Below are 144,179 nucleotides of genomic sequence, written 5' to 3'. Positions count from 1 at the left end.
GTCTGCAAGGACTGGAGAGCAGTAAGAGAGGTCAATGGCTGAGAATGACCTCAAAGCAGCACAGAAACGAGTTGTAGTACTTGTGTTGAGTTTGCAAAGCTCATGAGTCGACATGAGGCTCTACAAAACCTGACTCCGAGGGCAAGTAGAGATGGAGCCCTACAAGACTCATAGACATTGAAGTCTCCCAGTAGGGAAAGTGGTCAGGACAGTTGTTCTATACGATGTGTGTGAGTCTCATCTCGCAGAGGAAAATACAGCGAGCAAACAGTGATCCTTTGACACACATGAATTTCAGCCACAATTTCTTGCAGGTTAGTAGCCAGGGGGAGATCATAGGAGTGGTACACATTACTGACAAACACAGTGACCCATCCCTTGGCCCTTTCCCCAGTCGAGTCATCCTTGCAGTGTAGCATATAGCCCTGTAGCACAGGGGCATCAGTATATTCAAAATGTATTTCTTGTAAACAAAAGCACAAGGGCCGTGCCTGTGCTAGGAGTTTCAGTTCCTCCATGAGTCCTGAACCCATTCATGTTCCACTGTAGTGTGGGAGCCAGTTCATCTGTGTGGTTCTAATATACCCCTATCTATGCACTGGGGAGGCGAAGCACTTGTAGAACAACGGGGAGCAGGGGCTGCCAGAATCTGGGGCATCTAAGTCCATCATGTTTCCCTCATCAATCAGATGTGCCAGAATGACATCTGATGGAGCGCAGGACAGCTTTTGACGCGAACAGCGTGATGCTTTCCCTTCGCCCTGTCCTTTGACGATGAGGGGGAAAGGGGGTTGTGAAAGGCATTCTGCTTTTTGGTTTCTTCTGGACGCCCACTGCAGAACTGTTGTTGGTCTTTCCTGTTGCAGCTGCCTAGATTGCTTTCTCCTTACTCAAAGATAGGAGTTTTGTCACCTTATATTCTTTTTGGCTTTGGCATAGGGGATCCACTTGGACACTTATTTCCTATGTTTTGCATTTCTCAGCGAAAACAGGGCAGTCTCGGTTCTTAGCTGGATGGCTCCCAGAGTAGTTAATGCAGATCGCTGGAGATGGGCTGGAGATGTGGCGGCTCGTATATCTCTACCCTTACGTCCATCCGCAGAAGGCTTTTTATCTGCAGAAGGCCGCGGGAGGCGGCCGTGTCGGCCATCTCGACCAGGTAGTGTGGTAGCACTTTTGCAGTCGAATCCAAGGAAGTTGAGCGCCGCTTGTACTGTGCTGTTTGGGGTACTGGGGTCCACTCCCTTTACTACGTACTGCTGTGTCCGTTCTTCAGCGGTCCTGTACGTATAATGTTCGATCCCCTTTTCTTTGAGGAAGATAAGGAGATCTTTATATTCATTGTTAGTTGATACGTACAGTGAGGCCCTATCCCCAGAGAACTTCGTGTGTAGCGTGCAAATGTTGTGTTGAGGACGCTGAGGTCCCCGTAGTTCTGTATTACGACTGGAGGAAAACCAGTCTTCTGTTGTGCGGGCGTAGCTGCGGTTGGTACTTGTGTGGTGTTGCTGACCGCAGGTCGGATCGTGTTTGTTGTTGTGTTGGTGTTCCTAACTGGAAGTGCGGGTTTTGGTGTAGGTAGCAGCGCCTTTCGGCTACCTTGCGAGTGTGGTTGCTCACTTGTTTGTGTGGTGTTTCTCTGTTTGCGTCGTGGGCCCTCCACCTGCCAGGGCCCAGTGTAGTGTTGTTCTGTGTCCACATCTGCAGCTGCTGGTTCCGGCGTTGGAGTCAGCTGCCGCAGTGGGACAGTAGTGCATGAGTCACCAGTTGCACGTGAATGTAGCGTTATGTGGAGGGTACTTGTCTGCGTGGGGGATTCACCTGGGCCGCAGAGGTCGGTTATCAATCGACGCTGGCTCAGCAGTTCCTGCGCTTGCGCAGCGATCTGCCAGTCCTTGCCAACCAACACCTCCACAACGGCGGCAAGCAGGACGCTGACGTCGACGGGAGCAGCCGACTCTCGTGCCTCTTTAGCTGCAGCCTTGCTGCGGGTTAGGGCGGGGGAAACACCGGCGGAATCTGTCATCTTAGTGTTTACAGGAGCTTTATTTGGTGTGGGTGGGCACGACAATTATGCTTTTTCTGAAAAGAAAAGGCTAACAAGTAGGTCCTGCAGAAGAGGGGGAATGCCCTACGGCCTAGCGTGCGCCGTTGGTGCAGTGGTGCGGCACCTAAAGGAGGTGCGGAGGAAGAGAAGTGGCCTACAGTACGCGGGTTGGTCCGACGTGAACGGGCCCCTGGCACTGATCAACCCTAACACAGAACGAGATAGTCTCGCTAAATTTGTAACCGAAGTTACGGGTTACTGTGAGTCAGTGACTCTTACAACAATTGAGCTTCTCCGTGAGCTATGCGGCTTTTCGACAAAAGGGAGCAGGCTCAACCTTCCGCCGATCCACCGAGCACTACTGGCGCTTCGAAAGGGAACTCTCTGTAGAGGAGAGCGGTCAGCGAGGCCTAAACCCCAATAGCTACCGTTGCACCGGCCTATCACCGGCTGAGAGCTCCTTCCGCTGCGACGGCAGGAGCGCGTCTGGCAATGTTCGAAATCTTCACCAATGTTAATGACGTTTCTTTCCAGAAACATTCATATGACGAATGCCGCTGTAGCAAACCTTCATTCACGCGATGGTCATAGTGTTCGGAATATCTGTTTTCACAAGCTCGAATATTTCCACGATCGTTATTATCCAAGAGAATGCACCAATTCTTCCTTATGACAAATATATGAATAAAATATAAGAATGGATATGACAATGAAATATCAGAATATGAGCATTTAAAAATATTGCAATCCCTCACCTTATCATAACTCATATGTTATATAATAAATATGTGACATTGTGAAATCTAGTTGAAATTTTTCAACTAAAATAACGTTCTTGTATCCCCTACTTCAATAAGAAACATTCGTGTAGTAACCTTCTATGTACATAGTTAGATAAAAATAAAATAAATAAAAACAATAGCCAGGTTCCAAACATGGGGCGCAAAATTCAGAAGCTGTGACGCTAACAACTGTGCCACCATGTCGCCTACATAAACATACATGAAGGACTGCAAAAAATTCTTCAAAAAGTTTGTCGTTTTTTGAGAAACGGTCGAGGATCTACGGGTAGGCCGATACACATGTTCGCTTATTTTGACTCCTCTTCCACCGTGCGAAGTTCCTGGGAAATGGGCGATAGCACTTCCTGTGTTCTCCTCATGGGCCAGAAAGTTGCGTAATTAGTTACATCAACCAGCGAACGCTTTGGTTGGTGTTTATTACACAACTGACACTGACAACACAAATTACACGAAAATTGTGTGCTCTTTAGCAAGAATCCCTCATACTTATGATCGCTACGTCAGGTACCGTACAGAATCAAGAATTTTATTCATCATAGATCATTTTACAATGATATTGGCTTCGTCATACAGGATGTACTAGTACATACAGAATAATAAAATAAACAAGTGTCAGTACATTATAGAATACATTTCAAGCACGGCAGTGTACCAAATTACACCAGGATAGCTTCTACAAGTTAAAGCAATAAGCTATACTATAATCTAATATAATATACTATTATATTGTTTATTTGTACACTATGTAATTACACATAATTAACCACAACACACAATAATATTTTTAACTACAAACAACTTTTAAATGCTAATATCCTCCTAAGGCATCTCAAAGAATTCTTTAATGTCATAAAATGGATGATCTGACATCCAGCTTATTTTTTTTTTTTTTTAAATTATATCGATAGACTGAACATGAATTGGCAGTTTATAGAACATTGTGAGAGGGTTAACTTTGTGGGAATTTCCTGTTCTTGCTAATCTGTGGTGCAGTATGTCTAAATTACCCTTAGCCCTGGTGTTGTGTTCATGTATTTCCCCTCTGGCAATAAATTCAGAAATATTATTTTTAATATAGAGTACAGACACATAGATGTATAAATCTATAATTGTGAGTATTCTGAGTCTGGAAAAAAAGTGGACGACAGTGCTCCCTATGACCTCTTTTACATATTATGTGTAAGACTTTTTTTTGTAATTTCAAGATGTTCTTGGTGTGATGGGAGTGCCCCCATATATTAAGACCATATGAAATATGTGACTGGAGTAGCCCGAAGTATGTCACACTAAGGTACTCTAAGCTCACTACCTCCCTTAGTTTCAAGATAAGGTATGCCACCTGAGTAATTTTTTCACATACGTGATTGACATGTTCCTCCCAATAGAGTTTAGAGTCAATGTAAATACCTAAGGGTCTTACTGACTTATTGCCTAATTCATTTGATATTCCCATCAAAAGTTGTTGGGCTTTATCAGGATTGCACAGGAGCTTATTGGCTGGAAACCAGTCCAGGGCCTTATCAAGCGTTTCTTTAGTTAGTTTATTGAGATCTGAAATGTTCAGATGTGTGGTAAGTAGTGTTGTATTGTCAGCATAACACACGACAGGGTGGGCTATGTTTTTAGGTAAATTATTAATACCTACAATGGAGAAGAAGGGTGCAAGGATATACCCTTGTAGTACATCTTGTGCTGATTTCCATTATGCAAGAAGTTACATTTCTGACTGAAACAAATTGTTTTTGGTTAGTTAAATAAGAATTTATCACAGCTAAAGTGCTCCCTTTCACACCATAAAACTCTAGCTTCCCCAGTAGTACGTCAACAGGAATGCAATCGAAAGCTTTGCTTAGGTCACATGATACCAGTGATACCATGTTACTGTTTTCAAAAGCTGTTAAGGTTTGGTCAATGATTTCCAAGATGGTCCTTGTTGTGTTTTTCCCTTTGCGAAAACCAAACTGATTGCTACATAGGATACTGTGTTTTTCAAAGAAGCTGCTTATTTATGTGTGTATCAGTGCCTCAAATATCTTTGAGAATATTGGAACAATGGAGACTGGTCTGTAGCTTTGGGGAAGATATTTGTCCTCTTTTTTTAAAAACTGGGACAACTTTTGCTACCTTAAGTGCATCTGGATAAACTCCAAGTTCTACACATTTATTAAAAATAAAAGCTAATGGTTTGGCAATTGAGTGTATTGTCTTTTTAATTACGTTATTTGATAACCAATAACAGTCCATACTTTTAGAACATGAACATTTGGATACAGCTTTTATAACATCAGCAGGTGTGACAGCCCTCCATTGAAATACCAGGTTAACAGGCAGTGGTGTTCCAACAAGGTCCATTGCAGATGAATTTGTTGCTTTAATACTGTTACTTATTTCTTTAACTGAGTTTAAAAAGTATTGATTTAATTCCTCAGGTTCAAGCAGAGCTGTTTCTGTACATTTTGGTGTATTCTCTTGTTTTATTATTTGCCATGTTGCCTTGCATTTATTGGGAGCCCAGTTCCAGTACAGCACTCGTGGCTGCCACATCGCGGTCACGAAGTGGGGCCGAGGCAGTTTCAGATAAGTTTTTACAGTCTGACGATAATTTATGGATTTGTAGTTTTAGCTTGACGATCTCCACTATGGACAAATGGTAGTTACTGTTATTCTGAAGAAGGTTGGGTTATCCCAACTGAAACCTAGGTAAATGGTGCAACTGAGGCTGTTGATTATTAAAATTTAAATGAATATTCTAATGCAAGAGCTGCCTGGAACATTGCAGCAGCAATTACATGTGAACGACTATTACTTTTTGGATTTTGCTGGGATTTTTTAAAAATAAAATGCTGATCTGTGAGTATGTAGTCACCACAGCTTCTGTATGGAAAGAGACTGACAGGGAAATAGCAATGTAATTGCGGACAATGACAAGGGAGTTGGGATTGACTGTTTAATGTAAGATAAAGATATTTATATACCAAATCACAAGCCTAGAAATGAGCAATTTTATTGGTAACTGCCTGGTAGATTTCATAGTGTCCGGGCTATGAGAAACTTTAACGTCATCCTTGGCTAAAGGAGGACATAGTATAACCAGACTGGGCTGTATTTACAATGTTCTCCATGCATTACTCCCATATGGTATCAATAAATGCTTTACAGTACAGCTGTTGCATTGTGTTTAATGATGTACTGTAAGGGTAATAAGAATATGCACAAACTGCAAATAAGTCTACCAGCTACACAAGGCCAGGAAAAACTTGTTAATTATGTTTCATCTGCATGTAGTTTTAATTATTTACCTATAAACTATGTGGAGATTCTTAACACCTACTCCAACAAAGAAGATGTAAGTATTACACAGAAGTGCTATATTAAAGAGGTGTAGCATATTTCTCTCAATCCATGACACTGCTGCCCAAATACCATCAAACATATAGACATTGCCAAAACAGGTTCGGCTCACACAAACACCGTTATTCCTCCAGTTAACCTGTTATGTACATGAAAATGATAACTTGAGTATATGTCTACAACAACCATCATAAAGTATGAATATAAACTTCAATTGGGAAAAAAGAGGTAGCTACTGTAGGCAAGATTTACATACTGTTTTAAACACAGAGTATGGTGAAAACTGACTGTGGAGTACAGGATATTAGCATTTGTGTAAGCAGCAATGAAGATTGGTTGCATGTTAGATTACTGGTCTAAATCAATCAATTGAATTGAGAACGTTTACTACTATATCATATGACACATGAAAAATCTGTTTACCAAGCTCTGCTTCCACCTGGATTTGCTTAAAAAGGTTGACAACGTTGTTTATAAAGATGATGTGGCTTCAAGGAAATGTAACTAGCAACAGAAAAGTCATTTGCAGAGCTTAAAACTGATGATGCAACTACTTTTAACGAGCACTTGTTTGCAAAAGGTGTAAACTTAAAAGTTCCATATGGCGATTTCATAAGAAAGTGCAGCAGCAGAAGAGTTGGTAATGTACACCCAGGAAGATGTGGTGTGCTTTAACAGGAATTGAACTAATTGTTAAAGCCATAAAACAGATGCTTTACTGTAAATAGCAGTGGTGAGTGGCTAACAGTGTACTGGTGGAAAATTTTAGAATTGAGAACCTTTACAACATTAAGGGACACACGTAAAAAAATCTGTTTGGAGAGTTACGTTCACATCCGGACCCACTTAGACAACATAACAATCATTTGCAGAGTTTAAAACTGATTCAGAATACTGTGGTGGCATATCGTCATCTATTTGCATTGCTCGTCCTCCTACTAGATATTTGTCCTTATTCCTAACACTAGCAAATAAAACCAGTGGTGCTTCTTTCAGCCATATTAGCTGCAGATAGCCATACGGAGTAATGTCTGGAATCAAGACCATTTACTAACTTAAGTAGTACCTAAAACAAAAATCTATACATCTAAATGTGATGAGAATCTTATAGCAGGGAGCAGAGTGAATCATATGTCAAGTCCTGTACAAAGAACAAAAAATAGTATTTACAACCACACTCTGCACCAGTCAAATTTGTTGGAATTGAGACCGTTTATTGGATTAAGGGACACACATAAAAACTACAATTGGAGGAGAAATGAAGAGGTTTACATACTGTCTTAAACACAGGGAGATACTAGTGCATACTGTAAAAAAAAATAGTAGTGGGGGGTAGCCATATGTTGGAATTATATGCACAACTCAACCGCATTTAACTCTCTGTAGGACATATAGAGGAATATGTCTTAGCATAATGAGGTACAATAACATGTAATCTTCTGGTCATACCTTCTAAACGTGAACAGCCATGCAAATCCAGTTATACATTATTTTGTGTGGGCTGCTGTGGCACAGATAACCGAATCGGTGAATATTTGCTGTGTAATACGCATACATAAGCATAGGGCTGACAGTAAAATAGACTTACATGGAGGCAGTCCAATTCATTGGCCCCAACTGAAAAGTCTGCCAGACTGTTCATGAAATTGCGTATTTGTTGTAACACTCACACCACAAAAATCCTAAACATGCGATGTATGTGGTGGTTACAGATTTGATGGTATTTATTTACATTGCCACGTGGACATCTCCGCCTGCTTCGCTGAATGGTAATGTGCTTGCTTCCGATGCAGCGGGCTCGGGTTCGATTCTCGGCCGGGCTGGAGATTTTCTCTGCTCATGGACTGTGTGTTGTATTGTCCTCATCATCATTTCATCCTCATCACCGGTATGCAAGTCACCCAATCTGGTGTCGACTGAAATAAGACTTGCACTTGACGGCCGAACCCGAATGGGACCTCCCGGCAAACAATGCCATACGATCATTTCATTTCACCATGTGGGCATTAGCACTGCATGGTGACACTATAATATACATCTGGAAAAGACAAGGTTGGCAGCAGGCAGCAGCTGAGTTGCATGGTCATGAGTCATATAGAAGAGATGTGACGATGGTGGAGGGGCATGCCTGATGATGCCAGTGACAGGATAACTGGGTGGCAAGATGAGGAGCAGTGTGCGCTCATTGTCTCTCCGGTGTTAACGATGATGCAGGCGCTGGGCAGAGCAGGGAGTAGCATGGTCAGGTGTTGGTTGAGTGTGACTGGTCAGTGAGTCCAGGGACACATATGCACTCCCACTCTTGTCACGATGACGGTTGTGTATCAAGAGCATGAACAGCCCAAGCACTTGGGTGAGGGCAGCGTATATCTTGTTATTACGTTGCAGGAACAAAATGTTCATATGGTGTGTGTCAGATGTCACACAGCAGTCAGTGTAGCACTGGTGAACCACCAAGAGCTCGTCGGCTGAGGAGGCACACTTCTTGAATGTGTTGATGGGTGAACGATTGTCTTCTTGTAGTCTGTGTTGAACCATTGATGTACCAAGTAGGGTTGTGGGTCCTGTGATGCAGCAGCCTGAGTCAAAGTGTGAGTTATTGTACTACCAGGGAGAGCTGGATGTGGCATAAGAAGTCCATCCATAGGCGCAGTTATACAGGGTGATTCAAAAAGAATACCACAACTTTAAAAATGTGTATTTAATGAAAGAAACATAATATAACCTTCTGTTATACATCATTACAAAGAGTATTTAAAAAGGTTTTTTTTTTCACTCAAAAACAAGTTCAGAGATGTTCAATATGGCCCCCTCCAGACACTCGAGCAATATCAACCCGATACTCCAACTCGTTCCACACTCACTGTAGCATATCAGGCGTAACAGTTTGGATAGCTGCTGTTATTTCTCGTTTCAAATCATCAATGGTGGCTGGGAGAGGTGGCCGAAACACCATATCCTTAACATACCCCCATACGAAAAAATCGCAAGGGGTAAGATCAGGGCTTCTTGGAGGCCAGTGATGAAGTGCTTTGTCACGGGCTGCCTGGCGGCCGATCCATCGCCTCGGGTAGTTGACGTTCAGGTAGTTACGGACAGATAAGTGCCAATGTGGTGGCGCTCCATCCTGCTGAAATATGAATTGTTGTGCTTCTTGTTCGAGCTGAGGGAACAGCCAATTCTCTAACATCTCCAGAGAGTGTGGAACGAGTTAGAGTATCGGGTTGATATTGCTCGAGTGTCTGGAGGGGGCCATATTGAACATCTCTGAACTTGTTTTTGAGTGAAAAAAAAACCTTTTTAAATACTCTTTGTAATGATGTATAACAGAAGGTTATATTATGTTTCTTTCATTAAATACACATTTTTAAAGTTGTGGTATTCTTTTTGAATCACCCTGTATGATTAAGAGAGAGAGTCCTTGAGGGATGGCAAGACTGCGACCATTGCAGGGTTTGGCTCAAGGATCCACGGACTACAATAGATGGTAGCCTTGTGCAGTTGCAATGCCGTAAGTCTGTCCTTTCTTGTTGAGCCATCATGTAATAGATAACTGATATCAGAACTTACGTCTACTGGAAAGTGATTATTGGAAGGAAGAAGACACATGGCACAGTTGAAAATAGAGTTCTCAGAAGTGGGATCAGCAGATGAGGAAGCTGTGCATAATCTTGTCACAGTCCATGTCAATAACAAGAGCATGCTCATGCGTGCAGTTAGAGATGCTGAGTAAAATAGCAATCATTGTCAGTGGAGTGAGAGAAGATTTGCTGCCATGTGGAGCATTGAGATGACTAGAATAATCTTCTTGCTAGATGAACTTGTTGCAGGTGCTATCAAGCAATCACAAAAAAGGCAACAGTCACCCACAGTGTCAGCAAACCGCTCCCGCATAGATGTGGGGCTTGGGGCATGGTTGCTTGGCATGCAGTCGTTCATTGACACCAATTTGAGGTCACTATGCTGAGTGGCAGTACTGAAATATATTGCACAATGCAGGCAGAAGTACTTCTGCCCAGGCATGGTGTAGTTGGTCGTGTGTGGCGGCTGCATGGGCATGATGCAAGATGGTGGTTTTCAGCGCAGGAAAACATCGATGCAGCATGCTGAGCGGCCTTCTGCACCAGCTTTGACACAAAATGGATGACTATGAAGTGGGGGTTAGTTGCTGTCGTACAAAGATCATTGCTACAACCAGGTTGGATGAACTCGCCTGCTGCTTGAAAATAAGCACATCAAGACCGATGCTGCAGCACATGGCAGCCAGAATTGTCATCAACAATGTCAATATGTTTATCAGTGTTCCATGGAATACTGTTGATGTAATTGATCATTTGTGACACTGGTCATTTGTAACGGGTTGTCGTCAATCGCAGACCAGGCTTGGTGGTGGTCTGGGAGAAATTGAATCTGTTCCAGATCCATCCCTGGCACAATGGCAATGGTTGAAACCCAGGTGGGTGGTGGTGGCGAAGGTGGATCGAACAAATTTGCACATGGTGCAGAAGACGTGGTGTCCATGATGAATGAACACGAATCTGAGTAGTTGGAATATTGCCTGCTGCTTCTGCAATATCGGAATGATGATGTGGTCCTACAGTAGAATATGAACAATACAAGGTGTTTCAAAATGAATATACCGGTTTTAAGGCATTGTAGCATTTATTATGTTCAATTTACAATTGTAAATAATACACCAAATAAAAGAGCAACTCAAACAATTTTGTTTGTATGCCTGCGCGCAATGGGAAGAGTATGGAATGACAAAGAGTGACTGAAAATCGTGTTGAACGAGTGCAAGTCTTTCCTGCTTAGCCCCAAGAAATATCCCTGTGGAAAGTTTATGGGCCTTTCTTTTTCGGCGAATCAACTGTAACTGATGTTTCTTATCTTGATGTGCAACAGCTATTGTCTGTGCCTTGATGGAAAGAAGCTGAACAACACATCTTTATTTTGGAGCAAGATGACGCACTGCTTCACTGGCATAACTCAGTACATGACTGGTTAAATGACGTTGTATCCTAATGGTGCCTTGGGTGTAAGGGGCAGGTTGACACAACATTTCATGCATGACCTCCACTTTCACACACGATCTGATGTAATCATGTATATGTGGCTCTGATACCAGCTGATCTATCCGACTTCAGAAACAGTGTTATTGCAACAGTTACTCCTGACACACTGATCAAGGTTTAGGAACAACTGACGTATTGACTCGATGTGTGATCGGCATTCACACTGAATAATTGTGAGAAAAACTGTTAATGTTTCTCCTTCATTTGGTGTATTATCTATAACTGTAAGGTGAGTGTAATATGTGTTATAAAGCCTTAAAACCCACATATTCATTTTGAAACAGCCTGTATCATTAATCAATCATACAATCACCCTAGACAATACACAACTTCTTTCCACTGCAGTATCACTGCTACTCTTGCAGACTGAATATCAACCATTGATAAATCGCTAACCTTGCAGATGGCTGACTAAATTAATTCATTATTAGCCCATTATTACCACTTCATTCAAATGTCAAAGTCATTCAAAATCAATGAGCTGATATCAGACATTATTGTCAGTGCATGTCTCAGTGCATGTCCTAAATGACACTAGACGTGACCCTCTTTAATTTATACAACTTATCATAACTTTTAGTGTGAAATGCTATCTGCTCATTTTAACATATGTAAGACATGTTTACATTAAGTGCAAAAAGGCATCATGGAAACACAGTTGTTGAGCCCCAGAAGAATAAGGGGAAAGAACAGAGTCAAAACTTTGGCTCTCTCCACAAATGGATTTGACATTGCTCTTTCGGCTACAGAGTGCACCAATGAATGATATGCACTGAGATGACAAAAGTCATGGATAGCTACTAATATCGTGTCGGTCCTCCCACCATTGAGCAGCAACTAAACATGACATGGACTCAACAAGTCGTTGGGACTCCCCAGAAGAAATATTGAGCCATGCTGCCCTAAGCCATCTATAACTGTGATTGTGTTGCCAGTGTTGGACTATGTGCTTCAACGGATCTCTGGATTATGTCCCATAAATGTTCTATGGGATTAATGTTGGGCAATCTGAGTGGCCACATCATTCACTTGAATTGTCCAGAATGTTCTTCAAACCAATTGCGAACAATTGTGGCCTGGTGACAGGGCGCATCTCTGTTTGGGAATATGAATGGTTACAAATGATCTCCAAGTAGCTGAACATTGCCTATTCCCTTTCTGTATGTCCATCTTTTCACAGATGGTTGCTGGGCTTGGGTGTTCAATACAGAATTTCAAACCAAACACCTTCAACTGCTTAATTTTCGAATTGTTATTTTACTAGCCTACCAGTTATGACAATATATTATGCCATCCTCAGGACTCCTGACTGACATGTAGGAAGATGCCCATCTTCAGTCCACTCAGTTGGGGCCAGCATTTAATGATTGGTACCCATAGATTTCTACTTGAGACAGTGATCACTTCAAACTTCGCTACTCTTGGTCATTAAGTGAAGGCTGTCGGCCACTGCATTGTTCGTGGTGAGAGGTAATGCCTGAAATTTGGTATTTTTGGCACTCTCTTGACATGGTGGATCTCAGAATATTGAAATCCCTAATGAGCTCTGAAATGGAATGCCTCATGTGTCTAGCTCCAATTACCATACAGGATTTTAAGTCTGTTAACTCCCATTGTGCAGCCATAATCACATCCGAAACCTTTTCACATAAATCACCTGAGTACAATTGACAGCTCCACCAATGCATTGCCATTTTATACCTTGTGTATGCAATATTACCACCATCTGTATACGTGCATATCACTGTCCCATGACTTTTGTCACCTCAGTATGGAGTATGTACAACAGGGCCGGCCAAACGCTGCACAGTGTGCAGACGTGTGGAAGTGCTGCACATGTGCGCACGTGTGCGACAGCGACATCTCTTATTAGACATGCGTCCTAAATGAACAGCGGCGGCTCGACTTCCCTGTTTATGTGGTTCAAGCAAGAGCGCAACTTACCCAGTCTCGTTTACCCCTGGTAACTGTAACCTTAACAGAGATGTACTGAGAAATGCCAGGTACTGTGAAAAACCAAAGGACGGGAGATCTATGTTCTCAGTCGTTTAAAAATGACTGGGAACTGCAATTCTTTTTTGTATCCGTTGGTGAAAACTCACAATGTTTGCTGTGCCGCCGAATAATAGGCGGCCAGCGTAAGTTTTCAATTGAAAGACACTACAATAAATATCAGAAAGACGAATGTAGTGTACTCAACAGTGAAGAACGGCAAGCAAAATTAAATGTCCTTAAGAAAATGGATGAGACACATCAACTCGATTATCAATTCTCATGACCAGTGATAAACGTGTTTGGATTTATTCCATTCATAATTATAAATTATTGTTTACTAACTGTGCATTATTCCCTCATTCTGCTCCATGTTACATTATTATCAGGAAAGTTGGTCATTAAATCGATTGTTCCAATGTATACTTACATTTAGGGATTTTTTTTTTTTTTTTAATGTGTGAAGGGCTATTCTTAGCTGAAGTCGATAAAACATAACATTCATCTAATTGTCGGTTATTATGCAGATTTCAGACGTAAATGATGAAAGATATAGCAATAATGGTATTGAAATACCAGGTGATCATCGAGAGGTCTGCGGTTATTCTGTTCAGAGGTCAGTGAGACATAAATTATGTGGGTGTAACTGAGGGCACCGAGAATTAGTTATAGGAAACCTTGCATTAGTTTAATGTTATTTGAAATCATGAATAAGGTTCGTTGGAAGTCGGTAAGTGCTCTCTTTCTTAAATACTAGATAACTGTATTACTTGTCTTACTGGGTTAAACTCTTAACATAAAAGTAGACGTCTCAATGAGTAGACTGTGACAGTATTTTAAATGTTTAATACACGAAATACCTTCCCATGGTTGGCTTGCAAGCTGTGGAAAGAGCACTAGAATGCGCCGGTACAGAGTATCCCAACAGGTGGATAAAGCGACATCTGTGCGTAGAAACATGCACTACATGAACATTGACGGCTGCGGCGTGCACGCCGTGACCCGGAAGTTGCACATGTGCAGCAGCACCGCACGCGTGCAGAATTTCTGGCCAGCCCTGATGTACAAGAAGCAAGAGAGAACAATAGGACTGGAAGACCAAGAATGAAGTGCTTGGATTAAAAAAGGTTTAAGACAGGGATGTAGTCCTTCGCTCTTCTGTTCAATCCATGCACCCAAGAAGCAATGACGGATCTAAAAGAAAGGTTCAAGAGTGGTATTAAAATTCAAGGTGAAAGGATATTAATGATATGATTCCCTGATGGCATTGCTATTCCCAGTGAAAGTGAAGAAGAATTGCAGAATATGTTGAATATAGTGGACTGTCTAATAAGTACAGAATATGGATTGAGTGTAAATGGAACAAAGACAAAAGGAAAGAGAAGTAGCAGGAATGAGAATCACGAGAAACTCAACTTCAGAAGTAGTTATCATGACATAGATAAGGTTAAGAAAGTCTGCTACCTAGGTAACAAAATAATCCATCAGGAGGACATAAAAAGCGAATTAGCACTGGTAAAAAGTGCAATCGTAGCCAAGATTCTATGGTAGTAAATCCTGGACTATGGGAAAGCCACAACAGAAGAAAACAAATCATTTGAGATGTGGTATATAGAAGAGTGTTGAAAATTAGGTGGACTGATACAGTAAGAAATGAGGAAGTTCTCCAGAGAACTGGAGAGGAAAGGAAACTGTGAAAACACTGACAAGAAAAAGGGACAGGATAATAGGACACTTGTCAAGACATCAGTGAATAACTTCGATGGCACTGCAGGGATCTGTGGAGGCTAAACACTGTAGTGGGAGACAGACGGGAATACATACACAAAACAAGGTCTTGGGTTGCAAGTGCTACTCTGAGACGGAAAGATTGGCACAGGAGGGAATTTGTAGCAGGCCGCATCGAACCAGTCAGAGGACTGATTGCTCCTATTGACAGCTTCATTGATGTACCATGAAAAGGGGTCAAGCCATACGCTGTCCTGATTTAAAGGCATGTGCACTCCCTCCTGCCCTCAGCATTCATCTGTTGGTCTGTGTAGTAACTAGGGCTGCTCACCAAGGAGTGAGAGATAGTGTATCATATGATGACTGTGAGAAGTGTGTCTACCACAGCACATTTCTTATTCCTGCTGCTTTGTTTGTGGAAGCTGAGCTGCCAGTACTTACTATAAAACCAAGGACTGGGCTAGAAAAAAAATGGCATGCACCTTCTGTTACATATGACAGATGGTTGTAAACCTTGTTCTTCAAACAAGGTTTTGCTATAGACATTGAATTTGTGTCCTTGCCTGCAATGCTGTCTAGCTTCAGGTAATGACCATTATTTTGGTCTTAATCCCCAATCTGGGTCAGCATTCTGGGTTGCTAGAACAAGCCTGAGTTATTTTGGTCTACTTGTAAGGCAATCAGAATTAATATTTTTGAGATGATTGTTTTATGACAGCTTTATTTCTGTATTTATTTTTTGTCAGATTGCTATTGTCATTATTCAGTTACAACTAAAACCTGAAATGGGTGTGCAAATTACAACGTATTTCTGTTGTCATTACCTTAAAAAAAGTAAAAGCCTTTGCGTGCATAGCTTTAAAAATTTCTTCAACTATTTAACGACCTGAATTATCACTCTCATTGGGGCATCTCAAACATTTTATGGTGTCTTTTTGTCATTCATTTTGTCAATGTCAAAATGGCACCAAGCAACTAAATATTGTAAGTCTTTTTAGTTTTTGTCCACCACCTTACAATTCCCAGTTCCATGCTCCCTGTCCTCTTATTCGTAGCAGAGTGGGGTTCTGATAGTGTATGGTGTAGTTGGAACTAAAATGAATGGTAGGGAAGTAAGTTTTTTTTTTTTTTTTTTTAATTGGAAAAGTATATTGCTTGTTTTGATGGTTAGCCATGGAAAAAACAGCTGTACATGGCATGTTGTATTTGACTACAAAGAAACTTGAGTATGAGCTGGTATTACATGGTTCACCCACAGAAGGCAATGTGACAGAGTTAAGCCAGCATTTGTGTGCAGTACATTGGATCACAAACTCTGTATCACTGCTGACAACATTACCAACATAGGTGCCACTAGTGCTGTAAGCAGTAGTTTACTTTATGGCTGCAGATAAATGCTGAATTTTTGCAGAAAACCTCCCCTTTGTATAGCACATATTTATAAACCAGGCACCTTTAAACCATTTGTGTAATCATGTTCAGGATTTACAGGCAGTGAATGTGGAATCCGAACACACACATTATTGAATAACTGCACAGTAGAGCCATTTAGTTGTAGCTTAGTACCAGTTTGCTCAACTGGCAGGATACCACTGGTCAGGATACAATTGATTGTTTTCCTTCTGACCAAGCTAATCAGGATTACGAGTTTGGAGTAATGAGTGGAGACTGTGGGGTCATGTGCATACAGTTCAACAAATTCCTGGAGCTGCCTTTTCTGATACTGCAACACATCAATAAACTGCTGGCTGAAACAATTTGTGAAATTAAAGACATTCTGTTGCTAACTATCCAGTTACATAATCAGGCCAGAGTTCTTCAACTTAACCATTTAGTAATATTTCAACTTATTTATCAGCTAACAGGTGGCAGATTAAACAAAATTATATCTGAAGCCCTTGATAAGGTTAAATCGTTTGTTGCTTGATAAAAAATTGTTTTACAAAAATTTATCAAGTAGAGTTAAAAAGGAATTGGCCAAGCAACATTCCTGCTGTGTTCAAAATCATGGTGAATCATTCGTCCTATATCAGCATATTAGTATGGTCATTGGTGGTTATTGAGATGTTTAAGGGGGACTAAACAGCGAAGGTCATCAGTCCCCCATTCCAAAAACAGGCGAGACATAAATTCACGAAGCAGGTAAAACCCCAAGGGGAAGGAGACTCCCCCCAGACCCTAAAAGAACTCAAATGTGGCAACGAACACTACAGGCACGAAGAGTACAGATGAACACCAGACAGAAAGAAACAGAAGAAAAGAAGAAGGCCGGAGACTGGTTGACTGACCATGAGAACAAAAAAAGGGAAACAGTCAACCATCCGACGACACACCAAAACAGCAACAAATATTGAGAGACGCGAGGACAAAAGACACAGAAAGGGAAAGGTGCAGGACCTCCCTAAATGGAACCATAAAAAAGGACTGCCACGGATAAAATTTAAAACGTCATCAGCCATGGAGGCATCGTCACATAAAATGAAAGGCAAAGTGCCCGGGAGATTAAAAGACTGCCGGAGGGTGCGCAGTTGGGGACACTCCAACAAAATGTGGGCGATCGTCAGCCGGGACCCACACCGACACAGGGGGGGGATCCTCCTGACGCAAAAGATGACCGTGCGTCAGGTAGGTATGGCCGATGCGCAGCTGACACAGGATGACAGAGTCCCTGCAAGAAGCCCGCAGGGAGGAGCGCCACACATCGGTCGTCTCCTTGACAGCCCGCAGTTTATTCAGGGATGTCATGCCACGCCACTCAGCAGTCCACATCCCAAGTACCTTACGGCGCAACACCAGCTGCTGATCGCGAGCCGTGAGGCCGATCTCCAAAGCTGGGGCGTCGATCGCCCCTTTGGCCAGCCTGTCAACACGTTCGTTCCCCAGGATGCCAACGTGACCTGGCGTCCAAATAAAGACCGCCGAACGACCAGAGCGGGTAATGGCGGAAACAGACTCCTGAATAGAGGACACCAGAGGAGAAGAGGTATAGCAGCGGTCGATGGCCTGGAGGCTGCTCAGGGAGTCACTGCAGATGACGATGGATGTACCTGAGCAGGAACGCATATGCGCAAGAGCGCGCAATGTGGCCACCAGCTCTGCAGTAAAAATACTGCAGCCAGCCGGCAAGGAGCACTGTTCAACATGGGCAGCGTGAGCAAAAGCGTAGGTAGTGCGACCATCAACCAGGGAACCATCAGTGAAGACAGTCTCACAGCCCGAAAATGAGGCGAGGAGCGCAAGAAAACGGCGACGGAGGGCCACAGGCGGAACCGAGTCCTTGGGTCCCTGTGCCAAGTCCAGACGGACGAACGGCTGGGGCAAACACCAGGGAGGCGTAGGTGCACGGACCCGGAAGGGAGGCAGAAGAGGGAATGACCCCAGTTCTGACAGCAGGGACTGGACGCGGACAGCTATGGAAAGCCCAGACCGAGGTCGCCGTTCGGGCAGATGGAGGACCATGGCAGGGAAAAGCAGGCGACGATTGGGATGGCCCGGCGAGCAATGCACGTGGACAGCATAGTCGGCGAGCAGTCGATGGCGGCGAATCCGCAGCAGGGGAACCCCGGCCTCCACCAGTAGACTATCCACGGGGCTCGTACGAAAAGCGCCAGTTGCAAGCCGAACCTCACAGTGGTGTATGGGGTCTAACAACTTCAACACTGAGGGTGATGCAGACCCATAGGCCAGGCTCCCATAATCAAGCCTGGACTGCACAAGGGCTCTGTATAATCGCAACAGCGTGCAGCGATCCGCACCCCAAGATGTGTGGCTCAGGCAGCGGAGGGCGTTGAGGTGCCGCCAGCACTTTTGCTTCAGCTGAGTAAGATGAGGAACCCATGTGAGCCGGGCATCAAAGAGGAGTCCTAAGAAGCGGCAAGTGTCCACCACTTCAAGCAGGTGGCCGTTGAGGTAAAGTTCAGGATGAGGGTGGACCGTCCGACGCCTGCAGAAGTGCATAACTCGAGTCCTGGCTGCAGAGAACTGAAAACCATGAGTCAGAGCCCATGATGCTGCCTTGCGAACGGCTACTTGCAGCCTGCGCTCGGCGACTCCCGTAGTCGTGGAGCCAAATGAGATGCAGAAGTCGTCGGCATACAAAGAAGGAGACACCGACGACCCCACGGCTGCAGCCAGACCATTAATGGCCACTAGAAATAAGGAGACGCTCAACACCGAGCCCTGCGGGACCCCATTTTCCTCTATATAAGATGAACTAGAGGTGGCACCCACTTGCACCCGGAAAGAGCGGCGCAGTAAAAAGGTTTGAAGAAAAGCCGGGAGCTGACCACGAAGACCCCACTCATGCAACGTAGCAAGGATGTGATGCCTCCACATGGTGTCATACGCCTTCCGCAGATCAAAAAAGACAGCAACGAGATGCTGACGTCAGGCAAAGGCCATACGGATAGCAGATTCCAGCCGCACCAAATTGTCCGCTGCAGACCGGCCCCGACGGAAGCCACCCTGGGATGGAGCGAGGAGACCGCGCAATTCAAGGATCCAACACAAACGCTGCCCCACCATACGTTCGAGCAATTTGCACAAAACGTTGGTGAGGATAATGGGACGATAGCTGTCCACCGCCAGTGGGTCTGCACCAGGTTTCAAGATGGGGACAATAACACCCTCTCGCCATTGCGACGGGAACACGCCCTCGCTCCAAATGCGGTTAAAGATGGTGAGGATGTGTCTCTGGCAGTCCCTGGAGAGATGCTTCAGCATCTGCGCGTGGATGCAGTCTGGTCCTGGTGCTGTATCAGGGCAATCGGAGAGGGCAGCGAGGAATTCCCTCTCGCTGAAAGGAGCATTGTATTTTTCAGAACGACGTGTGTGGAATGATAACGGCGTCTGCTCGGCTCACTCCTTGAGAGAGCGAAAGGCAGGGGGATAAGACGCAGTCGCAGAGCTCTTAGCAAAGTGTGCAGCAAGGCGTTCAGCAATGGCGGCAGCGTCCGTGCAGACAGCGCCGTCCAAGGAGATCCCAGGGACACCCATAGGGGTCTGGTATCCATAAATCCGCCGGATCCGGGACCACACGAGCAAGGGGGAGACACGGGAGCCCAAGGATGAGACATACCTCTCCCAGCACTCCTGCTTACGCCGCGTAATAAGACGACGGGCCAAGGCACGGAGCCTCTTAAAGGCGATGAGGGTCTCTAGAGACGGGTGCCACCTATGACGCTGGAGGGCCCGCCTACAGTCGCGAATAGCCTCAGCAATCTCCGGCGACCACCAGGGTACAGCCTTCCTCCGAGGGAGTCTAGAAGAGTGGGGGATGGCACCCTCGGCCGCCGAAATGATTGACGTGGATAAGACACGGACCACCCCGTCAATGTCACCCTGTGGGGGAGACTCGATGGTCGCAGCGAAGTAAAAGCCGGCCAGTCAGCCCTGTGGAGAGCCCAGCGGGGCAGGCGCCCAGAAGAATGACACTGGGGCAGTGACAAATAGATGGGAAAATGGTCACTACCACACAGGTCAGGATGCCCTCTCCAGTGAAGGGATGGGATAAGGCCGGGGCTGCAAAGAGAGAGATCGATGGCCGAGAACGAGCCATGGGCCACACTGAAATGCGTGGGAGCATCGGTGTTCAAAAGGCTAAGGTCGAGCTGAGCCAACAAATGCTCCACGGCACGACCGCGGTCATCGGAGACAGTCCCACCCCATAGAGGGTTGTGGGCATTGAAATCGCCCAGAAGCAGCAATGGTGGCGGGAGTTGAGCCAGCAGCACAGCCAAGACATGTCGGGGGAGCTCCCCATCCAGAGGAATGTAAACAGAGCAAACAGTAATAGCCGGTGAGAGCTCAACCCTGACAGCGACTGCCTCTAAAGGCGTCAGAAGGGGTACGGGCGAGCTACAGACAGAGTGGTGAACAAAGAGGCGAACTCCACCTGACGCTCATTGACAGGCAGTGCGGTTCTTATAGTAGCCTCGATAACTGCGAAGGGCGGGGGTCCGCATTGCTGGAAACCAAGTTTCCTGCAGAGCAATGCAGAGAACAGGGGAAACACTCAGCAGCATCCGGAGCTCAGGCAGGTGGCAGAAATAACCGCCGCAATTCCACTGGAGAATGGAAGCAGTAAGGGACTGGGAGGGCGTGAAGGCGACTAAGAGGCAGACGGCGCCTCAGAGCCAACTGCCGCCACCGGGGGAGAGTCAGCTGTGTCCATAGGAAAAGCCCCCACGGGTTCCGTGAGGGCGAGATCCGCGGCAGAGGCGAGGATCTCCACCTCATCCCCGGAGCCAGGACTATGTACAGCAGGCGGTACTGAAACCGCCGGAACGTCCTTCTTCTTGGACACATTCCGTTCCTTCTTCTCACGTCGGCCCTTAGGGTGAGAGGGCTGGGAGAGCTTCTCTGAAGGATCGTCGGAGGCTGACGACGACGCAGAAGCCCTACGACCAGCAGGTGGCGGAACCTTCAGCCACTGGCTGACATCCGGCTGGGTAGGAGAAGAAACGGAGGAAGGGAGAGCCCCGAGGGACCCCTTCCGCGAGAGAGGAACCGGCAGAGGCAACGCCAGCGGAGAAGGAGGGGGAGGGATCGAGCCCCCCGGTTTTGGAGGAGATGTCACTCCCGAAGTAAGCGTGAGGGGAGCGACAGAAGAGGGTTTGCCCCCAACTGCTAAGGGGGCAACAGAGGAAGGCTTGCCCCCAGACACGTGGGGGGCAGACTGAGATGCACGGCCCCGAGGGCCCACTGAAGGCGGCACAGATGAGGCGACAACCGTCGCTCGCGTGGGCGACGATAACGTGGCTGCAGCATAAGATGTTCGAATGGAAGCAGGATACAACCTTTCATATTTCAGTTTTGCCTCTCGATAAGTAAGCCGGTCCAGGGTCTTAAATTCCATTATCTTCCGCTCCTTAAGAAGAACGGGGTAATCCGGCGAGCATGGAGAGTGGTGCTCCCCACAGTTGACACATACAGGCGGAGGCGCACATGGAGAATCGGGATGAGAGGGGCGTCCGCAATCTCGACATATAGCACTGGATGGGCAACGGGAGGACATATGCCCAAACTTCCAGCACTGGAAACACCGCATCGGGGGAGGGACGTATGGCTTGACGTCACAACGGTAAACCATTACCTTGACCTTCTCGGGCAAGGCATCACCCTCGAAGGCCAAGATAAAGGCACCGATGGCCACCCTGTTAGTCTTGGGGCCTCTATGTACACGACGGACAAAATGTACACCACGTCGTTCCAAGTCGGCTCGCAGCTCATCATTGGATTGTAACAGGAGGTCACGATGGTAAATAAACCCCTGGACCATATTTAAGCTACCGTGGGGAGTGACGGTAACAGGGACTTCACCCAGCTTATCACACAAGAGCAACGCTCATGACTGGGCTGGGTCTTGAGGAGGATGGACCCATTCCTCATTTTAGACAACCCCGCCACTTCCCCAAACTTATCCTCCAGGTGTTCCACAAAAAACAGAGGCTTCGTCGTAAGAAAGGAGTCACCATCAATCCTGCTGCAGACAAGGTATTGCGGTACGTAAGGCTCCCGCTTGGCACTAGATCGGTGTCCCTCCCATGGCGCAGCCAATGAGGGGAACGATTGAGGGTCATATTGCGCAGCATCAAACTCAACTCTGCCTTGCTTAGAGACGCTGGTGGCCGTGCAACCACCAGCTTGGTGTGATTTATTGCGCTTCATTGCGCCACATCCGCCCAGATGCCACCTACTCCGAACAAGGGCTCTCCCCAAGGGCGCCACCCAGCCAAAGCAACGGGTACCTGGCCGATATCCCATTGCCCGGAGTCCCCGTGCCCCAGACAAGATGGGCACATACTCCTTGGCATGCATGGGGAGGAAACAGCTCTGGCATCTGTAGTGCGATCCCTGCGTGGTCAGGGGGCTACCACCAAGAGGGTACATGATGACCCCACCACAACGGACTGGCTACCGTGCTGTATTTTTGGTGTTGAAAGGGTCCACAGTTGTCGTGGGCGCTAAGAAGAGGATTGCGCACAAGACGAGAAGGAGACAACCCAGAAGATGTTGGGTGTAATCCTCCCCTACACGACAATAGGTAACATGCAAGATGGTGGTGCATGATGGACCAACAGAAAAACACCACGTAAGGCGTCCTTCCCCAAATGGCATGCACTAACAAAGGAAATTTGTAAAAAAAAGGAGGTCAAACCCAAGAGGGGACCAGCACAGAAGGCCGAAAAATTTGAGACTCCTTTTAGTTGCCTCTTACGACAGGCAGGAATACCGCGGGCCTATTCTTACCCCCGAACCCGCAGGGGGGAGTATGGTCATGTTAGCTTTCCTGCCTTAGAATTACTGAACAGGAAGGGGTTAATAAAACCTTGGAAGGTATGTTCATGGAAGACTGTTCTTTTATATTACTTACTAAAAAACTGGATACTTTTGCTGATATAGATAAGGCAGCTGCAGGTATAGAGAACCTCCTGTTTAGTGACGAAAAGTGCGACACTCCTGAATGCAAGTTTGGGCACTTTTCTGCTAAACACACATCATCTGATAACAAGGAAAAACTGTTTGCATTTGAAAATAGAGTTTGTTTCTGCAACAGTCACATCAGTCATTACACTATTGTCTAGTACCTTGATACAAGGTTAAAAAGAGCTGACGTCATCGGTCAGTAGTTCCTGGTAGGAATTGGGGTGAGCCACCAAAAGATGGCAAAAAGGTACAGGCTATTTTGAGGCCCGATTTAATCAGTGCAGCCCTAAAACACCAAGGTTTGAGCCTTGCTGGATCCAGCCAGCAGTATCTCTCTGCTTGATTATGAGTGATATTGTACACATGTTCGCATTTCTAAATTTCCTCCTCCACAATTAGTTTTCAAGCAAAACTTTACTGTGCATTTTAGATTATGCAGTTAACAGTTTTCCTTTTTTTTTCAGAATGACAATGCTTTGCTTTGTGGATGATGAGGTGCCAATATTTACTATACCGCTAAGGACTGGAGTCAAAAGAAAACTTGTGGGTATCTTTTATTATATGTGACTTAAGTTCTGGTTGTAGCTTATTCTTCAAGCAAGGCTTTGCTGTAGGGACTGAATTTGGGTTCTTGTCTGAAACACTAGCAAGGATTTGCTGTAGGGACTGAATTTGAGTTCTTGTCTGCAACACTAGCAAGGCTTTGCTGTAGGGACTGAATTTGAGTTCTTGTCTGCAACACTATCTAGCTTTGAATAACTACCATTATTTTGGGCTTAGCCCCCAGTGTGGATCAGCATTCCAGGCTACCACTACAAGCCGGAGATACTTTAAGCCTGCGTGTAAAAGGCAAACAGAACTTAGATTTTAGTGTTGATCATTTTATGAAAGCTTTATTTCTGCATTTATTTACTAACAAGAAATCAATCTTTAAATTACGTGCTTCCTTTTAAAGGATGACACGTTACAACTTGAAATAAGTTAACTACTGAAAGAATTTGTTCTATTTTAAATACCCGTGTATCAAATTATGGGAGTTGTTCGTAAATTTAGCTCAGCACCTTAACAATCCTAGTTCTTTGCTCCCTGCCACTTCAACACAGTTAGTCTTCCATGACACTGTACCCGCACAGAAATGATTCAATCCACTGTTGCCAATGGAGGTGTCATCTAAACTTTCCACGAATGAAGTGGAGGAATGACAATGCTGAGAGAAACTTTTGTTATAAATGCCTGAGTCACACCACAGTCATGATGAAAAGTTCAGGGCTATTGGCATTACTGCCGTCCCTTAAATGGTATGAAAGATGCAGTTTGCTGTTACAACCGATGGCAATATGAAGCTCAACACACTGGATTAAGTCTGCGTTTGGAGCCTGGTTGCACTGTTTTGTCCGAATGTGCACCACCTCCGTCTCATCCTTGCCAGTAATTCCGTCTGTTACAATGACATGTCCCTTCAACCATGATAACATAATTCTGTTGCTACTTCTGCAAATATGTATACAATGGCAATCATAAATGTTTACTTATCCCCACAAAAATATAAAGTTATGTAATTAAATTTTTGTTTATTTGCAGCTACATCTGCAGTCCTATAATGCATTGAAACAACCAGAATTTGTCCATGAGTATAATAAAATTCACATAAACGTTGTTTTAAAACCACAATTTACTCCGTAAATAGCATATCATACCAGATAGTTTTCCAAATCAGTAATTAATTAAATTTTACTGATGCCTATAGGTTGCTTTAAACATAAAAGTAGGAATAGCAAGTTGCTTAGCATCCAAATACTTATCAAGTACAGCTCTGAACAGATGAATGGTAAGCATTACCTTTGTAACAAATACATAGTTTTCATAATTTACTCTAGTGGGGGGGGGGGGGGGGGGGGGGGAAGTTCAGCTGAGACTAGACTTGGACTCGACATTCCTGCATTGCATGTGACTTGCTGTATTAATATAGGCATTTGGCTGGTTTCATTTGACAGCCACAGGATATACATAACATAAAATTTTGTATGTATATTTTTTAAAAGCAGTGGAAGGAAAGGAGGAGGATATTGGTGTTTAACGTCCCGTCGACAATGAGGTCATTATAGACGGAGCAGAAGCTCAGATTAGGGAAGGATGGGAAAGGAAGTTGGTCGTGCCCTTTTAAAGGAACCATCCCGGCATTTGCCTGGAGTGATCTAGGGAAATCACGGAAAAATCAGGATGGCCGGATGCGGGATTGAACCGTCGTCCTCCCGAATGCGAGTCCAGTGTGCTAACCACTGCGCCATCTCGCTCGGTACAGTGAAAGGAAAACCCACCAACAATGCCACAACTGTGGAGGAACTTGTCATGGGAATAAAGCAAAATTGTGTTCTTGCAAGGAGACGGACCCTTTTAATTCACTGTTACTTTCTGCAAGAATGGGCACAGAGCTTAAATAGCATTATGAAAATAAAGATAAGGATGTTTCATTCATTTCACTCAACCGAAATCTGCACCTTGGGCATGTGTTCTTACCTACTAGCAAGCTCCATGAACTGGAGCACACAGTTTTGTTGGCAGCCCACTTCACATAAAGTGCATGCTTGGGGAGATATACAATGCATGCTGAATTTTGTGGCCGAGTGCCACTACATCCACTAAGTTTAAATACTTTATGGTGGCAGCAGGTACTCTCTCACCAACATTAAGTGGAAAATTTGGCAACTAATTTATTTTTCACCAATTAATAAAAATGACACAATGGCAAAGAAGTGTTTTCCCTGTAATCATGTTTGAAAACTACCCACAGAGAATCCACACAACAATTATTAAGTGGGAAATATTAATTAGAGAAATTCAGCAGGTGGGGGAAAGGAACTGACAATTGAGTATGGGCTTTGCCTAAAATATAACAAATCATATCTCACCTAAATATACCAAATCATATTTCACCTCAGATAGGGTTAACTGAAAGGCTCTATTGTTTAAAGAATTTCAAGAGTTGTCAGCAGTTTGGAAAATCTGAGGGTGTTTGTCAAGCAGTCCTCCCAGGTGTACAAGGTAATTGTGGAGATGTTCAGTAGCACGAGATGTTTCTTAAGATTGAAGTTAGTCATCATCAGTAACTGGTAAAGTTATTCTTACAATATGGGAAACTTTTGCTCCATAGGCAAGCAGTTATGAATGGTTATTTCAGATTTTTGTAGGCTACTATTGTGACTTAATTGACACACTCACAACTCATTAGTAGAGGCCTCTTATTAGACCAGGTGACAACTGGCTAGCTGGAGATTGCAGTGATGACAGAAATGGATTTTGCAAGGAGTAATAAAAATAAAAGACTTTATTTCTTTCTACGAAAGCTTAAGTATTTCAATTTTGGTGTGACTCTCGACTTAGGATAGTGTGTTCAAAACTTTCTATTTTCTCTCTGTGGAGATGTGCAAGCACATGCACACAAAATTACAGCTTCGCCTGCAGTATTTGTCCATAAAGTAACAAATAAAGATTATAAACACTGAATAGAAAACATAAATATATTTTTCTTTATTTTATGCTGCATACAGTTAATATTGATGCACATAAAATATGAGGCAAACTACCTCATAATTGCTGTCCAATGGTTTTGCTTGTTTTTTCTCACCAAGTCCAGGGGCTTCTTTCCTTTTTTGTCCTTGGCACTTTTATCCGCACGAGCCCGCAACAGCACCTGTGCTATCTCCATCTGACACCACTTAGCTGCACAGTGTAAAGGTGTACTCCCGTCCTTGTCCTTTGCATTGACTTCTGCACAGTTTGATAAAAGCATATGTGCAATGTTAACATAGCCCCAGGCTGCAGCCGAATGCAGCGGTGTACTCTGCCAGCGGTTTCTAATACTGACATCAGCCCCTGCAAGGAGCAATAATCTGACAACCTCTTCATGCCCATTGTGTGTTGCCCAATGCACTGGTGTCCACTTGTCATGGTCCTGGGCATCTACATTTGCCCCTTCTTGTAGCAACCACTTCACAACTTCTTCATGGCCATTCTCTGCTGCCAATAATAGAGCAGTCCTTTTTTTCTTGTCTTTTGTATCCACATCTATTCCTTGGGCTAAAAGTGCCTCTATGTCCTCCAAAGAACCACATTCTGCAGCACTGTGTAATGTGTGTCTCGTTTTCTGTGCACTGCTTGCTCCAGCTGAATTCCTGCATGAAACAGAAACTCTTTTAACATCCTTGTGGTGATAAAACTCTCTCATATTTTATAAGTGCTGCTAAGTGAATACTTGCTATCATCAAGTATTTGTACTAGAAAATAAAAACATGCTTGATGAGCCCAGTGAAACATACTCTAATAAGACTATGTAGCTTATGTTAAATTAACACTTTCGCTGCAGCTGACGCTTATAAGCGTCACAACAAGCCTCGAGCTAGTGCGGCTGACGCTTATAAGCGTCCGCGCTCACTGTCGGATTACTCAGTCTAGTTGCAGCATCTAAGCTAGCATCAAAACGTGTAAACTTTTGTTTTGTGTGGTCAGTTATTGAACGTATATTGTTCGTAATGGTGGCTAATGATCCCACATCTGGACCTTCCAATGTGAAAAGGAGCAGAAAAAGCGTTAAATTGACAGAGAAACAGTGACTTAGTGTACTAGACGACAGTGATTTTTTTGTGTAGTGAGGACGAGGCATCCACGGAGATTGTCATTTAGAGGCTGCAGAAGAATTGCACAGTGATGATAGCGTGGAAGCACAGCTTTCGAATCTGTTTTGTGACAGTTCCGAATCTGACAATATGGATCACGACGATTGTGTGGAAATAGATGACGAAAAAGAACCCTACTTGTCACACGGAGATAATCCTGGTGAGTCCCGGCATAAAGAACCACATAATATGCAGTATCACCCATTTACGAAGGAAGTAGTTTTGCAAATTCATCCTGCTGGCAATTCTCCTATGGATGCCTTAAGTTTATAGGTAACAAACGATTTGTTGCAACTTGTAGTTGACGAAACAAACGATAACACAGTCAACATATTGCCAAGCGAAAATACAAAAGAGGGATCTAGGGCACTCCACGTTGCCGGGCCGCACTGGAGAGTTGCTCGCCTCCACCGATGCCGCAGCGAAAGTGTTAAGCAACTGCCTGCTGTGACTAACACAACAAGCAAATTTGAGGGCACAGGGTGTTCTTGAATTCAGGTTTTCTCTTGACTGATAAAACACACTAGTCGTATTAGTTACATTATCACATAAATACATTGGAATGTCAATTTTACATTCTTTGATTTTTTATGTTTATTGCAATTCTGTGCCATAAATTTACAGCTCCTGTGAAAAAGCATAAGATAAATGCTAAAAATTCCCTGATTTTACGTTTCTTCCTTGTAAGGTTTACCTCAATTCCATGTTCTTACTTGACATCTCACCTGACTTCATCCCATTTTCTTCCTATTGACATTTGATGTGACTGAGTGAGTTATAAGTTGCCCAAAGACAGACGGTTCACACCATGGGTGATGGCAGAGTTAACGGAATATTTTAGACTGTTGTGGAGAGGGGAGACATGAGAAAGGAAATTCTGAGGTAATTCATAATCGGTGTTGCAAACACAACTTGCAACATTTAGCTTCACCGCACAATTATCATACAACTACTGCTAGGTTGTGGCAGCAATGGAAAAACAGGACAGTCAACACAAAGTGCTCCGGACCGAGCCACTTTTAACTCAGTCTCATCTTTTTGCATGTATTTCTGATGTACTGTATTCAGCAAAAAGATCAACTGTCAACCTTTTAAATTCAAACACTAAGTCTCAAAGAATATGCTTGGTCGGAATCAGAGAAATGGCCATTTGTGACTAGTGAGCTCTTATTGACTGGTGACTTGTTACATCACCCAACAGCCAGCGCAGCCACCACACCACACTAACACACATAATAAGTTTACAGACCAAAGCCTCTGACACATTCAAAATTCCTAATGTACTGGATTACAAACAAGCACAGAATCTATTAATCAAAGTCAGTGTGAGTATTTCATTCTTATCCTCCTAGGTAACAATTTACCAACACTCATAACATCAACTAACATAACCAGATCACAAACAAAAAAGAAATTTCCAAATTTTACAACATATAATAGATATATTAGGAAAGAAGAGTGGGTTTTGCCACTAGTAATACTGTAGGGTACGTAATTGAAAAGACTGTCATTTCTTCTGATGATGTACAAGATACTTGAGCCACTTCCGAAAACACTACTCCCACAAATTATACCTTAAAACATGGCGTTTTGAGGGTTCTTTTATTTCATGTTCACCGCAAAAATAGCAAAAATTTGCAGCCTACATGGTGAAATAATCTGAAAACTGTGAAATACAGTCAAAACTGCCTCATTTTAACAAGTCAGATGTTTGTTTTCCACCTTCAACCAATAGCAGTATAGCACAGTGACATCATGCTAATGCAGTGACTTCTCACATATACAATGACTAACAGTGAGCTTAGTTGGTGGCTTGTTCCAAAGTACAGCTAATGTGGTTGGTGTATAGGAAACTGAATGACCACAGCTTCCACTTAGGTTCCCCTACTACTTGCATTAATTTTACTTAAAGTAGTTCTGCTCAGAGCCTGCTGTCAGAATTCAGAAGGTATTGTGCCTCTACCAACTGCAACCAATGTAGACTACTCCATTTGGCATGTGTGGCACCACAATCAACAGGACATATTCAGTGAACAGCCGTGCAATGGCTTTTTCGTCATTGTTGCCATCCTCAATGGTGTTTAATGCACTATGATGGAAGACAGATTGCTGTAAATGAAACACCCTGAAATCACGTCATGGCTTAATTTTATTTTATATTCAGTGATATAAGTAAGTATCACATGTGGAGGAAAACTTGTGTGTATATGCAAACTTTCACAAAACCTGCTGTGTTTATGCTACAGCAAGCAACGAGTTCAAAGTGCAAACAGCACGTGTTGGCAATACTTCAGAACGCTCCACTTTGGCTACTCTGCACAAGATGTGTCACAATGAACAAAGAAAAGTTTACAAGCAATACACTAGAGGTCGCTGCACTCACGTCACCAGGGTATGCTGCACTGCCAATGGCTACAAAAGGAAAACACACACCCCCATACATTAGATTCCAACACCTTTCACCGTACTTCACAGTTTTCAATTTGATTCACCATGTTCATCAATTTTTGTTTTCTTCTGAGTTAATGCAAAGGAAAGCTCTTTCAAAAATGTGAGTTTTGCTAGATAATTTGTGGTCACAGCATGTCAGAAAATAGCTCAATTACCTTGCACCCAGATGCCAATTTCAATTTTTTGACACATTTTTACTTGCTGTTACACATCTGTGATTTTTCAAGAACTGTTGAAATTCATTACCACAAATTATTGTACAAACATTGTACTGTACATTTAATTTCCTTCACTTATACAGATTTTGTGCATTGTATTGGTGAGGATTATCATATATGCCAATTACATGTTTTTGCCCATATTTTGGGAGTTTTAAGGTTTTCCTTGATTCTGCATGTTCCTCAATTTTGCAATTTTTTAGTCTAGACCACACAAAAATGTAAAATAAGCGTTTCACTATACATATTAGAGACAGCAATAATTAATCATGTTTTATTGGCCATACTGCTGAATTTCAAGACTGAGAGAAAAATATATTTCTTAACAAATTATTTTCATTTTTGAGAAAGAAACATTGCAGTACAACTATTATTATTTTTATTATTATTATTGTTATTAGTTAATATAAGCAAATGTGACATTTCCAATCATGAGGGAACTTTAAGTTCAAACAAATGTTCAAAACGAGAAAACTAATTGTATAATAGTCTCACAAGGGAACCTCCCCATTGGACCCCTCTCATATTTAGTTATAATTTGGCACAGTGGATAGGCCTTGAAAAACTGAACACAGATCAATCGAGAAAACAGGAAGAAGTTGTGTGAAACTATGAAAAAATAAGCAAAATATACAAACTGAGTAGTCCATGGGCAAAATAGGCAACATCAAGGATTATGTGAGCACTAGAGCGCCGTCGTCCTGTGGTTAGCGTGAGCAGCTGCAGAGCGAGAAGTCCTTGGTTCAAGTCTTTCCTCGAGCGAAAAATTTTCTTACTTTATTTTTGCAAAGTTATGATATGTCCGCTCGTTCATTGACGTCTCTGTTCACTGTAATAAGTTTAGTGTTTGAGTTTTGCGACCGCAGCGCAAAACCGTGCGATTAGTAGATGAAAGGACGTGCCTCTCCAATGGGAACCGAAAACATTTGATCGCAAGGTCATAGGTCAACCGATTCCTCCACAGGAAAACACGTCTGATATATTCTATATGACACTGGTGACGGTGTGTGCGTCACATGACAGGAATATGTTGTCGATGCACCTAACTTGCACACTTGGCGAATGGGTAAAAAGATTCTTCTACCTTGCCCGGTTTAGGTTTTCTTGTGAATGTGATAATCACTCCCAAAAAGTGATGAAAACATAAGAGTGTGCCACATAAACTGCAACAAATGAATGCAACAGTTTCACAGTCGCACAGTTTTCTCTGTGCTCTGTCAAAACATATTTTTTTAACGTTTTCAAATTTTTCCGTGTGTAGACCGCCAAATTCTGCATATGTCCAAGCAAATCTGAACATGTCCTGGAAGTTTGGAGAGCGAAGTTGATTATGTGTGAGTGCCTGAACTCTGATAATTGTCTGAAAATAAAAAATTAAACTTTTCGCTCGAGGGAAGACTTGAACCAAGGACCTCTCGCTCCACAGGTGCTCACGCTAACCACAGGACCACGGCACTTCTGAGCTTACGTTATCCAAAATGTTGCCTATCATGCCCATGGACTACTCAGTTTGTATATTTTGCTTATTTTTTCATGGTTCCACACAACTTCTTCCTGTTTTCTCAATTCATCTGTGTTCAGTTTTTCAAGGCCTATCTACTGTGCCAACTTATAACTAACTCTGAGGAGGGTGCGATGGGGAGGTTCCCTTGTCAGCATCAATCCCTAAATTATAAGTTCGGGTAAATCACTAATCTCTTTAAGCAACTTTTACAAATTCATTCTTTTTCTTTAAGTATTTCAGTTTTTACTCTACACTGCCACACTCTATAACAGAAACCAAAATTATGTCTTCTGTTGGAAAAAAGATCATGTACATATCCTTATGTGCCTGACATGTTCTATTAATTCAGAAAGGCTTTTCTATAAGAAATTAGCCACTTATTAGGCCACTCAGCAGATTGTATTTTTTATGATTTTAAAATGTACTTGTCAGCTAGCTTTCAAGCCACAATAGGTTCAGCATCAGATGGTAGAGGCTTAACAGACACTTCCTACTTTCTATACAACAGCAGTTAACGTCATTGCTACAGACACAATTATAGGATTACATGACATCACCATGATCCCAGTGACTAACTACGTTTGGTACAAAATACATATTGCCTGAAAATAGCCACCATCACTGTGCTGTGGCTGCAATGATGGTTAGTGGTCAAATAAAAGTTTTAAAAACATTGGGACCTGACTGGCTGCAGTTTACACACAAGCTATCTGATAATTAACTGCAGTCACAATGTCATCCACAGGAAAAACGTTTGTCACATTTAACTGCTAAAAAGATTACAGTGAAACCTCACTTAACAAGCACCTCCCGTAATGCACAATTGACATAATGAGCAAAACAAATTGTAAAAAAATGAGTGACTTAATGAGCAATGTTTCACATAACAAGTGACAAGAATTTAGTGTGACATCACCATCCATTCATACACTGTGGGGGGAGTGTTCATAATATTAATACCTCCCACTGTCAGCAACAGCATATGAACAATATCTTTAGTACGTACTGCAGTCTGGGTTTAGTGCTCTTTCTGCTACCATCTTAGCGCAGCTTGTGATCACACAGTTTTCTAAACTAATGTTCACACAGTGTTTTTTTGTGCACAAATTTTGATAACTATTATTTAATGTCCTTGAAGATAAGCAGCAAGAAGACAATCATAAGAGAAAGAAAACTACTTTCAAAATGAAATGTAAAATCATTAAAAACCGCGAACGTGGTGTGAGCATTTCTGATTTAGCACGCACATACAATTGGTCTACAGCAAGTATTTGCACTGTCCTCAAGAACAAGGACAAGATTAAAGAGACAGATGCTTCAAAGGGAGTGACACGAGTAGCTAAACAACAGTTTCATATTCTGGACCATGTCTAAAGATTGTTCCATATATGGATAAATGAAAAGCAATTGCAAGTTGACACTATTAATGAGAACATCATTTGTGAGAAGGCGAAATGATTTTTGCTGAACTCATTAAGAAGACGCCAGGATCATCAGTGGCCGAATAAGTGTTTAAGAGAAGCCACGGATGGTTTGAGAAGGTTAAGAGAAGAACCGGCATCCACAGCATTTTGAGACATGGTGAAGCAGCCAGCATCGACACAAAGACAGCGGAGAACTTCATTAGCAACTTCAAGATGCTCATAGACTCTGAGGGTTTCTGTCACAACAGGTATTTAATTGTGACAAGATAGGTCTATTCTGGAAAAAAATGCCAAAGTGTATACTTGTAACAGCACAGAAGAAAGCATCGTGTGGTCACAAGCCAATGAAAAGTCATCTCACACTGCTATTCTCTGCCAATGCAAGTAGTGATTTGAAAAGTAAATCGCTACTTCAAGAAGTGTAAAGTCCAGAAGAGCAGGTTAAATGTGATGTGGGGGTCCAACAACAAGGCTTGGGTGATGCGTGATATTTTTTGTAATTGGATCAATAAAGTATTTGGTCCTTCGGTGAAAAAATATTTGCTTGAGATGAATTTGCCACTCCATGTCTTGCTTGTTATGGACAATGTTTCTGCCCATTCTCCAGGCCTACAAGATCACCTCCTTGAAGAATTTCAATTCATCAAGATCCAATTTCTGCCTCCAAACACCACTCTGTTACTCCAGCCTATGAATCAGCAGATTATTTCTAACTTTAAGAAGCTGTACACTAAAGCACTCTTCAAGCGCTGCTTTGAGTTGACTAAAGCTACCAATCTTACTCTCAGAGAATTTTGGAAACATCACTTCAAGATCAAGATGATCGAGAAGGCATGGGATGGGTTTACCATGAGAACTCTCACTTCTGCTTGGAAGAATCTTCGCCCGGAGTGTGTTGTCGAAAGTGATTCTGAGGCATTTGAGCCAGTACCTGTGGCGCCTGTAGTCAACAAGGTTGTGTCTTTGGCCAAGAGCATGGACCTGTGGAAGATCACAGCCAATAAATGACCACTGAAGAGCTTATGAAATTGCAGTAGGTTTCACACCAGGAAGTTTCTGTGGAAATGATTTCTTCAGAGGAGGAGGTGATGGTAACAGCAAAGCAGCAATCTTCGGGCACAATAAGAGAAATATTGAAAGCATGGGAATCAGTTGCATTGTACGCTGACAATCATCATTCTAATAAAGCAGTGGCTACATGAGCTGTAAATTTATTTGACAATATTGCTATATCGCATTTTTGTCAAGTGTTGAAGCATTGGCAGAAACAATCAAGTATAGATAATTCCTAGTAAAAAAGAATTAATTATATAGTGTGAATAACAAATACATAATACTGTATGTATAATTTTCTTTGAATAAATGTCACAAATAAGATAAAACTTTTAGTACTTTTTCTGCATAGAATCCATTATCATATTTTACATTAATTTACATGGGTAAATTGTTTCACTTAATGAGTGTTTTGTATTACGAGCAAGATTCTGGAACGAATTATGCTTTGTATGCGAGGTTCTGCTGTATTGCACTGTACTCAACATCACTCTTATCGATACTGCGACAGAAGAAAAGCACTGTGTACAGCCAGCTTTACATGGTAGGGAAAGTAAAACTCACGTTTCTTCCATCCAGAACAGGACAATGCAGTTTGTCTACCCTGTTCAGTTTGTCAACATGCAGCAAAGGGTCATCTGAAGCTTATCTCACACATGTACTGTCACTTTATGGCAAGAAAAATTGTCAATATGGGAAACTGCCTGCGAAATTGGTGAACACTAAGGTGAAGGCATTAGTTAGTTAGTTTTCATGTTCCATGGATCATTTTGCATGATAGATCATAATGATGTGAAATGAGTCATTTTACATTCACATTACAAATTAATCTGTACATATGGTTACATTCTGAACATTTTTTTCCCAAAATGAAAAAAATATATACACACATGTGAGTTAGTAGGTGTTACTCACCACCTTCTATACATTACATTAATAGCAATTCTTATATGGACTATGATTTGTCAAGGAGAAACTTTCTCAATTAATTTTCAAACTTTACTTTGCTGTCTGTCAGAAACTTTATATCACTGGGTAAGAGATCAAAACTTTTGTTGCAGCGCAGTGCACACCTTTTTGTGCTAAAGACAATCTTAATGTGCAGTAATGAATGTCATTTTTCTATTGGGTATTGTAATTATGTACATCGTTATTCCCTTTGAACTGTAGCGGATTATTTACACAAACTTCATGAGAGAATAAATATACTGTGAAGCAGCAGACAGAATGCCCAACTCTTTAAACAGAGTCTGCTCTTTGAACAGATGTCTACAAGACAATCGTGGGTGAGCACCGCATATTATTCTTACAACATGTTTTTGCACAATGAAGACTTTCTTTCTTGAAGATGAGTTACTCTAGAACATTATTTGACATAAATATCAAAACATATAAATTTACTGATCGGTCTCTCCCAATGATTTGCAATGATTCTAAGTGAAAATGAGGCAACTAAGTTGTTTTAGTACTTCCAAAATGTGCTTCTACCAATTTAAATTCCCATCAATATGGACACCTCAGAATTTTGAAGTTTCCACCTTATTTATTGTTTTCTTTCCATGCATTACACTTATCATTGGTGAAGTATCCCTAGATATTCAAAACTATCCCTAGATATGCAGAACTGAATGTGTTGCATCTTTTTAAAACTGAGGGTGAGACCAATAGGAGAAAACTAGTTAATGATACTTTTGAAGACTTTGTTCACCACTGCTCCTGTTTCTGTGTGTACGCTTGAATTGATTACAATACTGGTGTCATCTGCAAAAAGAACTAATTCTGCTTGTTTTGCATTAGACAGAAGTTCATTTATATACAATAGTGGACCTAAGATTGAACCTTGTAGAATACCATATGTGATTTCTCTCAAGTTAGGAATGTCCCCTGACTATACTGATTGAATTACTGAGTACAACTTTCTGCATTCTGCTGCTATTGTGAGAGAGAAAACACTGAGGATCATCTCACTGGGGTTGTCCACAGTCAACAACACCAACCCATAATCACTATCTAGAAATCATAATTTGTAAGCGTCACGAGAAGAATCTAACAGAACTGCTGTTTTGGAGACAAGTGCAAGGGCTGTGTTGACCACACAATATAAAGCTGCATTCTCATGATCTATTTGGTCTATACAGATTCATTACAAATAACAGTACAAACTTCCCCCCCCCCCCTCCTCTCCTGCTTCTTTCACAAAAACTGTGGGGGTGCAAAGAAGGCAAGTAAGAAAACAGCTGGAGTGGTACTTGAATCAGTGGTACTGGGTTCTCTTCACTAGCAGATTTGTCTGATGATCGCTGGAGAGTGGGAATAGGCCAAGTACCAACACATACCCCTGGCACAAAGTTTCACAGACTCAGAAGGAAGGTGGGACAGGCATTTTTTGGCCAATATCATTCACGGATGTCAAACACTTCTCGTTGCTATTGAAGTTAATTTGAGGTCTGTGCGGAATTGGTAGGGGATGCTCCAATCTTTTGTGCAGCCATACATCATGGTGATGAACTGGACTTTCAAGACTGCAACACACATGAATGGCATTATGCCCTTCCAAACACCTTCCACAGCCAAAAGGAGGCAGAAGTCAAATGAATGGAGTGACGTGCAGTATCTGCTGGGCTACAGTGAGCGTGTTTGGAATTAGTTAGAACTTGCAGCTTGCATTGTTGCTGAAACTCTCTTCACTAACTGGAGGACCTCAAAATAGTACTATCATTTTGATCACCTTGTGGACAGCACACCAGCGAGGATCCAAGCATGTTACCTACAATGCAAGGGATGCAGGAGTACAGTATTCAGCGTCATAACTTTGTCAAGACAAAAGGGTAAGCACATTTGCTCCAACACTGGTTTCTTCTTGCAAATGTTTCTGCACAATAATTAAAATATTTCTACAATAATGAACATTAACTGTTTTTCCTCTAGAGATAAACTGCAATCCCCAATTCAACTGCCATCAAAAACAATGAGCATTACTTTCAAATGGTTTGAGACCACAACCCACTGTAATGACTGACCTTGCCTAACAAAGGGCGTTCAAGGACTACCCCTCTTTGATTTTCTTCATGTTTGTAGAATTTGAAGCTCTGTGCCCAGACATCAATTTTCTAAAGTAGTACAATGAAAAAAAAAAAAATTCACCTTTGAGGTTAAGAAGATTCAAAGCACAATTAAGTAGAGGAAAAAAAGAAATATTCTCAACTATTAAAGTAGTCACTGGTAGTAAGGTCAGTACACATTCCAATGTGAAATAATTTAGGTGAAGATAAATGTTAAATACGAAAAACATGGGTCATCAAGTGATTTTATGGACCCCTGCCCACAGAAAAGTAGCGGTGAAATTTGAGAATATTTTGTGTGGTTTTCCTGGGCAAGTTATAGTATTAGGTGGAGATTGCAAATTAGAGTTATAGACTGGGAGATTTTACAGATCTGGGCACATCATAGGGACAGGGAACTGCGTGAAACTATTCTAAGTGCTTTACACTAAAATTACCTAGAGCCGTTAATCAGAGAACCACCTCATGAAGTTAACATCTTAGATCTCCTTGTGACAAACACACCCAAATTCTTCATTTCAGCGTAGAACAGCGAATCAGTGATCATAAGCCAGTTGCAGCATCACTCAATACAGTGGTAAACAGCAATATCAAGGAACGTAAGGATGATATTTCTGCTGAGTAAGAACAACAATAAGCACACTGCAGATTACATGAGCAAAAACCTTAAGAATTTCATCTTCAGCACTGACACATCAATGGACAAAGTTCAAGAGTGTTCTACAATTAGCTGACAAATACAGTAATGGCAATGTACTCATTTTGTCAGTTTTCAGTCAGAAACAAAAACAAAAAAAAATTAACTATGTTTGTAGTGAAGTAATGAAAAAAAAATCATTTCTTCTCTTGAAATTATGAAACAGTCATACAAAAAAAGTATGGATACTGTACAAATGTGTAAGTACAGTATCCAAATTAAGGAACATAATCCCAGTAAGCTGGGCACAGCTGCTTTGCTTGTCTACAACACGATTTTGTAAATGTCTCTAAGGCAACAGCTCTTCAAGTTCTATAGACAGCTACTGTTTTCGCCTAATGCTGTTTGTGCTTCACAGTCGAAAGCTGTCAAAAGTGCTGCAAGATGTCATGGATTTACTTAATTTGTATCGACTGTACGAGTGTCTCAGTAGTTAAGAATAAATTTACTAAAACTTTATGCATAATGTGGCAAATTTTCATGCATCTCAGTCCTATCTCCTGAAATACATGTGGCACAATGACATCCTTTTGTAGATGTTTTTAGCAGTAAATGTGGATACAGCCTGCAAACTTTATTGTGGATACAGTAACACAGACATAATATATGTAAACATCATGCATGCTGTCACAGATTTTCACACATCTCATTTGTTTATGACATCACATTTCCTAAACTATGTCAGGTATTTGGTTCATTTCTTCACAGCAATTGTTGCCTGGCAGCAGTGGGTATGTGTACTATGTTTGGTTGAAACCACTCCAGTGATTTACGAGTAGGTGTGGGAAACACACACACACACACACACACACACACACACACACTTTTATAATATGTACATGAATGGAAATGCTTTATAAGGACACCACACAGCAATAGGATTTTTGTAACTTTTTGTATTTATGGTATGGAAAGTTCAAAACTCATATCAACAGCCCAAAGGTAGTTCCGTGCAAACTCTATAAACTTCTCGACAAAATCAACTTTGAAGATTTCCAAGTATGATTACCAGCTTAAGGTAAGGTCAATTTTTCGACAGACAGTGTGGCTCTGTGGCAGTATGCTCACCTATCAAGCAGATGGCCTGATTTTGATTCCTGGAGAGTACAAATTTTTCAGCGGTGCATGTTCTACAAACATTTCCAAGAAGCATAAAATGCGAAACGATGGAAAATAAGTCTGCTAGAGAATGTGATCGCTGGTCAGTTTCATTTTGGCCATAATTTTTCTATTTAGTTTGAATACCTACGTCATTTGAATATACCATCAATCAAAAATATACTAATTAACACATATCTAATTGTCATGTTTATGAAAAAATACATGTCATCTTATTTTCAACTACATATCAAACACAAAATCGTAAATTCTTAATTACCAATCTTTTATATAAGATTATTAATAAAGATAGTCTAAACTTAAAAAAATCATTTTACGTTAATTTGTTTTCATCTTCAGGTATTTTAATTTTCATGGAAATGCTCATAAAACATGCACCTTTGTTTAAAAATTTAGCGGAGCCAGGAATCAAACCCGGAGCATCCATGTATCAGGCAAGCATTGTACCACAGAGTCACGCGATTCATCAAAAGAATGATATAGCCTTCAGGTATTAAAGGCACTGGTTTTCTCGAGAATTTTTGTGAGCTGCAATTACCTGCTTTAGCAGTTTGGTGTTTGTGTTCTGAACTTCAATTACCACGAATATAAAAAATATTTAAAAAAACCAATTGCCAAATGGTCTCTTTGTTACACAAGTATGTACCGGGCAAACTTGTGAGGGGTGGAAAAGACCTGCTGTGGTTCAACACCCATGGTAGATAGCTGCTACGAAATCAAAGAGCCTCACTGCAAATTTAAACACAGCCTAAACCTCACTGACAAATAAAAACTGAACAAAGCCAAAATTGGTGTACAAAGAGCCATGCTTGATACTTTCACTGAATTCAAAAGTAAAATCCCATTTACTAACATGACAGAACATCCTTACAAGTTCTGGTCTTTTGGTAAATCAGAAAATTGATCAAAACCATCTGTCCAAACAAACTGTGACCATAATGGCATTGAAATGGTAGATGACACAGAGAAGACCTGAATACTAGATTTTTTTTCCAAAATTATTTCATTGAGGAAGATCCCACATTAGTTCTTCCTTTAACTTGTAATCCAAATGACAGTTACTGAAATAACTGACCACAGAATAGAAAGGCAACTGAAACCGCTCGACAGAATAAAGGCCACTGGAAGTGATGCATATCAATACAATATGACATAATAACATACAAAAGAACTTGTTCCTCTTATGACAGCAGTTTCTGAATTAGCAAAGCATTTCTAACATTGGAAAAATGAACAGGTCATTCCCACTTTAAAGAATGGTTGTCCTTGAGGTCCACAAAGCAGTAGACACCAGTGTCCAAATTGACACCGCATTCCTTGACTTTCGGAAGGAGTTAGATACAGTTATGAATTGCCAGCTAATGAACAAAACACAAGCATGCAGAATATCAGATCAGCGGTGTGATTGGATCAAAAAGTTTCTAGCAACCAGGGCATGTCATTCTAACAAAGAGAAATCTTCAGACTTAAAAGTAGGTTCATGCATAACCCAAGGGAATGTTACAGGACCATTATTTTTCATAACATACATGCAAATGACATGGTGGACAACAGTGGGAGTTCCACGAGCATTTTTGCAGATGACACTGTTGTATTCAGAAAAGTTGCAATACTAGAAAATTGTAGTGAAATGTAGAAAGACCTCCACAGGATAGATGCTTTGTGCAGGGAGTGACAATTGACCTTCAACATAAGAAAATGTAACATTTTGTGAATAAATATGCAGAAAACCACATTATTGTATGATTACATGACTGCAGAACAATGGTTACATCCATAAAAATCTGGGAGTAATATTATATGAAAACACCATATAAAACTTATCACTGATAAGATAGATGCCAGGCAGATATTCACTGGAAGAATTCTTGGGAACTATAGTCTGTCAACAAAGGAAATAGCTTACAAAAGCCTCGTTTGACCGATACTTGAATATTACTCACGAGCCTGGGATTCATAGCAAATAGGATTGACAGAAAAATGAGGGAAGGTCCAAACAAGAGCAGCACATTTCATTACAGGTTCATTTTGTAAGAACAAAAGCACCACTGAGATGCTCAGTGAACTCCAGTGGCAGATGCTAAAAGTGAGCCATCCTTACTGTTTAAGTTCCATGAGTATATATTGCTTCCTATGATGTGTATCTTGCAAAAAGACCATGTAGGTAAAATTAGAAAAAATTCGAACCCACACAGATTCTTACCAGCATCCATTCTCTGATCAAGGCTATGCTAGCTTATCTAATGGTCTAAATGGCAACTGGCAATCTGATGTGACGAAGAATCTTTGCAAAAGACAGTACAATTCGAATATCTCAAGAAGACAAAGCAGGCCAGGAGGAACTCCTTCCTATTGCCTAGCTTGCCTATCTTCCTTCTTCGCTCTGTTGTAATCATCTCCTCATAGAAGTATCATCATTAACAATTTGAGACACATTGGGTACACAGCAAAGTACAGGCAGTTACGAGACCCTCTTCGCCAGTAGGCCTATGCAATTATACAGAGAGAGGCAGTTAAGAGAGAGAGTGTACAGAACAACAAATTAGAAAGCACACATAAGCTGATAGTTCCCACAAGTGACCATGTGAGCATAGAGTAGCTGCATGCAAACTCTTAAGTCACATTCACGTTGTGTTTGAAACTTTTTTTGCAACAATGATTACAACCATGTTTGCAGCTATTGCTGGGCTATCAATGCCTGCAACATGTTACAAAAACAAAAACAACTAACTGAGGCTGTGTCAGTACAGATCAAATGAAGCATTGTTTCTGGCCTGTTACTGCTAAATACCAGTGTATAGTGCTAGTGTTAGTTAACAAAATACTCTGGGAACAGTATTATAACTGTGTTGCCTCAGAGTGTGAAATTCAAATACCTGTATTATTGTCAAGACTACTGATATATGTTGTATCGCTACTTATGAGACAGAGGAGTGCCTCTGGAATATGTTACATGCAAACTAAAAATTTAGAAGATAAAACAGGACTACAACCATAAAATTGCTGCTATGCTTCACACCATCAGCAGTAATATAGAAACTAAACTGATGTCTATGAAAACACAATACAGACATTTTGTATTGGGTTTTCCGAAGCGGAACTGAATTTATGCAAGAGAATGGAGGAATCGTCAGTGTGGATATGGAAAAGGGATCAACAACAACTGCACATTTGTTAGAAGAGATTGTAAACATCACTGCAGACGAGATGGCAGCTGTTGGTAATAAAGATTTGATTTTATATATTAATGTAACAACATTATAAGTATGTCAAGAAGCAATGAAACATATACTTCAAAGAAACTTCCTGGCAGATTAAAACTGTGTGCCGGACTGAGACTCGAACTCGGTCCGGCACACAGTTTTAATCTGCCAGGAAGTTTCATATCAGCGCACAAATACTTCAATGTTATTTACATAACTAGACTGCCATTACATAATAACGCTTTGACCAATGTTGCACAAACTGCATGAACTATTTGAGATATGGCTGGCTTTCAGATATGGAATACATATGCAAGACTTTGGAAGGAATCTCCTACTACCAGAAACTGAAGACTAATAGCAAGTCATTGCTTAATTGTAATTGATTTTCTGAAATTTGTGTCTTTCTTTGAAAGAAATAGCTCTACCATATTTGTTAGAATTTCAAAATCAGCTGATGACATCCTAGTGAAACTATGAAAAGCAGCACAATCTTCCACATTCAGTTCACACACATCATTCCTGTCAGATTCTATAGTATGTTTTTGTTCAACACAACAATTACACTTTCATTTTCATCTGTTTATATTGTTGAAGACTGTTAATGCTCATATCATCAATTAATTCCCTTTGGTGAACGTACTGTAGCAAACAATGTGAATACACAGCAAGAAATGTTTGCCATTAGCTCCATTGTAGGATACAACATGAATATCTATTGTTTGCCACTAGTGTCATAGGTACACATACAATGCTGCAAACAGAAACATGTTTGTCAACTCAGTGCTAATATGGCTTTAGTTTTTGTGCACAACTGACAGGCATAAATAGGTGGCCAGAGAGCCTGTCAGCAGTACTTTCCTGTGAACAGTGAGTGGCAGCAGCCAAGGGAGGTGTCCTTAGGAACAATAGTGAGCAACTGTCAGCCAATGACCAGCATGTTAGTTTGGGAGAGGCACTTAAGTTGATTCCACATACTTTCAATGGTAATAAGGCACAATCAAATTTTTCAGTTTCCAGAATGAAATTTTCACTCTGCAGCAGAGTGTGCGCTGATATGAAACTTCCTGGCAGATTAAAAGTCTGTGCTGGACCGGTACTTGAACTTGGGAGCTTTGCCTTTTGGGGCAAGTGCTCTACCAACTGAGCAACCCAAGCACAACTCAAGACCCATTCTCACAGCTTTACTTCTGCCAGCTCTTGCCCACAAAAGGTAAAGGTCCTGAGTTCAAGTCTCAGAATGGCACACAGTTTTAATCTGCCACAAAGTTTAAAAGTTTTCAGTTAATTGTGATAATGCATTTGAGCTTGCGTTCCAAAGTAAAGCAAGAGGTATTGTAAAAGTTTGGCACAGACAGAAGAGATACTGGATGGTTTAAGGAAAACCAAGTATTTTTCAATCCTAAAGTTAGCAAAAGGTTACTATCCAGTCCAGTTGGATGAGAAGCATAGGCAAAAGGTAGCTTTCAATCAAACAAACAGGAATTATAAATATAAAGGATAGAGAAGGGGTTGAAAGCAGTGGTCAAGCACGTTCCAACAGTTTATGAATGCCAGTCTGACATGATTCCAAGGAGGTAAGTTCATTTAACTTGATGACATTGTGATAGTCTAATCAGCAAAGAGCAAACTGTACGGCCGACCAAGGACCAGAAGAGACTTAGAACGACAATTGGAAATTGCAAGTCAACAATTATTAGTTTCTGAATAAGGACGGGCGCTGATAACCTCGCTGTTGTGCGCCCTAAAACACTAACCATCATCATCATCTGAATAAGGATGTCCCCTAATTAGGTCATGTATTCTTGGTTAACAGACTGAAAACCAGTAAAGTAGAAATACTCTACAAGAATTACACAAGAAAGAAGTGTCAAACTTACAAGCGGTGGAACAAAAGAATTCATCACAAATGCTAAAGGAAGTATTACTCACTCACTGCATGGAAAAATTCCTCACTCAATGCACTATCTTCTTTTCAACAAGGAATTTGTAATTACAACATATTCATTTCCACTGAGACTGAATTGACCCAACAGAGACTAGAAAAGTGCTTGCAAGTGGCATGCACTTCTAGAAGCTTAACAAAGCTAAGTGGTCATATATCAGCACTGACAGAGAGCCAATGCCCATATGCTTGGCAATAAATATTTCAGACCATACACATCTGGCAGAAAGCTTATTGTACGTTTAGACCGTAACCCCTAATGCTACATATAATGTTCGTTTTTACTGTTAATTTAGTCATGTTGAAGCTTGAGGAATAAGACTAGCAGATTCTTGACAAGGAAGGTAAACAGAATGGAGAAGCAGATGCTCCTTCCAGTAGGAGAAATTGCAGGCACAGTGCTCAGCAGAGACACTACCATAAACAGTGCAGCAGCTCCGGGAGCTGCAGCAGGCATCACAGTCATGTGGGAGGAGCTACAGCAGGCCATCACGACTGATGGAACAGCCGGCAAACTGGAGCAAAGTGCTGGTCCCTCACATGAAGACTCAAAAACCAAGTCTGGCCCAAGTACATGTGGGGAAGTCCAGTGAATAAAAGAGAGATAGATATAGATATATATATATATATATAGAGAGAGAGAGAGAGAGAGAGAGAGGGAGAGAGAGAGACTGACTATCATGGAACGGTATCATAATTTGTTAGTGGATGGGTGGCAGGGGATGTTACCACGATTAAAGAAGTGTATCTCCTGGGATGAAATGACAGCAGGAGATATAGAAGAGTATGAGGCATGTCCAGAAAGTAAGAGTACTGAGCCTCTGGCACTCAAAGTAATTTCTTTCACAAAGTTTACAGCACTTTGATCAAGAATAAGATGTTGGCAGTAGAACATGTGCTCTTCTTAGTCAGCTGAAAAAACCTTTTAGCGCCATTTGTTGTTGTTGTTGGTGGTGGTGGTGGTGGTGGTGGTGTTCCTATGGTACCTAAATGCTGAGGTCATCAGTCGCTTGTGCCATTTGGAAACGAGTGTGCGTATTGTAAACCCCAACAGTTGCAATGTGAGGGGCATAATCTGGTTTCCACTTGCAGATTTTTAACTAAACCAAAACTGTTTATGGCATAAAGTTTACCAATGTGTACAGGTGATTCCAGTAAGAAAGCTGGCAGAATGAATGTTCGCAATGAAAAGGAAGTGTGTGTGTGTGCGTGGGGGGGGGGGGGGGGGGGCGATACCCTCACTCTTGATTGATGAGATGGTGAACAAGACTGAAGAAATGATTTGTGGTGACTGTGAATTGACTTTGGATGAGATGAACACAATGTTTCCAAAAATTTCTATATCCTTCTTCAATGAAATCATTACTGAAGCACATGGTTTTCAAAAATTGTAGATCAAAACAGCTCACAGATCACCACAAAGTCAATGAAATTTCACATTCATGGGAATTTCTCGAGTGTTCTAAACTGGAAAGTGAACAGTTCCTTGATTCTACTGTGACTGGCAACAAAATGTGGGTGGCTCTCTTCACACTTTAAATGTAAAGACAATCGATGCAGAGATAACATCTCTCTTCTCCACCAGTGAAAAAATTCAAAACTGTCCTTTCATCCCAAGAAATCATGGCCTCTGCCTTAGGACCATAGAGGGATTCTCTCCACAAATGATGAGCAGTATTGTTGAACCCTAAACACAATACAAACGGCACTACAGAATACAAGAAGGTGTATGTCAATGAGGGTGGATGCTTGTTACATGACAATTCACATCCCTCATCCCCATAGAGCCAATGTTACAAAAAAAGCTCAGATTCATATTACTGGACATCAACTACCAGCCTGTTCAATCCCTGATATTTAGTTTTGATCTTCTCATCTCCCTGAAATTGTTTATGGGTGGAAAAAGATTTTCTACTGACTATGACATCCAGAGAGCCATGAAACAATGGGCGAAATATGTTGAACAAGACTCTTCTGATGATGGTATCAGAAAGCTCTTTCTTTTGCTCACAAAGCACATTAAGTGTGGAGGCAACTATATCAAAAAATAGTGTTTTACATAAATTGGTAAATTTTTAAGTTTTTCATAAATATATTGCCTTTTCGATTTTAAAACAAGTGATTAATTTCAATTTTTGAATATGGCTCGTACATCATCTGGAAATTGAGAGTTGTCAGTTGAATAAGGTAACTCAAAGTAAAATTTAAATGCCTGGAAATAATTGCCTCCTCAGAAAACATATATGAATGATGTTATTGACATTGTGGGGCTGCTGAACCAAATGGAACAAGGTAATAAATATGTATTAATGTTCCAGGATACATTAACTCAAGATATCATGCAACAACCGATTGGAGAGGTGTCGACACGATAGGACACGTTGGCGAAAAGAGTAATCATATTATTTTATCCGTTTTGATTGGAGAACATCACAACTGTTTTTTCAAGTTACACTGTAGTAAATACTGCAACCAGTCACAAGGTTTTTTTTTTTTTTTTTTTTTTTTTTAAAAAATGATTTTATTGTGCCATTAGTAGTTTTGGGCCTAAGACCATCCTTAGATGGTAGCGTTGACTTATTTGCAAGCTTTACTTCTGTGACTACAATATAACAAAGCTTTTGTGATGCAGAGTTTACAAAATGTTTCACATTTGTTATATTTTAGAACGCAAATGTAAAATTTGCAAAGAAGTCAATGATACCATCGGGCAATGGGCTCAAGCCCGAAAGTAGTAATGGTACAATTAAATCATTTCAAAAAAAGCTTGTGGCTGGTCGCAGTATTTCCTTACTGCATAATTAATAATAGTAGTTCGGAAAACCATCATGCTGCTAAGTGCAAGTGGAAGTAATTTTGTCAGTGACATAATTAAAAGACAGTGCAAATTGATTAGGATCGCATAGATGCAGTGATCAATTATCACACACAAAGTAAGTATGCTCTGGAGAGCAAAATGTACAATTACGGAAATGTGGGAAACTTCGGGACTGAGCACAAACAGACTGGGATGACCGAGGTTTTTATGCTTAACACTACACTACATAGTGCAACTGAATATACCCCTCAAGAGCTCTTGTTTACAGAACCGTATAATATTGCAGGCACATTACAGCAGAGCCTGACAGGCTGGATATATTACATTTTTTAATTAAAAGAATGTACGCAAACAATGTACTGTAGTGTGGGTCAGTAGAATGCACAGTGCAAAACAAAGAATAAAAAGCGCTTCAGCAGGACTCAAGAACAAACATACTCATAATCTAAGTTCCGCAACAATTGCTGCACAATCAAAGAGTGTGGCATAGGAGGTTAAGAAACCTAAACACTAGTGTTAAGGGCCTTACACAGCAGTGTGGGCAAAGGGACCAGATGCTGTGGTCTAAGAAAGAATAAGTACTTACTAGTCAGCATTAACAGATTAAAAACACTCTTAATTACAAATAACTCTGAGATACTTTTTTGTCAGGATGGTGTAGACAATGTGGCTGCTGGGATACACAGGGGAATCCAATCTTGTTCCACAGATGATCAAATACTGACTTTTGCCAGGACTATGTTATGGCATAATGGAAAATGCAAGCATTTTAGTGTCACTTGGAGGGTGATCAGTTACTTTTATCTCTTACACTTAAAATATTAAATTAATGAAACCGAAAGAGCTCCACAGTGAATTGTAGGAGTCTGTATAAATGGACTGAGAGCTCAGAACGTGGGTTGGTACATTACTAGCCATCAAACTGGCATTCTACTGGCACGTTACAATGATACAGAAAATGAAAAACCCATTCATGAAACTGGCTCAACAGTAAGTCAGAACAGAAACACAGAGACAACCAAAATTTGCGGTCGAAGTCGGTAAGATATTATTTGGCACACAAAACTAAAATGATTACTCATATGTGAGCAAACACAGTTACTACAGTTCACGAATAAACAACTAAATTTAGGAAAGTAACATTAGGCAGTTTCAACCAGACAATGTATTCAAAGACCAGAAACAAAGAAATGATTACAGCAGGACTGAAAAAGCTAGGTAGGCACCTTGAGGACTATAAGAACAGTACGGTCAAAGCATTACTGCAGTAAGGAAATTATTTACTATACATGATACCAAAAGACAGTATGCGCTATAACAAGCATAAATGTGATCCATGCAGTATTTTACAAACACATAAGATACAATGAAGTACAGGTTGTGCACATTACTGAACACACTGCACAACATTAATATAGATTACAGAATAGGTCGAGCACTCATTCGTGATCGCTTAAATAATACTGTTTCTTTGGCAGCTCACCAGAGTGTGCCTCAGGGCTGACCCAGGCGGCTTCTGTAAGCAGACCTGTGAACTGTAAGGATGCATGATCCTTGAAATCGCGATAGTCATGAGTGAAGATACATCAGTATGTGAAACTGAGTACAAACAACTATCATGCAAAGAAATCAGTCAATTTAATACACTACTGGCCATTAAAATTGCTACACCAAGATGAAATGCAGATGATAAACGGGTATTCATTGGACAAATATATTATACTAGAACTGACATGTGATTACATTTTCACGCAATTTGGGTGCATAGATCCTGAGAAATCACTACCCAGAACAACCACCTCTGGCCGTAATAACGGCCTTGATACGCCTGGGCATTGAGTCAAACAGAGCTTGGATGGCGTGTACAGGTATGCGGCTTCAACACGACACTGCAGTTCATGAAGAGTAGGGACTGGCGTACTGTGACAAGCCAGTTGCTCGGCCACCATTGACAAGACGTTTTCAATTGGTGAGAGATCTGGAGAATGTGCTGGCCAGGGTAGCAGTCGAACATTTTCTGTTCCGAGAAACGCCCGTACAGGACCTGCAACATGCGGTCGTGCATTATCCTGCTGAAATGTAGGGTTTCGCAGGGATCGAATGAAGGATATAGAGCCACAGGTCGTAACACATCTGAAACGTAACGTCCACTGTTCAAAGTGCTGCCAAAGCGAACAAGAGGTGACTGAGACGTGTAACCAATAGCACCCCATACCATTACGCCGGGTGATACGCCAGTATGGCAATGACGAATACACGCTTCCAATGTGCGTTCACCGCAATGTCGCCAAACACGGATGCCACCATCAAGATGCTGTAAACAGAACCTGGATTCATCCGAAAAAATGACGTTTTGCCATTCGTGCACCCAGTTTCATCGTTAAGTACACCATCGCAGGCGCTCCTGACTGTGATGCAGCGTCAGGGGTAACCGCAGCCATGGTCTCCAAGCTGATGGTCCATGATGCTGCAAATGTCGAACTGTTCATGCAGATGGTTGTTGTCTTGCAAACATCCCAATCTGTTGACTCAGGGATCGAGACATGGCTGTACGATCCGTTACAGGCATGCGAATAAGATGCCTGTCATCTCGACTGCTAGTGATACGAGGCCGTTGGGATCCAGCACAGCATTCCATATTACCCTCCTGAACCCACCGATTTCATATTCTGCTAACAGTAATTAGATCTCGACCAACGCGAGCAGCAATGTCGCGATACGATAAACTGCAATCGCGATAGGCAACAATCCGACCTTTATCAAAGTCGGAAACATGATGGTACGCATTTCTCCTCCTTACATGAGGCATCACAACAACGTTTCACCAGGCAACACCAGTCAACTGCTGTTTCTGTATGAGAAATCGGTTGGAAACTTTCCTCATGTCAGCATGTTGTAGGTGTCGCCACCGGTGCCAACCTCGTGTGAATGCTCTGAAAAGCTAATCATTTGCATATCACAGCATGTTCTTCCTGTCGGTTAAATTTCGCATCTGTAGCATGTCATCTTCATGGTGTAGCAATTTTAATGGCCAGTAATGTACAATTTGTAAGGAAAATTTCATTCTGTGATCATGAGAGTACCAAGCAATAATGCTGCGGCCAGTCCCAGAAATTCCTTCCAGCTGTGTGGGAAAATTCAGTATGGTGAATGGAAGTGCGTGGACTCAGTTCAGTCAAAAAAAGTATCTGTCCATCACTCCCAGAGATGAGTAATTTACAGTATTGAGTAACAATACCAATTAACCCTTGTCAAAGTAACAAGAACAGGAAAACAAAAATCCCTTAGTGTTGTGGAGTACAATCACAAGTACTGCTACTCTCAGAACATGTGAAAATATCAAATGTAACCAGCATTAACATCACGCCAGGCTGTAAGCTGGAACTTGACTGCTGTATGATAGATGACAAAGAATGAAATGAGCTCAAGCTAAACATATCTGTATGGCAAATTGTGCAGCAGGTCGATATAAAACTAGATGAATTACAAATGGAGATATACAACCAACACTGTAATCATGGAAGGAAGTATTAGCAACAACATTATAAAGCTATCTGTATTCTCTTTCAAGAATGGTGTTATACGCATGGTATGCAATTTTAACATAATGTACTACTGATGAAAAGCTCTCAGGTTTCCAGCTGGAAGCAGCATTGGGATACTGCAACGTTTCGATCAGTGTCATAATCATCATCTACTAGTATTGGGATACTGCAGCGTTTTGATCAGTGTCATACTCATCACCTACTAGCAAAGTATTGAGATACTGCAGATCTGACAATATTTATACTAGTGATGCACCCTCTCCATTTGGCTGCAAGCGGTTGGCTCTGTAGGACTGGCAAACAGAGCAAGGCATGGGGATACAGTGGTGCACATTGGCCCCGTCACACAAACAGAAAACAGCAGTGACAGAACGTAGCATAAACAATGATCACGCATTTGACTTTGAGAACGCAAAGTTACTATGACTAACAAGCTGGCAGTCAATATGCAGAGAATGGAATAAGATTGCATGTAAAGTAAAGAAATGTCAAATGTTGAAGTGTTAACAGTAAATTGCCTATGCACTCATAACAAAGTTCCTGAATTTCCCAGTCTCCAGGAAAGCTTCCACACTTAAATTATGCTTGAAACTGAGATCTGGATGAAGCTTGAAGTAAAGAGTTTTGTAATATTTAATGAGGCATGGAATTTACATTGAAAACTGAAAACATAGGTTACACACCACATGAGGGGACGGGGAGGGGGGTAATGTTCATTGCAATCTGTTGTAACTGCGACTGAGATGGTCGTGGGGTAGCAATGGCAGAAAGAGCGGCAGGACTCGCGGAGAGGTCCGCGAACAACAACACAACAGGAGAGCATGGACACAACCAACGAGAGACAGAACGAATACAACAAGATCAAACAACGGAGTCACAAGGAAACTAACACGTCCACTTGTACACAGAACAAGGAAGTAAGCTGTCTAACACGAGGCGAGATGTCAACCGACGTACGCGAGATTAGACTGGCTGGCTGAGCGAGAGGCAGGCGCTTAAGTACGCTATCGGGGGTGCCACGTGTTCCACTGTGGTGCCCTCACACTAAAAGTGAGCCAGGAGGCGCGCACCGCCACAGCTTACAGTGCGATGGTGCAGAGACCTCTATGGGTCTTCAACGTCCATGACATCTGGCACGGATTCAAATTCCGCGGCGCATGGTACCAGATAATCGACAAAAATATTGTGCCTGTTGAGGTTAAAAATTGAGTATGACTGTGAACTTATCCATACGCAATTAACAAGACTAGATGGACTGGAGTTAATCATTAGATGTCTTTACTGGCTACCTGATTCACAATTGTAGAACAATTCAAAGTAAATCTATGCTGAGTAGTGCGGAAGTACCCCAATCATGCAACATTAGTTGGACATGGTTTTGGCCCACCAAGTGTAAAATACAATGTGTTTTGATTCATTTCATATAGTACAAACAGACTTGTGAACAACTTCTCAACACATTTTCTGAAAACTCTGTTCAGTAACTAGTTTGACAACCATATGGAATGGAAATATTTTAGACCATGTAGCTACAAACAGGCCTGACCTTATAGGCAGTGTCAGTAGAGACAGGGATCAGTTAACATGACATCATAGCCATGATGATTACTACATACATAAATCTATCAAGAAGACAGAGAGATTTTGTGCTCAAAAAAGGAAATAACAGCTGTTAGCAACTTACTTAGATAATGAATGGACATCATTTAGTTCAAATATGATGGATACAGAGAAATTATGGACAATGTTTAAACTAAGTGCAAATCACACACTGGAGAAGTACGTGCCGTGTAAGGATACTAAGGACGAAAAAAGATTATGTGATGTTTTTGATATGACACTCATGTCAGTGAATTTTCCTTATGTGTTCATTAATGGTTCTGTCAACAATCACAGTATTTATTAGGCAACTAGTTTTGAACCGTCACAGGTTCAGTTTCAAGCTTGGCCTACTGAGACTACAAACACAGTACATAGTTGTCAATGAATAGTGAATACGAAATTGGTATTACAATAAAATGTTCAAGAATATAACAGAAATTAATTATTTGAACACAAACATACCTGTGCTGACAGTGCCTGACCTCAATAATACACATTAAGTAGCAACACATGCTCTACACATGTTTGCAGGATGAATGCCACAATCCTGAGTGAGCTCCCTGCCGCTGCCGTATAAGCAGCAGCCAGCAGCAAGTCGCACTCTTAGTTCACTTATTTGTTTCATAGTTTAATTCTTAATTTTCTTGCACGTTTTTGTGTACTTGCATAGTTTAATTCACAAATTTCAGGCATATTATAGTATTTGAGAGTTGTGGCATCGCATTTTAGTACCCGTTAGTGTAAATTAGTGTAGCCGTCAGTCATTTGTTTGTTTTGAGCAGCTTGTGAGATAAAGAGAGGGGAAAAAAAAAATTGTTAGGGATCGATAGGGACTGCAGCTGTTGTGTACGGATTCAGGGGGAATTGGCCACCGTCTGTAAACAGTTGGAAGTTGTGTTGGCCGAGGTCAACAGGCTCCAGGCTGTTGCCCTGGTCTGCAGTGACGTTGGGACACACGAGGTCAGCACTTTGGCACCTCTGGAACCTGTAGCATCAGATGCCACTGCGCCCTCGGATTCGGACGTCCCTGCCGGTTGACACTTGCCTGACAGTGATTGACGAACTGTTGCAGTGTCTCAAATCCCCAGGTGGAAGGCAAAAGTCGGAGCTTGCTGCAAGGCTGTAACCTTACGCCTCCGTAACAGGTTTGAGGTACTGCCCACTGCTGAAAGTACTTCTGAGCCAGCAAGGGCGGCCTCGCCTGTTGAGGCAGTGGCTGGTCTTCCTGAGAGGTCCGGACAAGTGCAGAGGGTGGGATTGCTTGTCATTGGGAGCTCCAATGTTAGGTGGGTGATGGAGCCCCTTAGGGATATGGCAGCTAAGGATGGGAAGAAAGCCAATGTGCACTCAGTGTGCATACCGGGGGGAGGGGAGTCATCCAAGACGTGGAAAGGGTCCTTCTGGATGCCATGAAGGATACAGGGTGCAGCCAACTGCAGGTGGTGGCTCATGTCGGCACTAATGATGTGTGTCACTATGGATCGGAAGAGGTTCTCTCCAGTTTCCGGCGGCTATCTGAGTTGGTGAAGACTGCCTGTCTTGCTAGTGAGATGAAGACAGAGCTCACTATCTGCAGCATCATCAACAAGACCGATTGCGGACCTTTGGTACACAGCAGAGTGGAGGGTCTGAATCAGAGGCTCAGACAGTTCTGCTGCCGTGTACGCTTCAGATTCCTCGACTTGCGCCATAGGGTGGTAGGGTTTTGGGTTCCGCTAAATAGGTCAGGTGTCCACTACACACAGGAGGCGGCTACACGGGTAGCAGGGGCTGTGTGGCATGGACTGGGTGGTTTTTTAGATTAGACAGCCTCAGCAAAGATCGAAAAGGGCTCCAGTCTCAAAGGGTACAGGGCAAAGAAACAACGAGAATCGACCAAGCAACAGTAGGTACTGTAGTTGTAAATTGTCGTAGCTACATTGGAAAAGTACCAGAGCTTCAAGTGCTGATAGAAAGCACTGAAGATGAAATCATTATAGAAACAGGAAGCTGGCTAAAGCCGGGGATAAATTCTGACGAAATTCTTACAGAGGTGCAAACCGTGTTCAGAAAGGATAGATTAAATAAAGTAGGTTGTGGCGTGTTTGTGTCTATGGGTAGTAGTTTATCTTGTAGTGAAGTTGAAATAGACAGTTCCAGCGTATTACTATGGATAGAGGGTATACTCAGCAGCCGTACCAAAATAATAATTGGCTCCTTCTACTGCCCCCAGACTCAGATGATATAATAGCTGAACAGTTCAAAGAAAACATCTTCCGAAATTGTACTAAATACTTTCTCTGAGAATTACTTTGAACAATTAGTTCATGAGCCCACACGAATTGTAAATGGTTGTGAAACCACACTGACCTCTTAGCCACAAATAATCCTGATTTAATAGAGAGCGTCATGACGGATACAGGGATTAGTGAACACAAGGTCATTGTAGTGAGGCTCAAAACCATATCAACTTAAACCACTAAAAATAAATTCAAAATATATCTATTTATAACAGCAGATAAAAATTCTGCTTGATGTCTTCCTAAGAGAGAGTCTCCATTCCTTCCAAGCTAATTATGTAAGTGTAGACCAGATGTGGCTCAAATTCAAAGATACAGTATCCATAGCAATAGATAGATTCATACCACATAAGTTAATAAAAGACGGGACTGATCCACCATGGTACACAAAACACTGTTGCAGAAGCAACGAAAAAAGGCATGCCAAATTCAAAAGAACGCAAAATCCCCAAGGCTGGCTAAGTTTCACAGAAGCTCAAAATTTAGTGTGGATGTCAATGCGAGATGCTTTTAATAGTTTCCACAATGAAACATTGTCTCAAAATATGGTAGAAAACCCAAAGTTATTCTGGTCATATGTAAAGTACACCAGTGGCAAAAAACAGTCAATACCATCACTGCGCGATAGCGATGGAAATGGTACCAATGATGATTCCACTAAAATGGAGTTACTAAACACAGTTTTCCATTATTCCTTCATGAAAGAAGATGAAGTAAATATTCCAGAATTCGAAACCAAAACAGCTGTTAGCATGAGTGACATAAGAGTAGATATCTTAGGTGTTTGCAAAACAACTCAAATCACTTAAGAAAGGCAAGTCTTCTGGTTCAGATGATATACCAGTCAGGTTCCTTTCAGAGTATGCAGACACAATAGTGCCTTTCTTAGCAATAATATACAACCACTCACTTGACGAAAGGTCTGTTCCTAAAGACTGGAAAGTAGCACAGGTCACACCAATATTCAAGAAAGGAAATAGGAATAACCCATTGAATTACAGACCCATATCACTGACCTCAATTTGCAGTAGGATTTTGGAGCATATACTGTACTCTAACATTATGAATCACCTTGAAAAAAAAATGACTTATTGCTACATAACCAACACGGATTCAGAAAATATCGATCTTATCCCCATGAAGTAATGAGTGCTGTCTACAAGGGATCTCAGATCGATTCCATATTCCTTAGATTTCCAGAAGGTTTTTGATACAGTTCCTCACAAGCGACTGTTAATCAAATTGTGTGCATATGGAGTATCGTCTCAGTTGTGTAACTGGATTCGTGATATCCTCTGAGAGAGGTCACGGTTCGTAGTGATAGACAGTAAATCATCGATCAGAACAGAAATGATATCTGGCATTTCACAAGGTAGTGTCATAGGCCCTCTGCTGTTCCTGATTTGCGTAAATGATCTAGGTGATAATCTGAGCAGCCCCCTTAGATTTTTTGCAGATGACGCAGTAATTTACCGTCTAGTAAAATCATCAGACAATCAATTCCAATTACAAAATGATCTTGAGAGAATTTCCGTATGGTGCTAAAAGTGGCAATTGGCACTAAACAAAGAAAAGTGCGAGGTCATCCACATGGGTACTAAAAGAAATCCAATAAATTTTGGGTATATGATAAATCGCACAAATCTAAGGGCTGTCAATTCGGCTAAATACCTAGGAATTACAACAGCAACTTAAATTGGAGAGACCACATAGATAACATTGTGGGCAAGGTGAAACAAAGAGTGCGCTTTGTTGGCAGAACACTTAGAAGATGTGACAAACCCGCTAAAGAGACAGCCTACATTACACTTGTCCGTCCTCTGCTGGAATATTGCTGTGCGGTGTGGGATCCTTACCAGGTAAGATTGACAGAGGACACTGAAAAAGTACAAAGAGGGGCAGCTCGTTTCATGTTATCGCGCAATAGGGGTGAGAGTGTCACTGATATGATACACAAGTTAGGGTGGCAGTCACTGAAACAAAGGTGGTTTTCTTTGCGGCGAGATCTATTTATGAAATTTCAATCACCAACTTTCTCTTCCAAATGTGAAAATATTTTGTTGACACCCACCCATGTAGGGAGAAATGATCATCATAATAAAAGAAGAGAAATCAGAGCTCGAACGGAAAGATTTAGGTGTTCCTCTTTCCCAGGTGCCATTCGAGAGTGGAATGGTAGAGAAGTAGTATGCAAATGGTTGGATGAACCCTCTGCCAGGCACTTAAGCGTGAATTGCAGAGTAACCATGTAGATGTAGATCCACACGTCTGTTACCAACTCAAACTCACATTGGAGGTCAACATAGCCAACAACACTGAGAAACCTTCGATGGAACTAGCATCACATCTCATGTACAAGCACACATCTGCAGCCAATGGGCATGTTGTGTTCTTAAAAAAAAATGTATATGTGCCTAAGCACATTTCTTAAACCTGACATCAATACAATGCAAAACAACAACAAATGTACAGGTGTTACACAAATACAAATACTGGTGTGACATGTATACCCATTACATATTTGAACAGAAGACAAGCATTTCATGTCCAAGTGTGTGTCCTCGGCCGATAGACATATTTAATTAAAATAAGGGGCATCACAGCATCTTCATTAACCAGTCACATGTAACATAAAGTACAATGAAACAAATCACATTTGTTGTACCATTACAAATTTTGTGTTGTACAAACCGATGGTTGTCTTCCAAAAGTCTACATACATATAGTTTACATACACAAAACACTTAACAACAATACATATCATTTTTCCAGCCAATAATTTTTGTAGAAAGCAGTTACATAGTCGCACGAAAATAGTTTCTCACAGCACTGAATCATTACTACAACTTAAAATCGCCTTGTCCTGCACTCAAAGTGCATATCTGTTCATGTGAATCCTGTTGTTAATTACAGGGGACAAATACAGAAATATGAATACTCAAGCATTTTACGTATTTCCAGACAATTTTGTATTGCTAGTCATGCATGCTGCATGAACATCTTTTTCATATAGTGTCCCTATGATCACACCACCCTTCAGATACACATATACCTGACATAATTTACTAACTAGACATGCTAATCCAATAATTACAGACACACTTAAATGCTCTCCTTTGTAACATTGCTTCAAATTCAAACATTCTGATCCAACATGTTTGCTGATTTGATATGTATCTCAGGACAAGGCAATTTCAAGCTGGTCGTGCAGGACATGATGTAGTAATGATTCAGTGCTATGAGACACTGTTTTAGTAGGACTATGTAACTTTTTATTTTTCAGGTCCATCTCGATCACATAAATTTTTACATTTCACTATGAGCGGTTTTGGCTACTGCCATCTTCAGATCATAAAATATTCTGATGTAGTATAAATGTCAAACTAAACATGTACATACATAGTAAGCACTTACTATGTACCTACATGTTTAGTTTGATGTTGATACTACATCAGAATATTTTATGATCTGAAGATGGCAGTAGCAGAAACCAGTCATAGTAAAATGTAAAAATTTATGTGATCAAGATGGACCTGTAAAATAATGTGCCAAAAATATGATCACAGACTCATTTTCAGACTTTATGTCTTCAGTTGGTATGTAACTTTTTTTACAAAACTTATTGGCTAAACTAATGACAAGTCTTGTTTTTAAATGTTTTATTTATGAAAACTATATGTACGAAGACATTTGGAAGACAACCATCTGTATGTGCAAGGCAAAATTTGTAATGGAGCAACAAATGTGATTTGTTTCATTGCATTTTATATTACACATGACTCGTTAATAAGTGCTACGATTCCCCCTATTTTAGCGTGATGTGTCTATTGGCCATGGACATGCACTTTAACATGAAATGCTCGTCTTATGTTCAAATATGTAACAGGTACATGTCACACTAACATTTGTATTTGTGTGATACCTGTACATTTGTTGCTGTCTTTCACTTCAATGATGTCAGGTTTAATAAAGGTGCTTGGACACATCCCCATTTAAAAACATGCCATGCCCACTGATTGCAGACGAGCACTTGTATGTGAGCTTGGCTATGTTGACCTCCAATTTGATTTTGGCTTGGTAACAGACTTGTGCATTCATTCTGCAAACATACTTAGAGCAAGTGTTGCCAGGCAGTGTTTACTATTATATTCCAACACTGTCTGTGCAGGTATGTTTGTATTCAAATAATTAATTTCTGTTACATTTTAACTTCTTATTGTAATACCACTTTTGTATTCACTGTTCACTGACCACTATGTATTGTTTTTGTACCCTCATAGGCCAGGTTTGAAAATGAACCTGATAAGGTTGGAAACTTGTCACCTAATGAATACTGAAACTGTTGGCAGAACCATTAATAAACACTTTAAGGAATTTAAGTGAAGTTGCTGCTGTTGCCTGTCAACAAAATGTTGAAACTGAAGAGGAGGGTCAGTGAATTTTATTTCATGATCACCCTCTTGGTACAGACGTTCCGCTATGGCCAATTCATCTGCATGTTCCAGATGGCAACTCCTTGTGTTCAACCAGACAAGCATTAACACTTCTTTTTGTGATACCAATATAAACCAGTCCACAACTACAAGGCATTTTGTACATAGCTGGTGTAGCCAAAGTACGTCTTATAACTTTTGCTGATCTTGAACATTCTTTTATCTTCCTGGTGGGTCTGAAGGTAGTTTTCACGCCATACTTGTTCAACACTTTCTCAATGCACTCTGTAATTGTACTGATGAATGGAAGGACAACTTTTCCTTTGGGCAGCCATCATTCCTCATCAGTCCTGATTCTCTCTCTCTAAGGTGAAGTGCTTGATCTACGTCCTTGTTCAAATAACTGTTCTTCTTTAATGCTGAAGTAGATGTTCAGGCTCACCTTTTAAGTCCGTCACATCACAAATTTCATGTGCCACATCTACCAAGGTTTTAATCACACCTCTTTTTTGTCTGGGATGGTGGTTAGAACTTTTCCACAGATAACAAAATGCACGAATTTTCTGTATACCCTGTGGCCCAACATCCCGTCACCTTGCTTTATAACAGACACATTCAAGAAATTCAGTCAGCCATTATTTTTTGTCTCCATACTAAATTATATTTTCAGACTGATACCGTTGAAATGTATCAGGAAGGCATCCAATTCCTCTTCATTGCACGTCCGTACTACGAGGGCATCATCACGATAATGGTACCATATGGCTGGTCTTTTACTCACAGTTTGCAACACCTGTTGTTCAAAGTTCTCCACAAAAAAATTGGCCATAGCCAGACTAAGAGGACTGCCCACAGGCACCCTGTCAATGTGTTCATAAAAATCATTGTTGTACTGAAATAAGGTCGCGGTGAGGCAGTGTCTGAATAAAAGTTAGGAGAATGTTTTACACACTGACCATTGAAGTTTTAAGTAATAGATTACATGGATAATGATCTGTATTTTTTTCCCTTCTCTACTGGGTATGTACACTTCATATTCATAATTAACATTCAATTGTTTTCTCCTTCTCTTGCACATCCGCACATTGTCACACAAATCATACCCAAGTCTTCAATCTCAAGTTCTTTTTTGTTTCAACATTCAATAACATGTGCCTCACAGATCTCTTCACTCATGTATTCTAATGAAAAACTCTTATTTTCTGTCCCTCCATTTAATTTTTGAACACTGTTCAACAAAATAACGTGTATGAAACCTTCAAACTCCAACTCTTTTCCACCGCCCATCTCTCTCACGCACACAACAGTTTATTCTAATCATGAGCATCTTATTCCTTCATCTACAGTCCAAGTTGTGCATTAAGAAGCTTTTCATTGCATTACATGTCAATACCTTGTGTACAAAATTGGTCCCAATATGAAGAGTGCCTAACCTAGCATCAAAAACAACGAAGTTACTTTGATTTCCTCACACTCTGAAGATCATTCATTTTTTCCTCCAACTGTGCCTACATCAATCCACAGATTTCCTATGACCCACTATATGGCATATGACCATGATAAGCTGCTATGTAACACATATTACTCTTGGATTAGCAACTTGGGCAGCGTAATACCAACACTCTACAAAAATGTTTCTAGCAATCGGTTCTGGTCAGTGGTAAATTAACTATGTGATCACACACATGACTCGCTTTCATTTCAACTAGTAATTGCTTTTCCAAGCTTACGTAAAATACACATCCTTTATGCAGACACATTCAAATCACCACCTAAGTTATGTGAAGTTTTTGGTGTAAAAACTGTGATACACACTGGCATACTAGGAAGAAGCAGAAACAGGGAGCACTTTCACGTCGACAGTCATTTACATTTTAGGTCATGCTGAAGAGACCAGAAACTAATACGTTAGCAATTAGAAGGAGGCTATGCATGAAAGAACAACCACTATTAGGCACTAAATGGTATATCAAATAAGTCAAACCATTCATACAACAAATGTCATGAGGAATTATCATTACTTGGAAAAGTACTTTAGTGCAGAATCCATAAAAGAAATTATCAGCCTTCCTCTGCCTATAGTCTTTGGTTTTTGAGTGATTCTTGAGATTCTGTCTGTAACTACTTGCAAACTCAAAATGTAGCTTATGTTATGACACAAGAGGAAAAAAAATTATATATAGAGGGAAACTTCCATGTGGGAAAAATATATATAAGAAACAAAGATGCTGTAACTTACGAAACGAGAAAGCGCTGGTATGTTGATAGACACAAAAAAAAACACACAAACACACACACAAATATTCAAGCTTTCGCAACCCAAGGTTGTTTCATCAGGAAAGAGGGAAGGAGAGGGAGAGATGAAAGGATGTAGGTTTTAAGGGAGAGGGTAAGGCGTCATTCCAATCCCGGGAGTGGAAAGACTTACATTAGGGGGAAAAAAGGACAGGTATACACTCGCACACACACACACATATCCATCCGCACATACACAGACACAAGCAGACATTTGTAAAGGCAAAGAGTTTCGGCAGAGATGTCAGTCGAGGCGAAAGTACACAGGCAAAGATGTTGTTGAAAGACAGGTGAGGTATGAGCGGCGGCAACTTGAAATTAGCGGAGGTTGAGGCCTGGCGGATAACGAGAAGAGAGGATATGCTGAAGGGCAAGTTCCCATCTCCGGAGTTCTGACAGGTTGGTGTTAGTGGGAAGTATCCAGATAACCCGGACGGTGTAACACTGCCAAGATGTGCTGGCCGTGCACCAAGGCATGTTTAGCCACAGGGTGATCCTCATTACCAACAAACACTGTCTGCCTGTGTCCATTCATGCGAATGGACAGTTTGTTGCTGGTCATTCCCACATAGAAAGCTTCACAGTGTAGGCAGGTCAGTTGGTAAATCATGTGGGTGCTTTCACATGTGGCTCTGCCTTTGATCGTGTACACCTTTCGGGTTACAGGACTGGAGTAGGTGGTGGTGGGAGGGTGCATTGGACAGGTTTTACACCGGGGGCGGTTACAAGGGTAGGAGCCAGAGGGTTAGGAAGGTGCTTTGGGGATTTAATAGGGATGAACTGAGAGGTTACGAAGGTTAGGTGGACGGCGGAAAGACACTCTTGGTGGAGTGGGGAGGATTTCATGAAGGATGGATCTCATTTCAGGGCAGGATTTGAGGAAGTCGTATCCCTGCTGGAGAGCCACATTCAGAGTCTGATCCAGTCCCGGAAAGTATCCTGTCACAAGTGGGGCACTTTTGTGGTTCTTCTGTGGGAGGTTCTGGGTTTGAGGGGACGAGGAAGTGGCTCTGGTTATTTGCTTCTGTACCAGGTTGGGAGGGTAGTTGCAGGATGTGAAAGCTGTTTTCAGGTTGTTGGTGTAATGGTTTAGGGATTCTGGACTGGAGTAGATTCGTTTGTCACGAAGACCTAGGCTGTAGGGAAGGGACCGTTTGATGTGGAATGGGTGGCAGGTGTCATAATGGAGGTACTGTTGCTTGTTGGTGGGTTTGATGTGGACGGACGTGTGAAGCTGGCCATTAGACAGGTGGAGGTCAACGTCAAGGAAAGTGGCATGGGATTTGGAGTAGAACCAGGTGAATCTGATGGAACCAAAGGAGTTGAGGTTGGAGAGGAAATTCTGGAGTTCTTCTTCACTGTGAGTCCAGATCATGAAGATGTCATCAATAAATCTGTACCAAACTTTGGGTTGGCAGGCCTGGGTAACCAAGAAGGCTTCCTCTAAGTGACCCCACGAATAGGTTGGCGTATGAGGGGGCCATCCTGGTACCCATGGCTGTTCCCTTTAATTGTTGGTATGTCTGGCCTTCAAGCTTTCGCAATTCACAAACCCAATCATCCCGGCCGCCCCATTGTAGCTGGTTACCAAGCCCCCACAGAACGTATCTCTGCCTATGTAGATCAACACCTTCAACCCATTACATGCAGTCTCCCATCCTTCATCAAAGACACCAACCACTTTCTCGAACGCCTGGAATCCTTACCCAATCTATTACCCCCGGAAACCATCCTTGTAACCATTAATGCCACTTCCTTATACACAAATATTCCGCACGTCCAGGGCCTCACTGCGATGGAGCACTTCCTTTCACACTGATCACCTGCCACCCTACCTAAAACCTCTTTCCTCATTACCTTAGCCAGATTCATCCTGACCCACAACTTCTTCACTTTTGAAACTCACCCACCTAATCCTTCACCTACACATCAACTCAGCCAATGAACACACCCGTCAACTCCTATCCTTAATACAAGTCCTCAATCTTTCCTCTCCCGCATCCACACCGGCTGTTCAAAGCATCCTCCTACAGGCCAACCGCAAATTAGAACAGCATGCCATCCTCCACCTCAAAAAATTATCCAATCTCCTGGTTTCCCACCTCCGGAAAGGCAACTCACTCACCCTTCACAACCTTTCCAGCAAACCTCAACCTCCTCTCATTGCACACAAACCCAGTCTCTCCCATCTACTCAATCTCCCGCTTCCAGCTCCACTCCCTCCAAAACCTCAAAATTCCAATCAACGCAATCTGGAACCACAACACCCCAATTCAGTAGTTAACCTTTCCTCCAAACTTCTCTCCCAATCCGAAACCTCTGTCCTATCCAAAAGCCTCACCTTCAGCCCCACTCCCAGATTCAACCAAACAGCCCTCATCAAAGATTTACTGTCCTACACTCATACTCTCTGCTGGAAATATCACTTTGCCACGAAGAAAAATGATCCTAATCCTACTTCTAATGATCCAACTCCCCAAGACACGATCCAAATTGAACCCTGCCTGGAACAGTTCCGTCCTCCGTCACAGCGGGACCCACTTCCTCAAAATCACCCTCTCCAAACCTTCCAGGAATTTCTGACTTTCAGCCTTGCTTCTCAATCCTTCTTAAAAAACCTTAATCCTACTCCCAACATCACCACTGCTGAAGCCCAAGCTATCCGTGATCTGAAGGGTGACCGATCCATCGTCATTCTTCCGGCGGACAAGGGTTCCACAACCGTGGTACTTGATCGTCGGGAGTATGTGGCTGAGGGACTGCGTCAGCTTTCAGACAACACCACATACAAAGTTTGCCAAGGTAATCCCATTCCTGATGTCCAGGTGGAGCTTCAAGGAATCCTCAGAACCTTAGGCCCCTACAAAACCTTTCACCTGACTCCATCAACCTCCTGACCCCACCGACACTCCGCACCCCTACCTTCTACCTTCTTCCTAAAATTCACAAACCCAATCACTCCGGCTGCCCCATTGTAGCTGGTTACCAAGCCCCCACAGAACGTATCTCTGCCTACGTAGATCAACACCTTCAACCCATTACATGCAGTCTCCCATCCTACATCAAAGACACCAACCACTTTCTCGAACGCCTGGAATCCTTACCCAATCTATTACCCCCGGAAACCATCCTTGTAACCATTGATGCCACTTCCTTATACACAAATATTCCGCACGTCCAGGGCCTCGCTGCGATGGAGCACTTCCATTCATGCCGATCACCTGCCACCCTACCTAAAACCTCTTTCCTCATTACCTTAGCCAGCTTCATCCTGACCCACAACTTCTTCACTTTTGAAGGCCAGACATACCAACAATTAAAGGGAACAGCCATGGGTACCAGGATGGCCCCCTCATACGCCAATCTATTCATGGGTCACTTAGAGGAAGCATTCTTGGTTACCCAGGCCTGCCAACCCAAAGTTTGGTACAGATTTATTGATGACATCTTCATGATCTGGACTCACAGTGAAGAAGAACTCCAGAATTTCCTCTCCAACCTCAACTCCTTTGGTTCCATCAGATTCACCTGGTTCTACTCCAAATCCCATGCCACTTTCCTTGATGTTGACCTCCACCTGTCCAATGGCCAGCTTCACACGTCCGTCCACATCAAACCCACCAACACGCAACAGTACCTCCATTATGACAGCTGCCACCCATTCCACATCAAACGGTCCCTTCCCTACAGCCTAGGTCTTCGTGACAAATGAATCTGCTCCAGTCCAGAATCCCTAAACCATTACACCAACAACCTGAAAACAGCTTTCACATCCTGCAACTACCCTCCCAACCTGGTACAGAAGCAAATAACCAGAGCCACTTCCTCGTCCCCTCAAACCCAGAACCTCCCACAGAAGAACCACAAAAGTGCCCCACTTGTGACAGGATACTTTCCGGGACTGGATCAGACTCTGAATGTGGCTCTCCAGCAGGGATACGACTTCCTCAAATCCTGCCCTGAAATGAGATCCATCCTTCATGAAATCCTCCCCACTCCACCAAGAGTGTCTTTCCGCCGTCCACCTAACCTTCGTAACCTCTTAGTTCATCCCTATTAAATCCCCAAAGCACCTTCCTAACCCTCTGGCTCCTACCCTTGTAACCGCCCCCGGTGTAAAACCTGTCCAATGCACCCTCCCACCACCACCTACTCCAGTCCTGTAACCCAAAAGGTGTACACGATCAAAGGCAGAGCCACGTGTGAAAGCACCCACGTGATTTACCAACTGACCTGCCTACACTGTGAAGCTTTCTATGTGGGAATGACCAGCAACAAACTGTCCATTCGCATGAATGGACACAGGCAGACAGTGTTTGTTGGTAATGAGGATCACCCTGTGGCTAAACATGCCTTGGTGCACGGCCAGCACATCTTGGCAGTGTTACACCATCTGGGTTATCTGGATACTTCCCACTAACACCAACCTGGCTGAACTCCGGAGATGGGAACTTGCCCTTCAGTATATCCTCTCTTCTCGTTATCCGCCAGGCCTCAACCTCCGCTAATTTCAAGTTGCCGCTGCTCATACCTCACCTGTCTTTCAACAACATCTTTGCCTGTGTACTTCCGCCTCGACTGACATCTCTGCCCAAACTCTTTGCCTTTACAAATGTCTGCTTCTGTCTGTGTATGTGCGGATGGATATGTGTGTGTGTGCGCGAGTGTATACCTGTCCTTTTTTCCCACTAAGGTAAGTCTTTCTGCTCCCGGGATTGGAATGACGCCTTACCCTCTCCCTTAAAACCCACATTCTTTCGTCTTTCCCTCTCCTTCCCTCTTTCCTGACGAAACAATCATTGGTTGCGAAAGCTAGAATTTTGTGTGTATGTATGTGTTTGTTTTGTTTCTATCGACCTGCCAGCACTTTCGTATGGTAAGTCACATCATTTTTGTTTTTATATATATGCTTGTGTCTGTATATGAATTTTGTGTGTATGATTCTGTTTGTTTGTGTGTCTATCGACCTGCCAGCGCTTTCGTATGGTAAGTCACATCATCTTTGTTCTTATATATATCACACACAAACAGAAATGAGAAAATATCATTGTGTTCTAACCTGCTTTTGACTGTTGTTGTTCCCTTTGTGCTCAATCTGTGTTTAGCAGGGGGTTTTGGAGATTCCTCTATCACAATGACTTCAGAGATTTTTGGTGATACTCCATTCAAACACACACTATCTGCACCAGTCTGTACAGTGATTTTTGGACTTTCTCCATTCAAACAAGATTCCTCAACAATAGCCTCTATAGGTCCCTCATAGGTAGAGCAAACAGAATGTGTTGGTGATTTTGTATCTAAATGGGATCCCTTGTCAGCTGCCTGTACTGGGACTGTTGGTGATCTTCCAGTTAAATGAGATCCCTCATCAGTAGCCTGTACAGGAACATTTGGCGACTGCCCATTTAAATGAGATCCATCATTAGTAGCCCGTAGAGAACCTTTTGACAATTTTTCATTTAAACAAGATGCCTTATCAACAGGCTGTAAACGTAATACTGCCATAAATCCCTGTAAACAAAGTTGCTCATCAGTAGCCTGTAAAAGAACTTTTGTTGATTTTCCATTAACATGAGATCCCTCATCAGTAACATGAGACCCCTTGTCAGCAGCCTTTAATAGGACTGTTGGTGATTTTACTTTTAAATAAGGTACTTTGTCAAGAGCTTGTATTGGGACTTTTGGTGATTTTCCTTTTACACGAGATCCTTTGTTAGTAGTCTGTATGAAGATTTTTGGTGATGCTTCATTGAAAATCCACATCCCCTCAGCCCCTTGTAAGGGCATTTTTGGTGTTGCTATTTGAACACTAGATCCATGTCCTGAAGTTTGTACAAAACTTTCCAGTTTTCTTTTTTTTGCACTAGATTCCTCTGTGGCCACTTGTAGGGAGTTTGGCGACATTTCTGTAGAGTGCTCTACATTTGCATCTTGTACAGTTTGGGTGTAATTCATCACAGCTGCAGTCCTCTTTTGGTTCTTAAATGAGTTGTGCACAGTGATCAATGCATTTGCAGCCATTTGCCCTTTAGACATGTCCAGAATTAACTGCTCCTTACATTTTTGCTCCAGGACAGGCAATTTGAGCTTTTCTGCTGCTAAAAGTAACTTTGGTGCCATACTCTGCAGCTTGGGAACTCTGTCAGTGTACATGAAAATTACAAGTTGCAGCAGCACATCTGCCTCGACATCATGCAGTTCGATGTGACAGTGCTGTCTTCCATTTTTTAATATAGCAGCAAAAAATGGGCTTCGTGCAACCAGCACAGTCTTGTGGGCCAGCACCTTGAAGTTGCCAGCATGCAGAGTGATGTCTGCATTGAACCCAGAATTGAGCAGTGCTGCCAAGTCATCTGCCAGACTACCCCTCTGATTTCCTTGGTCACCCATTAGAACTGCACCTGAAATGCGAATTTTAACAGCATTATACAACAATAATCACTTTTCTTCCAATAGCTTCACAAATTTTTAATATTATTAACTATTTTATGTTCAAGCGAGACTCTATGGAAACATTCAGGACGTAAGCATTACTCTTACGCGCTAAGATTCTTAATGATTCTAATAGAACATACACACTTTTAGCTCCTGAGACTCAAAGGAATATGATTGTTACTGGTAACAGTGCCAGTTTATGTTACAATGTTGATCTTCCTTACCAGACAACATGCATAGATTTGGCCCTTAAAATTAAAACAAGATAAAATTTCGGTGTACATGTTCCATCTAAATGGCTAGATAATTTCTAGACTAGGAAAAAATTTTCTCCCTCTTCATAGTTTTATTAATTTTCTGTATTTTGCATGAATGGGAATTGGGTGATTTGTAAGTTCCTCACTCAATCAATTAATTGACTGCACTTGATACAACTGCCAACACCTTTTCATTTGGTCATACAATAAATTCCAGTGAAGATAAAATGCCAAGTACTCGAGGAATATGTTACGAGTTGATTTACTCACAAACTTCTCTCTTTTACCCCCAGGAAAAAAGAAAGAAAAAGTATAAATCAGGTATGTATGGTGACCTTTTTATCCATAATTCAATTACTGCAGCACAACCAGAAATCAAAGTGCAAGTACTTGCAAACTAAGTTAATACTGTGCACTTCCGCTGTATATGACATTTAAAAAGTGTAAATGATAACACCACATGATTTACACATCAAAGAAATTTTTAAATTAGAAATTGGGAGGGGGCAGTGCATTTCAACTAGGGGCACCTTTAAACAGTTTTAATGTCTCACTACATGAACCTCTCTGTCCTTGGCCAACAGGTACACTCAAGTTCCACAACTGGACAATAGCTGACAATGGGGTCCTCTCCATTTTATCCATAATAGGACTGCTATTCAATAAGTACTGTTACATGGTGGACAAACGAAACCTCAGTTCTGTTTTCAACAGTGCATTTTTGTTACTTAATATCAATCAAGGTAAATGAAATACGTTCACTTCATTAATTAGGAAATTCTGCATTAAATGCCACATAAATAATGTCACACACATTGTTAAAAGAAGTAACAGTGCTTTAATCTTAATGGCTGCACATGTGGCAAATTTCAAGAAACCATTGGGGGTCATTTCAACACCAGGCCATTTGCATAATTATTTTGGCAATAATGTATTACTATTTGGAATAACAGATGAAAAGTACATTGTTTCTGTTAAGCTTGGTTAATATAGTGTGCTTTTGCAAAAAGCAAGTGTGTTGAACCATAAGCAAGTGAGTAAAAACTTGGAAAGGTGAGAAAAGTGACAAAAGATTTTATTATAAAAGCAATGAAAGCAAAAAAAGATCAGATTACAAAGGTCGTACATCAGTATAATACGGGGTGCCCTTTAGAATTGCAGATCTCTTTGGGATGTACTGTCCTGCTTTATTTGAGATGTTAAGAAACAATAATATGAACTATATTAAGCTGAACAATAGCAATTCTTAAGTTAAAAATACAAATTGTTGAATTAATTATAAACATAAATGATAGCTTACATAAGAGTGTGTAAAAATACTGGGTTCATGGACACAGTGTAGATGGGATGTATATAAAATAGCTAGGATTAACTTGGCCAAAAGTTTCAGCAGGTGCTATCAACAGCTTTTGAAAACCTGAAAGAAGTAAATTATCAAGAGCAACAACTATAAATAAAGTAAATGTTTCCACAATATCCTTTCTCCCTGGAGTGGTAGTTCTATAAGGTTTGCAGAAGAGCTTCTGAGAAGTTTGGAAAGTAGGAGACAAGGTACTGGCAGAACTGAAGCTATGATAATGGGTTGTGAGTCATGCTTGGGTAGCTCAGATGGTAGAGCACTTGCCCGCGAAGGGCAAAGGTCCCGAGTTCGAGTCATGGTCCAGCACACAGTTTTAATCTGCCAGGAAGTTTCAAAGTAAATGTTGCTGCAATGCTTGACTATAATGGATGAGCTGTTCATTCAAATGATATCGCAGAAGACTGAATTCACAACCTGGATGTAGTTGGTTCCTATAATGTTGAAGTGAACTGTACAACTAAATATGAACCTAGAATAAGCAATGAAAATGAAGCTGTCTGGCAGATTCCAGTTGCAGAAGCAAAAAGTAAGTTGAGGGGAAGAAAGAAAAGTCAATATTTGCTTAAAAAAAGAAAGAAAGGAAAAATACTTAACTGAACTGGAAAGCCTTAAAAAATTCAAAAGAAATGAAGAGTGGCTTTAAAGAAAATGAAATCTGAAAATAAACAAACATGCAAGGCTACGAGGAAAGTTATACTGTGTGAATCTTCTTACACTGAATATGGTGCAGGTCCTTTACAAATTTGATTGTTAAAATGTGGACTTAGGTAAATGATGATGAACCTGTAGAATTTGCAGGAAAGAACAGCAAAGAGCTATTTTTAAGGCAAGTTGAAGTGAAAGAAGGAAAAATCAATGAAAGATTCATGTGGACAATTCTACTTCTATTTATTGCATTTGGTATCACTAATTTTGTTGTGTTTGTACCTCTAGGTATCTTATACATCTCTTACACCAATAAAATACACAGTGAGTTGATCTAAAAGTAAGAACAGCTAAGTTGATATTAAGAGGCTGAAATGAACTCCAGAGTAGGAGTAATTTCAACAAAAATTGGACCGTTTGTTTATCGTTAGGTACTGTGATAAGAAGCTACAAACTATCCAACATTCTGTAGTAATTACAAAAGCTATTTACAAAAAAAGTCATGTTTCATATGATTATATTATAATCTACAATTTGGTGAAATGTGCCCCGTTCTTCCCTGTAGGAGGAGGACATTTGTGTTTAATGTCCCACCAACAATGACGTCATTAGAGACGGTGCACAAGCTCAGATTAAGGAAGGACAGGGAAGGAAATCAGCAGTGCCCTGTCAAAGAAACCATTCTGGCATTTGCCTGAAGCATTTTAGGGAAATCACGGAAAACCTGAATCAGGATGGCCAGACACAGGTTTGATCCATCCATACTCCTGAATGCTAGACCAGTGTGCTAACCACTGCACCATCTCACTCTGTCTCCCCCCTATAAGAGGAGTCTTATGTCTTGTACATACACTGCCCACTTTAAGTTTGTTTCATTACATCTTTGCCTGCTACATCCCAGTGACTTAATGTCTACTGAAATGTGGCTGCATGCAGACAGTTTCCAGATAGGTTTACATTAGTGTACAGAATACGTAGTTTAATAACAAAGGTACAAAGAAGGTGGTCACATGTTTGTTACACCAATGGAAGAGAATCACAGAAATGGGGTAAGTATGTGGCACAGCTTAATGGCTACTCTCATATTTCCCAACACTATCATCTTACAACTACTTCATTAATGTGCAGTATTATCATTTTTTTTTAGAAATTATAGCAGAGTGATTTCATCTCAGATCATACAGGGCACGAGTGAATGTGTCACATCAGTATTTCAAAGTTTGCTGAACAAAAAATATGTCGAAGTTCCGCATGATACTTCTCCAAAACTAAAATATTTTGATTTTCTGGTGATTTGTTAAAACACTACACATTTCTTTAAATGAGAACATTAAAATAAACTATGAAAATTTGTAACTATTTGCAAATTTCAAAATTATGTTTTGAAAATATGAACAGTCAAACTGTCTTGAGAAATAATAAAGTGGAAGGACTGCTAACTGTCAGCTACGACATTGCACATGAAATACTTAAACTGTCAAAATATTTGTACATAAATATGGAAGAACCTGAAATTTTTTGGTTTTTAGTAATTATTTTCTCCAAAACCCCATCTTAAATGTTCTAAAAATTTCATGGTACGTTATTTTGTATCCCGCCTGAAAAGCAGCTCATGTGTCTGCTCCTGAGATCTGTGAAATAGGCCGAATGAAGGAAGCGAGTAGAAGCAGGTGAGCTAAAGTACTTCGGTACTGCAAGTAAAGTTAAAGCACCTTTACTGGTGTATAAACATATACAAATACATTATTTAACTTTTGGTACAGATGAGCACGTAGGTGGGAAGCCGTTCATGTATCAAAGCTAACAAAGGCCAAGTCTATAATGGCTAGCCCCCCTACAAGTAGAAGCTAAGTTGCTAGGTCGTCTGCTCTTGATCAACTGGGCAGAAAGCAGAGCGGCACTCGTTGAGCTCCAAAGTGTCAGCTAGAGGGTGCTGTGGTTGGCGTAGTTCATCCACTCTCGTAGTGCCAACCTACGAGTGTGCACCAACGCTGTGGCATCAGAACTATCAATACCACATGTTAGTTGGTCATTCTACTCAGGGAATGTGCAGTGAGTATGGGAAATACTTGTCTATACAAAATGTGAGAAAAATTTTAGGTAGACTTAGCTCTACTATAAAGGCCAAAAAGTCATGAGCATTTAAATATTTAAATTGACTGTTAATTTTAAGTAAATGTCATGCAAACCTGGTATTTATGAATCAAAATAATTATTTTACAGCATTGTAAGTGAGTGGAAATACAATTCACAATTTTATTCGAAAGCATTTTATAGCATACATTAGATATATAGAATATTTATACCCATTTTTCTTTTTATGATGATATTCACAAATTATTATTGTCCTCTGTCATGATTTTACTACTTTTCCATGAACTAAAACTGCCTACAATGTAACAATCAACACTGCACTGTTGAAAAGAGTTTTTTTTTTCATCTGCTTCTCATTGAACTTGTAAAGCCAAGCTGAATTTGCAATCGGACAAGGATGATCCACCAACAGCAGTACTTGGAAAATGGGAACTGCACACTGGTCTGTTGAAGATGGCTATTTGAAAGCATTAGCAGGACCATGAGGTATTATGAAGGAGATGTTTATATCATATCTTGCAGCTCCTGAGACACACTTATTATCTGTCCCACCCCCGCACTGATTGTCATACACACAAGAAATGAAATGGATCGCTACAAAGTCTTCTAATGTCTACTGTGGTCTCTGCATTTCACACAAAGTAACAGGATGCATTTCATGGAGAACTGTTCTCGCAGTATGTATGCCACTCCCGTTTGCAACCCAGTAGTGACTTGATTGATATCCTACCACAGGCTTCACAGCAGGCAACTCTTCCCTATCTTTTAAACAGAATTCTCTTAATGTGCTTTCACTTAGAATTAAGAGTTTCATGTTCATTACTAAAGTTGATATTGTGTGTAAAAATCCAGTAGCATCTCTTATAACATCAACAGCTTTGTGCTGGATTAAATCTTGTTGAAAGATGTTGTCTTGATTCATGTACTACAGTGTTGACCAAGCTCATAAAGATGCAAGTGGTTCTTAAAATGAGATGCTGCACTATCAGTCACATGTGTAGGAAATGCATGGCCTCTAGATGCTAAGTCATCAATTATCATGCTGACAGCATAGCATGCATGTACACTGTCATGAATGAGATAATCACTGACAATAGCAAAACAGTGTGATGATCCAAGGAAGTGAGCAACATATGTGAATATTGATACCTGTGATGTGTGCCTGTGGTAGCTTTGAATTTCATTCTGCAAAGCAACAGACCAGTTATCAGCAAAGTCGAAATGAAGAACTAAAGTTCCAGGATTCTGGGATGTGGCTGATTTTATTTCTGCTATGGCCTACCTCTGAAACCTCCAGATATGATGGCGAGCTATTCCTTTCATGACCAAATGCCTAACCTCTGTAACAAACTTCTCTGGCTCTTCTGTCTTCTTCAGCAACTCTCCTCCCTCCCACAATACATAGTTTACGTCACTGTCAGTATTCTGAAGGTTTAATGCTTCAACAGTCATCACTTTAGCACCAGGACACATTGCACACTCCTGCAACCAACATTTATCTTGCAGCTCCTGACACACAAAAGTATCAGGTCCATCTCTGTGTACTTCTTTCCTGTGACACTGCTTATGGCCAAAGAAACAAGTTTCAAAATAGTGCAGTAAATACACGTGCACACTTCCTTCACTGGCTGGCATTTTACCCATTTTGGTCGTAGGAAGTAGAATTTAGTGAGGCCAATTTTTAAATTCTGGTTCACCTTTTTCATCAGGAGAAAAGCTTCTACTGTTGATCTTGTCATATTTCTTTTTACCTATTTAATTTTTTCACCATTTTCACTACCAGAGATAACATCAGCCTGGTTAGAACTTTGCCTGTTGCAGTCTTTGTCATCACACAGAGCATCAGTAAGCATATCGTCTTGCAATGGATGCCCACAGTAAGAATCTAGGCTTGCCCAAATACCTTTCTCATTTTAAGGGAATCTTCCGTCGATTCTTGGTAGAACAACATTATAATAAATGAAAAGCACCAGTTTACTTTTGTTCTACAATATTACTTTTATTGTTAACCAGTTTTCGGCTTACAAGGCCACCTTCAGACACTTACTGAGCATTATCACCAAAGAAGTTCTTTATTTTACAAGCTTTTGAAATCAAATAATGTAAGGAAGTGAGTATGTATTTCAGCACCTGCTGCTTAGAGTAGCAACCTGGTATCAGTGTCAGTAACTGTGCCTTCTCAGTATAGGTGGCTGCTGAGGTAGCATCACATTTCATAAACATATTCAGGTTCTGCACCAAGTGCATCTACATTATACACTTCACAAAGTTTTGAAGATGTTGCTTGTGTAAAAATTGTTTAAATTTCTTCCACTTTTCTTTTTACATACTGTTTTCTTTTTGTGCTTTTTATCTTTCCTAGATATTTAATGGGGAATATAGTAGGGGATACAGCAGAAACACTAATATTCAACACACCAACAGCTTTACACCCAGGAATATAAACATGTGCACTGTCTGCACTGTCGTCTTCAGCTTCACACTCTAGAGATAGTGATTGTTCAGATGGGTTGTCACTAAATTTCTTCTTGTAGTGAGCATAGCAATTCCTGCAAAATGGATGTGATGCTAATACCATTATTTGAGGACCAAGATATTTCTGCAAAACCTCTGACAGATTTCTAACGATTCTGAAGCATTTTCCACTTTTCTTGAACACCATCTTCTTGTGTCTTTTTGCATTGTTCACATACCTCACTCTTTCACTACTGCATTTCGTCATTGACGTATCTAACAAAAAGTTCAAACCAAACAAAAACTCGATGCATAACGGAAAGAGCACTGCCAACATGCATATTTTACACAAGAAATTTAGTGATGTGAAATGTGCAGAATGTTGACAAATTTTTAACACTTTACACAGAAATATATTGCCCTTACTGAATACTACCATATTAACTAAACAATATTTTGTGTAATTCTCAAATACTTTTGGACAGGAGTTTCCGAGTAAATAATTCGTAAAATCTCATAAAAATGCAATTTTTTAAATTTTTGGTAATAAATATTTACATAATACAGATAGTTGAAGCAGGGAAGATACTGTTTATAATTACATCGGTAGTATTTGATAATATGGCAGAAAAGTTAGTGTTCTGTGACTACTGAAGTTACAACAAATATTAAGTGGAAAAAAACTTAGATTTCTTAAGTTTGTAAGTTAAAGGAAGCCCATAAGTGCACGGGTGTCAATTAAATTTCAACACATTTCGAAGGAGCTTTAACATAAAACATCTGGCAGGTCTCCATTACTTTTGGTTTATTAGTTATAATTTTTTTGTTCTCTACTGTTTTAAGAGTTATTTACAAAATATATGTTTTTCAAAGGGCTGTACCATTTACAAAAATTAAGATAAAACGAAAATACTCTATTTCTTACACTCATGATATAGAGGTCTAATATATATTTTTTCCAGAGAAATTCATGACCATGAGTTTACATGAACTGCTTGATTTGAGATGAAATCACGCAATAGCTTTTATAACTATATTTCTTTATTCATTTTTACCTTACAAGGAGACATTACGGAGTGGAAGTCTTTGATTTTCTTCATAGGTATAACATTTAGAGTCCACTGAGACACATCAATTTGTACAATGCAATCCTTTAAAAAGATATGCCTTTGAAGAATGGAAAATCTGTGAGCACAAACATTTGCAACTTCTTAACATAGTCATTGGTAGTTTGATACGTAGCATAAAAGTATTCAAAACCTGAAGTTTCTGGCTTGAATTTCACCAGTAGCAACTACCTATTTTTTTTTCACTTTTGTTCAGATTCAATACTTATTAACAAATAGACCTCTTCAAGAGACACCGCCTTATAGTAGTACTGTCTACGCGAGTGGAAAGGGTTGCATGTTTGAACAACATGGGGATAATGCTACTTGCAGGGTCTACCAAGCAGGACAGGTCTCTGGGAGTGTGCCTCACATCATATCTTCCTATTCACTGTCCTTCATTCATTCACATTTTTGAGAAAAGGGGATATGAACTGTGACGGCTCTAGAGAAAGCAATTCATCCAGGGGGGAGGTTACCCCAAAATCAAAAACAATGGTCTTCCAGATTGGGAGTTGGCAAGCGTTACCCCTATCACAGAAAACTTGTTAACAGTAAACAAATTACAAGAAGCCTTGGAATCCGATAGTACAAAACGGACAAGAAGTGTGAGAACATAGAACATGGAATATTCATAGTTTATACGGACCAGATGCTTCAGTCAACCTAGTCAAAGTCATTGAAAGATATAGCATGGATTTAGTTGCTTTACAGGAAGTATGTTGGGAGAATACTGGTATCACCAGTGTCAAGAACTATACAATCTTTTATGGAAGTGGTGAGACAGGACACAAACTGGTTCAAATGGCTCTGAGCACTATGGGACTTAACATCTGAGGTCATCAGTTCCCTAGAACTTAGAACTACTTAAACCTAACCAACCTAAGGGCATCACACACATCCATGCCCGAGGCAGGATTCGAACCTCCGAACGTAGCAGTCGCACGGTTCCAGACTGAAGCATCGAGAACTGCTCAGCCACAGTGGCCGGCGACATCAACTGGGTAAGAGATTTTTATCAGTGGCCCCTAGAATCGCTGGATTAAAAATAAGCAAGACAATATGTGAAATGTCATTTGTGAACTGCTAAGCACATACAGAAGAAAGCACATGCCAAGTGAAAGATGAATACTGCATGCAGAATTGAAAGTTGTCATGGGCTACATTGCAAAAGCAATTTTAAATTCCTACTGGGTGATATGAATACTGAAGTGGAAGAGAAGGTGTATTGCATTCAACAATTGGAAGACACAGTTTACATTAACTCAGCAATGACAATGGCTTCATGTTCATAACATTTGCAACATCAAAAGAGATGTTCATCAACAGCACAAATTTCCAGCGGCAGGATGTACATTAAGGAACCTGGGTGTCACCAGATGGTAAAACAGTTTATCAGATAGATCACACTGCAATTGACATCCAAGCAAAGAAATGGGTGAGGGATGTAAAAACGGCATGGGGTGCAGAAAACGGTAGTGACCACTTCCTAGAAGACAGCTGGCTACAAATACAACACACATCCAGGGTCAGAAACAATCTTAAGAAAGTAGTATGCTATCACGTCGATGCACTCAAAGATATTAAGAGATATCAAAGCTATCTCAGCAACCACTTTGAAATTCTGCAGGAGAATGATTAAAAAAAGGAAAGTGTAAGACGTGCGGAGAGAAATCAAGGACACAGTAACTAAGGTGGCAAATGCAGCCATCAAGAAGCAGATAAGGGGCAAGAAGACTTGGTTTGGGGATGAATGCATTAAGACATTAGCCAAGAGAAAAGGAGCCAAAAAGAACTGGCTTTGAGGCACATATTTTGTTCAACGCAAAGCACAGTTCAAAGAAGTTAGAGAAGTAGCTCGACAATCCCAAGGAGAGCAAAGAGTGTACATCAAAGGAATGATAGGGGAAGCCTAACAAGATTTCATGGGGAAAGAGGTACAAAAGATGTAACGTAAAGTTAACTTCTTTATAAAGGGATACCACAGCAGCCAAAAATTTGTTAAGGACAATAATAGGACCACACTCAACAATGAGTTCAACATTGCTGAGAGATGGAAATAATGGAAACAACACTTCAGGGAGCTGTGATGAACCTAAAGGTGTGCTTGAATTTCAACCTTCTAACACTGTAGATTTAAATTATCCACCACCTACACTGGAGGAAATAAAGATTCAAATAATGAAGCTGATGAAGACCAAGAGCCCTGGAAAAGGTGGAATCCAGAAAGGAGGAGATCCCAGAAGACTGAAAGACAGCAATCATCTGCTCTATACACAAGAAATGCGACCAAATGGACTGCATCAGCTACAAAGGAATTGTCCTCCGTAGCGTCTGCTATAAGATCTTGTCCAAGTATATACATGATAGAATCCATCTGTTTAAAGAAGGAGTGACTCTTGAAAATCAATGGGGTTTCAGAAAGAGCTGTTGACTGTCGACAACTTCTAGGTGCTGCAACAACTCATTGAAAAGGTGTGGGAGTATGGAGAAGACCTACATTTTATGAAGGCATATGACGGCATCCACCAGGAGAGCCCAATGAATTGCCCAACAGAGTCTGGATGCTCAAGAGACTTGTCATTCTAGTTCGAGCTTGTCTCACTGATGCCAAAGGTAAAGTGAAGCTCGGGAACTAAGTCACGAAGAGCTTTAAGGGTTGAGACAAACACATGGTGTGCTATTTTCAACCTGGCACTCAAAAGGATAATGAGAGGAGCTTTCCACCAGGAATCAAAGTACAGGGTGAGAAAATCAAGTCACACATCTCACATATGCCAGTGATGTATCCGTGTTGTCCAGATCTACAGAAGAAGTGAAGCATATGAGAAACAGTGTTGGGGCAGCAGCAAGCAGAATTGGTCTCCTTGTAAATCAAGCAAAGACTGAGTATCTGATGATGAGCAAGACTCATACCCATTTGAGAGTCCCACTCTTCTCATTTTCAAGCGAAAAATCTTAAAGAGCATCTAGTGCGTAGTATAAAATGAGATCGCTGGAGAAGGGAGAGTCTGGCACAACTGTGAGCTGGATGAAACCTACAATACAACAAACATAGTAGGCCTCCCCCATGAACCATGGACCTTGCCGTTGGTGGGGTGGCTTGCGTTCCTCAGCGATACAGATGGCCGTACCGTACGTGCAACCACAACGGAGGGATATCTGTTGAGAGGCCAGACAAACGTGTGGTTCCTGAAGAGGGGCAGCAGCCTTTTCAGTAGTTGCAGGGGCAACAGTCTGGATGATTGACTGACCTGGCCTTGCAACATTAACCAAAACGGCCTTGCTGTGCTGGTACTGCGAACGGCTGAAAGCAAGGGGAAACTACAGCCGTAATTTTTCCCGAGGGCATGCAGCTTTACTGTATGGATAAATGATGATGGCGTCTTCTTGGGTAAAATATTCCGCAGGTAAAATAGTCCCCCATTCGGATCTCCAGGCGGGGACTACTCAGGAGGACGTCGTTATCAGGAAAAAGAAAACTGGCGTTCTACGGATCGGAGCGTGGAATGTCAGATCCCTTAACCGGGCAGGTAGATTAGAAAATTTAAAAAGGGAAATGGGTAGGTTAAAGTTAGATATGTGGGAATTAGTGAAGTTTGGTGGCAAGAGGAACAAGACTTTTGGTGAATACAGGGTTATAAACACAAAATCAAATAGGGGTAATGCAGGAGTAGGTTTAATAATGAATAAAAAAATAGGAGTGCAGGTAAGCTACTACAAACAGCATAGTGAACGCATTATTGTGGCCAAGATAGACACAAAGCCCACACCTACTACAGTAGTACAAGTTTATATGCCAACTAGCTCTGCAGATGATGAAGAAATTGAAGAAATGTATGATGAGATAAAAGAAATTATTCAGGTAGTGAAGGGAGACGAAAATTTAATAGTCATGGGTGACTGGTATTTGAGAGTAGGAAAAGGGAGAGAAGGAAACATAGTAGGTGAATATGGATTGGGGCTAAGAAATGAAAGAGGCAGCCGCCTGGTAGAGTTTTGCACAGAGCATAACTTAATCATAGCTAACACTTGGTTCAAGAATCATGAAAGAAGGTTATATACATGGAAGAATCCTAGAGATACTAGAAGGTATCAGATAGATTGATTATATAATGGTAAGACAAAGGTTTAGGAACCAGGTTTTAAATTGTAAGACATTTCCAGGGGCAGATGTGGACTCTGACCACAATCTATTGGTTATGAACTGTAGATTAAAACTGAAGAAACTGCAAAAAGGTGGGAATTTAAGGAGATGGGACCTGGATAAACTGACTAAACCAGAGGTTGTAGAGAGTTTCAGGAAGAGCATAAGGGAACAATTGACAGGAATGGGGGAAAGAAGTACAGTAGAAGAAGAATGGGTAGCTCTGAGGTATGAAGTAGTGAAGGCAGCAGAGGATCAAGTAGGTAAAAAGACGAGGGCTAGTAGAACTCCTTGGGTAACAGAAGAAATGTTCAACTTAATTGACGAAAGGAGAAAATACAAAAATGCTGTAAATAAAGCGGGCAAAAAGGAATACAGACGTCTCAAAAATGAGATCGACAGGAAGTGAAAAATGGCTAAGCAGGGATGGCTAGAGGACAAATGTGAGGATGTAGAGGCTTACCTCACTAGGGGTAAGATAGATACTGCCTACAGGACAATTAAAGAGACCTTTGGAGAAAAGAGGGCCACTTGTATGAATATCAAGAGCTCAGATGGAAACCCAGTTCTACGCAAAGAAGGGAAAGCAGAAAGGTGGAAGGAGTATATAGAGGGTCTATACAAGGGCGATGTACTTGAGGACAATGTTATGGAAATGGAAGAGGATGTAGATGAAGATGAAATGGGAGATACGATACTGCGTGAAGAGTTTGACAGAGCACTGAAAGACCTGAGTCGAAACAAGGCCCCGGGAGTAGACAACATTCCATTAGAACTACTGATGGCCTTAGGAGAGCCAGCCCTGACAAAACTCTACCATTTGGTGAGTAAGATGTATGAGACAGGCGAAATACCCTCAAACTTCAAGAAGAATATAATAATTCCAATCCCAAAGAAAGCTGGTGTTGACAGATGTGAAAACTACCAAACTATCAGTTTAATAAGTCACGGCTGCAAAATACTAACATGAATTCTTTACAGACGAATGGAAAAACTAGTAGAAGCTGACCTCGGGGAAGATCAGTTTGGATTCTGAAGAAATATTGGAACACGTGAGGCAATACTAACCTTACGACTTTTCTTAGAAGAAAGATTAAGGAAAGGCAAACCTACGTTTCTAGCATTCGTAGACTTAGAGAAAGCTTCTGACGATGTTGACTGGAATACTCTCTTTCAAATTCTGAAGGCGGCAGGAGTAAAATACAGGGAGCGAAAGGCTATTTACAATTTGTACAGAATGCAGATGGCAGTTATAAGAGTCGAGGGACATGAAAGGGAAGCCGTGGTTGGGAAGGAAGTGAGACAGGGTTGTAGCCTCTCCCCGATGTTATTCAGTCTGTATATTGAGCAAGCAGTAAAGGAAACAAAAGAAAAATTTGGAGTAGGTATTAAAATCCATGGAGAAGAAATAAAAACTTTGAGGTTCGCCAATGACATTGTAATTCTATCGGAGACAGCAAAGGACTTGGAAGAGCAGTTGAACAGAATGGACAGTGTCTTGAAAGGAGGATATAAGACGAACATCAACAAAAGCAAAACGAGGATAATGGAATGTAGTCGATTTAAGTCGGGTGATTCTGAGGGGATTAGATTAGGAAATGAGGCACTTAAAGTAGTAAAGGAGTTTTGCTATTTGGGGAGCAAAATAACTGATGATGGTCGAAGTAGAGAAGATATAAAATGTAGAATGGCAATGGCAAGGAAAGTGTTTCTGAAGAAGAGAAATTTGTTAACATCGAGTATAGGTTTAAGTGTCAGGAAGTCGTTTCTGAAAGTATTTGTATGGAGTGTAGCCATGTATGGAAGTGAAACATGGACGATAAATAGTTTGGACAAGAAGAGAATAGAAGCTTTCAAAATGTGGTGCTACAGAAGAATGCTGAAGATTAGATGGGTAGACCACATAACTAATGATGAAGTATTGAATAGAATTGGGGAGAAGAGGAGTATGTGGCACAACTTGACAAAGAGAAGGGACCGGTTAGCAGGACATGTTCTGAGGCATCAAGGGATCACAAATTTAGCATTGGAGGGCAACGTGGAGGGTAAAAATCGTAGAGGGAGACCAAGAGATGAATACACTTATCAGATTCAGAAGGATGTGGGTTGTAGTACGTACTGGGAGATGATGAAGCTTGCACAGGATAGGGTAGCATGGAGAGCTGCATCAAACCAGTCTCAGGACTGAAGACCACAACGACAACAACAACAGTAGGCCTGATGAGAAGCAAGCGGCTAGAAAGGGCAGGACATGTCGCTCGGATGAATGAACACCAATGGCCCTTGAAATCCATGGATTTTACTCCCTGTGCAAGAAGACCACTAGGAAGACCAAAGAAAGGGCGGAGAGATGGAATCCATGAGGCTCTGCTGTAGATCAGCATTGAGTGTGTGTGACTGGTTATAGATGGCACAAAACAGAATCCAGCAGAAGAAGAACCTCATAGCTGCACATGGTACTCTGCACATGATCACCTGAAGTAAAGTATTAACAAATGGAAGCGTTAATCAACAAGTACTGAATCATAACTTTCAATAAAAATAATGTCTTTTTTTTAATTACTACTTGCATGAAAATACTAGTAATCACAATAAATTAAAATTTTGTACTAAAATGAAAAACTCCAAATAGAAAATAAAATACTCTTAATTCCGAAAATTGAACAATTATTAACATTTACTTTTTTTCCCTCAATATACCATTTTACATGCCTGTGTCAAAATTAATTTTTTTTCATACAAGCAGTAATTAACAATTAAAAAATTATTTTTATTAAAAATGACTATTCAATAATTGTCAATTAACATTTCTATTTCTTAATTCATGTGGTATTCAAATCAAAGCAAAAAATGATGTCACCAGTGAGATTCAAACCAGAGATATTACATAAAATTGCATGGCTTTTTCGCTGCTACACATTTTTGAAGCTACCAGCAACTATGTTAATAAGTTATAAATGCTTTGTATGTAACAGCATTTGCAAATTCTCTAATCTTCAAAGTCTTTTTTAGTTATTTTGAGAATTGTGTTGTGCTATTTTAGGAGGTTTATGTCCAGGCATTGTATTTCAAATCGTATAAGTATGTAGAAAATCAAAGAGTGCCAATCCGTAAGGTCTACCTGATAGATTAATAAAATAAGAGTCCTCATTCTTTATTCTTAAATAAATCCAACTACACAAATTGTGTTTTACAGATAGAAGCCTCAAATTATGTCAAATAAATGTTTTTGTTAATTTCACACTTTCTGTCTTAAGAAATTACAAACAAATACAAAATGCACAATTTACTGTAAAACTGTATTACATTTATATTTCTAGTTTTATACTGTAATACGCGATACATGCTGGAATTTGTTAAGACAATGTATTTTTGAAACTTTTATTCATTATGGATGAAGATTTCAAGAAAACTTTAATGTATTTTTGATTTAGTAATTCTCTTTATTTTATGATGAAGTGATCTTTATACTGAGGATGCTGACTTGCACGTGTGTCTTGCGATCGACTGTGTAACTTTCCTCATTGCATCTCCTCCAATTTTAAATGTAGTTTTATGTTACTTTTTTACAACTACTGACAAACAGCACTTTGAAGAACTACAATGAATAACTTCATGGTATCTTACTGTAATTTGTAATACCATTATTGGAATCATTTTACAGTGTAATTTTATACTGTGGAGCCTGATTCTTCCTTTCCTCAACTTAAATCTGAAGATGCAAGTCAGGTGAAAGCTGGCCATTCATTCATTACAGAAAACTCTGATTTGGAATAAACTTGTAGATAAGGCAGCAATTATCCTTGTGAAGGCCTATTTATGAAGTTCCAAGAAGTAGTGTTTAATGAGGAATCAAGAAATACACTACAGATCCCTATGTATAACTTCCAAAGGACCATGAAAACGAGATTAGACTAATTACAGTGTGCACAGGGAAGTTTAGGAATTAACTCTTCACATGCTCCATATGTTAATGAAAGAAGACAATAGCCCAATGTGTGGTGCTGTATGAATTACCCTCTGCTACACACTTCCCAGTGTTTATGGAGTATATAATGCAATTATAAATGAATTAAATATATACCACGTCCTTGTTAAATGAACACGTTTGTAAATAAGCAATATTCTGCGGAACATAAGGAGCTGCCCAAAAGCTAATTTTTAGCTTTCGTTCAAATTTATGTTCACCATATATCAGATATTTAATATCACTAGATAAATGTACAAAGAATTAGCTAGCAGCATTATTCACTCTTTTCTGAGATAAAAAGAGCTGTAATGCAGAGTAATGAAGGAAAGTTTTCCCAATTGTATTGTTGTTAGGAACAAGGGTGCCTATACAATATTTTGTAAGGGTTAGGGGCCTAGACCTTGGGTTATGGAGTATTTTTAATATTCTGGAAAATGAAAGGCAACTTTTAAGTAGCCATAAAGAAAGCTCCAGTTCCAATCATTTTAAAAATTTGCATAACACTGACTTTTAAACCATTTTCTTGAAAGAAAACAAGTATGGGCACTCTTGATTAAGGATGTAATTATTCCTTCTAAACATTAAAAATTATTTACAATATATTTCATGAAGGAAAATATGCCCTGTGAAATGAGGGTTTCTCAGCATCATAAAATCTTCTCTAGTTTCTTGACATATCGATTTGCTGTGGGCCCAGAAAGATTTGGAAGGCATTAACTGTCTTTCCATCTACTATCGAACTGTGTGTCTCACAGTCAGCAGTCTTCAATACACCAGCACTTTTCCAGAAAATGAAAGGATAGTATACATCATCCAAAATACTGTGGGTGCATTACATGAAGATTTTATTGCATCTGCTGTACTGTGATGCTGGTGCATAAAAATCTAACAAATCTAAATTCTAAAAAAAGTTGTACACAAAGCCATCATGAGTGAACACATTTTATTCTTACAGAACATTTTTGTTGAGTAACAACTTATTTTCTCAAAAATGAGTTACCCCAGATTATAATTCCACATGACAGTGATACAAAGCAACATCTGTTATGCACCTTGCAGTGGCTCTTCAAAATGCCACATTCCAGAGGTTATCAGTTCATCATTTGACAAACAATTTTTCCACTCCAAGGCAAAAACAGGAATATGAAGAAATTCCCTAAAATTTATAACACAGGAAGTGCTAACTGTTATTGTAAAAGGGGTAGACAACACTATTTTTATAGTTTTGCTGAATATGTGTTAATTGTGTTCTGTAAACCAGGATACAACACTACGGAACAATGTAGAGCTTGAGTTGTCTGCAGACAATACAGTAAAAATAGTATCTCTGCTGAGACTGTAGGCAAATATATTTTTGTAACTTGTGCAATATGAATGTAAATATAATTACAAAGAAACACCTCTTCAATCTCACTTGTCAGTAATTATTTTGTATATTTTAACAAGTCTTAATAGCTTTACACTTCTAGAGCCCATACTTGGAAAATTTAGTTTATTATTGGAGACTTTATTTCATCCATTAGGTAACTAGCCAAGTTTCAGAGCAGACTTTTATGATATTAATGTACGATGTAGGTATCAACTGGAATTCCAACTAATTAACTCTATAGTAAATGGAATTGTTGCAAAGAGGACTGGGGATTTCTCTTGTTAAACAATCAATTTCTTATTCACTAACATAGATAATTTTTCAGCTACATTTGTTTTGGGCAATCTAATAATGAAGAACAAATCACTACAGTTTAGCCCTTGTCTGAATAATATATTACAAATACACCCTGGTAAGACAAATAAATAAAAAAGATGGAGAAGAAAGAGTTGATATCCTCTATCAAAACCAACTAAAGTGGTTTTTGTTTTCTTTTGTGAAAACTCATCAGCCTTTAAATGTAGTAAATTCTTCCAACACTGACTCAAGTTTACCTTGAAACCTAAGCTGTCGAATGCCAGCCATAAAGCCAAGCAAATTAAGCAAAGCATATTGTAGAGCAATAATTGGTCTTAACTATTTCACTGCCGAATTCGTATGATACCACTATCCTGAGCCCCAGGTAATGTCTGGAGGAGAAGAGTAGCATCTCATACAAATTCTTTAACATGCTCGGAATCATAACAAAATTCCCTCATACAAATGATTTACATGATATGTGCAGTGAAATGGCTGTTTCTTAATCAATGGTGTTAGTATGAGTTTTCACTCTTCACATATATTATCATTCAACAGCACAAACAAATTCCCTTTATAATGGAATTTGCTATTCAAAGGCTTTCCTGAGGCAAATTTACTTACTCTGGGAAGGTGGTTGTGGAGTATCTTGCACTTCTACCACAGAGTCAGCAGCATCTTTGCTATGTAACAAAGCTATGTAGCATTTCCTAGACTGCCTTTTGAAATTTTAGTTCAGTATGTGAGAATATTGTTGGTATAACATTACACTTCCGTTTCTTCTTGCTGTCCACCCTTAATTTTTGCCACTGGTCATCATCAAAATGTTTCTGTTAGGAGTAAGAAGTGACATACCTGTACTTGCAAGAAAATATGCAAACACTACGACAGAAGTACACCTACAAGTAATTTGGAACTACACCCTTAACATACGAAGATTAATCTACTTCTGGATCTACATGATTACTCTGCAATTCACAATTACGTGCCTGGCATACAGTTCATTGAACCACCATCAAGCTATTTCGCTGTCATTCCAATCTAACAGCATGCAGGAAAAAGGAATGCTTAAATCTTTCCATGTGAGCCCTGATTTATTTCATTATGTTGCTCATTTCTCCCCACTTACCAACCAGCATACCAAATCTATGGCATTCTCTTCCCTAATTCTTGATAATACAAAATGAGCTGTCCTCTGAACTTCTTCAATGTCCTTCATCAACACTATCTGATGCAGATCTCATACCATGTAGCAATACTCCACAAGAGGACGGGCGAGCATACTGTAGGCGGTCTCTTTAGTAGACCTGTTGCATTTTCTAAGAGTTCTGCTGATAAAGCACAGTAGTTGGTTTGCTTCAGACACAACATTATGTATGTGATCATCCCAATTTAACTTATTCATTACTATAATCCATAAGTACTTAGTTGAATTCACAGCCTTTAGATTTGTGTGATTTATTGTATAACTGAAACTTAGTAGATCCCTTTTAGCACTCATGTGGAAGACTTCACACTTTTCATTATTTAGAGTCAATTACCATAGATATCTTGGCTACATAATTTTGCACTTGGTTATGATCATCTGATGATTTTACAAGATGGTAAATGAAGCATCATCTGCAAATAATCTAAGAGGCCCGATCACATTGTCTTCTAATCATTTCCATAGATCAGGAACAGCAAAGGATATCTAATACTTCCTTGGGAATCATCAGAAGTTACTCCTGTTTTACTGAATGACTTTCGTTGATTACAATGAACTCTGATATTTCTGACAGGAAATCACGAATCTAGACACACAATATATACAATTTAAGTAGAACTCACTTGTGAGGAATAGTGTCAAAGGTCATCTGAAATACAGAATCCATCTGACTTCACCTGTCAACACCACTCATCTGACTTCACCGGTCAACAGCACTCATTACTTCATTAGAATAAAGAACTTGTTGTATTTCACAAAAACGATATATTCTGAATACGTGTTGGCTATTTGTCAAGGCCATGGCTACCTCGAGGATGAAGAGCAACATGTATGCAGTTAGCATCCCTCATGTCACTCAAACTTCTGCCAAGTGTTTACCGGGCCATATTGGCTCCTAACCACACAGGATCAAGTGCAGCACAACATAATTATGTTAAAAAGTTTTAGAACTCTGCCTTCTGTAGTCTTGCTGGTTCCTTTGATAATATGGTTCACAAGACCCAGTTTGCCAACCAGTCATATCGTCTGACCCAAGTTAATATGGATATATTGTTTGTGTTGTTGCCCCGGACGATAATTACACGAAATATTTGTCAGGATTTGTAAGTGGTGAGTCCTTGAGGTACGGTAATACACGAACACCGAAAAGTAAGTTTAAATAGTTTTATTAACAAAAGGGTGATTATAAAACACACATGCTACATGCACCCATCATCACTGTGTCTGACATCCTAACAGCGGCTAATTACGGTCGTATCGAAAGGCTCCATGGTGAGCTAAGGAAAAGAGACATATTCATGCCCAAGACTGCGCTAGTTATCCAGCATGCTGTGGACGGCGGCCAGTCGCTTACTCCCTGCACTGCGGCTGGATGCATGTGTACTGACCAAGCAAATTGTCAGTATTCCAGATAGGTCAGCTGGTGAGCACTCATTACGCACCATACGGCTGCATGCAACCCGTAGACCCTTACATCACTCTCCCCAGAGAAAAAGAGCAACCATAGGTGGCTCAAAATGACCTCTGCGCGCTATGTATTTATTTCAACATTGCAACATGTATTTCATTTACAGACACAGTAACGTTCGGTACAGAGAAGCGTGCCTTCAGGATGACAATTTCATACATGACAAATGCTGTTCACAAAAGTCAAAATTCATAAAAGCAATAAAAACACAATACTGACAATCAAGTATGCATTAACATTAATGGATGAATCAAAGGACTTAATTCTATTTGCTGCTTCAATGAAGTTTAACTTTTTATTGTAAGAAATTACATTTTCATGGATATCCTTAATTAAATCATTGTCTTCAGAAAAACTTGATAAGGAATGCTTTCCATATGTAATCATTGTAATACACAAATAACATTCTCGTTAATGGCAAATGTCCAGTTGCATAAAATGCAGTTGGCAATACACTAGGCATATAAAATAGTTCACACGATAAATAACAATGTGTGGCATTCAAGATTAATCCACTAGTATTCAATTTGAGTGTAAAGGGTAGCTCAGGTGTATCATAATTTTTAAATGTAAATGTGACATCAAGAGTGGAGTTAAATGAAAAAATTATACCTTCAGAACATCGTTTAACAAATGGATGATAAAGATGCATTAAAATTCTAGGGCAATCATCTCTTGGGGGATGATTTATAAACAAGTCTTTCTCACAGCTGTGCACTCTACTATCTAAGAATACTGCCGATTCAGGGCAAATTAACTTATGACTACGTTTACACATATGCAAATTATTTTCATTTAGGGACACAAAATACCTTCGATCCTTGCTGATCAATAGATAATCAGGTAGGTATTTTACATGAATACCTGCCTGTCACCATTTCACAGGGCAAGTATAAATCTCATACATTTCAAAATTATGCTTTGATGTATAGAAACAATAACAGTTAATTCAACTTCAATCATTAAAGAGTTTGTGGTGGTTAACGTATAGTAATCATATAAATTGTAAGAGTTAGCAAATAACTATACATGAGTATAGTTTGCATCTAACTTCCGCTCAATTGATAGTAGGATCTGTAAAAATTGTTCTGGATGTAATAGTACACTGCTCAAACAATCATCTGAACTACCTTCTAAGGCTGTTCTTAAGTTAAGGGCATCAATTCTAACATTTGATAAACCATCAGTAATCCTTAACAAAAAGTGTTTTAATCTAAGTGTGTGCACACTGCATTTAATCCTTTGAATAGTTCTTGGATATTTGCATTCGTTTCATTATGAATTATGTGGAAACGTGAGATAAATTGCTTTACAATCTGTTCAATGAAAACTGTGTGGTTAGAAATGGTTCTTTGCATATTTTTTAAAATGGATGATTTCATTAGAGAGGTTAGTTGAATCTGTACTGGACTGTTGTTCAAGAGCTAATATTTTGCCTTTAACTTCCAGTAGATCTCAACTAGTTAAAGTACGAAATACAGTACAAATGATACTCCCTCAAAAATCAAACCAGGCATGTTTACACCTAATTGAAGTTTTACATCGACATCTACATCTACATGATTACTCTGCTATTCACAATAAAGTGCCTGGCAAAGGGTTCAATGAACCACTTTCATGCTGTCTCTCTACCGTTCCACTATTGAACAGCATGCAGGAAAAACGAGCACTTAAATTTTTCCATGCAAGCACAGATTTCTCTTATTTTATCGTGATGATCATTTCTCCCTATGTAGGTGGGTGCCAACAGAATGTTTTCGCAATCAGAGGAGAAAACTGGCGATTGAAATTTCATGAGAAGATCCCGTGGCAACGAAAAACGCCTTTGTTTTAATGATTGCCACTCCAATTCACATATCATGTCTGTGACACTATCTCCCCTATTTTGCGATAATACGAAACGAGCTGTCCTTCTTTGTACTTTTTCGATGTCATCTGTCAGTCCCACCTGATGCGGATCCCACACCGCATAGAAGTACTCCAGAATAGGGCGGACAAGCGTAGTGTAAGCAGTCCCTTTGGTAGACCTGTTGCACCTTCTAAGTGTTCTGCCAATGAATCGCAGTCTTTGGTTTGCTCTACCCACAATATTATCTATGTGATCGTTCCAATTTAGGTTATTTGAAATTGTAATCCCTAAGTATTTTGTTGAATTTACAGCCCGCAGATTTGTGTGACTTATCACGTAATCGAAATTTAGATGATTTCTTTTAGTACTCATGTGAATAACTTCGCACTTTTCTTTATTCAGGGTCAATTGCCACTCTTCGCACCAAACAGATATCTTATCTAAATCATTTTGCAAGTCGTTTTGATCATCTGATGACTTTACAAGATGGTAAATAACAGCATCATCTGCAAACAATTTAAGATGGCTACTCAGATTGTCTCCTACGTCGTTAATATAGATCTGGAACAATAGAGAGCCTATAACACTTTCTTGGGGAACACCGGATATTACTTCTGTTTTACTCAATGACTTTCCATCTATTACTACGAACTGTGACCTTTCTGACAGGAAATCATGAATCCAATCGCACAACTGAGGCGATACTCCGTAGGCACACAGTTTGATTAGAAGACGCTTGTGAGGAACGGTGTCGAAAGCCTTCTGGAAATCTAAAAATATGGAATCAATTTGTCAGCCCTAGTTAATAGCACTTATTACTTCATGAGTATAAAAGAGCTAGTTGTGTTTCATAGGAATGATATTTTCTGAATCCCTGCCGACTATATGTCAATAAATTGTTTTCTTCGAGGTCCTTCATAATGTTTGAATGCAGTATATGTTCTAAAACGCTATTGCGAATCGGCGTTAGTGATATAGGCCTGTAATTCTGCGGATTACTCCTACTTCCCTTTTTAGGTATTGGTGTGACTTGAGCAGTTTTCCAGTCTTTAGGTACATATCTTTCTGTGAGCGAGTGGTTGTATATAATTGCTAAATATTGAGCTATTTTATCAGTATACTCTGAGAGGAACCTGACTGGTATACAATCTGGACCAGAGGCCTTGCCTTTATTGCTTTGTTACACCGGGGATATCTACTTATATGTTTCTCATCTTGGCAGTTGTTCTTGATTGGAATTCAGGAATATTTACTTTGTCTTCTTTGGTGAAGGAGTTTTGGAAACCCGTGTTTAATAACTCTGCTTTAGTGGCACTGTCATCAGTGACTTCACTATTGTTATCGCGCAGTGAAGGAATTGATTGTGTCTTGCCACTGATGTGTTTTATGTATGACCAGAATTTCTTTGGGTTTTCTGCCAGATTTAGAGACATAATTTCGTAGCGGAAATTATTAAAATCATCTCACATTGAAGTAAGTGCCATATTTTGAACTTCTGTAAAACTTCGCCAATCTTGGGGATTTTGTGTTCTTTTAAATTTGGCATGCTTTTTTTGTTGCTTATGCAACAACGATCTGACCCGTTTTGTGTACCATGGGGGATCAGTACCATGTATGTATGAAGTATATATCTCTCAATTGCTGTTGATACTATCTCTCTGAAACATTCCACAACTTTTCTACACTTACATGATCAGATCAGAAGGAGTGAAGATTGTCTCTTAAAAAGGGGTTAAGAGCATTTTTATCAGCTTTTTTAAATAGATATACTACTCGTTTCTTTTTGATGGTTGTAGGTGTTACGGTATTCAGCCTAGCAGCAACTGCCTTGTGGTCGCTAATCCCTGTATTCGCCACAACACTCACTATTTGTCCAGGATTATATGCTGCTAAAATGTCAAGTATGCTTTCGGAACCATTTACATTTCGAGTGGGCTCATGAACTAATTGTTCAAAATAATTTTCTGAGAAAGCATTCAGTACAATTTCGGATTATGTTTTATGCCTGCTGCCGGCTTTAAACACACAGTTTTTCCAGCATATCGAGGGTCGATTGAAGTCACCACTAACTATAATTCTATAAGCAGGGTACTTAGTTGAAATGAGACTCAAATTTTCTTTGAACTGTTCAGCAACTATGTCTTCTGAGTCGGGGGGGTCGGTAAAACAATCCAATTAATAGTTTAGTCCGATTGTCAGGTATAACCTCTACCCGTACTATTTCACATGAACTATCTACTTCAATTTCGCTACAAGGCAAACTACCTCTGACTGCAATAAATACTCCACCACCAACTGTATTTAATCTATCCTTTCTGAACACTGTTAGAGCGTTTGAAAAAACTTAGGCTGAACGTATTTCCAGCTTTAGCCAGCTCTCTGTACCTACAACTATTTGAGCTTCAGTTGGTTCTTTCCCAACACAGCTACAACGATTTACAACTACAATACCAATCGTGTCTACAACTACCTTACCATGTTTTACCTGCCCACTTTCTGATGGACGCCCCGCCCCTTCTGTGGTTCCCTGAGACCCCTAACCTAAAAAACCGCCCAGTCCCTTCCACACAGCCCCTGCTACCCGTGTAGCCGCCTCCTGTGTGCAGTGGACTCCTGACCTATTAAGCGGAACCCGGAAACCCACCACCCGATGGCGCAAGTCAAGGAATCTGCAGCCTACACGGTCACAGAATCGTCTGAGCCTCTGATTCAGATCCTCCACTCGGCTCTGCACCAAAGGACCACAGTCGGTTCTATCAACGATGCTGCAGATGGTGAGCTCCTCCTTAATCTCAGAAGCAAGACTGGCAGTCTTTACCATTTCCGCTAGCCGCGCGAAACCAGACAGAATCTGCTCCGATTCAAAGCAACACACGTCGTTGGTACCGACATGAGCCACCACCTGCAGTTGGCTGCACCCTGTACTGTTCATGGCATCCGGAAGCACCTTTCCACATCTGGAATGACTCCCCCCGGACTGCACACAGAGTGCACACTGGCTTCCTTCCCCTCCTTGGCAGCCATGTTCCTAAGGGGCCCCATTACACGCCTAACACTGGAGCTCCCAACTACCAGCAAACCCACCCTCTGTGAATGCCCAGACCTTGCGGGCCGAGAAGCTTCCTCTGGAACGGGGTGAACAACTGCATCTGGCTCAGACGAACTGGGGAGGTCCTACGATCGGCCCCATGGAAAGTTTTTCGCTGCCTGCCAGACTTTGGAATGATCTCCCACTCGACCACGGGTGAAGGGTCAATCTCAGTGCAGGCAGTATCTGGGGAGGTCACAGCAGTGGACCGATCGGAGGACACGTGGGACGTGCTCGACGTCCCTCGCATCCCCGCATCCAATCCCCAACAGTGACTCCCCCTTGCAGCAGCCTGAAGCTGTGTGACGGAAGCCAACGCAGCCTGAAGATGTGACCGAAAGGTTGCCAGCTCAGCTCGCATCTGTACACAACAATCACAGCTCCTATCCACTACACTGAAGCTCGTAAAAATATGTAACAAGCGAACGGTGTACTGGCCTTAGTAGCAGCAGGAACTAGCGATGCGCTCTCACTGACTGTCTAACTGTTTATGTGGCAAAAGCTTTAAAAAACATTAAATCTCTTGTTCATAATTAGCAAATGTAGACTCTACCTACATTTTGGCTGTGATCCAGTTATTAAACCAAGATGTTCCCATTTCCAAATTTGTATCATTACCTTTAACAAAACGAATTAGATCAATTTGCTTCTTTACAGAATTGAACTGTTGCTGGATTTCACTCAGATTGTACTTGAATACAAGTTCTGCATGGCTTGTCGAAACTATCATGTCTGATTGTGGTTCAAACAAAACACCTGTACTCTGTGGTACTATTACAACAGCATTAGCAGAATACCCTATCACAGCAAACATTACAATAAAAATGAACATGGTTAATTAGTTCTAAATACTAGAGTTACCAATGAACATAAAATAAATGAGTTTCTTGTGGTAACCTGTGGAATAAAAGGTTTAGTTTCACTTGTACAATCGTGCAATAGCTTCAGTACTAAATTTTCACAACACATTCACATAAGCACATGGCCGAAATAAACACACGCATTGCACCCTCACACACTAAATACGTTTTCGCAAATTGTAGAGGTGTATGGAACATGATCGCCCGGAACGTCGCGATGCCTCGGCCTCGAAGTCTGGACTGTGACCTCGCAATTCTCGTTTCTTGGGTTTGAGAACAGCAGGTCTGCCTCTCAGTTGGTCCTCGTCATCTTGCGATACTACAGGGAAATCTACCCAGACATAGCTTTACACGACTGACATGAACGACAATCGAACGAAAGGGCAGTTGGAGCTTAAGAGTGACTGGCGACAACACCTCCAAGATCGGATATGGTCCTTTCCAAAACTTCTTAAACTTTTCAACTTGACTCTTCCTTAACACCATGTTGCTCAGATACACAAGATCTCCAACTCAATACTGTGGCACTGCCGCTTGGCGGTCGTGTTGTCTTGCTTGCTGAAGAAAGGAGTGATGATTTCGCTGTTTCACTCCCTTCCATGCTTCCTTTAGCTTGCATGCTAGATCCCTTATGTGTTCATAGCCGATTCTGGCAGTCGATCGGGCAAAGTCCAAGGGTGAATGCATTCTTCTTCCGTAGACGATCTCATATGGACTTAAGCCAGTTGAGCTGAGCATTTTAGCATTGTAACAACTAACCAAGTACGGTAAACAGACATACCAACTGTCGTGTTTGCTGCTCACGTAATGACTAACCATTTTAATAATTGTTCTGTGGACTCATTTGACTCTTCCATTTCCTTCAGGGTGTGCTGGTGTAGTCCTTAATTGAGTTATTTGCATGAGCTTACAAGTCTGTTTAAGTAATTCACTCATAAAATTCGTTCCTTGATCACTAATTATACTTAATGGTGATCCAAACTTAAGAATACATTCTTTTACAAAAACTTTAGGTATAGTCTAAGCGCTCCGATCAGGTATTATTATCATGAGAAGGTATCTAGAGAAATGATCTAACACTGTCAATATATATTTGTTTCCATCTTTAATCTTAGGCAATTGTCCTACGACGTCTAGTCCTACTCATTCAAATGGTTTACTTGTTTCTGGCAGTTCTTGCAATGATGCTCTACTTTTTCCTACATTATTCCGTCTGTTACAGGAATCACATTGTGAAACAAACTCGAAAATGTCAGCTTTGTGGCTCGGCCACCAGAACATTTGAGCAATTTTAATGTTGGTTGCTTTTTTACTGCAGTTCTTTGAATCATGTTGTTCTTCATGATTTGCTCTTTCATGCTTTCTGGATTAACTACGTGGTTTCCTTTACTAGTGATTTTGTACAATAATCCATCTATTTCGACAAAACATTGATCATTTTTCCATAATTTGCATTGTGGATCTTCTTCCTGAGCTGCCTATAACTCTTCTTCTCAACTTATAGTAACACAAACATAGACTTTTTGACTCATTGCATCAGCATTCACATGTTGTTTACCATGTCAATCACCTTAAATTGGTACTCACTCAGACTTAATGCCCATCTTGTTAATCTGGAACTTGGATCCTTTAAGCTCAATAACCATTTAAGTGCAGCATGATCTGTAACAACCGTAAACTCTCTTCTTGTTAAGAATCATCTGTTATGTGCTATACCAAAAACCAAAGCACAAAGCTCCTTCTCAGGAGTAGTATAATTACATTCTGCTTTGTTTAATTGTCTGAAAGCAAATGAGATTGGATGTTCATGACCATCAACTTCTTGAGACAAGATTGCACCTATGGCAAAATTGGATGCATCTGTTGAAAGAATAAAAGGTTTACTGAAATCCGAATAGGCTAACACTGGAGCTGTAGTTGGAGCAGTTTTAAGTTCTTCCATTGCCTCTGTGCACTCTGTTGACCAATTAAATATGGCTCCTTTCTTCAGTAGCTGTGTCATTGGACATACTATATTAGCATAACTGGCTACAAATTGTCTGTAGAAATTTGACAATCCCAAGAATTATTGTAGTTCTTTCAAATTCTGTGGTTCAGGAAAATTCTTTACATCTCCAATTAATTTTGTATCAGGTCGAACACCTTCACTGGTTATAACATGACCAAGGTAGTTAGCTTTACTTTGTGCAAAATGACATTTATCTATTGATAAAGACAGGTTTGCGCTTCTTACACACTCAAAACCAGCTTGTAGTCTCTCAGTATGCTGCTTCATGTTTTCCCCAAAAATTATTATATCATCAAGATAAACAAGTGCTTGTGTTGGGATGAGCCCTTGTAAAACTGAATCCATCAGGCGCTGAAATGTATCTGGAGCATTACGAAGTCCAAATGACATATGAAGATACTTGTATACTCCTGTTGCTGTTACAAATGAAGTTTTTGCTTGGTCATCTGGCTGCACTGTTAACTGGTGATCATCAAACCACCTTCACAATTCCCTATTATTCCAATCTCGTATAGTGCGCGGAAAGAACGAACACCTATATCTTTCCGTACAAGCTCTGATTTCCCTCATTTTCGTGGTGATCATTCCTCCCTATGTAGGTTAGTGTCAACAAAATATTTTCACATTCGAAGGAGAAAGTTGGTGATTGGAATTTCGCGAGAAGATTCTGTCGCAATGAAAAATACCTTTCTTTTAACGATTTCCAGCCCAAATCCTGTATCATTTCTGTGACACTCTCTCCCATATTTCGCGATAATACAAAACGTGCTGCCTTTCTTTGAACTTTTTCGATGTACCCCATCGGTCCTATCTGGTATGGATCACACACCGTGCAGCAGTATTCTAAAAGAGGACGGACAAGTGTAGTGTAGGCAGTCTCCTTAGTAGGTCTGCTATATTTTCTAAGTGTCCTGCCAATAAAATGCAGCCTTTGTTTAGCCTTCCCCACAACATTTTCTATTTGTTCTTTCCAATTTAAGTTGTTAGTAATTGTAATACCTAGCTATTTAGTTGAATTTACAGCTTTTAGATTAGACTGATTTATCGTGTAACCGAAGTTTAACGAGTTTCTTTTAGCACTCACAAGAATGACCTCACACTTTTTGTTATTTAGGATCAACTGCCACTTTTCACACCATTCAGATATTTTTTCCACGTCATTTTTCAGTTTGTTTCGATCTTTTGATGACTTTATTAGTCGATAAACGACAGCATCATCAGCAAACAACTGAAGATGGCTGCTCAGATTGTCTCCCAAATCGTTTATACAGATAAGGAACAGCAAAGGGCCTATAACACTACCTTGGGGAACGCCTGAAATCACTTCTGTTTTACTAGATGATTTTTCGTCAGTTACTACGAACTGTGACCTCTCTGACAGGAAATCACAAATCCAGTCACATAACTGAGACGATATTCCATAAGCACGCAATTTCACTACGAGCCACTTGTGTGGTACTGTGTCAAAAGCCTTCCGGAAATCCAGGAATACAGAATCGATCTGAAATCCCTTGTCAATAGTACTCAGCACTTCATGTGAATAAAGAGCTATTGTGTTTCAGAGGAACAATGCTGACTGTGTGTCAATAGACAGTTTCCTTCATGGAAATTCATAACGTTCGAACACAATATATGTTCTAAAATCCTGCTGCATATCGACATTAACAATATGGGCCTGTAATTTAGTGGATTACTCCTACTACCTTCCTTGATTTGGGGTGACCTGTGCAACTTTCCAGTCTTTGGGTACAGGTCTTTCGTCAAGCAAACGGTTGTATATGATTGTTAAGTATGGAGCTAAAGCATCAGCATACTCAGAAAGGAACCTAATTGGTATACAGTCTGGACTAGACAACTTGCTTTTATTAAGTGATTTAAGTTGCTTCACTACTCCGAGGATATATACTTCTACGTTACTCATGTTGGCAGCTGTTCTCGATTCAAATTCTGGAATATTTACTTCATCTTCTTTTGTGAAGGCATTTTGGAAGGCTGTGTTTAGTAACTCTGCTTTGGCACCACTGTCTTCGATAGTATCTCCATCGCTATCGCGGAGAGAAGGCACTGATTGTTTCTTGCCGCTAACATACTTCACATACGACCAGAATCTCTTTGGATTTTCTGCCAGGTTTAGAGACAAAGTTTCATTGTGGAAGCTGTTATAAGCGTCTCGCATTGAACTCCGCACTAAATTTTGAGCTTCTGTAAAAGATTGCCAATCTTTGGGATTTTACGCCTGTTTAAATTTGGCATGTTTATTTCGTTGTTTCTGCAACAGTGTTCTAACCCATTTTTTGTGTACCAAGGAGGATCAGCTCCGTCGTTTGTTAGTTTATTTGGTACAAATCTCTCAATTGCTGCCGATACTATTTCTTTGAATTTAAGCCACATCTGGTGTACACTTATATTATTAATTTGGAATGAATGTAGATTGTCTCTCAGGAAAGTTTCAAGCGAATTTTTATCTTCTTTTTGAATAGGTATATTTTTTTGCTTATTTTTCGAGGATTTGGAGATTACAATATTCAATCTCGCTACAACAACCCTGTGTTCACTAATCCCTATATCGGTTTTGATGCTCGTTAGTAACTCAGGATTATTTGTTGCTAAGAGGTCAAGAGTGTTTTCACAACCTTTTATTATTCGCGTGGGCTCATTAACTAACTGCTCGAAATAATTTTCAGAGAATGCATTTAGCTGCTCTCTGTGAAATCTGATCGTATTTTTACTTTTAAATCTCTGAACAACAATTGTTCTAAACTCATTGTTATCTTCTGTTTTTACGCAAGTAGGCTCTGCGCTAATGAAATCTTGTGCTACTCCCTGAATTCTTAATTTGGCAACCAATAGCTTATCGGAATCTGTCCATGATCCTAACAGGGCGGGACCTTCAAGTTTATGAAAGAACTCCTTCACATCATCTTCAGGTTTCCCACTGAACACTGGTACTGGTGGCAATAATGAAAAATTCTTTATTGTAGTTGTACCTGTACTGCATGACATTTGACAAGTCTTTCGGAATGTTACGCTCGCTTCTTTCTGCTTTTAACTGCCTTTTGTATTCAAGCCAAACTGGAGTAGACCAACCTGAATTCCAGCGTTGGATGCCCCGCTTAGTCAGAAGATGTTGATGCCGCTGCTCGAAGTTCACGTTGTGCTGCACCTCTTCAGGACTGTAGATTTTTCCATAATCATCCCCATGCTGACACCACTTCTTTAAGAGGGTTGTTTGTGTTGTTGCCCCAGATGATAATTACACGAAATATTTGTCAGCATTTGTAAGTGGTGGGTCCTTGAAGTACAGTAATACGCGAACACCGAGAAGTACGTTTAAACAGTTTTATTAACAAAAGGCTGATTATAAAACACGCATGCTACATGCACCCATCATCATTGTGTCTGACATCCTAACAGCAGCTCCATGGTGAGCTGAGAAAAGAGACATATTCGCGCCCAAGGCTGCACTAGTTATCCAGCATGCTGGAGATGGCAGCCAGCTGCTTACTCCCTGTGTTGCACTGCAGCCAGAAGCACCTGTACTGACCAAGCAAATTGTCAGCATTCCAGATAGGTCAGCTGGCGAGCGCGTGTTACATACCATATGGCTGTGTGCAACCCATAGACCCTTACAGATATGTTTGATCAAATTACCAGCTTATGTTTATAACATCAATCTTGCTGGAAGGTATAAGCACAATGTTGATGCTTTTCTGAGTTTGACAAGGCACATAGGCATTCAAAAATAGGCACAGGGAATTTTAAATGACAAAATACTGTCAGCAGCCACACCAGAATAATGGCTCATGGGCACATAGGAATTGTTCTGGAGAGAAGACTGAACATGGGAATCGGCAGAAACAGTAGAAACAGGAACTGAGATCTGTAGAGTCGCAGGTGGTTCAACAACAGACAGGCTCAACCAAAATTGGCAGGTCCCTAAATGATTGTCTATGTGTTACCAGTCACTGTTTAATTTATTTCTACAACGTGTTTCAAAGAATTAAACCTCTATGATCAAGTGGATTCATTTGTATTAATATAATGAGTGTGTTGCATTTCAACTTTATGGTAACCTGTGCCACTGTCTCCAGTTGCCACAGGCTCCTTTCTCTGTCGTAATACATGACATATGAACTTCAGCACTTATAAAAAAAGACTGTGTCTGCAAACTGATACATATCAGTTTATCAGTGATGAATTATGACCACTGGAGACAGTGCCACATGTTACCATAAAGCCATAACACAACACACATCATATTAATACAAATGAATCCATCTGATGATGGAAGTTTAAACCTTTGAAATGTGGAAATTAAATGGTAATAGGCTTGTTGTTTCACTCAATATTAATAACAGTCGTGGTAAAGCCTAATCAAAAAATGTTCTCATTTAAAGAGACACTACTGGCTGAGGAAGATAGTACAAGTCGTCAATGATCCATCTGATAACTAATGTCAAAGTTGACCCCATAACTCTGCAATGTGACACTGACACAGGTAGTCCAGTTACTGTTCTAAGTGAAGCAACTTTTGGTAGATGTGAACAGGAGGCAGTGCGACCTGCTTTGCCACTGCAAAAGACAAAAGTGACAGGAGCCACTCTCAACAAAAGTGTCAAAGCCACAAGACAACCTCAGATCAATTTTACATACCAGGGGTACACACTGAGTGCAAATTTTATAATTTACTACGGAGCCAATTTTAGGCTTAGCTTTTCTGATTTAGATAGTGTTGAGATAAATCTGTAGGTCCAGAGCAGTCCCAGAAGTTCAAGTTCGATGTTTGCATCCTTAAGCAAGATGTCAAGATGAAATGGCTTAGACCAGTTACTCAATCTGGGATAAGGACTGAACCAGAGTTCTTTTCTGATAATAATGGGATATCCATAGCTGCTGACTCAGGTTATGACCATAAGATCACTTTAGAAAATAAAATGGAAGGGAGACAGGGCAAATTTAGCAAGGGAGGAAATTGCAAAGTTACAGGAGATATTGAACACACATGCAGAGGCATTCTCTGACGCCCCAGGAGTCATTATAAACTTCACATTGATATTCCATCCCACTGGCACACAAGGAGAAGGTAAAGAAGGAAACAGATTCAATGGCTGGGGCAGGGAGCCACTGAACACGCAGTAAGCTCATACAACAGTGATCCAAAGTGAGATGGCTCGATCTGCTTCATGGTCAACTCAAGGTAAATTAATGCTATTATCATGCCCAAGACAAACCACAGAGCCTGAAAAAGCTATTCCAAAAGCTTTGTGGAGTCAAAGGGCTGACTTCAGTGGATTTGCAAGCTAGTTACTTACATGTCACGAGTAAAAGGCATTCCTTTGCTTCAGCCAGTGCTATCAGTTTAAGAAACTTCCGCTTGGTCTCAGGGTCTTTTTCATAATGCTCATATGAAGTTTGAACATAGTTATCCCCGATGAACAAGAGAAACATGACATTATACATGGATGATGTCTTCATATGTGAGAACTCTTGGTAATCATATATCCAGGTTTCAAAAAAGTTACTAAAAGAATTCCTTCATCTGTTATTATATTGAAACTTGACCTGATACTTGGAAGATTCAGCCAGAGCAATTCCAGTACCCATCATCAAGAGTCAGTTGAGGGTTTACCTTATATAAAAGAATTTTTATAACCTTATCAATTGAAGACATAAAGTCTGAAAATAAAGTGCCAAAATTTTTATAACCACTTTGTGAACCTTAATACGAGGGTTGGAACTTAAATAGTGGCAACTATTTATTCACAGCTGATACAAAAGAGTTACATGTTTGCACCTGTTACTGTCCTTCAAAGTAGTCACCAGCAATGTGCAGAACCTGTCGCCAGCGATGTGGAAGGCGTAGTATACCGTTAGCAGAGCCTGTTGTGTTGATGGTGCAAACGGAGTGGTCTAAAGTTATGGTGATTCTCATGTACAGTTGTGATGGTGTTATCCTAACGTATTACATTCCTCCACGGCAGACCGTCAGTGCAGTTTTACTGTTTGTTTTTGGAGCATCATCAGCAACAGGCTTTGGAAAAAAAGCGGCGACACTTTCCGCACAACCCACCAATTATTTTGCACGACAGTGCGTGGGCACATACAGTGAAAACTGTGGCTGCTCTGTTCAGTCAATGGGACTGGGAAGTACTGTACCATCCAACATACTCCCCGGACTTAAGCTCTTGTGACTTTGATTTGATTCCGAAGATGAAGGAACTACTTCGTGGCATTCGCTTCAGAACTGTTCCAGCGATTCGACAGGCAGTAGACCACTCTATTCGTACCATCAACAGAACAGGTTCTGCTAACGGTATACTAGCCCTTCCGGGTCACTGGCAATGGGTTCTACACAATGCCGGTGACTACTCTGAAGGACAGTAACAGGTGCTAACATGTAACTCTTTTGTATCGATTGTGAATAAATAGTCCCCAATATTTAAGTTCCAAACATCGTATATTGTCGATGCTGCGCTTTAATGGAAAGAATACTCCATGGAATTGGGACACAAAGGCACAGGAAGAATTTCAGAAAGTTAAAGATGCAATACTCATTGCTTCCCTATTTTCACATATAGCTTGAAGGCAGGAGTTGCCGTACAACTGCTCCAAGAATGTGAGGATCAAGGGATAGTTCATTGTAAAACAATCATATTTGCCAGTTAAGTGCACAGTAAAGGTGAGTGACTGTATTAAAGGTTTCAGAAACTGTATGGTCATTTGCTAAGTTTAGATTTTTTAATTTGGACGCTTTTCTAGAATTTTCTAGGAGCATAGGGCACTGGAATTTCTTGTGACCACTAAACTGATATACAGAAGCTAGGCATTGTGGGCTTTATACTTGCAGAAATTTTGGTTCACAGTGGTGCACACACCAGGAAAAGAAAATACTGTGTCGGACATGTTGTACAGGGCACCAACTGGCACGACCAGCAGATATGGCGACACTCCATGACAGAACAATTTCAGTCTATTTTACATGAGGCAAGTTGCCTTTGAGACTCACTTAGTCACATGCTTACTAGGGATTGTGCCAGAACAGGATAAATATCCAGTCATGAAAGAAGTATTGAATAAGTGGCATGATAAATGCCACACAGCACTGCAGCAATATTACATGATAAGGAATGGGTTTATTGGTTGGGGTTGGTTTGTGGGATTGAAGCGACCAGACTACTAGGGCCATCGGTCCCTTTTTCTATAAACTTTAAACCCCCACAAGAAATAAAAATAAACAATGGAGATGACAAGAGACTACACAGGACAAGGAAGACACAGACAGAGACCAGACAAAAGGAATTAAAAATCACACCGAGTGTGACAGTGGTTGGCCGACCATAGAAAAAGAAGAAAAAAAAAAAAAAAGAAGGAAAAGCCAACCACCAAGAAAAACAGTCTAAAATCATAGGCCAAAGGCCAGAATAAACACAAGGTAAAAAGGGACAAACTCTTAGATCAAGCGATAAAAACCCCCTGCACGAATAAAACCCAAAGCTAAATCTGCCAGCGCAATGTCGTCTGATAAAAGTGCAGGAAGCATATCAGGCAGCGCAAACGTCTGCCTGAGCGGAGTTAAAAGTGGGCAATCCACGAAGATGTGGACCACAGTCAAAGCTGACCTGCAGCAACATAAAGGTGGGTCCTCGCGGCACAATAAATAGCTGTGCGTTATCTAGATGTGGCCAATGCGCAGCCGGCAGAGGACAACTGAGTCCTTGCGAGAGACCTGCAAGGAGGAGTGTCACGCACCGGTAGCCTCCTTGATGGCCCAAAGTTTGTTGGGTGAAGACACGGCGCGCCATTCTTCACCCCAGGTGCGAAGTACCTTGTTGACATGAAAGAATCCCCATCAGCTCTTGTAGAAACTAGGAACCAAGGCGAATAAGTGTCACTGCCATCATGAGCCTTACGCCTCCCACGGTGTGGCCAGGGAGGGGAACGATTTGGGATCTTGCTGGCCACCAGCAAGAGATGATGTACCACACTTCATTGCGGGTTATCCGCCCTGATGCCACCCACTCCGACCAAGGGCCCTCTCCACGGGTGCCACCCAGCCTCAGCGAGGGCCACCTGGCAGGATGGCCATTGCCTGGAGCCCTGATGCCCCAGGGAGGTATCCATCTACTCCTTATCTTACGTGGGGAGTTAACGGCGCAGGCATCAGCTGAGCAATTCCTGTGATGTCAGGGGGCTACAACCAACAGGGTACATGGCGGCTCCACCACAACGGACTGGCTACCATGCTGGATATTAGGTGCAAGGAAGTCCATGGTCATCGTCTCCGCCAAAAGCAACACTGCGCAGTGCATGGTGGAAATCGCACCCAGGAATGTATCCTCGGCCAAGAGATGAAGAACAAGCAGGACAGCAATGCGCCGACGAGAAAGCTGGCTAAAGGTCTCAATGCACGATGGACACTATGCACCATGTAAGGCGCCCTTCGCCAAGTGGCTCACTCTTTGGAAGAATTTGGAAATATGGAGGTCAAATCCAAGAGGGGCCATCACGTATAGGCCGAAACATTTGAGACTCCTTTTAGTCACCTCTTACATCAGGCAAGAATACCGCAGTCCTATTCTAACCCCCGAACCAGTATGGGGGGGGGGGGGGGGGGCGGGGGGAGGGACAGCTTGACCTTTCCCTTTTAAATAATGGTGCCTTCACGCATTTCGGTGTGGCGCATGGCACGTACTCAGCCATTGACTTTTCGATCTGCAGCCCTAGCCTATTACCATCTGTCCAATGGAGTGTGAATGATGACTTGTGCAGTAGTGACCACTTTCTGATCTTTCTGTCACTGCCTCCATTTACGCTATGCTGAGAAAGGTACCAGCTCCTTTATTTGATCTGTCAGCTATTTATTTTTCAGTGACATTGAATCATGTGGCAATTCACTGAAAAATTTTGAAAGTACTCAAAGGAAAGTTCCATGCTCAGTGTTTCTTTGAGAAATATAGCCAACACAGTATTCCGAGTTCTTTGAAAATCCTCTTCAAAGGGTTACTGGCAAGTCGGTAAGTCAAAGTGAAAATAGGTTTGATTTGTCTTCTTTGCAGAATTTCCTTCCATTGCCGATAGTCGATCTTGCCCTCCATCAGAACCAAAGCAATGCACACAGACGGAAAAGAAGGGCTAAAGGATCAATTCCCAGAAATTTTCATGTGAAAAAAGGTTCTCATAAAGTTACACCACTTATCAAACAATCACAGATTCCTCATCCATATGTTTCTTTTTTAATGCCTACTGCTTGTACTGCTCACAAAAAGAATGAACACCTATATCTTTCCATACAAGCTCTGATTTACCTTATTTTATCATGGTGATCTATTATCCCTATGTAGGTCGGCGTCAACAAAATATTTTTGCATTCGTGAGAGAAAGCTGGTGATTGGAATTTCGTGAGAAGATTGCTCTGTAGTGAAAAACACCTTTGTTTTAATGTCCATCCCAAATCCTGTATAATTTCAGTGACACTCTCTCCTGTATTTCGCGATAATACAAAATGTGCTGCCCTCCTTTGAACTTTTTCGATGTATTCCGTCAATCCTATCTGGTCCCACACCATGTAGCACTATTTAAAAGAGAACAGACAAGCATAGTGTAGGCAGTCTCCTTAGTAGATCTGTTACATTTTCTAAGTGTTTTGGCAATAAAATGCAGTCTTTGGTTTGTCTTCACCACAACATTTTCTATGTGTTCCCTCCAATTTAAGTTGTTCGTAATTGTAATTCCTAGGTACTTAGCTGAATTTATGGCCTTAAGATTTAACTGATTTATCATGTAATCAAAGTTAATGGATTCCTTTTAGCACTTTTTGTTATTTATGGTCAATTGTCAATTTTCGCACCATAAAGATATCATTTCTAAATCTTTTTGCAAATTGTTTTGATCTACTGATGACTTTATTAGTTGATAAACAACAGTGTCATCTGCAATCAATCAAAAACAGCTGCTCAGATTGTCTCCCAAATCATTTACATGGATAAGGATCAGCTGCTGTTGTTGTTGTTGTTGTTGTTGTTGTGGTCTTCTGCCCTGAGACTGGTTTGATGCAGCTCTCCATGCTACCCTATCCTGTGCAAGCTTCATCTCCCAGTAGTTACTGCAACCTAGATCCTTCTGAATGTGATTAGTGTATTCATCTCTTGGTCTCCCTCTATGATTTTTACCCTCCACGCTGCCCTCCAATGCTAAATTTGTGCTCCCTCGATGCCTCAGAACATGTCCTACCAATCGGTCCCTACTTCTTGTCAAGTTGTGCCACAAACTCCTCTTCTCTCCAATTCTATTCAATACCTTCTCATTAGCTATGTGATCTACCCATCTAATCTTCAGCATTCTTCTATAGCACCACATTTTGAAAGCTTCTATTCTCTTCTTGTCCAAACTATTCATCGTCCATGTTTCACTTCCATACATGGCTACACTCCATACAAATACTTTCAGAAACAACTGATACTTAAATCTATACTCGATGTTAACAAATTTCTCTTCTTCAGAAAGGGTTTCCTTGCCATTGCCATTCTACATTTTATATCCTCTCTACTTCACCCATCATCAGTTATTCTGCTCCCCAAATAGCAAAACTCCTTTACTACTTTAAGTGCCTCATTTCCTAATCTAATTCCCTCAGCATCACCCGACTCAATTCGACTACATTCCATTATCCTCATTCTGCTTTTGTTGATGCTCATCTTATATCATCCTTTCAAGACACTGTCCATTCTGTTCAACTGCTCTTCCAAGTCCTTTACTGTCTCTGACAGAATTACAATGTCATCGGCGAATTTCAAAGTTTTTATTTCTTCTCCATGGATTTTAATACCTACTCTGAATTTTTCTTTTGTTTCCTTTACTGCTTGCTCAATATACAGATTGAATAACATCGGGGAGAGGCTACAACCCTGTCTCACTTCCTTCCCAACCACGGCTTCCCTTTCATGTCCCTCGACTCTTATAACTGCCATCTGCATTCCGTACAAATTGTAAATAGCCTTTCGCTCCCTGTATTTTACCCCTGCCGCCTTCAGAATTTGAAAGAGAGTATTCCAGTCAACATTGTCAAAAGCTTTCTCTAAGTCTACGAATGCTAGAAACGTAGGTTTGCCTTTCCTTAATCTTTCTTCTAAGAAAAGTCGTAAGGTTAGTATTGCCTCACGTGTTCCAATATTTCTTCAGAATCCAAACTGATCTTCCCCGAGGTCAGCTTCTACTAGTTTTTCCATTCGTCTGTAAAGAATTCATGTTAGTATTTTGCAGCCGTGACTTATTAAACTGATAGTTTGGTAGTTTTCACATCTGTCAACACCTGCTTTCTTTGGGATTGGAATTATTATATTCTTCTTGAAGTCTGAGGGTATTTTGCCTGTCTCATACATCTTACTCACCAGATGGTAGAGTTTTGTCAGGACTGGCTCTCCTAAGGCCATCAGTAGTTCTAATGGAATGTTGTCTACTCCCGGGGCCTTGTTTCGACTCAGGTCTTTCAGTGCTCTGTCAAACTCTTCACGCAGTATCGTATCTCCCATTTCATCTTCATCTACATCCTCTTCCATTTCCATAACATTGTCCTCAAGTACATCGCCCTTGTATAGACCCTCTATATACTCCTTCCACCTTTCTGCTTTCCCTTCTTTGCTTAGAACTGGGTTTCCATCTGTGCTCTTGATATTCATACAAGTGGCCGTCTTTTCTCCAAAGGTCTCTTTAATTTTCCTGTAGGCAGTATCTATCTTACCCCTAGTGAGGTAAGCCTCTACATCCTCACATTTGTCCTCTAGCCATCCCTGCTTAGCCTTTTTGCACTTCCTGTCGATCTCATTTTTGAGACATTTGCATTCCTTTTTGCCTGTTTCATTTACTGCATTTATATATTTTCTCCCTTCATCAATTAAATTCAATATCTCTTTTGTTACCCAAGGATTTCTACTAGCCCTCGTCTTTTTACCTACTTGATCCTCTGCTGCCTTCACTACTTCATCCCTCAGAGCTACCCATTCTTCTTCTACTGTATTTCTTTCCCCCATTCCTGTCAATTGTTCCCTTATGCTCTCCCTGAAACTCTGTACAACCTCTGGTTTAGTCAGTTTATCCAGGTCCCATCTCCTTAAATTCCCACCTTTTTGCAGTTTCTTCAGTTTTAATCTACAGTTCATAACCAATAGATTGTGGTCAGAGTACACATCTGCCCCTGGAAATGTCTTACCATTATACAATCTATCTGATACTTCTAGTATCTCCTGGATTCTTCCATGTATACAACCTTCTTTTATGATTACTGAACCAAGTGTTAGCTATGATTAAGTTATGCTCTGAGCAAAATTCTACCAGACGGCTTCCTCTTACATTTCTACCCCCAATCCATATTCACCTACTATGTTTCCTTCTCTCCCTTTTCCTACTCTTGAATTCCAATCACCCGTGACTATTAAATTTTCGTCTCCCTTCACTACCTGAATAATTTATTTTATCTCATCATACATTTCATCAATTTCTTCATCATCTGGAGAGCTAGTTGGCATATAAACTTGTACTACTGTAGTAGGCATCGACTTCGTGTCTATCTTGGCCACAACAATGCGTTCACTATGCTGTTTGTAGTAGCTTACCCACATTCCTATTTTTTTGTTCATTATTAAACCTACTCCCGCATTACCCCTATTTGATTTTGTATTTATAACCCTGTATTCATCTACATCTACATCTATACTCCGCGAGCCACCTTACGGTGTGTGGCGGAGGGTACTTATTGTACCACTATCTGATCCCCCCTTCCCTGTTCCATTCACGAATTGTGCGTGGGAAGAACGACTGCTTGTAAGTCTCCGTATTTGCTCTAATTTCTCGGATCTTTTCATTGTGATCATTACGCGAGATATATGTGGGCGGTAGTAATATGTTGCCCATCTCTTCCCGGAATGTGCTCTCTCGTAATTTCGATAATAAACCTCTCCGTATTGCGTAACGCCTTTCTTGAAGTGTCCGCCACTGGAGCTTGTTCAGCATCTCCGTAACGCTCTCGCGCTGACTAAATGTCCCCATGACGAATCGCGCTGCTTTTCGCTGGATCATGTCTATCTCTTCTATTAATCCAACCTGGTAAGGGTCCCATACTGATGAGCAATACTCAAGAATCGGACGAACAAGCGTTTTGTAAGCTACTTCTTTCGTCGATGAGTCACATTTTCTTAGAATTCTTCCTATGAATCTCAACCTGGCGCCTGCTTTTCCCACTATTTGTTTTATGTGATCATTCCACTTCAGATCGCTCCGGATAGTAACTCCTAAGTATTTTACGGTCGTTACCGCTTCCAATGATTTACCACCTATGGCATAATCGTACTGGAATGGATTTCTGCCCCTATGTATGTGCATTATATTACATTTATCTACGTTTAGGGAAAGCTGCCAGCTGTCGCACCATGCATTAATCCTCTGCAGGTCCTCCTGGAGTACGTACGAGTCTTCTGATGTTGCTACTTTCTTGTAGACAACCGTGTCATCTGCAAATAGCCTCACGGAGCTACCGATGTTGTCAACTAAGTCATTTATGTATATAGTAAACAATAAAGGTCCTATCACGCTTCCCTGCGGTACTCCCGAAATTACCTCTACATCTGCAGATTTTGAACCGTTAAGAATGACATGTTGTGTTCTTTCTTCTAGGAAATCCTGAATCCAATCACAAACCTGGTCCGATATTCTGTAAGCTCGTATTTTTTTCACTAAACGTAAGTGCGGAACCGTATCAAATGCCTTCCTGAAGTCCAGGAATACGGCATCAATCTGCTCGCCAGTGTCTACGGCACTGTGAATTTCTTGGGCAAATAGGGCGAGCTGAGTTTCACATGATCTCTGTTTGCGGAATCCATGTTGGTTATGATGAAGGAGATTTGTATTATCTAAGAACGTCATAATACGAGAACACAAAACATGTTCCATTATTCTACAACAGATTGACGTAAGCGAAATAGGCCTATAATTATTCGCATCTGATTTATGACCCTTCTTGAAAATGGGAACGACCTGCGCTTTCTTCCAGTCGCTAGGTACTTTACGTTCTTCCAGCGATCTACGATAAATTGCTGATAGAAAGGGGGCAAGTTCTTTAGCATAATCACTGTAGAATCTTAAGGGTATCTCGTCTGGTCCGGATGCTTTTCCGCTACTAAGTGATAGCAGTTGTTTTTCAATTCCGATATCGTTTATTTCAATATTTTCCATTTTGGCGTCCGTGCGACGGCTGAAGTCAGGGACCGTGTTACGATTTTCCGCAGTGAAACAGTTTCGGAACACTGAATTCAGTATTTCTGCCTTTCTTCGGTCGTCCTCTGTTTCGGTGCCATCGTGGTCAATGAGTGACTGAATAGGGGATTTAGATCCGCTTACCAAAAGTCTTGTTCCTCCTGCCACCGAACTTCACTAATTCCCACTATATCTAACTTTAATCTATCCATTTCCCTTTTTAAATTTTCTAACCTACCTGCCCGATTAAGTGATCTGACATTCCACGCTCCGATCCATAGAATGCCAGTTTTCTTTCTCCTGATAACAACATCCTCTTGACTAGTCCCCGCTTGGAGATCCGAATGGGGGACTATTTTACCTCCAGAATATTTTACCCAAGAGGACGCCATCATCATTTATCCAACCAGTAAAGCTGCATGCCCTCGGGAAAAATTACGGCTGTAGTTTCCTCTTGCTTTCAGCTGTTCGCAGTACCAGCACAGCAAGGCCATTTCGGTTAGTGTTACAAGGCCAGATCAGTCAATCATCCAGACTGTTGCCCCTGGAAAAGGTTGCTGCCCCTCCTCAAACCACACGTTTGTCTGGCCTCTCAAAAGACACCCCTCTCTTTTGGTTGCACGGTTGGTACAGCTATCTGTATCGCTGAGGCACGCAAGCCTCCCCACCAACGGCAAGGTCCATGGTTCATGGGGGGGAAGGAACAGCAAAGGGCCTATAACACTACCTTGGGGAACACCAGAAACCACTTCAGTTTTACTCTACATCTACATTTATACTCCACAAGCCACCCAACAGTGTGTGATGGAGGGCACTTTACGTGCCACTGTCATTACCTCCCTTTCCTGTTCACATATGGTTCGCTGGAAGAACGACTGCTGGAAAGCCTCCATGCGTGCTCGAATCTCTCTAATTTTACATTCGTGATCTCCTCGGAAGGTATAAGTAGGGGGAAGCAAGATATTCGATACCTCATCCAGAAACGCACCCTCTCGAAACCTGGACAGCAAGCTACACCGCGGTACAGAGCACCTCTCTTGCAGAGACTGCCACTTGAGTTTGCTAAACATCTCTGTAACACTATCACACTTACCAAATAACACGCCGCGCCGCTCTTCTTTGGATCTTCTCCATCTCCTCCATCAACCCGACCTGGTACGAATTCCACACCGATAGGCAATACTTAAGTATAGGTCGAACGAGTGTTTTGTAAGCCACCTCCTTTGTTGATGGACTACATTTTCTAATGACTCTCCCAATGAATCTCAACCTGGTACCCGCCTTACCAACAATTAATTTTATATGATCATTCCACTTCAAATCGTTCTGTATGCATACTCCCAGATATTTTACGGAAGTAACTGCTACCAGTGTCTGTTCCGCTATCATATAATCATACAATAAAGGATCCTTCTTTCTATGTATTCGCAATACATTACATTTGTCTATGTTAAGGGTCAGTTAGCACTCCCTGCACCAAGTGCCTATCCCCTGCAGATCTTCCCGCATTTCGCTGCAATTTTCTAATGCTACAAGTTCTCTGTATACTACAGCATCATCCGCAAAAAGCTGCATGGAACTTCCGACACTATCTACTAGGTCATTTATACATACTGTGAAAAGCAATGGTCCCATAACACTCCCATGTGGCACGGCAGAGGTTACTTTAACGTCTGTAGATGTCTCTCCATTGAGAACAACATGCTGTGTTCTGTTTGCTAAAAGCTCTTCAATCCAGCCACACAGCTGGTCTGATATTCTGTAGGCTCTTACTTTGTTTATCAGGCGACAGTGCGGAACTGTATCGAACGCCTTCCGGAATTCAAGGAAAATGGCATCTACCTGGGAGCCTGCGTCTAATATTTATGGGTCTCATGAACAAATAAAGCGAGTTGGGTCTGACACGACCGCTGTTTCCGGAATCCATGTTGATTCCTACAGAGTAGACTCTGGGTTTCCAGGAATGACATGATATGCGAGCAAAAAACATGTTCTAAAATTCTACAACAGATTGATGTCAGAGATATAGGCCTATAGTTTTGTGCATCTGCTTGACGACGCTTGAAAACTGGAACTACCTGTGCTCTTTTCCAATCATTTGGAACCTTCCGTTCCCCTAGAGACTTGCGGTACATGGCTGTTAGAAGGGAGCAAGTTCTTTCGCGTACTCTGTGTAAAATCGAATTGGTATCCCATCAGGTTGAGTGATTTCAGTTGCTTTTCTATTACTTGGACACTTATTTCGATGTCAGCCATTTTTTCATTCATGTGAGGATTTAGAGAAGGAACTGCAGTGCGGTCTTCCTCTGTGTAGCGGCTTTGGAAAAAGGTGTTTAGTATTTCAGCTTTACGCGTGGCATCCTCTGTTTCAATGCCATTATCATTCCAGAGTGTCTGGATATGCTGTTTCGATCCACTTACTGATTTAATGTAAGACCAGAACGTCCTAGGATTTTCTGTGAAGTCGGTACATGGAATTTTACTTTCGAATTCACTGAACGCTTCACACATAGCCCTCCTTACACTAACTTTGACATTGTTTAGCTTCTCTTTGTCTGAGAGGTTTTGGCTGCGTTTAAACTTGCAGTGAAGCTCTCTCTGCTTTTGCAGTACTTTCCTAACTTTGTTGTTGAATCACGGTGTGTTTTTCCCGTCCCTCACAGTTTTACTCAGCACGTACCTGTCTAAAATGCATTTTATGATTGCCTTGAATGTTTTTCATAAACACTCAACATTGTCAGTGTCGGAACAGAAATTTTCGTTTTGATCTGTTCGGTAGTCTGAAATCTGCCTCCTATTACTCTTGCTGAACAGATAAACCTTCCTCCCTTTTTTTTATATTCCTATTTACTTCCATATTCAGGGATGCTGCAACGGCCTTATGATCACCGATTCCCTGTTCTGCGCTTACAGAGTCGAAAATTTCGGGTCTGTTTGTTATCAGTAGGTCCAAGATGTTATCTCCACAAGACGGTTCTCTGTTTAATTGCTTGAGGTAATTTTTGGATAGTGCACTCAGTATAATGTCGCTTGATGCTCTGTCCCTACCACCCGTCCTAAACATCTCGATGACTTACCATCAATTACTATGAACTGTGACCTCACTGCACGAACTCACGGATACAGTCACATAACTGAGACTAAATTCCAGAAGCACTGAGACTATATTCCAAAAAGCACGCAAATTCACTACAAGCCAATTGTGTGGTAAAGTGCCAAAAGTCTTCTGGAAATTCAGAAATACTGAATCAATTTGAAATCCCTTGTCAACAGCACTCAACACTTCACGCGAGTAAAGGGCTAGTTGTGTTTCAAAAGAATGATGTTTTCTAAATCTGTGTTGACTGTGTGACAATAGATCGTCTTCTTTGAGGTAATTCATAATGTTCGAACATATTATATGTTCCAAAATCCTGCTGCATACTGACATTAATGATATGGGTCTGTAATTTAGTGGATTTCTCCTACTACCTTTCTTGAGTAGTGGTGTGACCTGTCCAAGTTTCCAGTCATAGAGATTGAGATGCTTTGAACAAAGAAATTTTGTGGATTACAGCATGTCTCTAAAGTTAAGCATTTCATAGATCAGAGTGACCAAGATTTCAGGACGAAAAAATAAGTGAAAAGTAAATAAAAATTGCAGTATGTGTGCCTATTCAGGGAAGAAACATTTGATTTTGTTTAAGTGGTAAATGGTTTGTACACAAAAAAACTAGTGCGAAGCAGAAATATGAAGAGAGACATTCCCACTCAAGTGTAATAATGCAGCCTCAAGATGCAGATGTAAAATTCTGATTAGGTTAAGTCATTTTTCTGGGTAGTATCAGTCACAAAATATATTGTTCTTTGTCTTCCTCATTGGAGAACAGTGTCTGTCAGATATTAATACATATGCAGAGTGGTTAGAAACAGTATGGAAAGCTTGTAAGTGTTCCAGGGTATGTTGTGCTGAAATAACTGATAAGAAAAAATTCAATACATCCATGAAGAGGAGCAGCATCTTTTTCAGTAGTTGCAGGAGCAACAGTCTGGATGCTGACTGATCTAACCTTGTAACATTAACCAAAGTGGCCTTGCGGTGCTGGTACTGCGAACGGCTGAAAGCAAGGGGATACTACAGCCGTAATTTTTCCTGAAGCATGCAGCTTTACTGAATGGTTCAATGAAGATGGCATCCTCTTGGGTAAAATATTCCGGAGGTAAAATAGTCCCCCATTCGGATCTCCAGGCGGGGACTACTCAAGAGGACGTTGTTACCAGGAGAAAGAAAACTGGCATTCTACAGATCGGAGCATGGAATGTCAGATCCCTTAATCGGGCAGGTAGGTTAGAAAATTTGAAAAGGGAAATGGATATGTTGAAGTTCGATATAGTGTGAATTAGTGAAGTTTGATATCAGAAGGAACAAGACTTCTGTTCAGGTGAATACAGGGTTGTAAGTACAACGTCAAGTTGGAGTACTGCAGGAGTAGGTTTAATACTGAATAAAAATAATAGGAGCACGGATAAGCTACTACGAACAGCATAGTGAACACATTATTGTAGCCAAGATAGACATGAAGCCCACACCTACCACAGTAGTACAACTTTATATGCCAACTAGCTCCGCATATGATAAAGAGATCGAAGAAATGTACAATAACATAAAAGAAATTATTCATATATACACATCAAAAAAAAGTTTTGCATTACCTCGGTTCCGAGAGTTCCAGAACCTGTACAGAAAATTGGAACACAGGTCAACATAAACATCATTTCCGCCCTTTTTATTGCTCATGAAAACCACACATTTCATGTTGTACCACCATACAGCAAGACCTTCAGAGCCGGTGGTCCAGATTGCTGTAAACACTGGTACCTTTAATACCCAGTAGCATGTTCTCTTGCATTGATGCGTGCCTGTATTCATCGTGGCATACTATCCACAAGTTCATCAAGGCACTGTTGGTCCAGATTGTCCCACTCCTCAACGGCGACTCGGAGTAAATTCCTCAGAGTGGTTGATGGGTCACGTCATCCGTGAGCAGTCCTTTTCAATCTATCCCAGGCATGTTCGATAGGGTTCATGTCTGGAGAACATGCTGGCCACTCTAATTAAGCGATGTCGTCATCCTGAAGGAAGTCATTCACAAGATGTGCACGATGGGGGCACAAATTGTCATCCATGAAGACAAATGCCTCGCCAATATGCTGCCAATATGGTTGCACTATCAATCGGAGGATGGCATTCATGTATCGTACAGCTGTTATGGCACCTTCCATGATCAACGGCAGCATAGTACGTCAGCCCCACATAATGCCACCACAAAACAGCAGGGAACCTCCACCCTGCTGCACTTGCTAGACAGTGTGTCTAAGGCATTAGCCTGACCTGGTTGCCTCCAAACACGTCTCTGACATGCAACACTCATCGGTGACAAGAATGTAATGTCAATCTTGAACGGTCCATTCGGCATGTTGTTGGGCCCATCTGTACTGTGCTGCATGGTGTCATGGTTGCAAAGATGTACCCCGCCATGGACGTCAGGAGTGAAGTTGCACATCATGCAGCCTATTGGGCACAGTTCGATCGTAACACGACGTCCTGCGGCTGCCCGAAAAGCATTGTTCAACATGATGGTGTTGCTGTGAGGGTTCCTCTGAGACATTATCTGTCAGCAGCGGTGATCCACTGCAGTAGTAGCAGCCTTTGGGAGGCCTGAGCGAGGTATGTCATCAACAGTTCCCGACTCTCTGTATCTCCTCCATGTCCGAACAACATTGCTGTGATTCACTCTGAGACACCTGGACACTTCCCTTGCTGAGAGCCCTTCCAGGTACAAGGTAACAATGCAGACATGATGAAAATGCGGTATTGACCGCCTAGGCTTGGTTGAACTACAGACAACGCGAGACGTGTACCTCCTTCTAGGTGGAATGACTGAAACTGATCGGCTGTTGGACTGCCTCCGTCTAATGGGCGCTGCTCATGCATGTTTGTCTGCATCTTTGGGTGGGTTTAGTGACATCTCTCAACAGTCAAAGGGACTGCGTCTGTGATACAATATCCACAGTCAGCATCCATCTTCTGGAGTTCTGGGAACCGGGTTGATGCAAAACTTTTTTTGATGCGTGTAGTTAAAGGAGACAAAAATTTAATAGTCATGGGGGACTGGAATTTGGTAGTAGAAATACAAAGGGAAGGAAAAGTAGAAGGTGAATATGGACTGGGATAAGGAATGAAACAGGAAGCTGTCTGGCAGAATTTTGCACAGAGCATAACTTAATCATAGCTGACACTTGGTTTAAGAATCATGAAAGAAGGTTGTAGACGTGGAAGAGGCCTGGAGATACTGGAAGATTTCAGATAGATTATATACTTGTAAGACAGAGATTTAGGAAGCAGGTCTTAAATAGTAAGACATTTCCAGAGGCGATGTGGACTCTGACCACAATTTGTTGGTTATCAACTGTAGATTAAAATTGAAGAAACTGTAAAAAGGTAGGAATTTAAGGAGATGGGACCTGGATTAACTGAAAGAGGTTGTAGAGAGTTTCAGAGAGAGCATTAGGGAACAACTGAAAAATACAGGGGAAGGAAAATGGGTGGCCTTGAGAGATGAAGTAGTGAAGGCAGCAGATGATCAAACAGGTAAAAAGACGAGGGCTAGTAGAAATCCTTGGGTAACAATGCAGTAAATGAAGTAGGTGATATGGAATGCAAAATCTCAAAAATAACATCAACAGGAAGTGCAAAATAGCTAAGCAAGGGTGCCTATAGGACCAATGTAAGGATGTAGAGGCATATATTACTAGGGGTAAGATAGATACTGCCTACAGAAAATTTAATGTGACCTTTGGAGAAAAGAGAACCACCTGTATGAATATCAAGAGCTTAGATGGAAAACCAGTCCTAAGCAAAGAAGCGTAAGCAGGATGGTGGTTAGAAGTACATACAGCAGAAGGATCATGTACTTGAGGGCAATATTATAGAAATGGACGAGAATGCAAACGAAGACGAAATGGGAGATATATTACAGCATGAAGAATTTGACAGAGCACTGAAAGGCCTAAGTCAAAAAAAGGCCCCCGGAGTAAAAATTCCATTAAAACTACTGATAGCCTTGGGAGACCCTGGCAAGACATATGAGACAAGCGAAATACCCTCAGACTTCAAAAAGAATACAGTATTTCCAATCCCAAAGAAAGCAGGTGTTGACAGGTGTGAAAAATACAAAACTATCAGTTTAATAAGTTACAGCTGCATAATACAAACAAGAATGCTTTACAAATGAATGGAAAAAGTAATAGAAGCTGACCTCGGGGAAGATCAGTTTGGATTCCATAAAAGTGTTGGAACACGAGAGGCAATACTGACCCTATGACTTATCTTAGAAGGTAAGTTAAGGAAAGACAAACCTATGTTTCTAGCATTTGTAGACTTAGAGAAAGGCTTTGACAATGTTGACTGGAATACTCTTTTCAAATTCTGAAGGTGGCAGGGGTGAAATATAGGGAGCAAAAAAGCTACTTACAATTTGTACAGAAACCAGATGGCAGTTTTAAAGAGTTGAGGGACACGGAAGGGAAGCAGTGGTTGAGAAGGGAGTGAGACAGGTTTGTAGCCTATCCGCAATGTTATTCAATCTGTATATCAAGCAAGCAGCAAAGAAAAGAAAAGAAAAATCTGGAATAGGAATTAAAATCCATGGAGAAGAAATAAAAACTTTGATGTTTGCCAATGACATTGTGATTCTATCAGAGAGAGCAAAGGACCTGGAAGAACAGTTGAACAGAATGGACAGGGTCTTGAAAGGAGGGTATAAGATGAACATCAACAAAAGCAAAACAAGGTTAATGGAATTAAATCAGATGAAGCTGAGGGAATTAGATTAAGAAATAAGACACTTAAAGTAGTAGATGAGTTTTGCTATTTGGGGAGCAAAATAATTGTGATGGCCAAAGTAAAGAGGATATAAAATGTAGATTGGCTATGGCAAGGAACACATTTCTGAAGAAAAGAAAATTGTTAATTCCAAGTATAGATTTAAGTGTCAGGAAGTCTTAAGTATTTGTATGGAGTGTAGCCATGTATGGAAATGAAACAGGACAATAAATAGTTTAGATAGAAGGAAAATAGAATATTTTGAAATGTGGTGCTATAGAAGAATGCTGAAGATTAGATGGGTAGATCACATAACTAATGAGGGCACTGAATAGAATAGGGGAGAAAAAGAATTTGTGACGCAACGTGACTAAAAGAAGGGATCGGTTGGTAGGACACGTTCTGAGGCATCAAGGGATCACCAATTTAGTATTCGAGGGAAGCATGGAGGTTAAAAATCGAAGAGGGAGACTAAGAGATGAATACACGAAGCAGACTCAGAAGGATGTAGGTTGCATTAGTTATTGGGAGACAAAGAGGCTTGCACAGGATAGAGTAGAATGGAGACCTGCATCAAAGCAGTCTCTGGACTAAAGACCACCACAACAACAACACCTAGAGTGGCCAGCTACAATAGATTTGTTGGAATGATCATAACAACAATGAGACAACATATTCTGTGACATTTTAGGTAAGAATACTCACACTCACCCTGTTGGAACAAGTATGTGGTTGGTTGGTTTAAGGGAAGGGGGGAAAGGACCAAAATGAGAGGTCATTGGTCCCTTGTTCCCAGTAAAATAATTACCCAAGGGAAAGAAGAAAAGAAAGGAGACATACAGCACAATAACAGGGGAATGGAAGAATTAAAAGAACGACAGGACAACCGACACTACTATGGGCAAAACAGGAAAAGAAAACCACAGAGAAAAGCAAGAAACAGGTAGAAAGGATAAAAACAAGAGAGCAGATGACCGTGACTGCCCGGCCATGGGAATAATAAGTAAAAGCCAGCCACTCTGCGACACATTAAAACATCCAGCCTACAAGCATTAGAGTGGAAAACACAAAGGGACAAAGGACTTGTGCGAAAACTTATATAGAATGATAAAACCCACCATCATGTATAAAACGTAAAAATAAATTAGACGATGAAGCGTTGTCAGCTAAAATTAATGGCAACGAGTCCAGTAACTGAAGAGTCCATCACAGGGCAGACAAAGACAGACAGCTCAACAAGATGTGGGCCGCTGTCAGCCAGAAGCCACACCATCACTGAGGTGGTCATCACGGTGCAGGAAGTAGCCATGTGTCACCCAAGCGTGGCCAATGCGGAGCCAACAGAGAACCACGGAGTACCTGCGAGAGGTCCGAGTGGAGGTCTCCCACACATTCATAATCTCCTTAATGACACGCAGTTTGTTGTGTGTGCTGAGGTTATGCCATTCCGTCTCCCAAAGCCGCAAAACCTTGCGGCGTAGTATTGAATGCAGGTCAGTTGCAGAGAAGCCTCTCTCCATAAGTGGTTTCCGCATAGCCTGCTTTGCCAGCCTGTCGGCAAGTTCATTGCCTGGGATTCCGATGTGACCTGGGGTCCAAACAAACACCACTGGATGACTGGACCATTCCGGGGCATAGATGGACTCTTAGATGGTCACTACCAAAGGATGAGGAGGGTAGCACTGGTTGATAGCTTGTAGGTTGCTCAAGGGGTCAGTACACAGAAGAAACGACTCCCCAGGGCATGAATGGATGTGCTCAAGAGCGCGAGATATAGCCACCAGCTCGGCAATGAAAACACTGCAGCCATCGGGCAAGGAATGCTGTTCAATATGTCCTCCATGGACATATGCAAAGCTGATGTGATCATCCACTTCATGGCCTTGGTACAAGTCAAGAATTGAGAGGAAGAGGTAGCACAGAGCCGTGAGGTTAACTGAGTCCAGGCAAAGCCGCGGCCTAGATGTACATGATCGAGCTGTAAGTGAATGGACCTCAAGTATAGGTGGTAAAGGCAAGGACTCCAGTTTGGAAAGAAGGGATCAGACACAAACTGCATTTGGAAACCCTGACCTGGGCCGCTAATCAGGGAGATGAACTGACATGGGTGAGAAAAGGAGACGGTAATTTAGATGTGCAGAAGAACTATGAACGTGTTCAATGTAACTGGCTAGCAGTTGTGCACTCCTAACCTGCAATGGAGGGACTCCAGCCTCCACCAGGACGCTGGTCACCAGACTTGTCCTAAAAGCTCCTGTCACCAAGCAAACACCACAGTGGTGCACTGGGTCAAGTTAACACAACACTGAGGGCGCCGCTGAATCATAAACCAGACTCCCATAGTCAAGGCGGGATTGAACAAGGGCTCTGTAGAGCTGCAGCTGCATAGAGTGATCTGCACCCCAGTCGGTGTTGCTCAGGCAGCGGAAGGCATTGAGGTGCTACCAGCACTTCCACTTAAGCTGACGAAGGTGAGGAAGCCAAATCAATCAGGTGTCACAAACCAGTCCTAAGAATCGATATGTCTCCACTACAGTGAATGGATCGTCATTAAGGTAAGTTCTGGTTCCGGATGAACGGTATGAGGCTGACAGAAAGGCATAACACACAACTTTATGGCCGAAAACTGGAAGCTGTGGGCTAGAGCCCATGACTGTGCCTTGTGGATGGCTCCCTGTAGGTGCTGCTCAGCAACACTAGTACTGGTGGAGCAGTACAAAATGCAGAAGTTGTCTGCATACAGCTGCTGGCAGACCATTAATGGCCACTTAAAATAGAGATACACTCAATACAGAACCCTGTGGGACCCCATTGCCCTGGATATGGGGGGGAACTATGGGAGGCACCAACTTGGACAAGGAAGCGACAAAGCGACAGAAAATTTTGGATAAAAACCGGGAGCGGGCCTCGGAGACCCCCTTGTATAATGTGGCAAGGATACGATGTCACCAGGCCATGTCATACGCTTTTCATAAATCAAAAAAGATGGCAACCAGGTGTAGGCATCTGGGAAAGGATGTTCAGATGGCAGACTCGAGGGACACAAGATTATCAATAGCAGAGCGACCCAACCGCCGACACACCATACGTTTCAGCAGCTCACAAAGAACGTTGGTGAGGCTGATGGGCCGATAGCTATCCACATCAAGCAGATTTTTACCGGATTTGAGCACCAGAATGATGGTGCTCTCTCGCCATTGCGATGGAAAGATGCCATCGCACCAAATCCAGTTGGAGATGCTGAGGAGATGTCGCTTGCAGTCAGATGAGAGATGTTTAATCATCTGGCTGTGGATCCAATCTTGCCCAGGAGCAGTGTCAGGGCAATGAGCAAGGGCACTGAGGAGCTCCCACTCTGTAAATGAGGCTTTATAGGATTCACTGTGGTGTGTAGTGAACGAGAGGCCTTTCCCTTCCAGCAGCCATTTGAGGTTGCGAAAGGCTTGGGAGGGAGGGGGACGGGGTAATTCTCCGATGCAGAGGATCGAGCATAATGCTCAGCAAAGTGTTCAGCAATCGCGATTGCGATGGTAGATAACACACCATTTATGTTAACACTAGGAACATCTGTTGGGCTCTGGTACTCGAAAACACGTTTGATCCTTGCCCAGACTTGGGAAGGTGATTTATGGCACCCAATGATCGAGACGTATCTCTCCCAACACTCCTGCTTCTGTCATTTGATAAGTTGGCGAAGGCGGCCATGGAGCTGTTAAAAGGCTATGCGGTGCTCTGGGGAAGGGTGCTACCTATGCCGCTGCAGAGCTCGCCAATGCTCCTCAATGGCTTTATGGGCTTTCGGCAACCACCAAGGGACTGCCTTTCGCTTGGGGCACCCTAAAGAGCGAGGGATTGTGTTTTCTGCCACAGAAAGGATTGTCGTAGTCAGCTGCTCAACCATCACATCAATGTTCCCATATGAGGGAGATACAACAGTGACAGCAGAAGTGAGTTTCCCAGTCCACCTTGTTTAAAGCCCATCTGAACAGGCGTCTGTGGTCCTGATGCCAGGGCAGTGACAGGCAGATGGAAAAGTGGTCACTACCATGCAGGTAGTCATGTGCTCACCAGTGGACAGATGGGAGAAGCCCTAGGATGCAAATTGATAAATCAATGATTGAGTAACTACCATGAGCCACAATGAAATGTGTGGCAGTCCCAGTGTTTAAGAGGCAGAGGTTGAACTGAGATAGTAAAGTTTTGACATCTCTGCCTCAGCCAGTAAGCATGGTGCCACCACACAAGGGGTTATGGGCATTAAAATCTCCCAAAAGTAGGAAAGGTTTAGGGAGTTGATCAACCAGTGCAGGTAATACGTTCAGGAGTACTGCACCATCTGGAGGAAGATATACATTGCAGACATTTATTTCCTGTGTCATCCTTATTCTGACAGCCACAGCTTCAAGGAGGATTTGAAGAGGCACAGTTTCACTACAGACTGACTTTAGGACATAAACACAAACTCCACCTGTCACTATTATAGTCGCTATGGTTCCTGTAATATCCCTTATAGCCGCAGAGGGCAGGGGTCCGCATTGCTGGGAACCAGGTTTCCTGGAGGGCAATGCAGAAAGCAGCTTAACAGTTGGCGTAGCTCAGCCAGGCGGTGCACCTACTGCCACCGACTTATTGCCTGAGCAGTCGATATCCATTGTGCCTGAGTGTACAGCGAGATCTAGGTCCTCAGCGGACGGCAGAATGTCCACCTCATCCACAGATGCAGAGCTTGTAGGTAGCGGTGGTGTGGGTGCCACCATAATTCCCTTATTCTTGGGAATCTTCTTTTTGGATTTCTCTTACTGCTTCCTGGGTTTCCCTGGCTGGGAGGATTTCACTGATTCAGTCTCCAGGACAGAGGATGAGCGTGAAGCCCTACGACCAGCTGGTTTTTGGGCTCTTTAGCCACTGGTGGGTATCATCTTCCCAACTAGCAGAAACCTGGGAAGGGACTGATCCAAGGGACCTCTTCCTAGCGAGAGGAACCGAAGAACACTTACGTTTCTTGGGCACAGAAGCACAGAAGTGGGGACTGATATCCCCGATGCGATTGTTGGGGGGGGGGGGGGGGGGGGGGTTTTGTTCCTGAAGTAGGTGGTGCAGGAGCAACAGGGAGGGAAGTGCCCCCCCACCACCAAGGGGACAGGGGGTCATCCAGCTCTGAGAGGTGACTTGGGTTGGCGCAGCCAATGGGGCTAAAACTGTTGTAGTGGCAGCGTAAGACAATGTCATACGTACAGGGTGTAGGCGTTCAAATCCACTCTTCGCCTCAGTGTAGGTCAGTCAGTCCAGGGTCTTCTACTACATGACTTTCTTTCTGGAGAATCCTGCAGTCAGGCGAGCAAGGCAAATGGTGCTCTCCGCAGTTAACACACATGGGAGGCGGGGCACACGGAGTATTGGGATGGGATGGGCGTCCGCCATCTCGACATGTGACGCTGGAAGTAAAGCGAGAAGACATATGGCCCAACTCCTAGCATTTAAAACACCGCATTGGGGGAGGGATATAGGGCTTTACATCATAGCGGCAGACTATACCTTGACCTTCTCAGGTAATGTATCACCCTCGAAGGTCAAGATGAAGGCACTGTTGGCAACATGGTTATCTCTCGGACCTCAGTGGACACGCCGAATGAAATGTACACCTCGCCACTGTAAATTGACGCAGCTCATCGTCAGGCTGCAAAAGAAGGTCCCTGTGAAATATGATACCATGGACCATATTTAAGCTCTTATGGGGCGATCATGAAGGTTACAGAAATATCCTCCAGCTTGATTGGGCAGAGGATGCTGTTTTTATCAAGATTAACTCAGATCTCACCTTGGACAAGCCCTCCACCTCCCCAAACTTGTCCTCTAAATGCTCAACAAAAAACTGAGGCTTCATCGTCATGAAAGATTCCTCATCAGCTCTCGAACATACAGGGTACCGGGATGAATAAGAGCCACTGCCATCCTTAGCCTGACGTTCCTCTCATTGTATGGCCAGGGAGGGGAACAATTTGGGGCTGTACTTCTGTGCATTGAATTGAGCCCGTGAACACTTAGAGACTGCTGGTGTTTGATCACCAGCCAGAGAGGATGTACTATGCTTCATCACGTGTCATCCGCCCTGATGCCACCCACTCCGACCAGTGGCCCTCCCCAAAGGCGCCACCCTGCCACAGCAAAGGCCACCTGGCAGGATGGCCATTGCCAGTAGTCCCAATGCCCCCGGGGTGATGTGCACCTACTCCTCAGCATATGTGGGGAGTTAATGGCGCAGGCATCAGCAGAACGATTCCTGTGTTGTCAGGGGGCTACAGCCAACAGGGTACATGGCAGCCCCACCACAACAGACTGGCTACCATGCTGGACATCAGGTGCAACCAAGCAAACAAGTCCGTTGTCATCGTCAGCACAGAAAACGATACTGCACAGTTGCTGGAAAAATAGGCACCCAGGAGGGTGACCTCACCCAACAGTTGGAGAATGAGCAGAAGTGCAGATCCACATTGACAAAGTATGCAATAGGTCTCAGCTCATGATGGACACGATGCACCATGGAAGGTGCCTTTCCCCAATTGGCTCACTCTTCAGGAAAATTCTGAAAAATGGAGGTCAAACCATACAGGGGACCACCACATAAAGGCTGAAATGTGTACGATTCCTTTTAGTCACCTCTTACGACAGACGGGAATACCTCAGACCTATTCTAACATTCGGACTTGCAGGGGGACAAGTATGTGGAATACCTAGATAGGGAATATCAAAAAAAATGGGCAACCCAGCCCTGTGAGACAGGATCTTACAATCAGTTACTGAATCATGCTAGAAAATGTGGATGAGAACTATAGAAAATCTAAAGCAGCAGTCATCTCAAACCAGGGCCTTCCAAGTAGTGTTGTACATAAAGAAACACACAGAAAATACACTATTTAATCCCATGTTTAAATAAATAAATAAATGACTCAGGGACAAGAGTGAAAAAAGATAGAAGACACTAATCTCCTCATACCTTTCACAGAGGAGAAACTTTATGTAGTAATCAAATCCCTCAAAAACAGGAAAGCTGCTGGAATGGATGGTATATTTACCAACTTCATTATAAAAATAGAAAGAAAAAGCTACAACAACAAAACCATGTTGCTCCATTTCTGAGACAATTTGCATTGAAGTTACGTAATCAGACTCACACATGTGCAAATTCAAGCAGCCCACCAGATACAATTAGTGTCAGTTGTTCTCATAGCGTAGATGATGCGCACAAGACTGTTCAAATGTTGGCATTCAACATTCAAACATATTGATTTTTTTTTTTTTTTTTTTTTTTTTTTTGTTAGTACAACCCACCCTGCAACATCCTTGGTACCATCCCATGTCCAATGTTAGTATCTGTCCCTTGTTCAGTTTTAGAAAACCAAATGAAGAACACATTTGATGCCACTGTCTCTGGCAGGCAGATTGAACTTGTGCATGCAACAGACTGATTGGTTAACTTAAATGTTAATAACGCTGAAACAACATTCAAACATTAGTACAACCCACCCTGCAACATCCATGCAAACTTTGCAGCCTGTTTCTGACCACCCTGTATATGTTTCTTGATATTGGACTGGGATGATATTCATTTGCAGTTGGATCATTAGCTGTTATCTTCTGATTGTGGGGTACCGCAATGGTCATACATAAAAATTGCATTATGATATTTCATAAAACAATTTAGGTAGAAAAAATTAAATTTTTCCACCATATTTTATCATTTTCCAGTTCAGTGCTGTATCAGCAATGACAATAGACAACTTATTTAAGACATTTTAAGGAGCACCTAAACACTAAAAAGTTTTTTCCTAGCACAGAAGGTAAAGACATTTCTTTCTAACCCATTCAAGGCTTCTCGCACAATTTCTGTATGCTTGTTTCAACTTCAATCTCCTTCATTTAAATCTGCTATACAGTTTTTCTATTTTTCTATTAGCTTTTCTAATATTCTTATTGGACTACTGTGGGTCCACACCCTTTATCACTATCTTCTGTGACACTAACATCTAGCATACAGCCTACAGTGTGTCAATTTCTACCAGAGATCCTCCACTGCTCAGTTAGTTTCCAATCATTTGACTTTACTTTGACGTCAGTGATCAGTGATGCTATGGTACCCTTGTGGCAATTGATCTCTACATTTGTGTTCACCACACATAAAACTTAGGGCCTATTCGTTGCTGGCAAATCCAATAAATTTTCCTCCTCGGTTGGATGTCTTGGCCACTGCTCTAAATCATTTCTGGAAAATATGTTTATTACAGTGTCTCAAGATTCTTTGTCCCTGCTTCCCACTGCAAATATGTCTCTCAGTCTATACATGGTAGACTGGGACCTTCCAGTAGTAAGGAAAAGTGTGGTGGCTCTAACTGGTTCAAATGCAATTTCAGCAATAGGAGCCAACTCACATCTACTGTTACAGTCTGCAGGGGCAGCCATACGGTCAGTACCCAATCATATCTTCGACATAGAGAGATGAACTCTATAAAAACTGAAAATTGCTGCTACCTGTATGCCAATGAATGATTATCAGTAAAGCCTGATTTGTTTCTTGGAACACACACCACCTATTATCATTGCCCAGTCTAAGGTAATATAAAGCACACGAGCAAAGGCCTTCAGATAAAAAATAAATAATAATCATAAAAAAATAAAAATAAAAAATTGTTCTCTCCCAGGTTTCTGTTTAATGCATGTCCATGTTAGAGGACATGTCATCCAAATTATTGAACAACGTAATTCCGAACGACCAAACCCCGCCATACTGGAAATCAAATTCAGACATTTGCCTTTCCCATGTTGTCAGTCATGTTGCACAAGCTCATAGCTGGAACAAGCTTCTCATTACTGCTTCCAAACTCCAGACAGACTTTCACATGATGCTGTGGGATTAGCATCTCTAGTAGAAGAACTGTCAGTCCCACCTCACAGAAGTTTTTGTTGAGTCTTTAAGGGATGGAGAAAAAATACTGGCAAAGTTAAGCACTGGTCATGAGTCATGCTCAGGCAATATAATAGGTAGAATCCTCCTGCAATAGGAATGTATCTGGATTCAAACCCCAATGAGACAAAATATTTTAACATGTCAAAAATAATCAACACCCCACAACAGAGTACAATGAGATTTGAGAAAAATGATTACCAAAGCAGCTGATTGATCAAATACAAAGCATTGATTTCATCAAAGACTATGATATCCCATATTTAAGCATAGAACATGACATCTGAGGTATATCTTTGCATTAACTGAATTGTTCGATACCGCTTTGTCAACTTGCATCTAAACTGTAATCTTTCATTCTAACATATACCTCACCCTAGTTAGAGAACAATTCGTCACCACAGCTAAAATTTCATACTCTCACCACTGGCTTTACCAACACACAAGTCACTAACCTATGCCTCTGATTAAGCAACAGTTCGGCCTGTCACAACAACCAACATTTCAAAAAATACAACAGAATCGAAAACAGAAAATATTGTTATTGTTACATTCTCTTCCTTTCTATGCATGTATGATGTCACAAACCACATCGTCATCATTATCATCAGAACAAAGCCAACATCTGGTATCAGTATATTCAATTGTCCCCGTGACACTCTCCTCATGCCTAATACTCCTATTTTATTAAAGCTATCTTTTTCCAATTAAAATTTCGATGATATCTGTAATGCATATAATCTAAGTCTACTTTTCATACAACATACAAATATTCATTAACTGTAGTTAAATTTCTCACAATGCAGCCAACAGTTTATATAGATAATAATTAAACGTAACTTCTATGGACTTCTTGAGGATCTGCTGCTGATACTGTTCACGAATTATCAAATTAGTACAAAGTGACATTGAAGAATATGAGGGCATTTAGTAACTAGTGGTCAATACATAAAATACATTACGTAATCTACAATCATTCTACGCGTCGAGTGCTTATCATCATTAGGTTATTGCACGTGTCTCAAAGGTTTATGAAGCTATACACAAATGTGGTAGAATCAAAACTTTGAGCCAATCATACGCAAAGGTAAGGGACCAACAGTACAATTTAAGCCTTACAAAAGTCTTGCCTTGTGAAGCAAAGTTTTCAGGTCTAGAACTACATAACACGGTAAACTATCACGTAAAAAAACTACATAAGCGGTAAATTTAATACTTTACAGGTGATCCAGGATTTACCAAAGCGTTGGGTAATTCAAAATCACTGTACAAAGTGTGTTTAAACAGTTTATAGTCCACCGTATTTAAATATCAACAAAAGTCTGACTTTCTACACATCTTCTCAGCTACATTGTTGTAAATTCAAGTACCAAATCCGGCCTTTATACGAAGACATTGTACTTCTACTGTACTGAACTTACCGATAGGCCATTCAGAAAACTCGAACTTACGAAAGAAATATTACTTGAAACCACAGCATTCCATACCTACTTTTGAATAAAATTCCACGCCAACAGCGTCGCTAATCAAAGATATCTTATTTCTGCTTCACTTGTAATCACTTAAGATTTGCTGTACTGTATGTCTCGATTCACACATGAGAAAAGGCGCCATATTGTGGTCTAGCTAGTGCTGTTTTTCACTTGTCCAGAACGCCGCGCCGTTTAAACTTGTGTACATACCAATAATGCTTTCGGTAATTCTGTAGCTTCGTAGCACTACTAGAAGGAGCGACTTTATATTGACCTGACGCGTGACACTGGATATGGTTCAGTCGATATACCTACGCAAAGGTTATTCATCTTTCGTTTTTATTTTCAGTTTACTACCATTTCCCAAAGCTGTGTAACTTCATGCGAAAGTACAAATCCCTCTAAGAATGTGCGCCATAGTCATTCTTCGTGCGTTAACCTTGCCACATTTGAAGTTTTAAGTAGGCTGGATTAAGACATGTGTTCCTGTAACAAGAATTTTTGTGGCAGACCGAAGCAATAGGACGTTTTTGTGGTGCCAGAGAGAGAGAGAGAGAGAGAGAGAGAGAGAGAGAGAGGAAATGTTTATCAGTATCTCACCCCTTATACGTGCTCTAGAGAACTGCTGGTTAACGCTGGAACAGCGTCGAACCTGAGCATTATTAGTTTCTCTTCCTTGGATCACTTGGACGATAAATCTTAACGATGTGGAACGAGTCATTTTGCTTTCAAGTCGCAAATTAATTTTTTAAATATGGCTACTTGCTGAACACATATAAGGTGTTTTTTTATGCATATCGTACATGAACACGGGATAAACTATTCGGCGATTTCGTGCTTGAGACAAGTTAGCTAGAGAAAGAGTTTGACAAGTACTCAAAAATTTTAGTCTTGAACGATGACGACGTGGTTTTTGCAGAGTTGCTCGTCATAATGTCAAAAGGATAAGAAAGTTAGACGTAGGTCCAGGCAGTTAGAAGAACACGTTCACTCAGTTTATAGCTTTATTTCGTAGATGAACGGAAGCTCTGCTATGTTTTTCGGTATTTTAAGTGACAACTAGATTACGTTAGTAACAAGTGAGTCTTCACTTGGGTCTCACAACATAGTTCTGTTGTACATTGTATCTGTAGTGGCGTTACCCGAAATACACCTTTCTTTCTTACAAAAAAATAAATAAATAAACTGCGAGCATGTGCATTGGTACTAAACCTGGAACAGTTTCATGTCCCTGTCTTACAATTGGATTAGATTAAGTTTTTTTTCCTTCCATAGACCCAAAAGTGAGACGATTCTCATGGGTGTGAAACAAGTATATTTAAGATTCTCCATTTTATTTAGAAAAAAGAGACCAATGGAAACCTCCTCTCGTGAGGCACATAATAGGACAGAACATTTTCACCTTTTTTCTTCCCCTTCATTAGCGTGGTGCTAGGGTTAGTTCAACATTGGCAGCACAAAATAAAATTTCACTCTCGCCGTTTTGAGGTCGTACTTGAATGAAATAGGCCAAGTGTCAAAGCAACTTGGTCTTATTAAATGATAGTATTACGACAACAGCCCCATTAATGTTGGAAACAAACAAAATTGACTTGTCACAAAGCATCATGTGCACTGTTAATGAGTAGTAATTATGAACTGTACATCTGAGGAATGAATCTGCCAAGGGAACAGAGTATCTATAAACTATATCACTGATATTGATGTATATTGATGTATATTAGAACGAGACTTTGAATGAAGGCTTTGGTTGTCACACATTGTCAGATTGTCATCTCTCTCCCCCCCCCCCCCCCCCCCCCACGTCTCTCTCTCTCTCTCTCTCTCTCTCTCTCTCTCTCTCTCTCTCTCTCTCTCCCCTCTCTCTCTCCCTCCCCCCCCCCCCACCCCCCTCTACCCCCTTCCCCCCACACTCTCTCTTATTTATTCGTCCATAGATCATTAAATAGCACAATGGTATTGGATATGTCAGAAACATCACAGAACCACTATAAACATATAAAACTGTTAGCAAAGAATGGTAGGATAAGGTGAGGATAGGACAAGAAATCGGCCATGGTCTAATAAAATGGTGCTATCAGTTGCAGACTGTGGTGCAAGTTGGAATAAATGATAAATGATGCATGTCGTCTGGGCTCAGGCGTTATTTCTGGGTCATTACAACGACTGGCAGAGAAGGTTGAGAAGACCAGCCTTGCACATTAGTGAAGCTCACAATTTGCAGCATTGTCCTGAGAACTGATCGTGGCCCTTTGGCTCAAAGCTGAGTGGAGGGCCTGAACCAGGGACTTCAAAGGTTCTGTGACAAGCTAAGCTGCAACTTCCTGGACTTGGAACACTGGGTTGACAAGTGTAGGGTTCCCCTAAATGGGCGCACACAGGGTTTTTTTTTTTTTTTTTTTTTTTTTTTTTTTAGATTAGACATCTCTTCATCCAATACAGATAACAATAACTGTAGGAAAGCTAGAAGCATAGATGTAAGATTGTGTCCTGGGTTAGATTCCTGGCCGGGTTGGGGATTTTCTCTGTCCAGGAACTGAAGCATCATCATCATGAGTGACAGTAGCTAGATAGGACTGTGAAATAATTGGGACTTTAAACAGGTGCTGATGACAGCACAGTTGAGTGCTCCACAAACCAAACATCATCATCATCATCATCAATGTAAGATCAAAAAAGATGCTTGGCAGATGAGAATATTAATATCCTAATAGTAAACTGCCAGAGTTTGAAGTGCTCATGAGAAGCAGTGAAGCTCACATAATACTAGGTACAGAAAGCTGGTTGAGACCTGACATTGATAGCAGTAAGATCTTTGGGGAGAATATAAGTGTATATTGAAAGGATAGGCAAATGGGAAATGGAGGTGTATTTGTTGCAGTAGACAAGAAACTCAGATGCACTGAGGTAGAAACTGAAGCTGCATATGTGATTGTCTGTGCAAAACTCAGTATCAGGCATGGGCATAAAATGATAATTGGATCCTTCTGTTGCTCACCAGACTCATTTCCTGGTGTAGCCAAAAAATCAAGGAGAAACCTTAGTTCACTTGTACATAAGTTCCTCAATCATACTGTAATCATCATTGGAGACTTTAATCATCCAACAATTAATTGGGAAACTTGCAGTTTTGCTAGTGGTGGGCATGATAGGACATCCTGTGAAACTTTACTAAATGCCTTCTCTGAAAAGTGTCTAGAACAGATAGTTAGGAACCCTACTCATGATGGAGGCATATTGGATCTAATGGCAACAAACAGACCTGACCACTTTGAGGATGTCCACATCTAAACTGGTATCAGTGGCCATGTGTGGTTGTGGCAACAATGATCATCAAAATACAAAGGACAAATAAAACAAGCAGAAACATATATATGTTTGGTAAACTAGATAAAAAATAAGTTATGTCATATCTCAGTGAGGAATTTGAAACTTTCAGCACAGGGCAGGAGCATGTAGAGGAATGCTGGTTCAAGTTTAAAAGAATAGTTGACCACACACAGGATAGGTATGTACCCAGTATAACAGTTCATAATGGGAGGGAATCTACATGGTATACAATCACTGTAAAGAAGCTTTTATAGAAACAGGTATTACTCCATAATAGGTGTAAAACAAAGTGTTGGGCTTTAGATAAAAAGATGCTGAATGAAACATGTTTGGCTGTCTGTCAAGATAGCAATGCCTGACACCTTCAATGACCACTGTGTTCGAATACTGTCAAGTGATCATTCACAGAACCCAAAGAAATTCTGGTTGCATGTAAAGGCCATTAGTCGCACCAAAGTTAGTGTCCAGTCCCTAGTGAATGAGACAGGAACTGAAATTGAGGGAAGCAAAACAAAAGCTGAACTGCTTAACTCTGTTTACAAATGTTCCTTTACTAAGAAAAACCCAGGAGAATTGCCCCTATTTAATCCTTGTACCACGAAAAAGATGAATGAAACAAGTATCACTATAATGAAAAGGATAGTTGCTGTTCACCATATAGCGGAGATGTTGAGTCACAGAAAGGCACAACAAAAAGACTGTCACACAATTAGCTTTCGGTCAATAAGTCCTTCGTCATAATAAGACAACATACACATATGCACACACTCGGGCAAATGCAACTCACACACACATGACCACAGTCTCTGGCAGCTGAAACCAGACTGTGAGCAGCAGGGTATTATGGCAGATGCAACCAGGTGGGTGTATGGAGGAGGCTGGGGATGGGAGTAGCAGGGATACCAGGGTAAGGGTTGGAAGGGTAAAGTGTACTAGGGTAGGCATGGGTGAGGGTAAAGTGCTGCTTGGAATGTGCAGGGATGAGATGGAGAGTGGGGCAACTAGTTGCAGTCTGTAGGTTAGACAAGGGATGGGAGGGGGGGGGGGGGGGGGGGGGGGTAGCGGAAAAGAAGAGCAGTAAGAAGACTGGGTACATTGATGGAATAGAGGGCCATTTAGTGCTGGGATGGGAACAGGGAAGGGGCTAGATGGGTAATAACAGTGATTAATAAGGGTTGAAACCAGGAGGTTTACGGGAATGTAGAATATATTGCAGGGAGATTTCCCACCTACATAATTCAGAAAAGCTGGTGTTGTTGGGAAGGATCCAGATGGCACAGGCTGTGAAGCAGTCATCAAAATGGAGGATGTCATGTTGGGCAGGATGCTCAGCAACAGGGTAGTCTGGCTGTTTCTGGGCCACAGTTTATCGATGGCCGTTGATGCGGGCAGACATGTTGGTTGTCGTGCCCACGTAGAATGCAACACAGTGGTTGCAGCTTAGCTTTTAGATCTCATGACTGGTTTCACATGTAGACCTGCCTTTGATGGGATAGGTAATGCTTGTGGCAGGACTGTCACAAACTTCATCGCCATCCCATCAAAGGCAGGGCCACCCGTGAAACCTGTCATGATCTACAAGCTAAGCCGCAACCACTGTGCTGCACTCTATGTAGGCAACACAACCCACTCTCTCTCTCTCTCTCTCTCTCTCTCTCTCTCTCTCTCTCTTTTTCCCCCCATGAGTCTTCTGACTGGTTTGATGTGGCCCAGCAGGAATTCCAGTCCTGTGCCAACCTCTTCATCTCAAGAGTAGGACTTGCAGCCTACATCCTCAATTATTTGCTGGATGTATCTAATATCGATCTTCGTCTACAGTTTCTAACCTCTACAGCTCACTCTGTTACCATGGAAATCATTCCGTCATGTCTTAACACTTGTCCTATTATCCTGTCCCTTCTTCTGCTCAGTGTTTTCCACATATTTATTTCCTCTCTGATTCTGTGCAGAACCTCCTCATTCCTCAGCTTGACTGTCCACCTAATCCTCAACATTCGTTTATAGCACAACATCTCAAATGTTTTATTCTTTTCTGTTTCACTACCATACAAAGCTGTGCTCCAAATGTACATTTTCAGAAACTTCTTCCTCAAATTAAGGCCTATGTTTCATATTAATAGACTTCTCTTGGCCAGGAAGGCCCTTTTTGCCAGTGCTAGTCTGCTTTTGATGTCCTTGCTCCATCCATCACTGGTTATTTTGCTGCCTAGATAGTAGAATTCCTTAACGTCATCTACTTTGTAACCATCAATCCTGATGTCAAGTTTCTTGCTGTTCTCATTTCTGCTATTTCTCCTTACTTTCTTCTTTCTTCAATTTACTCTCAATCCATATTCTGTGATCATTAAACTGTTCATTTCATTCAGCAGATCATGTAATTCCTCTTTACTTTCACTCAGGATAGCAATGCCATCAGCGAATCATATCATTGATATCCTTTTGCCTTTAATTTTAATCCCACTTCTGAATCTTTCTTTTAAGCAGTAGCAGCAACAGCGGCAGCAGCAGTAACAACAACAACAGTAACAGCAGCAGAATCAACAAGAACTGGAGCAGCAGCACAGCACAGCTTAAGGAGGAGCCAAAGGCAAAATACATGACAGGTTTTTATGGTTTCAAGCCAGGAAAAAAATTAAAATGTGAAAATCAGCCTGCCAACTCACAGATAAGTCACAGTAACAACTTATTCCTAAACTCACAGGTAAAACAGGAGAATATGAACTTGGTTCTTTTTCATCAAAATGTGCAGTCACTAACTAGTAAAATAAGCAAAATCTAAATCCTCTTAGAAAACACATTAAAAACTACCTTATTATTGTGTCTCACAGAACATTAGCTTGATGAGGACAAGTTACATATTGTGTCCCTACCTAACTTTATGATAGGTGGTTATTATTGTAGAAAAATTCTTAAACATGTTGGCAGTTTTATATTCATAAGAAATAATATAAACTTTGTAAATATAAAATTTCCTGTTGAAATAATGGAGGAAAAAGATGTAGAGCTATCAGGAGTTGAGATAGTGGACACTAAACTATTTGTTAATACAGACCTCCAACTGGTGACAAATACTTTCCTAAAAAGTTTGGAGTATTCACTTAACAGGCCAACACAAAAAACAGAAGAGTTATTCTATATGGTGATTTTAATACCAACTTTGCAAAGGACACCAAAGAAAAGAATGAATTCCTGAATCTCTTGCAAACATTTAACATGAAATCTACTGTAGAAACAGCAGTTTGTATTACAAAGACTTAATCTACCACCATTGACCAGATATTTGTAAATGTAAAAATGAACTGTAAAATAAAAACACTAAACACATGCTTTGGAGATCACACAGCTCAAAAACTCTCTCTCTCTGAGTACAGAAACTGAGCTGCAATCTCGGCCATATTTCTAGAGCTCTCTAAAGCATTCACTGTCATCAATCACAACATCTTGCTTAAGAAACTTAAATCTGTAGATATCAGGAGCCCAACCTATGAGTGGATTAAATCATATCTTCAAAATAGAGAGCAAGTAGTTGAGCTTGGTATCCAAAACGGGAACAAGATAAAGTCCTACTGCTCAGAAAAGCAGAGCATTAAGTATGTTGTACCACAAGGCTCCATTCTAGGGCCAATTCTGTTCCTACTCTTTGTAAATGACTTAAAATCAACCAGTCCAAGTCATAATTACATAAAATTCACAGATGACTTAAATGTAATAATAAAAGAAAGGACCAGAGAAGAATTGCTGCACGAGATTAAAAAGTGTACCACTCACATTACAGACTGATTTTCTGGGGACAATTTAGCACTAAAAAAAAAAAAAATAACAGTTACAATGCACATACACACAGTGCAGAATAAATGCCCACTAACAGCATACATAGAGTTGTTTACCAGAATCCTTGAAGATGAAAGCTCTACAAAATTTCTCGGAATATGGATCCAAGAAGATCCAAGATGGATTCAACATGCAAATTCCATTACAAATAAATTGAATACCATTTGTTAAACTATCAAAATTCTTTCTGATTGCACATCGAAAAAGACACTAAAAATGTATACTTCACTCAGGCAGAATCTTTACTGTGATATGGCATAATCTTTTGGGGAAATGCATCTGCCAGCAAAATTTGTTTTATATGTCAAAAGAGAATTGTAAGAGTCCTAGAAAATGCTGTCGCAAGAAGCTCATGCAAGCCCTTATTTAAGAAACTTCACATCCTTCCACTACCATGTCTATATATCTTCCAAGTAATAATATTTGTTAGGAAAGTCTTAGAAAATAGCAACAGTCTTGTATCGACTAACCAGAGTATCCATCTATATAACACAATGAGAAAGCAGGATATACATGTTCAACACACATACACAACACTAAAACACAATGGACCACTGCAAACAAAACAGACTGTACAGCAAGCTGCCTAATAACATTAAAAACAAAATAAAGATACTTCAAAATTTGAAACTGCTGTGCACAAATATTTATTGTAGAAGTGTTGTTATAGTATAGATGAATATCCCAAAACATAAAAATTTGTTCTGCCTATGTTCTGTACTTTGTATGTAAACCCGAACACCTCAATACAGAAGTGTGTCACCTTTACTGTTTTACTTTATTAATGGATTTTTCAGTGCATAGGGTACTTTTGAATTATCCATGTTATTTGCCTATGTGTTTGTTTCCCCTAATAATGTGAACTTATTTAGAAATAGTGTGCAATTCTGAATTTTCCACAAGACATCCACCTATACACTTTTCTGCTTCTTGGCATCACACAAGTATTTTTTAACACTATAAGAGCACTGTCATAATCATTTTAACCATGTATCATCTGATCTCCATTTTTTACTTGTCCTGTATCATCATGTGCTTCTCTGCACACAATGTATGATCTACAGGATAAATAAAATTATAATTACAATTACAATTCCATCTTTGCTTCTTCGCTGTACAAATTGAATAGTTGGGACAAAAGACTACATCCCTGTCTTACCTCTTTTTAATCTGTGCATTTTGTTCTTGGTCATCCACTCTTATTCTTTCCTCTTGGCTCCTGTACATATTGTACATTACCAATCTCTCCCTATAGCTTACCCCTATTTTTCTCAGGATTTTGAACATCTTGCACCATTTTACATTTTTGAACCCTTTTTCCAGGTTGACAAATCCTATAAACGTGTCTTAATTTTTCTTTATTCTTGCTTTCGTTATCAACTGCAACATCAGATTTGCCTCTCTGGTGCCTTTACCTTTCCTTGAGCCAAAGTGATTGTCATCTAACACACCCTCAACTTTCTTTCCCATTCTTCTATATATTATTCTTATAAGCAAGTTGGATGCATGAGCTGTTAAGCTGATTGTGCAATAATTCTCACACTTGTCAGCTCATGGAGTCTTCAGAATTGTGAGGATGACATTTATCTGAAAGTCAGATGGTATGTCCCCAGACTCATACATTCTACACATGAATGTGAATATTCGTTTTGCTGCCACTTCCCCAAATGATTTTAGAAATTCTGATGGAATGTTATCTATCTCTTCTGGCTTATGTGATTTTAAGTCCTCCAAAGCTCTCTTAAATTCTGATTCTAATACTGGATCCCCTATTTCTTCTATATCGACTCCTGTTTCGCTTCTATCACATCAGACAAATCTTCCCCTTCACAGACTCTTTGATATACTCTTTACTCCTATCTGCTCTCTCCTCTGCATTTAACATTGATAGTGGAATTCCCATTGCAGTCATAATGTTCCCCCCTTGCTTTTACTTTCATCAAAGGTTGTTTTGACTTTCCCATATGCTGAGTCAGTTCCTTCTGACAATCATTTCTTTTTCAATTTCTTCACATTTTTCACTCGGCCATTTCATCTTAGCTTCCCTGCATTTCCTATTTATTTCATTCCTCAGTGACTTGTATTCCTATATTCCTGAATTTCCCTGAACATTTTTGTACTTCCATCTTCCATCCATCAACTGAAGTATTTTTTCTGTTACCCACGGCTTCTTCTCAGTTACCTTCTTTGTACCTACGTTTTTCTTTCTAACTTCTGTGATTGACCTTTTTAGAGATGTCCATTCTTCTTCAACTGTACTGCCTACTGGGCTATTCTTAACTGCTGTATCTACAGCCTTAGAGAACTTCAAGCATATCTTGTCATTCCTTAGTACCTCTGTTTCCCACTTCTTTGCATATTGATTCTTCCTGAATAATCTCTTAAAATCCAGTCTTCTCTTCATCACTACTACATTGTGACCTGAGTCTTTATCTGCTCCTGGGTACACCTTACAATCCAGCATCTGATTTTGGAATCTCTGTCAGACCATGATGTAATCTAACTGAAATCTTCCCATATCACCTGGCATTTTCCAAGTATACCTCCTCCTTTTGTGATTCTTGAACAGAATATTCGCTAGTACTAGCTGAAATTTATTACAGAACTCAAATAGTCTTTCTCCTCTCATTCTTTGTCCCAAGCCCATATTTTCATGTAAGCTTTCCTTCTGCTCCTTCCACTACAACTGCATTTTAATCCCTCATGACTATTAGATTTTCATCTCCCTTTACATACCATTTTACCCTTTCAATATCCCCATATACATTATCGCTTCATCTTCAGCTTGTGACATTGGCATTTAAACCTGAACTATCATTGTCAGTATTGGTTTGCTGTTGATTCTGATAAGAATAACCTTATCACTGAACTGTTCACAGTAACACACTCTCTGCCCTACCTTCCAACTCATAACAAATCCTACTCCTGTCATACCATTTTCTGCTGCTGTTGATATTACACAATACTCATCTGACCAGAAACACTTGTCTTCTTTCCATTTCACTTCACTGGCCCCTAGTATATCTAGATTGAGTCTGTTTAGATTTTCTAGCTTTTATACCACGTTCAGACTTCTGACATTCCACACCCTGACTTGTAGTACATGATGCTCTTGCTGGTTATTCAATCTTTTTCTCATGGTCGCCTCCCCTTTGGTAGTCCCTTTTGGGAGATCTGGTGGGGGACTATTCCAGAATCTTTTGCCAATACAGAGATCACCATGACACTCTTTCAATTACAGGCTGCATGTCCTGTGGATACATGTTATGTGTCCTTAATGCAGTGATTTCCATTACCTTCTGCATCCTCATGCCACTGATCATTGCTGATTCTTCTGCCTTTAGGGCCAGTTTCCTATCCCAAGAACAAGAGAGTGCCTGAACCTCTGTCTGCTCCTCCACTCTCTCCCATAATGCCTGCTGCTCACAGTCTGGCTTCAGCTGCCAGAGACTTTGGTCGTGTGTGTGAGTTGTGTTTGCGTGAGTATTAGTGTGTGTATATGTCGTCTAATTTTGACAAAGGCCTTGTTGGCTGGAATCTGTGTTACAGTCTTTTTGTTGTTTGTGCATGTCTCCAACTCAGCATCTCTGCTATATGGTGAATAGCAACTGTCCTTTTCATTATATTGTTATGCCCATCCTGAATTTTCCATTGTTTAATGAACTAAATATTAGTGTCCATGGTGTTGAGCAACAGCTGAAATCATTAAATTGAACAAAGCTCCAGGCCCCCAATGGAATCCCTGTCAGATTCTATACTGAATTTGCAGCTGAATTAGCCCCTCTTGTAACTATAATCTATCATACATACCTCAAACAAAAAATCATGCCCAGTTCTCAGAAAAACATGCAGATCACACTCATCTACATGAAGGGCAGTAGAAGTGATCCACAAAACTATTGTCCAATATCCTTGACATTGATTTGTTGTAGAATCTTAGAATTATTGTGAGCTCAAATATAATGAGGTACCTCAAACACGATGACCTCCTCAGTGCTAACCAGCATGGATTTCGAAAATGCCGATAATGTGAAACCCAACACGTAGTTTTCTCACATTACATAGTGAAAGCTTTGGATCAAGGCAACCAGATAGACACAGTATTTCTTGATTTCTGAAAAGCATTTGACTCAGTACTACACTTATGCTTATTCTCAAAAGTACAGTCATATGGGGTATCAAGTGAAATTTGTGACTTCCACATCATCAGGTGTAGAAGTAACTTCAGGTGTGCTCCAGGGAAGTGTGTTGGGACCCTTACTGTTCATGCTGTATGTTAATGACCTTGCAGACAATATTAATAGTAACATCAGGGTTTTTTCAGATGATACAGTTATCTATAATGAAGTACTATCTGAAAGAAGCTGCATAAATATTCAGTCAGATTTTGATAAGATTTCAACCTTGTGCAGAGACTGGTAACTTGCTGTAGATGTTCAGAAATATAAAATTTTGCAATTCACAAAACGAAAAAATATAGTATCTTATGGCCATAATATCAATGGGTCACTTTTGGAATTGGTCAACTAATACAAATACCTTGGTTTAATACTTCGTAGGGACAGGAAATGCAATGATCAGATAGTTTCAGTCATGGGTAAATCGGGTGGTAGACTGCAGTTTATTGGTAGACTAATGGGGAAGTGCAGTCAGTCTACGAAGGAGAAGAAGAGAATAGAATCTTTTGAAATATGGTGCTACTGAAGAATGCTGAAGATTAGATGGGTAGATCAAGTAACTAACGAGAAGGTACTGAATAAAATTGGGGAGAAGAGGCATTTGTGGCACAACTTGGCTAGAAGAAGAAATTAGTGGGTAGGACATGTTCTGTGGCACCAAGGGATCACCAATTTAGTATTGGAGGGAAGCATGGAGAGTAAATATCATAGAGGGAGGCCAAGAGATGAATACACTAAGCAGATTCAGAAGGATGTAGATTGTGATAGTTACTCAGAGATGAAGAGGTTTTCACAGAATAAAGTAGCATGGAGAGCTACATCAAACTAGTCTTTGGGCTGAAGACCACAACAACAACAACAACAATATCAGTGAGTGGGGTGTGAAGTGCAGACCACCTCCAAGATGATGCACCTGGGCAGTACTCTGTTGATTCAAAGCAGCAAAAAGTCTACACACATGGCAACCAAATAAAATGTGATCATGACCATAAGAAATGGAATTATCCACAGCACAACAAAGATAGTTCTTTTAAGATCTCACTGATAAAGGAAACAGGACCACAAATCTGAAACTGCAACTCAACATTGAAGGCCTAATCCAAGACAAAGGAAAAAACTGAACAGAATTGCTAAAGAAAACAAGACTGACATTATTACACCCCAGGAAACTCATATATTTTAGAAAGAACAGTCCTCTGTGGAAAATGTACTGGCTATAAAGTTGTTGGAAGCATAGCCTCAAAAACTCACAGCTACATAGTGTACATTTGCAACAATATTAAACAACTATGAAATCTTCACGGGTTATCAGCCTAGTGGCGTCGACTTCTAGTCATAACATTTCAATGGATTGTGTATCCATCATCTTCAGGCAAAGTGTTGGGATGCTGTCTGTTACGCGCCTTTGTAGCCTCCAGACTGCTATCAGATTCTGGCCGCTGACCAATCACGTGCCAGCGGAATCGCACCGGGCACTTGGCGCCACCGGTGGTGGGGAGGATGTGTGTGCGGGCATCGATTCCCAGTGTATGTTCATATCAGTGCCGGCTGCAGTCCCCTTTGGAAGGAGCGTTCTTGCCAAATTTCTTTTAATTGCAGGATCCCAGGCTGTACTGAGATGGTAACCACTGTCTCGATTAATAAAATTTTTGTGCAGGCAAATCTCTACCGCTTCTTTTATCATTGAATCCCAAAATCCGCTGGTGCTGCATAACTTCTTTGTTCCTTCAAATTCGAAGTATGCTTTTTGTTGATGCTGTGTTCTGCCATCACAGACTTGTCAACTTGTCCAGGACGCACGTGTTCTTATGGTTCTGTATGTCGCTGTGTAATGCAATGTTGCGTCTGCCCTATGTATTGCATTCCACATTCACATCCAATTCTCTAAACACCCAGTGTCATTAGTCCTAGTGGGTCTTTGGTCAATCCAAGAATATCCTTGATTTTCTTTGCTGCGTAAAAGACGGTCATCACTTGGTGCTTCTTAAGGATTGTTGCGATCTTCACCGTTGGTGGCGGCAGGAGCACACAACCTCTTGTGTTGTCCTCTTCTGCTCTCTCTCCTCCTCTCTTCTTATTGTTCCTCAAAGCTCTTCCTATTAGTTTCTCGCTGTAGCCATTTCTTCTGAAGGTTTCCTTTAGATGTTGTAATTCACTCAGTAAACTCTTCTTGTCACAAATGGACCTCACCCTGTGTACCAAGGTGTTAAGTACAGAGCTGCATTGTTGACATATAGGTCCGTATGTGTTTCCTTCCTATATATCAAATGTCCCAGCATGCCTCCTGTGTTTCTAGTAATCAGGATGTCCAGGAAGGGTAGGCTTCTGTTTTTCTCTATCTCTATGGTAAACTTGATGTTTTCGTGTGTACCGTTGAGGTGCTGCAGGAACTCAAGTAGTTTATCTTTACCATGTGGCCATACCACAGATCTGTAAAATGCTTTTGGTTTCAGTGGAGCCATGTCCAATGCTACCTCCTCAAAGTATTCCATGTATAAGTTAGCCATGCTTGGTGCTAAGGGGGAACCCATAGCAACTCCATCTATTTGCTCGTAGAATTTTCCACCACATTTGAAGTAGGTGGTGGTTAGTACATGCCAAAAGAGTTTGACTATGTCCTCATCAAAGTGCCCCTCGAGCAGTGCTAGAGAATCATCCAGTGGCACCCGTGCGAATAATGATGTCACATCGATCGGACTAACAGATCTTCTTCATCCAAGTGCATTTATTGCAGTACCTTGACGAATTCCGCCGAGTTTTTCACATGGTGGGGACAGTTCCCTACGAGTGGTTTTAACAGTTGGGCCAGATGTTTGGCAATGCCCTATGTCAGCACGTTTCTGGTGTTTAAAATCGGACGTAATGGAACCTCGTCCTTGTGAATTTTTGGTAGGCCGTACAGGCATGGTGGTGCAGGTGCCCTCAGGTACAGTCTTCTGACAGTGTTCTTTTCTAGTCCTGAGTTATTGAGCCACTCAATGGTCATGTGTGTCACTGATGCAATCGAGTCCTCTCCCTCTTGTTTGTAAGCAGTATCTTGCAGAAGATTAGTGGCAGAAAATTGCCACCTTGGAAAAACTACAATTACATTCTATATCACAAGTCTTGGTTTTGGCCCCACTTTTATTTAACTTGTACTGCGGATCTTTGAACAAAACTGTACCACATTTTGCTTGACAGTCCAAAAACAAAATTCACAAAAAATGGAATGCTCACACAGGCTCAGTCTTAGGTAAGGCACGGGGCAAACTTTGATTCATGAGAAGGATACTGAGAAAATGCTGTTTTATGCATTCATTCATCTTGTTCCATAGATCTGATAAGAAGCAGAACTAACAGGGATATTGAGCAAAACTGAGTATAAGACAAAGAAAGAAATTTAATCTTTGCAGTGTACTAACAGTAAACTATCACTGTACAGCTTAGTGCCATTCACACTTATGCCATCTAAATGCAATCAAATAAATAATTGTGAAAAGGAAAATTACCACTCATCATATAGCATAGCTCCCAAGTTGAAGATAGGCACAACAAAAAGATTGTCACAAATATAGCTTTCCGCCAGTAAGGCCTTCATCAAAATTAGATGACAAACAAACATGTACACACTCACACAAATGCAATCCACACACACATAACTGCAGTCTCAGGCAACTGAGGCCACACTGATTTAGTAAAGTAAATTAGTAATAGAGCTCAGCTATTATGAAGAAAGTTGCTGTTTGTCTGTTATTAGTGATTTAATACTCACTGACTAGAATAGTATGTTTCAAAGAAATTGTTTTTTTAAATACATGAATAATGAGAACTATGTACAGTATCTTACTACTTGTCATTCAACTTTATAACCAGCATTGTTACTTGCTGTCTGAGTAAAAGAGCTCATCAATTCTTGAACCTAGATTTTCAGACAATTTGTAGAAAGAGTGGCTAATGAAGTATG

The 144,179-nt window shown here is 41.0% G+C and overlaps 1 protein-coding gene across 4 annotated transcripts; it reads right to left on the bottom strand.

The window, feature by feature from the left end:
* Nucleotides 1–26,939: 26,939 nt before the first annotated feature.
* LOC124545347 (ankyrin-2-like) lies at nucleotides 26,940–129,064 on the bottom strand. 4 transcript variants are annotated; one of them, XM_047124247.1, is made up of 4 exons: nucleotides 128,917–129,045; nucleotides 86,503–86,708; nucleotides 66,804–68,145; nucleotides 26,940–27,595 (listed from the first exon to the last, which is right to left on the bottom strand). In XM_047124247.1, exons 3-4 carry the CDS (start codon nucleotides 68,132–68,134, stop codon nucleotides 27,004–27,006), a joined length of 1,923 nt encoding a protein of 640 aa, XP_046980203.1. In that variant the 5' UTR covers nucleotides 68,135–68,145; nucleotides 86,503–86,708; nucleotides 128,917–129,045; the 3' UTR covers nucleotides 26,940–27,003. The 4 variants fall into 4 exon arrangements, 2 of the variants coding, with proteins under 2 accessions (XP_046980203.1, XP_046980202.1); XR_006967607.1 differs by lacking the exon at nucleotides 86,503–86,708 and adding an exon at nucleotides 38,246–38,425 and having other exon boundaries at nucleotides 27,470–27,595; nucleotides 128,917–129,064; XR_006967608.1 differs by lacking the exon at nucleotides 86,503–86,708 and adding an exon at nucleotides 38,246–38,422 and having other exon boundaries at nucleotides 27,470–27,595; nucleotides 128,917–129,064.
* Nucleotides 129,065–144,179: the final 15,115 nt, after the last annotated feature.

Source organism: Schistocerca americana, chromosome 8 (genome assembly GCF_021461395.2).
Source record: "Schistocerca americana isolate TAMUIC-IGC-003095 chromosome 8, iqSchAmer2.1, whole genome shotgun sequence".
In the NCBI taxonomy this organism is placed as follows: Eukaryota; Metazoa; Arthropoda; class Insecta; order Orthoptera; family Acrididae; genus Schistocerca; species Schistocerca americana.
This window is presented reverse-complemented; position numbering and strand designations above follow the sequence as displayed.

Excerpts from the sequence above, each read along its gene's own strand:
- LOC124545347 (XM_047124246.1), bottom strand. The coding sequence starts at position 68,134 with ATGGGTGACCAAGGAAATCAGAGGGGTAGTCTGGCAGATGACTTGGCA. Across the intron at positions 27,596-66,803 it reads ACAACAACAGTCAAAAGCAG|GAATTCAGCTGGAGCAAGCA; the intron begins GTTAGAACACAA and ends TGTTTCATGCAG.